Here is a 121,896-nt window from a genome sequence, read left to right on the forward strand (position 1 = left end):
ATGGAATTGACATGGTTTTCCACTATATGCCCAAGGGAAAGTTCATCTCATCCTTTAAAAAAAGAAGCTCTAATCATGTAGAGAGAGCTCATTTACTTGACATCAACCTGCTGACTTCTGCACAGTCATCTCAGGAAGGTCTGGAGGAGCGTGAAAAAGCAGAGGTTGCAGAAAGCCTTTCTTAAAATCTTAATTAATGCCCAGGAGCCAAGGATGACAATATTTCCATGAACCACCCTCTTTAACATGTTTGTTCTGGACAGGAAACTAGGGAATGGAAAATGCAAATTCCAGAGCTCATTATAGGGTTAACATTTTCAACAAAATTAATTTCATCTGTAATCAGGAACATGCGTTCAGTTGTCTGGTATAAATAGTTTGCAACTTAATAATAATAATAATAATAATAATAATAATAATAATAATAATAATAATAATAATAATAATAATAACAACAACAACAACAAGGAGGAGGAGGAGGAGGAGGAGGAACATTAGGTCAATGTGTTTGAAAATAAACTTAGATGTGTAAGAAGGCAATCTATTTAGTTTTAATTTGGAGGAATGCATCGAATAATAGATTTGTTTACCTACCCACCACAGAACATGAAGCTTAATTTGCCTTAGAAGTGCTGATGAATATATGGGTTTGGTTTTATGTTTTGAAGATAATTAGATACTGTTCTAGAGTTTGGGGAGCTTCCCTGTAAATATGCACCCTGTCCCGTCCACTTTTAATAATCATGTCACATTAACATTGGATTTCTTGCGTGCTTAAACCTTGAAGACTGTGTGTGGTGTGTCTGTGTTATTTTTTATGTCATATTAGTGAATATACCTTACAAGGGTATCCTGTATGCTTGGCCATGGCATCTATAATTCAGTGGTTCAGATTGGATCTCAGTTTGTTTTGGACTTATTTAGACCAGATCAAACCTGATTCACACCCGAATTGGAATCAAAATTTGGAAGTCCAAACCTTTGCATCTCCTGTTGTCTTGCATTCAGAAACAAAAATGAACCATCACAGTTTTGCTCTTTCACACAAATACAAGGAATTGGGAGACATGGTAGCCCCTGCAGAGAAATTTAACCCAGCCAAATTGCAGAAAGGTAGGTTCATTCAGCACAGTGGAACATGGTGAATTACACAGTGGTAAATTACAGTATATGTTCTTTTCTAGCTATTTATTTCTGTAGAAAATACTTAAAGGGCAACAAGCTATGAGAAAGCACAAATTTGCTTTTGTTTATTAACAAATCTTCTCTTAATTATGGCTTGTCACTTAGTTATTTTGGTTGAATAAATCATCCAACAGATGGTCATTTGTTATTTCCTTTTCAAGAAGCCGTGCATCATTTTGTAGTGAGCTGGGATCTTTTAGGAACTGAGTAACTAGAGTAAGTTGAGAGAAAAATTATGAAAACTGTGAGACCTGCTGCTCCCCAAGGTCAGAAATTTGTACTGGATCAATACCTGTTAAATGCATGTGTACCTGGCTGGATAGCTTAGTGAGTTAGGTATTTGGCTCTGGACCCAGAGGTTGGGAATTCAATTCCCTACTGTTGCTCCTGGGAGAAGAGCCAGCCTGTGTGGCCTTGGGCAGGCTGCACAGTCCCAGACCAACCCCAGAAGAAGGGAGTGGTAAACCACTTCTGAGCACTCTCTACCTGTAAAACCCTGAAAAGAGTTGCCATAAGTCAAAATTGACTTGCCAGCACATGATTATTAGTAATAAATGCTTGTGTAAGCAAGCAGCATCTAATGTTGGAGTGGTTTTGCCTATGCAGACACTGCCTCCCTCCCACCTGAACAAACTTAAGATGTGTATTGGTTTTGCAAGAATTCTGTATCGTCAGATACACATGAAGCTTTCCAGTTTTGTGAAATGATCGTATGTCAAATGCACACACACACACACACACACACACACACACACACACACACACACACACACACACACACACACACACACACACACACACACACACACACACACACACACACACACACACACACACACACACACACACACACACACACACACACACACACACACACACACACCCCTTCTCTTCCGGAATATATCTGAAAGAGAAAACAGCTGTCCAAATTTGCATTTTGGGACAGACTTGAAGCCAAATCAAACATCAGCCTTCCAGTAGTTACCCAAAGGATGCAGGGCTTCTAAGGTTGGTTAGTTTGAATTTCCTTCTAGAAGGGACACAACCCTCCACCCCCACACTTTTGGTTGTGCAAGAAGCATCCTTTGTCTCCCTTCAAGACAAAGCAGACTGAGCTGGTGGAGGGAGTTTCAGCTATGAGGCTCATATTTTTTTTCTTCCTCTCATGTGTTTTTATCTTTTTAGCTCATGAAGAAAGATCTTCAGCCCAAAGGGCAAATATAGTTTTATCATTCCAGCACTAGATTTCCAAGTGCTGGGGTTTCCCCATGTCATTTTGTTTCAAAGCAACTATTTCTGAATGCCTTTTCGTTTGATATTGTAATGACCATACAGAATTGGACATTGGGAGTTGACTGGGTCCTCTGTATCTTAGGCCTTATCTCTGTTGGCTGGACTCCTTGGGCAAAAATACACCAGCTTGCTTGCTGGGTAGAACCTATTTGCAGTAGAGATTGGGATGTTTTAGTGGGACTCAAGAAACCCAGGTCCTAGTTCCTACTTTCCAATGAAAACTCACTGGGTGACCTCGGCCAGTCATTCCAGCCCTTTCCTGGAATCTAGAATCATAAACTCTACCACAAGGGAGAAACTGTTTTTTTTCCTTTGTAACTGCTTAGCCAAGTGGCAAAAACATCTGAAAATACGAAAGGTTCTGCTAGCCCACTGGTTCTTAACCTTGGGTTACTCAGGAGTTTTGGACTGCAACTCCCAGAAGCCTTCACCGCCAACTGTGCTGGCTGGGGTTTCTGGGAGTTGCAGTTCAAAAACATCCGAATAACAAAGGTTAAGAACCACTGTGCTAGCCTATAGGCTCTTCACACAAGCAAGAACCCAAATTTCCCAGGTTTCTTGCTCACATCTTGAGCCTACAGGAAATCCACAATCTCTCCTTTTAAGACTTGTTGCTGCATATATGAGCAAAGTGAGGGGATGGATGAAGCCGTCCTTTGTTACTGTGTTTATGAGTCCAGATTTTCGGAGTGATTGAGTAGAGCCGTGGTTCCCAACCGTGAGTAATCCAAGTGTTCCTGGACTGCAACTCCCAGAAAGCCCAGCCAGCATAGCTGGTGGTGAAGGCTTCTGGGAACTGCAGTCCAGAAACACCTGGGTGACTCAAGATTGGGAACCACTGAGTATAGCTGCACTTACAGCCTGGTCTAACTCACAGGATTATTGTTGTAAGGATTAAATTGGAGAAGAAAGTTGGTCATGTAGGGCACCTTGATGTTATTGGGTGCAACATATGTGCTGTCAACTCTTTCTTTATTTGTATCAGAGTGTCGTACAATTTAAATTATGGATGCTTATTAGATATAGGTAATATGAAAATAAAATTTAAAAAGTGAAAGTAATTGTACAATTTTTTATCAGAAGTGAACTACTTCAATAGCATTATATTGGCATTTTGCTATATCTTCTTTTGTACACATGGTGGGGCATACATTTAATAAGAGTTATTAAACATGTGACTTCTCTGCACTATCTCTGATGAATGTAAACATACAAGTGCTGCATTGATTGACAGAGCTTTCAAGAGAAGTCAGATATTTAAGGAGTGGTTTTACTACTTCCCTCCCCAGCGAGTCCCCCAAGGTGGAGCCAGGACTCAAACCCAGATATTCTGAGTCCTAGTCCATCCGTCTATCCATGGCACTGCACTGGGTATCCCACTGAAAGACAAGATTAAAAAAATTTAAAATACAGACAATAAATTCAAAGGAGTCTCTAAAAAGAAGTCTGTTCCTCTTTAAGTATATAGATCTGAGTCCTACATACTCAGAGCATAAGAGTTATTAAACAAGTGAATGATGTTTACATTACTTCTAATGAATGTAGGCATATATCATATTTTTCTGTGTATAAGATGACCCCATGTATAACACTTTTCTAACCTAAAATTAAGAAATCTAAGTGGGGCTTAGCAAGTGTAGGGGAGAAGGGATCAAAGCTCTGCAGGATCGCTTTGATCCCTGCTTTCTCCCTTCATGCTAAGCCTCACGGGGCTTAGCAAAAGGAGGGGGAAAGGAATCAAAGCAATCCTGCCAGCACACGATCATTTTGATCCCTTTTCCCTTTATACAACCACGGGGTTGCACTGATCCTTTCCCCCCTCCTTTTGCTAAGCCCTATGAGACTTAAGCAGAGGGGAAAGCAGGGATCAAAGCGATCCTGCAGTGCTTTGATCCCTGCTTTCCTTTTGCTAAGGATTGGCAAGTGGAGGGGAAAGCAGGGATCAAAGCCCTGCAGGAACAATTTGGTCCCTGCTTTCCCCTCCACTTGTTTTGTACTCTCTTCAGCTTACTTCCGTGTATAAGACAACCCTCAATTTTTAGTCTAAAACTTTTAGACTAAAGTATAGTCTTATACACAGAAAAAATACAGTATATTCTTTGTCTACCTTGTGGGATTGTAAACAAAAGTACAGGGGTTTATCGCAGAGTCTTCATCAATTCATTGAACATGATAGGAAAGAACCAGTTTAGGTTTTTATGGAGAAAGCTGTGGGAAAGCTGTGGCAAGGCATTAACTAAATCATCCTTCATGAGATGCAGTGGAACTTTGAAGATTGAGATCTCGGGAGTTTTCACTATGAGTTGGGTTCACAAATAATGACAAAGGGAAAAAGTAGTTATGTGATACAGGTGTTTTTTCTCACCGGGCTCAGTCCAGCTCAGTAGTCAAGCACGTATGTTGCATGCATAGAATGCCAGGTTGAATCCCAGAATCTCCAACTAAGAGGATCATATGTGTTTAACAAGACCTTAGAGATACCCTGCCACTAAAGTAATACTGGGCTAGAGGGGCAAATAGCCTGGCCTCCTATGGGGCACATTCCAGTGTTCTCAAGTGAGACCATGGCTCAGAGGCAGAGTTGGTGTGTTGGATGTTGGCATCTCCAGATGAAGAATCAGATAGCAGTGAATGAGAAGGACCTCTCTGCCAGAGAAGCTGCAGAACCAGGGTAGACAATAAAAAGCTAGTTGAGAAAAGGCATCTGCTTGTGTTTTTTTAATGTAACTGTTTTTACTGGAGATTTTTCCAGTTATTCGAAAACACAGATGTTCTGGCCTATTCAAAGCTCATGAGCTGTTTCAGAAAATATCTCCAGGAGATGCCTTGTATATTGAGTTAGAGTGGCAAGGGTAACTGGAGAGCATCAAGTGGCAGTCAGAGAGTTACTTAACTGTGAAGATGTAAGGGAGAAAAGGCCTAATAAAATAGCCTCTCTCACCCCTGCACAGATGTACATCATCCTCAAACAAATTGGTTGAGTTGGATTGTGATAGTTGTAGTTCAACCCAATTGGACAACTCTACTTGGAGAAGGCTGCAACAGATCAATGAGCCACATTGAGCCACTGAATGAAGGTCTTCTTTGGTGGTCAGAGAGGCTAGAGTCCTCATCCAAGAGATACGATGCTTTGAAGAACAGGAGTAGACACCCTAGTGGCTATAGAACTTATTTAGGAAAAGAGGCAGAATGGTGACTCAATAAATCAGATCTAGTAGCTGAAATCCAGTAGTAACACTTAGACTAGGGCTGTTGAATCAGTGAAACTTACAAAGGAATTGATTTGTCAAATCCCCACTGATTCAGTGGGCCTACTCTAGTTGCAACTTGCCACTCAACTTTAGCCAGTGTTAAATTCAGGTAAAAGGATTTTAGTGAGAGACTTAACTGGCTAGTGTGGGCGGCATATAAATTAAATAAATAAATAAATAAACTTCTATCAGATAAATTATGAAGCTGTTGAGCTTCACTGGGAATAAACAAAACATGCATGGCTAATGGGTAGAGACACTTTATATTGTTACTTTGATGTTACAGTTGTTAGGACAACATATTGATCTCTTTCCATTTGGCTTTAAAATCTAAAGTTTCACTATATTTGATGCTCATCACATCTGAGTATGCCAAAACTATCAGTGTAATACAGATGATGTTGTGCCAATACTTTTAACATCACAGAATGTGTGGAACACACCTTGACTGCAGAGTATCCAAGGATCTCATGCTACGAAGTTGGATAGGATGTCAAGCTCTGTGACTTCCATTCCCCTATGCATGCATTTCAATGTGACATGGTGCTTAGAACGCTTTTTCCACTTAGAGGAGAGGCAGGAGTAGCAGCCGTCTGTTGACAACAAGTAAGAAGTCCATTTCAGATCTCTGTGACTTTATTAAAAACATTGCGCACAGAGGAAGAGAAATTGTAGATCTCAATAAATAAAGATATATATTCTCAAAGGTGAGCACACTACATCTCCGAGGCATTTCTTTCCAATCTTCAAAAAAATCATTTTCCACAGTTAATTTCTCACTTTAAAATGCACACATATAAACACAGATGCCAAGGCCGAGGCTGGCATAAAATTAAGAGATTTGAATGTTTATGTTTAATAAGAATATTTTTCTGCTTGGAAGTTCTCTCTCATTTCTTAATTTAGAGCACATTATCATCTTAAAAACAGAGATGATCAAAGGTTTTGTTTGCGTCAAGTATGCTGACAAGCTATCACTAATGTCCAAACAGCTACACCTCTCGCAAGCTGCCAGCGATCAACAAGATCAATAGAGTGGGGTTGTTAACACAGCCTTCTTACACATAGAAAAAGGAGTAGGCTTGTTTTTTTTGCTGCTCCAAAGGGTAGGACCTGAACCACCATATTCAGTTTACAAGCAGAGATAATTCCGAATGTTTTGTTCTTGTTGTTTAGTCATTAAGTCATGTCTGACTCTTCGTGACCCCATGGACCAGAGCATGCCAGGCCCTCCTGTCTTCCACTGACTCCCGGAGTTTCGTCAGATTCATGTTGGTAGCTTCGATGACACTGTCCAGCAATCTTGTCCTCTTTCGTCCCCTTCTCCTCCTGCCTTCACACTTTCCCAACATCAGGGCCTTTTCCAGGGCATCTACTCTTCTCATGAAATGGCCAAAGTATTGGAGGCTCAGCTTCAGGATCTGTCCTTCCAGTGAGCACTCAGGGTTGATTTCCTTCAGAATGGAGAGGTTTGTTCTCCTTGCAGTCCTGGGGACTCTCAAGAGTCTCCTCCAACACCACGATTCGAAAGCATCAATTCTTTGGCAGTCGGCCTTCTTTGTGGTCCAGCTCTCACTTCCATACATCACTACTGGAAAAACCATAGCATTGCCTATGCAGAACTTTGTTGGCAAGGTGATGTCTCTGCTTTTTAAGATGCTGTCAAGGTTTGTCATCACTTTTCTCCCAAGAAGCAGGCGTCTTTTAATTTTTTGGCTGCTGTCCCCATCTGCAGGGATCATGGTGCCCAAGAAAGTGAAATCTGTCACTTCCTCCATATCTTCCCCTTCTACTTGCCAGGAGGCGATGGGACCAGTGGCCATGATCTTAGTTTTTTTGATGTTGAGCTTCAGATCGTTTTTTGCACTTTCCTCTTTCACCCTCATTACAAGGTTCTTTAATTCCTCCTCACTTTCTGCCATCAGAGTGGTATCATCTGCAAATCTGAGGTTGTTGATATTTCTTCTGGCAGTCTTAATTCCAGTTTGGGATTCCCCCAGTCCAGCCTTTTGCATGATGTATACTGCATATAAGTTAAATAAGCCGGGGGACAATATGCAGCCTTGTCGTACTCCTTTCCCAATTTTGAACTAATCAGTTGTTCCATATCCAGTTCTAACTGTTCCTTCGTATCCCACATATAGGTTTCTCAGGAGATAGACAAGGTGCTGAGGCTCTCCCATTTCTTTAAGGACTTGCCATAGTTTGCTGTGGTCCACACAGTCAAAGGCTTTTCCTTAGTCAATGAAGCAGAAGTAGATGTTTTTCTGGAACTCTCTGGCTTTCTCAATAATCCAGCGCATGTTGGCAATTTGGTCTCTAGTTCCTCTGCCCCTTCAGAATCCAGCTTGGACTTCTGGGAGTTCTCAGTCCATATACTGCTGAAGCCTACCTTGTAGGACTTTGAGCATAACCTTGCTAGCGTGTGAAATGAGTGCAATTGTACGGTAGTTGGAGCATTCTTTGGCACTGCCCTTCTTTGGGATTGGGGTGTAGACTGATCTTTTCCAGTCCTCTGGCCACTGCTGAGTTTTCCGAACTTGCTGGCATATTGAGTGTAGCACCTTAACAGCTTCATCTTTTAAGATTTTAAATAGTTCAACTGAAATGCCATCACCTCCACTGGACTTGTTCACTCTCCAGGTTATCTGGCTCAAGGTCAGCAACCACATTATCTGGGTTCTCTGGGCCATCCAGATCTTTTTGGTATAATTCCTCTGTGTACGGCCTCGTTGGACAGCTACATTGCTTTCTTGCATTTCCTTTTCTTTGGGATGGTTTTTGTTGCTGCCTCCTGTACATTATGTCAAGGATCCATCCATAGCTCTTAAGGCATTCTGTCCACCAAATCGAGTTCCTTAAATCTGTTCTTCGCTTCCACTGTGTATTCATAACTGACTAGCCCAGTGGTTTTTCCTACTTTCTTTAGTATAAGCTTGAGTTTTGCTACAAGAAGCTGATGATCAGAGCCACAATCAGCTCCAGGTCTTGTTTTTGCTGACTGTATAGAGCTTCCCCATCTTTGGCTGCAGATAATATAATCAATCTGATTTCAGTATTTCCCATCTGCTGATGTCCATGTGTAGAGTCACCTCTTGTGTTGTTGGAAAAGACTGCTTGTGATGACCAGCTTGTTCTCTTGATAAAACTGTATTAGCCTTTGCCCTGCTTCGTTTTGAACTCCAAGTCCAAACTTCCCTGTTGTTCCTTTTATCTCTTGACTCCCTACTTTAGCATTCCAGTCCCCTATAATGACGAGAACATCTTTCTTTAGTGTCAGTTCTAGAAGGTGTTGTAAGTCTTCATAGAATTGGTCAATTTCAGCCTCTTCAGCAGGTTGCTGCATAAACTTGGATGACTGTGGTGTTGAAAGGTCTGCATTGGATTCTTATGGAAATCATTCTATCATTTTTGAGATTGTATCTCAGTACAGCTTTTCCCACTCTTTTGTTGACTATGAGGGCTACTCCATTTCTTCTACAGGATTCTTGCCCACAATAGTAGATATGATAATTGTCTGAACTGAATTCTCCAATTCCCGTCCATTTTAGTTCACTGACGCCCAGGATGCCAGTGTTTATTCTTGCCATATCCTGTTCGACCACATCCAGCTTACCAAGGTTCATAGATCTTATATACCAGGTTCCTATTGCTGTATTTTTCTTTGCAGCATCGGACTTTCTTTTCACTTCCAGGCACGTCCGCAGCTGAGCGTCCTTTCGGCTTTGACCCAACCACTTCATTAGCTTGGGAGCTACTCATACTTGTCCTCCGCTCTTCCTCAGTAGCATGTTGGATGGCTTCCGACCTGAGGGGCTCATCTTCCAGCGTCATATCTTTTAGCCTTTTGTTTCTGTCCATGGAGTTTTCTTGGCAAAGATACCGGAGTGGCTTGCCACTGCCTGCTCCAGGTGGATTGCGTTTAGTTGGAACTCTCCACTATGACCTGTCCATCTTGGGTGTCCCTTCACCATGACAAGGCAGCAATCCGTGAAGGGGATTGTTTAGGTTCCAACTAAGTGCTAGGAAGATCTCCTCAGCCATGGAATGCACTGGCCTTGGAAGGTAATGAAGTCTTCTTAGTTGAAGGTTTTTAAGTAATAAAGATTGGATGCCCATCTGTCAGGAATGTTTTAACTGAGGATTCCTTCATTGGCAGGAGCTGGCTTAGAAGACCATTAGAGTCCCTTTCAACTCTACAGTTCTACTATTCAAAGGAGATCCTTTCCCCAGCCCCCACAGAATTTTTGTGAGAACACAACGCAGGACTCAACATAGATTGGAATCAGAGTTTTGCTAAATGTCTGTAATAAAAGCTGAACTGAACTTCCTGTGTAAATGCAACTCCTTGTAAGTTGAAGATTTGAATCTTAGGAGGAATCGAGAGATCTGAAGGTGGACGGGGGATGGTGTCCTGGTTCCTGCTACTCAGGAAGTCTAAGGGCGTCAACGGTGGGAACTCTGGCTCTGCTTCAGCACTGATGTTTCCTTCTGTAAAATTGCTGTCATCATCATAGAAAGAACTGATTTCTTAAATGTAGTGCAAGAACATTGATGCAATAAGAGATGGACCACCACCACCCCTTTGTATTCAGCCTAGAAGCCCATTAAATCAGCCAAATGAAAAGTCATTTAAGTCTTCCTGCCAGATTAAAATGTCAAAAGAACACATGAATGATTTTAAAAATGCATCCAAGGATATATTGCTTCACAGTAGAAGTGTGCAGATTTGTGTTTTTGGACTACCACTCTCAGAATTCACCAGGCTGCCTGGGGAATGCTGGGGTTTACATTCCATAGATACACATCTACACACCTCAGCTTTACAGAAATAGCTGTACTAGTGCAAGAGAACTCATACATTTCATCATGGAGGATACTGCCAACTTCCCCTTCTATATGCTATAAGGAAGCAGAAGTTGTCACGTACCATCAAGTTGTTTCTGGAGTTATGTCAGCCCCATGGTTTAATAAACTCCCAAAGGTCTTATCATTAACATCCCTACTCCGGTTTTGCTAACTAAAGGTCAAGCATCCATAATTTAATATGTATATTCTGTCCTCTTTTTTTTTTTTTTTTTTTTTGCTTACATCTGTCAGGTGGGAGTGTATGGGTGTGTCAGTAACAGACATGTAGTGAGTCTTCAATGCAGGGTGTGTATACACCATGGGCACTGCCATAATAAAGAAACATAGGACACATATTAGCAAATTTTAAATATGTTAAATCAATAATGAAAGATGTTTAACATAAAGAAATCTGAACCTATCTATCTGCAGTTTGACAGGCTTAATTCCCCTCTAGAGGGTAACTGTGTGTGTACATTTCGTGCCCTTGTATGGAGAGAGAGGGGGGAGAGAAAAACAAACAAACAAACAAACAAACAAAAATGAATGAATGAATGAATGAATGAATGAATGAATGAATGAATGAATGAATGTTTCTATTTCCCAGCAGGTATCAATAGGAGATACAAATTTCTGATTTCGAAATGTTGATTTGGAGTCACATCTTTATCAGACCAGGTCAGGTCCAGAATCTGAATCACCAAACCAGCAGCAATGACTTCCATGTGCTATTACTCAAAACATAAGATGTTCTCAGTAAAGCAAGGTGGCAGATAGGTAAATCTATATAATCCTTACGCAGATACGAAATCTGGAGGGGAGAGCACATGTGTACCACATATAGATACATGTGTATATCAGATTTTACATGAAAATGATGAATGTTTGCTGCCATGTGCTTAACATAATCAGTTTTGGCTGTGATTACATGGTGCTGTATCTTAAAATGGATGTGTTGCTGTATTAGGGGTGTTGAACCTATGGCCATTCTAGGTGTTTTTGGACTCTCTCCTTTCCATCCCAGTGAACCTTATCAGTAGCCAGGTAGGGAGGGTAAGGGGTAGAGAATGGAGCCCAACATCAGGAGGGCCACAGGTTTTCTTTGTTCTTGTGCTACATGCCGTCAAGGTGCTGCCAACGCATGGCCAGTTTTTGAATGAGCCATCTCCAAAATGGCCTCTCCTCAATAGCCCTGCTCAGCTCTTGTAGATTCAACCCTATGGCCTCCTTTAGGGAGTCAGTCCATCTGATATTTGGGGCCTTCCTCTTTTCCCTGCTGCCTTCCACCTTTCCTAGCATTCATTTTCTTTTCCAAATACAGGTTTTCTATTTTTACAAAATTCTGGACTAATTTTTGCTCACAGGAAAAGTCAGTGTTTGAGAGAAAAGGTTCCTTTATCTTCATCGCTTACTGTCTGCCCCTGAATCTCTAATGCAAGGAACAAAATGATAGATATTTTAGCTACATTTCCAGATGGTGTATGCACATGCATACCTTTTCTTACAGTGGCTTGCCAAAAACTAGTTACTGTGTGTTCTTCTCAGAGCCTTAGTGGAGGTCTGCAGAGATAATGAAGAGCCCTAATAGCTCATAGCAGTACAATGTGCAGCCAAAATATGCATTTGCTTTGTGTCTAATGCATTGCCAGATGTCTTTCAGTTTGCTGTTCAGTGGTGCTAATAGGTTTTTTGTGCTGCTTCTTTTCAGGTTCTTTGTAGAGCTGGTAGAACACACATACACCCCTTTATATTTGCATTTTGTGTTGCTGAGAGGCAAAGATTCTGTTTAAAGCAGGCAAGAAGCACATTGATAGGGTGAAGGCTAGTGGTCTTGTAGGTAAATTGTGGCGCGGGATGACTGGGTTTATATTCCTTTTGCTGTGGACAACCCATAGAAAGAATATCAATGGACGTACCCCTAGAACTGGTCAGTATGTAACATCTGAAATATTAAGCTACACTGAAGCTCATTTCTTATGGGTGTTCCTGGGACTTGCATATCCCAATGCTTAAATTAGGCACACCTGGCCTTAATGAACGTGATGCCTTTCTTGTGGTCATATGATCAGCCTTAATGGGTGCTTTGACAACTTTGGGATAGTTCTCATGGTCAGAGGACTAAGTAAAATATTTTGGCTAGCAGTTAGTCTAGATCACTGGTTCTTAACCTTGGTTTACTCAGGAGTTTTGGACTGCAACTCCCAGAAGCCTTCACCACCAACTGTGCTGGCTGGGGTTTCTGGGAGTTGCAGTTCAAAAACATCCGAGTAACAAAGGTTAAGAACCACTGGTCTAGATCAGTGGTCAGGGAACAGGGATAAATTACCCCAAATGGGGTAAAAATGAAAATCCTGGGGGTAACGAGGATGCAACCTTAACCCCCTTCCCTCCTCCTCCTCCTCCTCTTCTTCCTCTTCTGCCCAGAGGGGGGTCCCCGGCTGCCTGATCGCCTCCTTCTCGCCCCCTTCTCCAGCCCGGCTACAACCAAGCCATGGCGAATGACAGCTAGTGACAGGCCCCAGCCGGCGGCACAGGGAAACCGAGGTGGCAGTGGTGGGGCTGGCCATGGCAGAGAGCGAGGTCAGGGCAAGCAGCCGGAGCGCCCCGGCCAGAAGGAGCCTCTCCTTCCAGTGCCCGGAGAGGTGGATTGTGGCGGAGGGAGGTGGGTGCGGCCACGGCGGCGGCCCAGGCCAGGCTCAGTCTCCCGGAGGAGCCCGTCGGGCGGCAGAAGCACTCGCCGAGCCATGCAGCTTCCTTCGGCGCTGCCTCCACGCCGCCCAGCGGGGCCTGGCAGAGCCTCTTGCCCGCTGTACGGCAGCTGTTGCAGCGCTTCGACAGCAAGGCCCACAGGAGGCCTGACATGGCTGCCCCGGTGAGCAGCTGCCGGAGCCAGTGCCGGAGCAAAAGACGGTGTCAGGCACCACCACCCCCCGGAGCCCAGGAGCCACCCGCCGGCAGAGAAAGAGAGCTGCCCACGTGAGGCCAAAGACTGAGCACGGCCCTGCCAGGCGGAGAAGGCAGCCACCGCCGCCTGGGTGCGGGCAGTGAGGCTTCGGAGGCGGCACTCAACTGGCTGTGCGTGACCGACATCCTTCCTTTCAAATCAAGAGGGTACTGTCAGCATATATACATGGGGGGGGGGGGTAAAAGGTAAAAAAAGTTCCCTGACCCCTGGTCTGGATAACTGAGTGATTATTCCATTCCATGACTGAAATGTAAAAGAAATCAGCTCACTCTTGACTGTTACATAATGAGCGCATTCCAATATCCTGTGTTAATATTACAGTGGTTTTTTTTTTTAAGTTAACATTGATACAAATTGTGGATTTCACCTATTCCCCCATCTCCAATGATTGAATATGGCTTATCAATAAGGGCGTATAGATTATGAGAGATGTCTAACATAGATGTTGCTCATTGCAGATAGACAGAACTTGGAAATATAATTAGTAAAAGTAGTTTGATCCCATTATTCAAGGTAGTTTATGATAATTAAATCAATGTTCCTTGTTACAATGTTGAAAATGTTGCATATTTCTAATTTTTTTTGTCCTTTTCATTATTTGTGGCGAGACCTTAGAAATGATAAGAGGATGGCACACGGCAGGAAGAATTTATACCAGAAGGCCTCGGAATTTCTATTAAAATGTGATTAGAATATTATAGTTATACTAATAAATTTACTTTACTCCCCCTTGCTATAGTATTTTTGTAAATGTATCACATTGCAAAATTTAATTATTACAAAAAAGTAACTTTTTACAAACAGTACCTTGTCACAGATGGTTGTATGAACAAATTCTTCCCATATGGGTGTATCGGAATACACTTCTGCTATAAGTTTACACGTGCATAATGAGCTTAGAATGGTTGAAGCTGCTTCCATTGTTCAATTCTTTCATCTTACTTCCAGCTCAGTATCTACTTCTTCATATACAGTTTATGCAAATGGGAAGGCATTGTCTTCCAAAATGTGTCCACCAGTGTTACCAAGATTTCTGGGTTCCTGGATTGAGTAGACTGGGGCTGGATTTCAGCTTGTGCTGAACTTTATATGGGTTTGAGCTTTGGCAGCAAAGTTAAATTTAGGTGTGAAATGGGGCAAGCTTTGAAAAGGGATAAGAGGAGTGCTCTTAGGGTTTAGTTGCTGTGGCTGGAATTTTTTACTCATAAAACATTGGTGGCAATACTAGAAAGGAGGTTTGGACTTTAGTGAATGCTGTGACTATCTCAATGGAAAGTATCTGAGTCTCCAGATTTCTGAGTACAGTAGATCATATTGAGGATATGTCATCTAAAACATACTCCCAGTTCATAATTTTATTCATTTGGATGGATGGTTATTGCAAGATCCATTATAAGAAAAGAATAATTGACCATCGAAGCTATGATTGTTTCTGCAGCTTTTTCAATAATAATAATAATAATAATTAGAATGTGCCAATGCACTGAACACTTGCACAGAACCCCATAAAATTAGGTGCTCCTGTTGCAGACCTACCCACCTTCTTTCCAATTCACAGGGGATCATTGAGAACCAAGATTTTGAAAAGCTAAGAGTTTCAATGCATTTATCAGTCAATGGTGGATTTCCCAGTCTAGCTGCTTACTTGTCAGTGCCTTAAATACAGTGGATAATCCCAACTATAGTTGACCTAGTAAATCAATGGGAGGTATGTAAGTCTTGACTTACTGTTCAGCAGTTAATTAAATGGCTCCGCTGTAGTTGGGACTCGCAATTGGATTTAGTCCTATGTTGTCAGAGATAGAGGAGAGAACCATATGCCTGCAGCCTGCTCTGAATCACTTTCACATATAATGCTTTGAGAAAAATAATTGTCTCAATATTATCTAAACTGGATTTCATTCTTCAGTATTTTGGGATATGGTGGAGGTGGCATAGGTGGGTATGGTATGTATCTGCCCTGTAGTTACCTGGCTCAGTAGGAAAACCTAGTAAAAAAAGGATCAACCGTTGGTTTGTTTGTTTGACTCATTTTATACTGCCAAGGGCCACTCTGGATGGTTTACAACAAAAGACACAATGACATAATTAAAATAGCAATTAAAGAAAACCAAAAAAGAAATAATAAAATACAAAAACAGTACAATAAAAGTTCATTAAAATACAGTTATTTAGAAATATTTAAAATGGCAGAATTAGTAAAATTAAATAAATTCAGCTGAGGCCACAGGTATATTTTGAGATACCTGCCTGAATAACAGGGTTTTCAATGACTTTTAAAAATTGCCAGTGAAAGGGCCAGACAGATTTCAGGAGGAAATTCATTCTGCAGCCCAAGAGCTACCTCTTGAGAAGGCCTGGTTTCTCATTATCTCCTTCTGGACCTCTCTCAGGGTTAGTGTCCTCAGCCGGCCTGTTTGGGATGTTCTTGTAGGATGGGAAGATCCAGTCAGATGTAGACCTTCTGTCAGGTACTGAGGTCCCAAATCGTTTAGGGCTTTATAGGTTAAAAGCTGGCACAGAAATGAACGGATAGCCATTTTAAGGTGGCCAGAATTGGGGTAATATGATTAAATTTATTCATTCCACTCAGTAACCTAGCCACCCTGTTCTGTTGAAGTTTCCATAACAGTCTCATGGGTAGCTCCAGGTAGAGAACATTGCAGTGGTCTAATCTTGAGACTACTAATGCATGGACCAGCATGGCAAAGGACCCTGAGTCAAGGTGAAGTTACAGCTAGGCAGTCTGCCTGAGATAGTAATAGGCAGACCAGATCATGGATACTGTTTGAGTGTCCATTGACAGCATTAGGTTCAGTAGGACATCCAGACTGTACACATCGCCCTTTGCGGAGACAGTAGCACCTCCAAAGGAAAGGGAGACACCCAATCTAGAGACAGCCTCCATCTTGTCTGGGTTCAGCCTCAGTCTGTTGAGTCCATCCACTCTGGTACTGCAGCCAGACAACACTCAAGGGATGCAACAATATCCACTGCAGAAGGTTGGAAGGAAAGACAAGAGTTGGCTGTCATCAGCATATTGATGACATGAAACTCCAAAACTCTGAATGACCTCCCCCTGGCTGCCTCATATAGATGTTAAATCTAGACTGGAATAGGTTGAAGGCATTGGTTTCATCCTGAAGCTGGTTGGCCACCATCCTCTCCAATAGCTTGCTCAGAAAAAGAAAAATATTAGTGACAGGTTGCTGCAATAACCTGCCACCAAGTTCAGTTTTTTCTGGATGGGTCTGATATAGTGTCTCCTTGGAGGTTTGGGGAACCCGTCCCTCAAGGAGAGATGCATTGAGGATAGAAAGGGCCCCTTCTGTTGTTATTGGCTTGATGGTTTTTAAAAGCCAGGTCAGGCCAGGATCTAGGGAGGTTGTAGTGGGCCTATGATACTCAAGCACTTTGTCAACCTCAGATGATGAAACAGGCTGAAATTGATGCAGTATAGCCAAACAAGCTGGTGCAGTGGATGTGTGAACCCAATCTTCTACAAAAATCTGGTGGTCCAGGTCCTGGCTAATGGTTCCTACTTTGTTTTTTGTTTTTTTTAATGCCACAAACTGGTCACAGATGATACTGCTGGGAGGCTCATCACCCTGACCAGCCCCAGATAAATTGTGAAAAATGTGGGATCATTCCACTTGATTTTGCATCTCACTTATCTGGACAGTGTAGAAAGATCTCTAAGCAGCTTTCACTGCTGCTGAATAAGCACTGGATGCGATTTTTGTGGCTCTTAATTTGGATACTGCAGGGGCCTACCTCCAAATGCCCTCTAGTCTTCTATGTTGCTTCATCACTCAGAGTTTTTTTGTGGGTACCATTGAGCAGGACAGGCTCTACAGTGGAGAGGGAGTTTGAGTACTATTGTGTTAGCTGCCTGGGTTGCCCCGGCACACTATCCAGTGACCTGATCTTTGACAAAAGTACCAACTTGTTCATTTAATTGGGAAATCTACATGGGCAATACCTATATTAGATTACTGCAGTCTGACAGACAGGAAGGTTTTTGACTTCTATAGCACTCTGCATAAGTTGTGCATCTCAGGGCTGAAGGGGGAGAAGAAACAGAAAATTCTCCCAAATCAGTGAGTCCCATCACTGTTGTTCATGAGGTCTGCCACCTTGTAAGATCAGCTTGAGGTGGCAGGGTTCAGGTTTCACTTCAGGTAATGCAGGTTTTATTGTCTTCCCAATCTTGGTAGATGAGGGGCTACCAGTCACTCAGGACTCCCCGGGATTGTCTGTTACTGGGTTTGCCGTGCTTCTGAATGCCTTTGTTCCCCAGCCAGAATGGAACCATGTGATTCAATATAAGGCAGCGAGTGGAAGGATCAAAGTTGTAAAAAACAGAACAGCATCTCTTATTCCTCTTAGGCAAATGATGTTAGCATTAAAGGCTGAAAATGCCAAAAACACTCCTGTCATTTGTGGCGATAGAAAGTACAATCACCACCATTAAGTAATGAACAACTTGCTACCCTTTTATTTAATCCAAAACGTGCTAGCTGGGGCAGCCATCTCACTCCACTAATAGTCCCATGTTTGGCATAAAATTTGTTGTGAGGAAATAGCTGCAAAATAAACCCAATCCTGCCTTGTATGTAGACAGACAGCAGAAAAAGGAAAGACAGTGTAAAGCAGATGAAAGGCAAGGAGGAAATCTACACAAGAACATCTGTCCACATTATTTTCTCTCTCCCTCTGTCCTCTTCCCCCCTCCACTTCTCTGCATCAATCAATCCCTTCTATGCTGGTTCAACAAGCAAGCTCTATACGGCATGGCTACTACTGTAGAAGGTTAGACGAGTGGACAGCCCAAATAATACAAAGCAGAGACATTAAAATCCCAGAATGAGTCAGAATTGCCCCAGTCAAGCTCCATGTATATTTCACAGCCTTGATATTAAAAATTATTTGGTTGACCATGCCCTTTGCTGATAATGTTAGTCACTTCATCGTATCCAACACGAGTCAGGGAAATGTTGCTATCATGTTTGTTTCCACATTACGGTTTGTTTCATCGACATCTTTTGAATTTCACTTTCCATCAGCTTGTGCACAAGCGTATAGAAAGGTTAGAAATGTTGGGAGTGGTCGTCTAAAATATCTGGAGGGCAATGGATTGGGGAAGGTGAATTGAGATGGTTCTTGGTATTGAAAGTGATAACGCTGCTGTCACTGGTCTGGGACTATCAGTATTCTAGTATGGAAAAAACAGTCACAGATGAAAATGGCTTAACATGAAAGGCACGTTTATTGATGACCTATTGTGTTGTAGTGAATAGAGGGATTGACTAGGAAGGACTCTGTCAAACAGAGCGAGTCTCCTCTCAGCCATGGGAACTCACCGGGGCAGTGGGATTGGCAAAACCAGTCCTTAATTATCTGATTTACCTTGAAAGCCCTATGAGGGACACTCTAAGATGTTTCCAACTTAATGACATGAAAACACACGCATGCCAGATATATAGGCTACATTCATTTTTCAATATATTTAAAGTTACATATTAAGCCATATATTTCATATATGTTTGTTGTAATACTCATCTCTGTACTATTCGACAGTATGAGTTGATACATAAGGTAGACAGGAACATGATTATGTGAATATCATTGAAAACAAATATAATATCAATAATTTGCTGGGAGTTTTATATTGTAGAATGTTTACTTCACCATTACCCTGTTCTGTAGATTCATGTCCTGATCTGCCTGCCGCACAATTCGTTGCTTTCTATGTGTCCACCAGTGGCAAATTGCGAGGTTAGCATTATCTCTTGTGTTGAAATTTCTGCTGTAACAGTGGAAGGAGATAGATTCTTACAAATGCTATTTTAATGAAATTTAGCTTAATGTTTCATGAGCAACAGTGAGCTATCTTTGTACTATCAATAATGGCTTGTGAAGCTCATGAGAGGGAAAGCCATCATTAGTCTTCCAATCAAGAGTTCTGAAACAAAGTGTGTTTCAGATAACATTAATGCCCAAGAGAGAATGTTAGGCTAAGGTTCAGTAAATCTGGGATCAATTCCCTACCTAGCCATAGAAAATCATGGAGCAGATGGCGATGGTAAGCCACACTTTAAACATCTCACATAGCTTGAAAACACTGTTAGGGTCACCCAAAGTTAGAGGTCACCAGTAACATTCCCTAGGAAATAGATAAGCTGACAGCCCCGCTGAGTAGACCACATGGGCAGTAGTATGTGCATTTTTGTGACTAAACCAAGCATAGGTTTTCAAGTCAGCTAAGGAAATACTTATATTATCTCTATTTTGCTACGTACTGCATGTACTTCAGCTACCATATTTTTCCATGTATAAGATGATATTTTTTTTCCTAAAATCATTATGCTAAAAATTGAGGGTCATCTTTTACACAGAAGTAAGCTGAGATAGTTGGGGAGAGAACAAAATGGTCCGTACCTTGCCGCTGCAGACAGGCTTCCTTCAGTCACAAGGCTTAGCTTCCTTCAATCATGAGCCTTATGGAACTGACATCAGCTAATGCTGAACAAGCCAGTCGGAACACACCTCCCTGGAGGTGGAGCCTGTAGGCATTTTTTCAATTAAACAGAGATTCAAAATGTATTAGCAGACGTTGGCAATATGATATTGAGTTCCTTTTCCTTTTCAGAATCTAGCTTGAACACCAGACACTGCTCATTCCATATAAGGTAAAAGTCTTCATTGCAACACCTTGAGAGCATCACTTTGCTTTCATTGGAAATTGGAGCAATGGTCCTATATTTACTGCATTCCTTTGCATCTCCATTCTTGCAAACTGGAATTATTATTATTAGTACAGTGGGGTCTCTACTTAAGAACTTAATCCGTATTGGAAGGTGGTTCTCAAGTGGAAAAGTTCTTATGTAGAATCTGCATTTCCCATAGGAATGCATTGAAAACCATTTAATCCGTATCTGCTCTTTTCCGTCCATAGAAACTAATGGGAAGCTGCTATTCCGCCTTCTGCCACTAGAGGGGGATATTTTTTCTTTTTTTCTTAGGTCAGGGAACAGTGTTAAAAGCACTTCTGATGAAGCTAATTTTGAAGCAATGGACTGAAAACCAATTAATCCGTTCTGGCTGTTTTTTTGTTATGTAGAGGTGCGTTCGTACATTGAAGCATTAGTTCCCATAGGAATGCAGCATATACATAAAACTACTACAGTGGGGTCTCTACTTAAGAACGTCCCTACTTAAGAACAATTCTACTTAAGAACAGCTCCGTTTGCTAAATTTTGCTTCTACTTGAGAACAGAAATCCTAGATAAGAACAGGAACTAGTTCCCATAGGAACTAATGCAAAGCTGGTTAATACATACTCTACCACTAGGGGGAGAATTTTTTTTAACCTAAGATGACCTAAGGTTAAAAAAAGAGCAGGAAAGGTTTTTTTTCCTGTTCTTATCTAGGATTTCTGTTCTCAAGTAGAAGCAAAATTTAGCAAACGGAGCTGTTCTTAAGTAGAATTGTTCTTAAGTAGGGACGTTCTTAAGTAGAGACCCCACTGTAGTAGTTTTATGTATATGCTGCATTTCTCCCAACAAGGGACCCAAAGCAGCTCACAACATTAAAATTCACACAGTTTAAAAACACAATAAGTTAAATATTAAAAGATCAATTAAATAATATATGATTTAAAATACAATTAAAATATTAAAACATGAGAACATAAAAAAGATTTAAATTATCTACTAAAATGGGGTTCAGGGATTCAGTTATAATTGTTAAAAGCCTGTCTGAAGAGATGGGTCTTTAACTTTTTTCGAAAGGATAACAGAGAAGGGGCCATCCTGATTTCCCAAGGGAGTGCGTTCCATAGTCTGGAAATGTATATTGAACATTACCAGTCTATGGGCCATTGTTTTGTTTTTCACATTTGTTGGCATATTCTTATTAGAAATGTGACAGATTCAGTTTCTGGGGCTTGAAATCGGCCACTTATCTACCCCTGATGATTTCTTCCCAGTGCTTCTAGAGCAGCTTTCACTTCACTTTCTAGAACTGCAGGTTCTTCATCATAAGAGTCTTCTTCAAATGAGTAGTTTTGGAAAAGGTAGCCATATTAGTCTCTGCTAGAGTATCAGGCAAAAAATAAAAAAATAAAGAAGACAAAAATGTTCTGTCACCTTTAAGACTAACTGCTGTATTTCAAAGGAGTCTGTCACCCTTTTATCTCATGTATACTGTTTCCACCTTCTCTTTATTTTCCCCCAGTCAGGTAGTGTGTTACCACTTTGGTCATTCAGCATTCCTAATCTAGACTTAAAATTCCCTTTGACTTCTTGGATCACCTTGAAGAGATCTCATTTTTCTCCTTTTGTTGTTCTCATCTGTTTCTTTGCCCTGATTATAGCAATACAATTTTAAGTGTTTCTTCCATCATTCATCTAAGTTTTTCTTCTTTTTATTAGAGGAATTGCATTTTTGCATTCTTTCCCAATAATATCTCTCTTTTCAATCTACAGTTCTTCTGGTTCATGATCAGTTGAGTTTAGTCATGCAAATCTGTGCCGTATGTGGATTTTAAATTAATCCAGAATGTTGTTTAGATTATATTTTGGCTCAAAGAACTACAGTTCTTTAAGTGTTCTTTTTCATTGTATTCGCGAAGGCTTTCACGGCCGGGATCTAATGATTGTTGTGGGTTTTTCAGGCTCTTTGGCCGTGTTCTGAAGGTTGTTCTTCCTAAAGTTTCACCAGTCTCTGTGGCCGGCATCTTCAGAGGAGAGCACAGAGTGCTGTCCTCTGAAGATGCCGGCCACAGAGACTGGCGAAATGTTAGGAAGAACAACCTTCAGAACACGGCCAAAGAGCCCGAAAAACCCACAACAACCGTTCTTTTTCAGCTTTATTCGAATGTTGGATATTAACAGTTCATGGTCAGTACCACAAACTGCTCTTGGTGTTGTTTTGGCAGAGAGAATATAGCTTCTACATTGCTTGCTTCCAGTTATGTAGTCTATTTGATTTTTGTATTGACCATCTTGTAATGTTCATGTGTATAGTCATCTGTTCAGTTGCTTCAGACATGCATTTGCAATAAACAGATTGTTGACTTCACAGAACTCTGAGTCATTCTCCTGCTTTATTTCTGTCCCCTAGATCAAATTTCCCAACATTTGGTTCTGTTTTGTTCCCTACTTCTGCATTCCAGTTATCTATGATGATAAGCATGTCTTATTTTGGTGTATGATCAGTTTCCCCTTGGATGCTTGCATAAAAGCTTTCAGTTTCTTCTTCCTCAGCATCAGTAGTTGGAGCTTAGTATGTCTAATTGATTTTATTCAGTCAAACCTTGTATTATAGCTCCTAACTGCCTGTGCTGTTAGGAGCTATAATACAAGTTAGGAGCTATAATACAAATGGAGTGGCTCTGTTTTAGAGCCACTCCATTTCTGTTGGATTTGTCATTGCCAGAGCAGAACACTTTTGTAGTAGTCTGACTGAAAGTATCCTGTTCCAGTCCGATTTTGTTCATTGACACCATGCACTACAGTGTTTATATGTTCCATTTCTTGCTTTATGGTTTCCAGTTTACCTTAACTCGTGCTTCTCACATTCAATGTTCCCATTGTATGTCTTGTGCAGCACTGGATTTTCCTTTCACTTCTGTGCATGTCGGCCACTAGACTCACTTTCAACTTTCTCTAGCTGCATCATTAGTGGCAGAGCTATTCATACTTGTCCTTTGTTCTTCCCCAGTAGCTGATTGAGTGTTTTTCAATCTGGGAGTCTCATCTTCCAGCACTATCTCTTTTTTCATTTTGGACTGTCTCAGCCTAGAGTTTCGTGGTAAGGAAGATTCAACAGGGGGTTACCATTGTCACCTTTTGCTTAGTATTAACACAAATTAGCTTGTGTGTCAATGCCATTACTTTCAGCTACAGTTGCTGCCTTACAAAGAGTTAGAAATGTACTATTGCCATCATGTCATGCTGGTGGGCTTCATATTGGAGTATCTGGTTGGCCACTGAGGTAATAAAATGCTGGACCTGGTAGGAGTCTGGTCTAGTGATCTAACATTGTCATAGTGACTTCAGGGATGCTTCAGGCATCATTTGCTGTCTTCTCGGTGGTGACATAAAAATTTATGTGTACTGAAGTTCTCTTAAATAAAAAAAGAAGGGGGTGCATTTGTTAAAGCCATCATGCTGATTAAGGAAAAGCAATAATGTCTGGTGATAAAAAGAGGTAGACACAGTAGATGGAGCTCTTGGATCAATTAGTAGTTCAGAAATACTGTATTTCATATGTCTCTGCTGATTTTGTACGTGCTCGGTCCATCTTGCAGAAACCACGTTGTGCTGCTTTAATTTATTTGTTGATAGCAAATGTTTTAAATGAAATTGTTGCTTATTAAAATATATTGTGACCTTCTCCTTGTGAGACTGGATATTCTCATTCTCTTCCTCCATCCCCTCCCCTCCTTCTAGCAGATTTATGTATTTATGTGTTCGAGTTGGATGAGGACAACATCATAAATCATTGCTCAAAGCATGGATACAAGTCTTCCTATGTCATTTAAAGATTTAAAATGACCATGGCTGGGATCCAAATATTGCTTCTGTTTGGTAATTGTCTAATGGTTCTAGGAGAACAGTTTGTTTCAGAAACTTACATGAGAGAATCAGTGCTTTATCCAGAGAGTGTTATGTGTATATAGGTTCTTTCTGATAAAAATTGCTCCTGTAGTTTCATTTTTTTTAGGTGTATTTGCATGCAGAACCATTCCATTTTCTCCCTTATCTGGATTTCTGGATTCTAATCTAACATGTTTTCCCTCAATATTTCCTTTAATATTGTTGCTGCTGCTGTAGGAAACAACTCCCCAAATCTTCCTGCATAATGTTACACCTGTGCAAACTGAAGATGTTTTGAAAAACCCATGGGCTTTTATCAGTTATTTTAAAAAAAAATTTATTCCAGCCTCCCAAGTCTGCAGGCTCCCCTGGGATCACTTTTGACCTGGAGATGCCTTTTGGAGCCTTTAATGCCTGAAAATCATCACTAGTTCCACTACTGGAATTTGGACCATTGGCCGTGATTTGGAGGCATTAGAGGCTGCACCCTGTCCCAAGGCTCCCAAAAGCTTTCTGGTGTCAAAAGGGATCCCAAGGAACTCTTAGAACCTAGGAGGACAGAATATGTAACTTTTAATATAAAAGCTGTGGGTGATGAGATCATCTGCTTGTTCAGGTGTAACTTTGCACCAAGAGCATTCTAGCCATTGTGACTGAATTCTACTTTGTATAAGGTGACAAAAGGTAGTGTTTTGAATAGGCATATTAACTGTTTTCAGACAGATGTGCAAAAGTGGGCTAAATCTGGGTTATAGTATTTGTATGATTCTGGAAAAACTATGCAGTGGAGCAGTGAGCTGCTCCTCTCCCTGGGGCAGAGCAACAGCACAGTGTTTGTATCAGAGTCTTTATTCCTAGGGTTAAAAAGATAGTCAGCAATTTGAATACAGGAAAGAGGACATCAGAAGTAATTCTGTATCTTTTTTTTTAGTGTTAAAAATAAAATAAAATAAAATTTAAAAAGAAGTAATTCAGTAAGCAGAGTGGCCAGTGCCAAAGGAGAAGGCAAAAGCTTCACTTTTGGTTCATTTCCAGTGATCACACACCATGGAAAGAAACCAAAGCAGAGCAATCCTACCTACACCAAAAAAGTAGAATCCCCTGATAGGGACTCAGAAAGGTACAGAAAGGACGGCTCTAGGGACAGGCTGGTCTCCTCCAACAGATATGTTTTCTGATCACTGTCTTTAGGAGTGAACCAACCTGTACCTTCAGTGGACTGGACACCTGTGTAGTCCCTCCTTGAGTTTCCTAGCACACCAACTTAGATTAAACAGGGATGACTTTGGTGATTTAGCCAAAACCATGAGTCTTTGGCTGATGACATGAAATTCAGGGCAGAGCGGTTCTGTCATACAGAGGCAAAAAGTGACAATTGATTTTCTTGAAAGCTGCCTTATAAATTTAGATCTAGGGATTTCAGTGTGAGAGAATGTTTATAAAACACAGGATAAGACAATCCAATAAAGTGAGATTATATACATCGTTGAGAAATCCACAGCCCAATAACTCCAAAGAGTCTTGCCGCAGTCAGTACACCTACAGAATTGGGAGCTGAAGAGCCAAGTTTTAACTTGGCACTGAACTGAAGCTGGAATATGTGACAATTGGTCTGGTAAGGGAAGAGTATGCAATAACCAGGGGACTAACAGAAGAGTTCTTCTCCAGTGTTTCTATAAAGTGCCATTAATAATCTCTCCTCCTTCGAGTGCTTCTTTTTGCCAAGGATTCATTGTAAAAGCTAAGCAGCAATATTGTTCCTCTTCATGGGGCTACATCTTAACTATCTGAATACAATCTTTTAAGGAAATAGATGCGTGCTTACTAAAATGCATTTCAGACATACTACTTCTGATTTCTAAACCACATCCTGTTCATTTCAGAACAGGCTATGGTTCATTTTTTGCCCTTCCATGTATAAATCCTTAACCCCTTCCATAATTTGTTGTTATTTTAGTATACTTTACAAATACATCCAAGCAACTAATGTATGAATCAAACTAGACGAAAAGGAATATGTGGTCCATATGATTAACCTGTTTCCCTCCTGTAGTTTCTTCAGAGGTAAGCAATCTCAGCAAACAGAGTTGAAGATTAAGTTTGTTTTTATCTTTCAGTGGTCAATGGTAAAGCAAAGCACAGTAAATGCAAAACATTGTAGTTTCAGGAAAAATCATGTGCTGTGACAGATGGGAACACTTTTGCAAAAATGTTAATAAATGTCTCTAGTTAGAGCCTCAGATTGCTTGCAAGTCACGTTGAACAGCTGGAGTGAGGATCCTGCACCCTCCAGAAGTTATAGGTGTGGTCGATGGAGTAAATATTCTGAGGAGCCAGCAACAGACCCCAGCTGGAAATGATCATTTAAACCCACCTCTTCTCTCTTGGTTTGAGTCCTGTTCCATACTCCCAAGGTATTGTGCAGACACCATGACTTCCACCTCAGATCAGCATTTCTTTTTCCTCCTCCTCCTATCCCAGCCTGCTTTTTCTAGGCACGGATTGCAGTACTATTAGAGGTACCCTATAATCCATTTTCAGGCATGTACTTAATGGTGACCATTTAAAGGAACAGAAGGAAACAAAACTAATATTTTGAAAGGGGTGTTGCACCTTTAAGAAAAGACAGCATGTGCTAGTCCTGCTTATCTGTTTCTTAGCAACAGATTTTCAGAGGCTGCAATACAACTTTAGCATTGGGGAAAGGGGTTAAAAGGGAGAGTGGGGAACAAAGACTGAAAGAATTGTAGAAGGTTAACCCAATAGAAGAATTTTATTGTATGGAAACAAAATTAAATTTAAGGCATTTCTTGAAAGAAGAAGAAAAAATGGGCTCAACGTAATGTTTATATACAACATTTTATGTGTGTATGTGTGTGTGTGTGTATACACACACACACACACACACATTATATATATATATCTTATTCATTTTATATATATATGTAAAATGAATAAGATATATATTTAAAATGTTGCCTATGCAGTGGGAAAAATACTCAGAAGGATTTATTAAATGATAATTGACTTAACAGAGTTTTTAAAACCAATCGAAGCTTTGATAAATCATAGAAGCTGCTGTCTTAAAGCAGATGTATTTGATATATTGCCCAGAGAAAGTATCTTTATTGAAAAATGAGTCACTTTAATATCTTCAATGGTACTTATTTTCTATTCAGTATTTGTGTGCTTATGATTCCAACAACAGCATGAGAACTGTTGGTGAGTGAGATGATTTTACATTGTGGATAATAGTTATAGGTGTAGCCAAAACCTTTGAAACGTGGCAGTGCATTTATCCCCAGTTTAGATCATGGACTGCCATTTTCTTAGGCCTGGCCTTCTATATTTGCATCTTGCGTTCTTAGTGTATGTCCAGAGAATCACACCGGAGCCACCTGCTGCAAGGTAAACACCATGAGGGAATATGTCAACATTTCTCCTTCACTGCAGAGCACGTGATCAAATCTGCTTTGTGTACACGAGAGCACGTCCTAGGAGATATGAAAGAGACAGCTGCTAGCTGGAACGAGCTGTGTGCAGCCTGTATCAGATCAGCTGGGGAAAACATCCCTTTGTGATCACTTGCTCTAATTGCTCCTGTGGAGCAAGACGAGTCCCTGGTACATTTCGCAGGCATTGTTGTCGGCATATTACACCAACAGTTTCAGCCACTAGCGGGAGTACATCCATTTTCTGTCTCTTTTATTTAGGTACACAAAACAAGCACCAATTACATCTCTTGTCCTTACCTGTGGCCTGATCCTTTGTGACCCCCAGAATATTTTTCTTAGTGGAGTGCCTTCAGGAACTTTCAGTTGTACCTCGACATAGTCAGAAACTTGTTTGTGAAACTGGTGAAATGTATAGGTTTGCTGGCAAATCAGTGAGGAATGAATGTCTGCTTCATGAGGTGGTCCTTCTGGGTGTGAAATATTGCTTTGGCACCACTGTAGTTCACTTAAAATTTCCAGTAGCCCCAAATGTGCTGGTTATTTCTTTGTCAAGAAGATGGGAACCCAATATCCTGGCTCTGCTCCAGCCTTGAAATAAATGTAAGGGACCATAAACATGCTGCTCTAATGATTATAAGTAATGTTTCACCCTGATGATATGAAACATTGCTTCTCTTCAGTTGGCTCTGTTCGTTTACACAAAAACCAGCAGAACTCTGGCTAATAGTGTGTTTGGGCAGGGTAGAACAGATGGAACCTGTCCTTGGCCAACCAAACTTTTATGTATACATGTCCCAAAATGTTAAAAGCCATGCTGAGAGCATAGACTCCTCCAAGATTCACTTTTCATGCTGTAAGGAAGAGTATTGACAAACCAGTCTGAGCATTTCAAGGAAGCTCAAGAATCATTGATCAGAAACTGGTTGACAGGAAGTTCCAGACAGGGCCAGTATTGCTGTAGAAAAGCCACACTCAGCTATGCCCAACCTCGTGCAATTATATTTCCATTTACACATTGGCGTTCACCTTTCCTTCCCCCCCCCACACTCCCATGTGTTTCCCCATTGGCATATTCATTTTAGTTGTCAGAATTCTAAACATAGCCCATGGTATATGGTAAATTACACTCTGTGTTTCTTTGGTGGTCATGATGCATTGTCAGACATGTTTTTCTTTGTTACCTGTATTATTAACTTTATTTCCAAAATAACATTCCTGAGAGGAATTTACAGGGAAGAAAAAGAGGGAAGGGATATTCTTCAGCAAGTAATGCTCATACTACAGAGACTGATTTTTTTTCTTTTTCTTTAGAGTGTCTCTTATCCTAAATTCAGCTAGTGCTCTGATGGAGAGCCCTGCTTTTATGTATTTCAGACATTTGTTCTTAAATTGTGGCCCCATCTCTTGTACCTCCACCCTCCCATCCATTTGTCATTGTATCTATAAATTGTTCTGAAAGAGATGAGGGGAAGAAGAAGTACAGTACACACTTTGTGAGGATTGTTTTGATAATTCTTTGTCAGATTGGTTTACTGTTGCTTGCCAGGAACAGGGTATTTTGTGAGAAACAACACTGTCAGATCACATAGTCAATAACTTTCAAGTTATGTGAATGACAGCAGGCTTAGAATAACCTGATGGATGGGTAATATCACACTCCGTGTGTCTGAATAAGTGGGCTTGTCCATGAAAGTTCATATTAAAATATAACAGTCTTCAAGGTGCTACCACATTTTTGCCCCTTTGAGTTTTGCCTTATACGCTTGAACAGACTAACATGGCTGCCTGTTCTAAAACTAATTACGTATATAAGGCATATAAGTGAATAGATACAGTAATGCATATTCACATTGCAAGGACATAGCTGCCCTGAATGGTTCCTGTCGTTATGTATTCAGGCATGAAGCAGCAATCTGAATATGGTTTTATATTTTCGTGTGTGTGTAAACTACTGTTCTAGTGTATATTTCCAGGTGCCCAAAATGTAAATGTGTTTTCCCTATTGTATATGAGCACATGTATGGAATTCACTGATTGCTTACAGTTTGCTAATACAGGTACACCTCAGCTTCTTGCAGAGACAAAACCAAAAGCCAAGAGAGAGAGAGAGATTATTGTGTAAGGTGAACTTCATGTGGCTTTTGTATTTGTTTCTACACCAGACTTCAGGAAGTAGGCAGATTTTATTCAGACAGTTCAGCTAGATATTTATTGCTAATATAAACGCTTCTTCTCCTTGTAATTTATTGACTGAAATTCAACAGTAAATTGTAAGTAGAGTAGTACCATTGAATCAGTGAGGATTTGATGTGTCAACTTCTTTGTAAGTTCCATTGATTCAGTGTGTTTCATCTAGTTACCACTTACTACCAAGTTTCAGCCTATGTGGTAAACAGTGAGGTTGGGAAAGGAACAGTTAATTTTGTTTCATATAGTGAGTCAGGTAGCCTTCATAAGCCTAAAGTTATGTGAAATGGTGCATCTGGATATCTCATAAGAATGGACAAAGGAAATGAAAAGGTCCTATGTAAGCCGACTTTACTCATGATGAGTCATTTAGGCAGCACAACGTCAGAATCTGCTAGAACTCTGGCCTTTTCCTTATTGTACAGTGGTGCCTCGCTTGACAACGTTAATCTGTTCCAGCGAAATCGCTGTAGAGCGAAATTGTCATCAAGCGGGGGGAAAACCTATTGAAACGCATTAAAAACCGGTTAATGCGTTCCAATGGGCTAAATACCTAATCGCCCAGCGAAGATCCTCCATAGGGCAGCCATTTTCCGATGGCTGTCTTGCAAAAATTAAGTCCTGAAAACAGCGGGGAGCCATTTTGCACAGCAGGTGGCCATTTTGAGAGCCGCCGATCGGCTGTTTTCAGATCATCGTAATGTGAAGAATCGGTTCCCGAAGGAGGGAACCGATCATCGTAAAGCGATTTTTGCCCATTGAAACATCATTTTGCGATCACAAAATGATCGCAAAAACCTCATCGTCAAGCAGATTCATTGTTTAACAAGGTAATCATTAAGCGAGGCACCACTTGTACTTCAAGGGACCCATTTTTGAAAATGTGTCCTCTACTGGCCATAGGGCAAATATGCCTTCTGTCCAGAGTAGAGTGCCCCTGGCCCCTTAGTAAGCAAGTTGTTTTGTTATTCTTGTTCATTTGGACTGACATTATTTACATTTTGATGCTACTTTGACAGGTAGACCACTGTAAATGTGGAGAAGGGAATCAGAGAGAAGTGTCCATGAAGTTTATTCCTGCACAGCAGTGGATGACTAGGCACTCATAGGACTGGATGACTTCTGCAGTGATCTGCTATCTGGGATGGTGAAGGTGGGTGACACTCAGCAAAGGTGGGCAGATGCTGACCTAATGTAAGTCTCAGAATCCTGGATTATGTAAGTCTCAGTGTGTTGTCTCTCTTTGCCCAAGAAATACCAGAAAAGAATACTTTATTTGTATAGGACATTGAATTCAGGACCATGGACAGCTCCTTGAAAAGTCAGAGTGTGTGCCTAGAGTTTGCAGAGATACTGTACTATCAAGAATGAGAAGGGTTTGTGACGGGTGGCATTTCTTCCCCCCACCCTTTACCTGTCTTGCCTTTATTTTGTTTTCTGTTTGATTGTTGGAACAATAGCTAGAAAATAAAATAATGTTCAGAATGTTCATAGACTGAGATAAGAAAAATCTACTTGAGGTAGATGATAGTGCACAGTTTTGGTTGTTTTTTTTTTCATTTTAAGTAGTGGCATAGATAGAAATTTTAAACCAAGATGTCTTTGCAGCACAATGCCACATGGGTTTACACAGAAGTAAGTTTCCCTGTAATCAGTGGGACTTATTCCAAGGTATACGTCTGTAAGATTGCAATTGACTAGATAGGCGGGGTATAAATGAAATAAATAAATAAATAAATAAATGTGAAGGTAGCATATATTAATTTAATAGCAATTTGCTAATAAAATATATTAACCTTCATAGGGGTAGGGTTGATGAGATACTGTTGACAATGATGTGAAAAGTATTTAACATGTAGCTAGGCAATGTGAGAACTGAGCTGATTAGGATTTTGTTATGGGAGTTGGGGTCATTCTAGCTACTGTCCCTCACAGTGGTTATGATTTGGTATTTGCCTCAGAAGAGCAACTTCCATTTCCCTCCCCAGAAGGGAAGTGAAGCACATATTTGGACTTGTTTCAGCTTGTCGGTGTCCATATCAAGACTAGTCATAATCATGACACAGTACTTCATCTCTCAAAAACTTTTCATAATTTGCCATTTTTTTATTTATTTATTCGATTTATATCCCGCCCATCTGGTATATTCTACCACTCCTGAACAGTTGTTATCTGTCAAGTACACTGTTCTTTTATTTTTATTTTTTACATCCACAACATGCTCTGTACACTCATGATCCTTGAGTCTGAGATTTAATGGCAGAGAGCATACATTCATTGATTGGTGGGTTGTTTGGTTAATTGATTGATTGATTGATATTTAGAGCATGCTTTACTTTTGATAATCTTCAAAAGCTGGAGAGACTGTGAGATTGGTTTGCATCAGATCACTGTGCAGTACATGGCAATTTCTATCCATAGGCTTCCAGTCTAAAAGACATGATATGAAAGGAGAAAGATAAGGGAAAGTGGTAAAGGGCAAATTCAGGCACTGGTTTTTCAATTGCAAAGTTTTTGTGCTGACCAGGTTTAATGGAAGTCCTTCAGAGAGAAGAGGAGCCAGATGGATCTGGTTTCTCAGCAGAGTGGATGGAATGGTTCTGCTTTCCATCTTTATCTCTACTGCAGCCTGATGAAATACCTGCTGCTAGATGGCACCTTGGGATTCTGATGGAGCTGGTCAGCAGAGTCTTCTTTATTTTTATTTGTAGAATGAGTTGATTTTTTTAAAAAAAGAGATTAAAAAAAAGCTAAAGACTTCAGTTTTTATTCTGCACACAAATATTGTGTAGGAGCACTGCGCCGGTTTCCAATAGTACATGTACATAGTACAAAGCTGCACGGCTCAGGTATCATAAATTGTAAGCCCTTCCTTGAGGACAGATCATGCAAGTACCTAAGCTGGCTAAATCTTATTCCAGTACAATAAAATGGCCACTTAACCATTTTGAAATTAGCTAATTAGAAGTTAAGCACACATGTCCCATTGACTCTCAGTGGTCTTTCGAAATCCAATTTCACTAGGAAAACCTTATTTATAGTCCAATAAAAAGCTCAGTTTGCTGGTTGAGCATTTCTTTTTGTTGTTGATGATGTTGTTTCCTTTTCTTTAGTGCTGTTGTTTCATCACTTCTCTCTCTCTCTCTTTCTCTCTCTCAAAGAAATCCTTCGGGTTTTTCCTCCCTTCCCACAGGTCATTCCTTCCCAAGAATTAAAAAGTAATTAAAATTTGCAGAATGAGAAGATGGCACAAGCGTTGCTTGCACCACCAGGACCTGATTGTTTCTTCCTGTTTACTCGAGAGTCACTTGAAGCAATTGAGAGGAGGATTGCTCATGAAAAGAAAAGGCCTAAAAGTGACCAGGAGCAAAAGGACGAGGATAATGATGAAAAGAAGCCAAAACCAAACGTTGACTTGGAAGCTGGCAAGCCTTTGCCCTTTATTTACGGTGACATACCTCCAGGAATGGTGTCTGAGCCCTTGGAAGACTTGGACCCTTACTATGCAAATATGAAAGTAAGCATTCATGAAGACTAAAGCTTGAGCCTGCCTCTTCTTGTTAGAGGTCTCTATGCCAGGCTTTGGGCCATCTCTGCCTCTCCTCCTGATTAAAGTAAGGACAAAGGGAAGGTGTAATATAGGCTGTCACCATGGCACTTGTTTATAATAGGAAATGGTAGAGCTAAATCAAATTGCTAATCTCAACTGAATCAGTGAGATTCAGTAGACCTGCTCTAGTTGGGACCAGCAGTTGGACACTGGTCACTGTTTACTCTTGCCTTTGAACTGGTCTCAAAATAATCCAAAGGTAAACTACTTTTCCATATGCATATCTTCATGAACATTGTAATCTTACTTTCATGTGTTTATGTGTTTCTCTATTTTTAGACATTTATAGTATTGAATAAAGGGAAGACCATCTTCAGATTTAGTGCCACACCTGCCTTGTATCTCTTAAGTCCTTTCAGTATAATTAGAAGAATTTCTATAAAGATTTTGGTTCATTCATATCCTTTTTAAAGAAATTTGTAGTTTAAAAGTTCCTTTATGAAACTATTGGTAGCCTTAAATTCATAGCATCTGGCTCTTCCTAATTGTGGAATATATATTTTTATTTACTATTCAGGTCTTAGTTTTGAAATTTAAATGGAAACAAATTGTTTTAATGACCTAAATGGATTTAATTTCGGGAGAGATAAACCTTTTGTGGTTGGGAATCCAGCAAAATCCTTCTATAGTTGGGAAGGCTCCTTCTGCCATTGGTGGTATTTTGATATGACAGACTATTTTTCCTGGCCAAATGGGGGATAAATCCATTTTCATTCATCTACCCCCCTTTTTTTCCTGCAATCTCCTGTGGCTCCCAAATATCTGACACAGTGAATTGGGGCCCTCTGGAAGAGTAGGAGAGGTTGCATTGGGGTATGCACCAACACAGGGGAACCAGTGAAAAGTCCCCCTGCTAAGTGAGTGGTTTCCTGCCTAAAACTCCATTTGCAGATGATCCCAGTAATGGGACAAAGCACGGGCTTCAGAATATGTAATTAGCAACACATAATAGCTGTAGGCCACAGTTCTACACCCATTTGCCTCAGGCTGAGCTCTGTTGGTTTGATGAAACTTGCTGTTGAGAATACATAAATAAGAGTGAATTGTTAGTTAATGTTACTGTGTAGACGTTGCTTATGCTCCTTAACTTAATCTCACATTATTCAGCATGTTTATTATGTGCACTATTCTAACAAACTGTGTATTCATGACCTTGAAAGACCCTCCCGACTGGTCTAAGGCCGTAGAGTAAGTACATTGTGGTGAGTGACTGCGTGGATGTTCTTGTTTTCCCCTGAAATCACATAGGGCCATAGAAAGCTCCATTATACTGAGCTGAGCCACTGGTCTATCTAGCGTTGAGGAGTTGTGGCCCTCCAGAGATTCAGGCAGGATTATCTCCCATCCCTTTGTGGAGATCCGTTATGTTTCTTGTGATCTCCCATTGAAATACTGACCAGGCCAGACACTTCTTAGCTTCCAAATTCAGACAAGATCAGGGCCGTACAATGGCATGATTTAAACATGCTAAATACTGTATAGCAGTGGTCCCCAACCTTGGGCCTCCAGATGTTCTTGGACTTCAGCTCCCAGAAATCTTGGCCAGCAGAGGTGGTGGTGAAGGCTTCTGGGAGTTGTAGTCCAAAAACATCTGGAGGCCCAAGGTTGGGGACCACTGCTGTATAGGACCTGCAACTGTCTCATGCTATTATTTTTTTTATTATTTATTTCTGAAGTTATTGTAGACAGTTATGTGGATTTTCTGGAGAAGTTTAAACTAGATAGTTCTGAATTTTTTTTTTTAGGGAAAATATCTTATAACTTAAATAGAGTGTGATCTGTTGAGGCTTGTTTACCTTACATTTAGTGAACAAAGCAGAAATAACATCTCTTTAATCTGTGTCCTAGAAGGCATAAGTATTAAAAGTGAAATATTTAATTGGTGGTGGAATTACATAAGTCATAGTTGGATTGCAATTGTAAGGGAGTTCCACAGGTCATAGGGGAGAACCCCTCCCCTTGAACCTCATGGCACAGTGGTTAAAGTGTAACAACTGCGACCAAAACTCTGCTCATGACCCAGGTTCAATCCTAGGTAGCCGGCTCGAGGTTCGCTCAGTCTTCCATCTTTCCAAGGTCTGTAAATTGAGTACCTAGCTGGCGTGGGTGGGTGGGTGGGAAGTATTGTGTAGCCTGCATTATTAAATTGTAAAGTGCTTAGAAAGTGCTTTAAGAGCTAAGCGATGGTATATAAGCAACACACTTTGCCCTTTTGGGGGGAAAAGAGAAGCCTGGAGGGGGCAGTGTGAGCTCAGAGATGTGACCTGTGATTTGGCAGTTAACCAGAGAAAAATCCATGGTTCTTTTCCAGAGTAGACTTCTGAGGCTGAAATAAAGAACAGGAGAATCAAGCTAGTACAGTCTGGGGAAGCTCCCCCCCCCAATCAATCTGAAGATACGTGTGAGACTGGAAGAACCATAGATCATTTTTTAACATGAGGGAATTTGTAGAAAAAAAATTACCCATGGACTTGTGGACAGAGTATGAGGAGTAGCAAATACCAGTCATTTTACACCCTGCTAATCCGCCACATTCATTTTTAATAGGAATATGTTCATTTTAATGATGGCATCAAAATAATAAAAAGAGAACAAGTGGTATTGGAAATAGAGCCTCAAATTCTTATAACAGCCCTTTGCTGGTTTTCTTCTTAGTATTGTGAAAAAAGAAAAAGAATAGAATGAGTGAATTTCTTTGAAAAACTTATTAATAAATATTTATAGTCAATGATAAGTCCTATTTAATGAAAAATTAGCTTGGATTTTTTCTCTCCTTCAGATATACTTTCACAGGAATTTACACATTTGAGTCCCTCATAAAAATTTTTGCAAGAGGTTTCTGTATAGATAACTTTACTTTCCTTCGAGATCCATGGAATTGGCTTGATTTCCTCGTAATTTCATTCGCGTAAGTATTCAGCCATTTGTAAAATGGGGTAAACTATGAATTTTGGATAGTGGCTATTTTTAGATGTTAACCTTCATGATTTGCAGCTTCAACAAATATTAGTAACTGCAGTGTTCACCATTATTGCAAAAATGCGGCTATTAATAATAGATTTTTTTAAAGTAACTCAGGATCTACCAGAATTGGGATTCCCTACTCTCCTCTAATTTCTCTCCATGCATGTTAAAAAAAACCCTGCTCTGTAGAGGTAGGAAACCTTCTGGAGCTGTCTTTTGTTTTTCTTTAATTACAGAGAGCTGCGGCAGGAACAAATCCAATTCTGCTAGATTTGGAAATGAAGTTACGCTGCTGGATCTTTACCATTGACTCAAATTTAGATTGTATTATTTTGGGTTTTTTAATGGGCATTGTATTCCTTCACCAAATGATAGTTTAATAGACATTCCTTAATGCAGACATATGATATGCCATGGGATAATTTTTTTATGCCCTGAGAAAGCTTTTGTTTTTGAGGGCGGAAAAGTATTCTATAAGCTATTTTGATTATAGAGGTTAGTTGTAAAATGTGATATGTAAACTATCTGCAGGCCTCTGGTGCCTCTGGGATGTAGCCATCATCATACTCAGCACCTAGCTTTGTTAAATTTGGATAATACAAAAACTAAGGAGGCAGTATTTGTTAACTTATGGATAGTGTGCTAACAGGAAGCCTCACTAGAAATAGTGGGACTTACTTCTGAGTCTTTATGCAGAAGATCCAACTGAATGCAAACACAAGTAACTTGTTTAATTGCCAAAAAGACTGAGATCAAATACATGAAAAGCTGTGCCTCGATTCTGAATAACTGTGGTTTGAATCTACAGATATGTAACAGAATTTGTAAACCTGGGCAATGTTTCAGCTCTTCGAACTTTCAGAGTATTGAGAGCTTTGAAAACTATTTCTGTAATCCCAGGTAAGAAGTAAGTGGTGTAAGATGTTAGGTCCCGTGTACCTCCCAACTGTTCCTTTTTATCCTGTCATTGTGTTTGTGTGTGAACTCCCCTATTACAGATATGTGACAGAGTTTGTGGACCTGGGCAATGTCTCAGCGTTGAGAACATTCAGAGTTCTCCGGGCATTGAAAACAATATCAGTCATTCCAGGTGAGAGAGGGATCGAAAAGGCTGAATTTTAAATTCAGCAAAAGTTGCTGTCACATGCCTTTGGATAACTATTGTCACTGATCGAGCAAAAAAAAATTCAATGCAAACCATCCACATTTTATTGGTGTTTGTGTTTGCTTTTGTTGATATAATTGCTTCTTTCTCCTTGCCTCAAAACTAAAGAGAGAGAGAAAGAGCCTTTGAATTTAGCCTATTCCTACATGAGACAGTATACTGATTTTGCATGTTGCCTATTAAGCTGTTAAATCCTGTTTTCATCACTATGAAAAAGATTTAAGGCATCATTTCAAGAGAAACATTACTGGTTATTGAAATAACCCAGTAATTTGGGCAGCTGAATATTTTGTAAGCAATAAACCCATCAGGAACGGCATGCATTGCTTTTGCAGGACATACTACTATCTTTTGGCTTGAAAGGATTTGCTTTGCTGAAGTCATGGTTAACATACTATATATTTCATTTCCATTTGCATCGGAGTGGATTTGATTTAAATCAAATCGATTTAAATCAAAAAATGGATGATTTAAATAAAATCATTTTTTAAAAATCATTGATTTTTATCCACGATTTGCAGTTTCTATTTTGAAGAGTATTTCATCCAAACGTTATGATTTTATGGACTGAAGCACCTTGTCTTCTATCCCCAATGCATTCCTTGCAGCTTTTAAATATAGTACTTGCTTGCATGAAATCTTTAATTTCTGTCTACTATACTTCAGTGTCTCAAACAGGAGTTCTGTCTTGTTGTTGCATATTTTTCTCTTTGCAGGCCTAAAGACCATAGTGGGAGCCCTCATTCAGTCTGTGAAGAAGCTCTCAGATGTCATGATCTTGACTGTTTTTTGCCTGAGTGTCTTTGCACTCATAGGGCTGCAGCTTTTCATGGGGAACCTGAAGCACAAATGTTTGTTCTGGCCCCTGGATAATAATTCTTATCTAGATTCACGCTTTCAGGAATACTACAATGGAACAGAATTCAACTGGACCAAATACATTGAAAATGAAGGTGAATAGCAACCTCCATAGCTTGAACAGGAATGGGCCCTGTGTCCTGGAAGCTATCCTGCCCTTAAAATCTGTGTCGAGCATGGCCATCTGCCTTCATATATACACTTATATAAATGGAGCCCTACCCAGTCTATTTGGGTTGGGAGCCTGTACTCCTTGAAAGCATACACACAGCTGCAAAGGCAAGGAGATTGGGTAGCATAAGATGTCATGGAAGGGCTAGCAGCATACTCTGCTCCTCTTTTAATATGTGGGTGAAATGTGAAGGAGCTTTAGATGAAAGAGTGTATTGGGCAAATAGTGAGGCATTGTGCTCGGAATCCTCCTTCAGTTGATATGCAAAATGGCTGAAAGGTACTGCCACTTCTGCAGTTCTTGGGGGCATGCACATACACTGGCTTGATGAATACGTGCATGCATGCACCCTCCTGAATTGTGGCAGTGGCACTTTGTGTACCAGGGAGGAACAGATAGAAAGTTATGCTTGTGCTTGAATTGTGAATAGAATTTCAGCCACTCTTTCCTCCCTCACCTCTTTTTCTTTCTCTTGTTTTCCTTGTACCTTATCTTCCCACTTCTTAAGATTTTTCAGACATTTCACAGGTGTCCAAGATAAGAGGAGTAGAAGCATAATTAACCCACGGAAAGCTTTTTTTAGTGCATAATTTTTTCTACCACCCTGTGGGGACAATATATTTATTTTTAAAATACAAGTTTTGGTGCTTGCAGCTACTACTATTCATGAATAACTGTCATGAAGCATTTTTGGTAGAAACATGATTTGCCATTTATCAAGGTGTGTTTGGAGGAAGACACACCCAAAAGGGAGCTTTCTCCTTGGCTGCTGCCAGGTCCTAGAATTTTGGGGCAGAGAGGCTAGGCTTCTCTTTCCCTGTTGTCCTTCAATTTGTCCAAGCAAAGATATTCCCTTGGATATTTGACATTTAAATGTATTTATTGTTTATTCATTTATTTGATTTATATACTGCCCATCTGGCCCAAAGGGGGCCATTGGATGGTTGCTGAAGGAAGCTTTAAGTGATAGGCTGCTGTTATTCCTTTTTATTTGTTTATTTAGAAAACCTAGAGTTTTTGTTGTTGTGTGTATGGTTTGTTTGTTGTTGTTGTTTTGGCCTGGGGGGAGAATGAGACACTTTGCTTAACAAGAGAACTACAACCCCTTCCAATCACGTACCGTTTCATGACTACCCAGATGAGTGGAAAATAGTGCCTGGACTTTCCAAGAAATGCTGTGTATAATAAGGCATGAAGGGTTGGATTGAAATCCTAAAAATTCTCTCCTTTTTCCCTCCCTACTAAACAGATCATTTTTATACTTTGGAAAATGCAGATGATGCTTTGCTTTGTGGCAATGGCACAGATGCTGGGTAAGCAGCTTTCAAAATGTAATATACAAGGGGAATTCATTACCTTGAATAAGGCAACCGTACACTGGCTAATTAATAACTTGAGAATTTAGAACAGAATTCCATTCAAAGGGGAGGGCTTTCCTCTTTGCTGCTACAGCCTTGTGATGTTCGGGAAGAGTCTTCCAACAGCTGTTGCTTAGGGTTGGAAAGCACAGAGGAGGATAAGTTACATCTGGAAGAAGGAGTTACAAGGACCAGGTCTTTCTCCCTTACTGGGGTAACACTGTCTTTCCAGTCTTGTAGGGGAATTGGATTCTAGTTATCATGATGCTTTGTTTTTAAAAGGCCTGACTTAGCATGCATATTCATTTGCCACAATTTACTCATAAAATGTTTGATTGTTCCTGAAAATTAGGGTAAGATAATGTAAGTTGTTTTATACAGTTAATGATTTGTAACATTAAGAATGGAGTTCAGAGTGAATCCAGACTTTATTCTTTTCTTTCAAAAGGAAAGGGGTGGAGTACCAAAAGTTGGAAGCGGGTACCAAAGGGGGAAAGCCTAAAATACGTAGATGCTTAGGAAATGGAAAACCATCATTTTGGTTGTGAAGCGAATTGCTGTCAAAATTATCCTGTTTCTGGTCTGTTTTCAGGTTTTTTTAAATTCATTCAGACATATGTTCCATTTCCACATTAGTCTGTAATGTTTTTTTTTTAAGATCTGGAAGAGTCCCCCAACAATTTTATCTTCCACAATGCACTTCTACATGATTGTTACCAAGACATGTATTTTAAAATTCTGACCAAAGAGCTGTGTCACAATATTTGGAGATTTCCTTAGGATAACCATATTATAATTTACATATAAACGTTAGGTATCTGGCTGTGGATCTAGAGGTTGGAAGTACAATTCACCACAGAAGAAAAGCCAGCCTGTGTAGCCTTGGGCAAGCTGCACATCCAGAGTGCCCCAGAGGAAGGGCGAATGTGTGGGGAAATTGTATGCTTAGATCCCGACACGAATGGTGAATCACTTCTGAGTATTCTGTGTCTGGAAAACCCTGAAAAGGGTTGGCACAATCTGATATCATCATCATCATCATCATCATCATCATCATCATCATCATCATCATCATCATTATTATTATTATTATTATTATTATTATTATTATTATTATTATTATTATTATTATTATTATTATTATTATTAACAAAACCTCTGTTAAATTTCCTTCTTTTTTCAGAAGAGAATTAGACGAGGCACATATCAGAAAGCATTTCTGTTTTCTAAGCATCAGTCTGAGATTTACAACCCTGATGATGGTGATGATTATGGTCTTTTTTTTAAAGACACTTAAAATGTGCTAGCCATAATGGTTTTGTATTCTTATGTTGAAGTATATAAGCATAATGTTAACTTGAGGCTTTCCCCCCACCCTTGTTCTGTAGGCAATGTCCAGAAGGATATACATGTATAAAGGCTGGTAGAAACCCCAACTACGGCTATACAAGTTTTGATACGTTCAGCTGGGCCTTCTTGTCACTCTTTCGCCTCATGACTCAGGACTACTGGGAAAATCTCTATCAATTGGTGAGAGAGACTCAAAATAAAAAAACATGCTCTATAGAACTATGGAAGAGGCCTAACTTTATTCATATAAGGACAGAAAATGCATTTCCATGCCTGTATGTAGATGCCTTAGTGATAAAAGTAAATCTGTTCACAATATTTGACATTTTTTGGGTGAAGATTTGTTGGAATTCAGTTTTTTTTCAAAACCCTAGGAAAATGTGTTGTTGTTGTTGTTACAGCCCCAGAGCCCACCAAGAGTAATTAGTTGCTGTTACAGAATTTTCAAGAATTCAGGCATTCCCATTTTTCCGAAGTAGTTAAAATTGCTAATTTCAGGTACTTTTTAACCTTCATCCCCCAGGATCATAAGAATCAAACAAACAAACAAAACACCCTTTTGTTGAATGAGTTGTGGGCTATTTTTGGATCCAATGAAAATTTTAATGTATTGAAAGTTAACAGTAAGGTTAGAATTCCAGTCAGAACTATTGTTAGGATTTAATGAAATGATCTTGCTACTTTCTGATCCAATTCCAATCTCCCTAGTTAATGGGAGTACAATCTAATGACAACCAGGGTGTGCCACTTCTGCTTCTTGACACTATGGTTTTGGGGTGGGGGAGCCCCAATATACTATCTTGGCTGAAACAGAAAAGGGCCCCAGTAGGGAAATGTGGTAGATTCCTTGGAAGGATATTTTGTCCTAGCTCTTTTTTGTCTATGGAACAACAACAAAAATAAAACTCATTTCTACAAATGTATTAAATCTTTTTACAGCCTAAGAGGTTATCAAAAAACTAATGGGATGCACACTTTTGTTTCCTTTTGCTGTTCATAATTAAACTGAATGCTTTCTTCATAATACCTGTGAAAGCTGGAATGTGTAGTCATTTTATATTAGGGGAGAGTCCAAAATTCCAAGCTATTTCTTTTGAATTCCAGAAATGAGTGGAAGTTGCAGCCCTTCCAAAAAAAAAATGTCCAGTCCTCGACAGCTCAACGAGCTGGTTACCTGGCTGTGGGGGGCAGAAGTTGGGAATTCAGTTCCTTTCTGTGCCTCCTGGGAAAACAGCCAGCCTCCGTAGCTTTGGGCAAGCTGCAAAGTCCCTGGGTGCTTCCAGAAAAAGGGAATGGGAAACCACTTCTGAGGACTATATACCCAGGAAGCCTTGGAAAAAGCTACTATGTCATAATCAGCATGGCAGCACAACGTTTTTAAGTATCTTCAAGCTCTCCAGTTAAGTATCTTCCAGCTCTCCTAATTTTATTAGTATAATTTACAGGAGGGAGAGGTAATTTGGTACTGATCTTGCTAGATCACTGTATGTCAGAAATCTAATCAGGATCACCCAGTGCTCTAACAGCAGGTTCTAGGGAACGTCTGGTGTGGCGGACTAGTATGTTTGAGGAAAAAGCCCTGTTCCTTGTCTCATTTCATACATGTAGGGTCTTCCAGATCATTGAGCAGGTGAACAAAATCTCCATCTTTAAAACTATGTTCAGATAGACACCAGTAGGTTGGTGGTGGCGCTGCCTGCTCTTTCTCTGACATTTGTGTTTTCCATGCATTGAAATAAGTTCCTAGAAGTGATTAAAGGCCAAATAAGAGTAGAAGTACTCTGTGAGAGACCCGGTCCACACACAAAGCTTGTTGCATAAACAAATATGTTTATTTCTTGTAGTGTACCGTTCAGTTTTCCACATGCATCGCAAGATGCCTGCTATACATTCCAACTTTCACATGTGTTACGAAGAAAGCATTCAATTTAATTATGAAAGCATTCAGTTTAATTAGTAAAAGGAAGCAAAAGTGTGGATCCCACCAGCTTGGTGACAACCTCTGGGGCTGAATTTACCTTACATCAGACCTGGGCAAAGTGCGGCCCGAGGGCCACATGCAGCCCGCGAGGCACTCCTGTCCGGCCCGCAGACAGTTTTGAACATCAAAACCATTTATAAATTTTTGTCTTAAGTTGATCAGTTGCTTAGCTTTAACATACCGCAAAAAACCCCTCTTTAGTATTTGTGAAGATTAACAAGTTTAAAATAAAAACAATCACAACATCACTGTTTCATTTTATTTTTAATTAAAGTTGGTTCGGCCCCTGAACACAGTTCAGATTTTTCATGTGCCCCCCCTATAGAAATTAATTGCCCACCCCTGCCTTACATACTTTTAATAAAGAGTCTTTTTATACCTTTGAAACATCATTGATCAAAAATCCGTTTCTCTCATCCAGAATGGGAGAAAATGTTCAGCCCAGAGGCCAGACTGCCACTTGGCTTATCTTCTGGGAACTATGCACCTCTGCTTGACATGGCCCAGTTCCAAAGTAGTCATGTTAGTAGACTAACTTATTCTTTCATACCCCATGCACATGTGCGTGCACATGCACAAACACACACAATTCACACAAATATGCAGTTCGCATGCACGTGCATGTACATGCATCATAAGCAGAGTAGGCACTCAAGACACTTTACATGTCCTTTGCCCCTAGTAGCTGAAGCATTAACGGCTGTTGACAAGCTTTGCATTTTTTTTTTTTACTTACTAATACTACGGAGCCTTTCAGAGTTATTCTAATGGAATTTCTGGAACCAATCCCCTTCCCTACCCCAGTAAAGCACAAAAAATACATCAGATTTAACTGAAAATAATAATTTGTACGCTGCTGCTAACTCAATAAATGTTAAGAGCATAAATAATGTGCTTAGTGCTAGCCTTCATTGTATCATTTGAGCAAAGTTGCATCCTTGTTTATACCTTTATTTTTGTATCTTTCGTGTCAGAATTACTGTTTTTTTATATAGTGCAGGTTATTGATACTCATCAAAGCATGGTTAAAAAGAACATGGGTGCTTTAATTTTCCAGATTTATAAAGATAACAAAGCAGCATCAGTGAAACCCTGAGGAATTAAGCCACATGGCACGATCTTAAAATGTGCTTGCAGAGAACATTAGCAATAACTTTTTTTTAAAAAGTTCAGTCGTTTTATTAATCTAACAACCTGATTTGAATTTGGTTTCTCAGACACTGCGTGCTGCTGGCAAAGCATACATGATTTTCTTTGTTCTGGTGATTTTCCTGGGCTCCTTCTACCTGATCAACTTGATCTTGGCCGTTGTCGCCATGGCCTACGAAGAACAGAATCAAGCCACCATAAAAGAAACAGAGCGGAAGGAGACTGAATATCAGCAGATGCTTGAACAACTAAAAAGGCAACAAGAGGAAGCTCAGGTACTAGCCTTCCTACACAGTGCGTTCCACAAATTTTAGACCAGAGTGGATGGATATACTTCCCAGTCTAAAAGAGTTCCATTGTGCATTTGATGAGAACTCTCATACAAGAAAAAGATTCAAATCCAGACCCTATTAATAGTGTTATAGACTTAAGGAGTATTTCTGGCATAAAGAATGGAACATCCCTTACACTAGTAGCGCTGTCTTAGAACTTAGTAGGGTTAGTGGATTGTAACATTTTGTGGATAGTAATGTTGAATCAAAATACTAGTTTTAAAACATGTAATTCCATGACACACTTGACAATACTATATAGAAATTTAAAATAAATCAGATCCTGCTTCTAGCAAATATATCATCCTAATCCTTTGGTAAATAGGCTTTAGCAGAAGAAATCATTTGTTTGTACTTGTTCATATCCAAACATAGCATAATTGTTCATATACAAACATGAATGCATGTGTATGTAGAGATAGAAGCGGAGGTACAGGTATGGCCAAGATAACATCATGAGGAACACTGCATTATGGCAGTTCACAGTGTTCTTCTAGGTGGAACGTTAACAGTGCTTGATCTCTTGATACAACAGGCATTAGCAGCAGCAGCAGCTTACAGAGACTTTAAGGATGATGGTACCCTTGGAAGACTTTCTGAAACATCTTCAGAATTGTCACGGCTGAGCTCAAAGAGTGCTAAAGAAAGAAGAAATCGAAGAAAGAAAAAACGGCAGAGAGACCTGTCTGTGGGAGACAATAAAGTGAGTGGGGGGGGGAATGCCAAAATCGGAATCAGATGGTAGCATTAAAAAGAAGGGGGGGGGTCCATTTTCCATGGAAGGAAACAGACTCACTTATGACAGAAGGACCGTTTCTCCATACCAGGTACATTGTGGTGCTGTTAGAAATGTTCCACTTCCAGAGAGGGTCTGGATGATGGGGCCACCATCACAGAGATTTTCATATATATATGTATATATATTGTCAGAGATATATATATATGGGTGGGAGGTGACACTGGTGAAATCAATTCTAAAATATCTTACGTCTTAGGGTTTGCCATAAGTCAAATGTGACTTGATAGCACATAACACACATAGAAGAAGTAAGGGAAGAAGCAAAGCCAGAGGCTCAGATCTAGATCCCTCTACATATCACTGCATGCACAAGGATGTTTTAAGGTTGCTTCAGCACAGTAGTTACTGAGCCTCATTCCTCATCATCCTTTTTATTATGTGAAGGACAAACAACTGAAATAAAGGACATGTTTGCTATTTGAAGGGCTTGGAAGAGGCAGGAGTTGTGACTTAAAGCAGAAGGTGTTTATCCCTTCTCACACCTGCTTCTTCTTTTCTGCATATCTCTTCCTTCATGACTTTCCTAAAGGTTATTGTGGATTTTAAAAACAATCTATCTTGTCCTTATGTTCTGCTTCTTGATACATGGCAAGGCAAATTCCCCTTAACGGAATTGTATTAAAACAGTAAAAGGAAAATATTTTAACCTTAATCCACCCAGCCAGGTCATTTTTATCTTCCTCCCATCCCAAACAAAGTTGTAGAAGTCATGCAGAACCAGACCTGTGTTTGAGGACATGGATATCTGATGAGTTACAAACTGGGTTCCTGAGATTCAGCCACTGGTCCTATTCAGGTTCTGTTTTTGTTTTGTTTTGTTTTTACAGACAGATGACAACTTAGACAAAATCTCTTGCTTTTTGCCAGTGTGGTAATTTTGTAAGCTAGTGTAACATAAACTAGAATATACGCACACAAAAGTCCCATGCTGTTTTGTGGAGAATCATGAAGTAGAAGTGAAATACTCTGGGTATCAAGGGTTGGCCCATTTTGAGGGCAAGTGAATGAATGGGTCATTGAAATCCCCAGTGGGTTTAGGAAATACATGATGTGTGAAGTTAAGCCAGACTCTTAACGCTGACTCTGGCCATAACCCTAACTCTAATTTCTAACAACACTGCTAACCCTGAATATGCTGGAATTCTTGTGGAGAGAAAATTTTAAGTACACCAGAACTCAATACTTGGGGACAACTTCTTCTTATGACTTCTGAGTACTGAAGGAGTGTCAGATATGTGAACGTTTTTTTTTCATTGCAGAAAAGCTGTGCTCCGAAATGTAAACCATAGCAAACAAACGGAGCTTGCTGACATTGCTGTCAGAGCAAACAATATCAACTCAACAGAACAGCTTAGGTTTTGTTTTGCTCAGCTCTTGAAGTGCTCCCATCAAGTTTTGTCAGAGATACCTTGATGAATTGTCAAATCCAGTACATTCTCAGTGGGTGGCAGGAGTGGGCAACCTCCCAAAGTTAAAGAGCTGCACACTTCTACCCCTCAAACTTGGAAGACCACTCCCATGACCCCCCCCATGCCAGTGCCCCCACAAGACAAATATGTTTTCAAACTTAAAAAAAAAAACCTTGCTCCCTCTAGTGGCCATACACTACAGGGATAATTCATCATATACTGTACTGTGTATATATCACATATATAGTCGTGCCCCACTTAACCATTACCTCGTATAATGACAAATCTGCTTCATGACGATGTTTTTGCAATCACAATTGCGATCGCAAAACAATGTTTTAAATGGGTTTTTTCCGCTTTGCGAAGATCGGTTCCCTGCTTCGGGAACCGATTCTTTGCATTACGATGATCAAAACAGCTGATTGTTGGGTTTTCAAAATGGCCGCCGGGTGCTCAAAATGGCTCCCTGCTGTGTTTTTGGATGCATTCCTCACTCTACAGGCACAAAAAATGGCCGCCCCTATGGAGGATCTTCACTGGACGGTGAGTTTTTCAGCCCACTGGAACGCATTGAACGGTTTTCAGTGTGTTTCAGTGGGCTTTTTTATTTCGCTTTACGCCATTTTCGCTGTACAGCGATTTCGCTGGAACGAATTAACATTGTTAAGCAAGGCACCACTGTATATAGGACCAGGGAAGATGGAAAGAAGATTGCCCCCATCCCTCTTGGAAGAAGACGGCAGATTTATTAGCCATTTTTGAAAATTAAATTTGAGGGTGGATGCATGTGCCAGGGGTGGTGCTCCATGTTGCTTACCCTGCTGCTTGGGAAGGTATTCTAGTGATCTGGGATCTGTTCTGAAAAAACAACTGACAGCTAGGACTCCAGTATTGTTTTGTGGATGTTTAACAATTCTGTTCTGTTCACACCTCTGTATAGTCCATGCTGTTTCCCACAAGGCGCAGTAGCAGAGTCAGCTTTTCCAGCTTCAGAGGTCAAACTACCGAAGGGGGCTCAGACGCCGATAGCGAATTCAGCACCGAAGACAATTTTGTTCTACCCAGACGGCGCAGCAGTAACATAAGTCAGACCATGTTCCCAGTGTTTCCAGCAAATGGGAAGATGCACAGCAGCGTGGATTGCAATGGGGTGGTTTCCTTGATAGGAGGACCCTCCATACTTCTCTCACCTACTGGACAGCTTCTCCCAGAGGTGATAATAGATAAAGCAACTACTGATGACAGTGTAAGGATTTTTGAGTAGCATAGGCATGGTGGGTCAACAGAATGGAATCCAAATTGTGAATGCTTCTGCATCGTGGAAAAGCTAGCTTATTGTAACTATCCAGGCTTCTCAGAAATGTGCTATACAGAAATTAATGGTCTTGCCGTTGCTGTATGTACTTGCAAACACACACTGAACAGGTGAAGTTAAAAAAAAAACAAAAGCAAAACGGAAGCAGGGGAAGAGAAAGGATAATTTTTTCATGGCCAAATTTACATTTTCCTTATTCTAAGTAAGTACTTCTTAAATTAGAGTAGTCCACTTTCACCGTACACTCTATTTTCTTTGCACACCCTGTCCCTCATTTCTGCACCTGTTTTCCCAGTGACTTCCATCACATCCTCATTTCCCCATTAGACCATCTCCCATTGCCTTTCTTCAACAGAGAGCAAAGGGCACTCACTTCACGTTGCCTTGGAAGGAACCCATCAGGGCAAGTAGCCTTCCTCTCTCAGTCCTGTCCTTCCCTGAGGCAGTTCCCTTGCAAGCCACAGAACAACCTTTGGGGAAAGAAGGAAGGCAGGGAGAGAATTGGCCGTCAGTTACCTCCACAACTTCTGTTGCGTATGTACGATAGGTGTGTATGTATTTTCATTTCTCTATCTAAAAGGGACAGAGCTGCTAGGGAGGCATACAGGCATAATTTTGAAAGTTACTTTTTAAAATGCTTATTTAAAAGGTCCCCTCATGACTCATCTTTAGAGTAATTCGTTTTACTGTTTATGTTTCAGTTCTTTATGAAAAACACATTTTTAATGGTAAGAGAATGACAGTTTGAAAAGGAGTGCAGAAATTCCCCTTAAAATCCCACATTTGTAGCCCCTCAAAATGAAGGACAAAAAATATGGGTTTTTTTACAGACCCCCAAAGTTCATGTTGCAAGCCATATTTCCCTTTAAATAAGTAAAGAAAGAAATCTTGTTATGCCCTCACACAGGTGGCCCTTTTATTTGATGCTGCCAGGCTCTGGTTAAAGATCCTGCTGTCACCAGGCTAGAGTCACCTTCCACATTGGGATTCCCATTCTAGTTATTTGTGAAAGACAAATCCTGTACTCAACAACAAGTTGTATGACTAATGAATGAGACACAGATTGACAACTCCTAAATCCTCACTTAACCTATATGTTGTGTTTGCAGGTACATACATTGTGTCCCAGTAAGTCTCCCTTGATTTTTTTGACTGGCATGCTGAAGATCAATTAAGTCAGACTTTTACAGTTAGTTAAATGTTACCACAAAAGAATGTGACAAGCTATAAGCTGGGGAAATTGGGCATTAATTATATTGAAAAAGGCACTTATATTGAAAAAGAGACTCCTAGTCTTTTTCAATATAAGGAACTACTCGTGAATGGCTTGAAGGCCTGAATGAAGGTCAATTCCCACATTTAGTGCAGATAAGTGAAATAATTATTTCACTAAATATTTCACCTCAGCATGATTTCTGTTCCCCCAACCCAATCTGGATAGCTAAGCATGAAATAAGAAACGCTAGAATGCTGGTTTTGGTTTTTCATGGTTTGATTATCCATAGCTTCCCCCATTTTCCTGATTTAAAAAAAGAAGCACTTTAGATAAATAAGGATAAATAAGGAGAGTGGCTACTAAAGCATTTTGCCTAGTGTTGCATTTCAGCACATGGTGGGGAGCATACTCATCAATGTGTGTTAACATTTCATTCGTAAACCTGAAGAAGGACCAGCACCCTTAATCCTAACAGAGCATGTTACCATAGTCTTTTGAGACTGAAGGATGCCTAAGATCTAGGGAAGCAGAAGGATATCAGGCAATTAACAGAGCCTGGGATCAATGTATTGGTTTAATACCCTTCACCTAACACACATTTCCAGTAAGATTTCCCCAGTGAAGTTGGATTGCTTCCATAATTAGGGTAGGGATGGCTCTGTTGGAGGAAATAGTGCAACGTTAATACGGTTTGGCTCATTAACATTAATATGCTTATTATCCAGGGGCAGGAAGGAAGTGGGCAATATTATTCTTTCCAAACAATATCTTTGTCCTTGTGGCGTAGTCATTAAAGCTGGAGTATTATGTTTAAGGTTTTGGTTGGGAGATCTAGATTAAAGCCCCACTGAGCCATGGAAGACAATGAGTGACCTTTAGGCATTCACTGTCTCTCAGGCTGACTTGTCTCACAGAACTGTGGTAATGAATATAAATTTGGAGGAAGGGGAGGCATAATATAAATGTCTGTAACATTTATATAAGTGAGTATGTAAATAAGGGTTTTTCTCCAATAAGCAAGTCCATCTTGTTAAGGCTTTCAGTGTAGTCTTTTGCAATGGAATTTTCATATTTCTAGGACTTCAACAAATTAAAGTTCTCACAGAAGCTTTTAGTTCAACACAGGTGGAGAATGAAGACTGTGACAGCCATTATTTATCAGTGAAGAAGAGGAAATTGATGGATGATGCCAAATTCTGTGGTTTACAAGAGATTAGGGGACTAGTAGTCTCTGTGTACATTAGGTTTTGTATAGAGAGCCTTAAAAAATTACCAGTCCCTTAATCCCTTGCAGCTCCCACAGAACTTAGTCTCACCATTAATTTGCTCTTTCTTCGTCATAGGCTGATAAAGACTGCTGGAACCTTCAGTCTGTGTTTCAATTAAACACAACTTGTGCTTAACTGAAAAACTGCGATGACTTCAATTTCTTGGTCAAATCCCCCAGAATTTTGGCCGGATGAATTCCTGGTGAATTCTGGAGACTTAAGCCCAAAAAATATGAAATACACGTCTAGTATCTTGAACCACTAACATTAGTAATAATTTGACCATAACTTGATGTGTTAAAATTTTCCCATCCAGCATTAACCTGAGCAGATTAAACAAGAAATGTTAGTAATGGCTAAGCTCTAAATGTTCCAAGCTCTGGTGATTAATATATGCAAATACCAAGCTATCACATGAAGTTTGTGGGGTCATGAGATATGGGCATTCTCCTGGATGTCCAGATATCTAAAGTGCCCTTAAGTTTAATTGGTGGTGGGTAGCATGTAGAAAATACTTTCTACTATCCGTAGGATCTCTTCCAGCTCTGCAATTCTAGGATTATTGTTATGTTACACTTTTTTAAAGGTATATGAAATATCTGAAGTCCTAAATATTTCTGGCGAACAAAAGTCTGGCATAATATATGCAAAAACACTGAGCTGCATGTGGCATGATTATCTTGGTGCTTAATTGTTTCTTTCAAAATCTTTCTAGTGCAGGCTCCCATAACGGTATTTTTTTTAATACCCCACTGCAGAGTACTGCATCTGAAATGGATAGCAAAAGAAGGCGGTCAAGTTCTTTTCAGATATCAATGGATTTACTGGAAGATCCCACCATAAGACAAAGGGCAATGAGTATCGCAAGCATAATAACAAACACAATGGAAGGTATGCTTGTGTGTGTGAATGTATAAAACTATCGTGAAGTAACAATTGTCTTTTAAAAAAAAACACTCTGAGAAGACCTAAAGAATCATATGAAACTGAGGAAAGCACTAATGATAAATACTAGGGAGAAGCAGAACAAACTGTTTATCATACAGTCAACATAAGAGTTTATTGATTGTTGCCAGTGGGAGCAAGCAGTACCATGCATGACTAAATGGATCAGCAGAGATCCAACACTACGGACAGAGGGCAGGTGTTTAAGCCTTTCTTCTCTAGCCACAGTCCTATGAAAGAGGAATCTGATGCAACTTCAGGCATAGAATACTTAGATTTAATCCCCTCCTGTCATTCTGCGAGATAGGACCACTGAATCAACCAATCAAAAAAACTGTGGTTTATTATATGAGATATTGCTTCTGTGTCAATGATTCAAAATGCCAGGAAATAGTGAACATTACTTTGCAATATCATGCCCATGTTGCCAGCAGTGAAAAGTATACCTGGCATTACATTACAAAAGGCAGCCTGAATATTGACATCACCCACATCAGCAGTCAAGATAATCTAAGAGGATCCCCTCTTGTGCTCACTACCATTCATAGAGAGATACCAAGCAAGGGGAAATCCTAGAATCTGCTTTTTTCATCAGTTAATTACTTCTCATCAAAACACAAACATGTTTTTCAAAATATTTTCTATGTATTTATTGCTTGGGGCAAAAATCAATCTGAATACCTAGAAGAAATGTGGATTTCAGTATCATTTTGGCCAGACATAAGCCCCATTCTCTTCAGTGAGACTCACTAGTCTTCTGAAGTACTGGCAAGACAGTTGCTGCAGAATACTGCAAGAAGCAGCCAGAGTTTATGGAAGACTTTCTACATAAAATAAGCATTTTTAATGTCCTGGGTCTTCTGACAGCATGGAACAACTTTAATTGAGAAAAAAGAAGCTGTAGCGGGAAATATTTCTTTTCAGGCAGCAGTAGTAGGCATTTGAGAAACCAACTATAGAATTGGTTAGGTGCCATGAAAAAATTATAGCAAAACCAATTCACAGGATATAGGTGTCCCATGCAAAAGTTATGAAGTTTTGTTTTCACTGTCTCCTCCCATCAGCAATGATTAACAGAATGCTGTGTTGACTGCAAATATCATGCAAATATCAGAGGTGTACTCCTGTGTACTTTGAATGTTCAGTGTGAAAGAAGAAGGACAAGCAATAATACTTTGTACTCTCAGTCTGATTCCAAATTATGGTTTTCTGACTATAAATTACTCATAAACTTCTTCCAGTTCTGCCTTCTGGGAGAGTTCTGGGACCTTGCAGCTTATTTAAGGGTACACAGGCAACAAGACTTGTAATCTTATCAGTAACACATGCCTTGGGTGATCTTGGCATATCCCTTTCCTGGAAGGCACAATGAGCTATACTCATTTAGAAGGATAGATATTCCTTTGTATACTTTGCACAATCCTCAATAAATACAGAAGCTTGGAAAATTATATTTTTAGGCTACAAGTTATAGTGTTCACACTGGCTGAAGAAAGAGAGTTGTAGTCCAAAAAAGGAACCTTTTCATGCTCTAACTGAATGCCACGACAAATTGTATATTCCTGTTTCACATATTTTACTGGAGGAATAGCTGATCAAGTAAGACTACAGTAATATATAATGCATTAAAATTTGCAAATGTAAGATTACATTTTCATTGTCTTTGTTTTTCCTATCTGATATAACCACTGAATAATTATGTCATCTTTCTGTTTTCAATATGCTTCCTTCAGAACTTGAGGAATCCAGGCAGAAATGCCCACCATGCTGGTATAAGTTTGCCCACTCCTACTTGATTTGGGACTGTTGCGACAGTTGGTTACAAATAAAGAAATTTGTTTATTTTGTTGTGATGGATCCATTTGTCGATCTCGGCATCACCATCTGCATTGTTATAAACACCCTATTTATGTCCATGGAACATTATCCAATCGAGAATTCTTTCAGTGAGGTTCTTAAAACTGGAAACCTTGTAAGTGAAGTTTTACATTAGATAATTTTCTGATTGGGGAACTCAAACCTCCTTGGGCAACATTCTGAAAAAGTTTTCTAATCAGAATGCCTGCTCAGTGAATGTTCTTTTATAAGAGATAGAGTTGTGTTAGTCTGTGCAAGCATATCAGGCAAAACCCAAAGGAGAAAAATGAAATAAAAAAATACAAAAACCTCTAGCACCTTAAACACTAACTGTTATGTTTTAAGGTGAGCTTTCATGGACAAGCCCTGATATGTCCGAAGATGTGGTGTTGTCCAGAAAAAGCTCACTTTAAAATATAACGGTCTTTGCTGCCACTAGTTTTTTGCCTTTTTAATTTTTATTATTTTCTTTGGGTTTTTTCTAGATATGATCATTGAATGTTTCTAAACATTTTATGAACCACAAACACTGATTTTTAGAGTCTCCATAGCCAAGCTCCCAGGGAGAGTACTAGCCTAGTACTATGTTATCTTATCACAGCTTTCCAAGACAATAGATATTAATATTTTCCTAGCTCTGCAACCTGAAATCATTTACCTGGAATCTGATTTATGCAAAGCATAATCATGCTTCCTTTGCCTAAATCCTTCTAACAAGTAACACTTCTACCAGCCAACCACCAGTATTGCCAGCAGTTCAGCTTTGGGGTTGTGTGGGGTGGATGAATGTTGCATTAGTGGTTTATAGCACTGGTTCTTAACCTTGGGTTACTCAGGAGTTTTGGACTGCAACTCCCAGAAGCCTTCACCACCAGCTGTGCTGGCTGGGGTTTCTGGGATTTGCAATTCAAAAACATCCGAGTAACAAAGGTTAAGAACCACTGGTTTATACTATAGCATCTTTGTAAATTCCCAGTACAGCCCAGTTCACTGCAAACTTGCAAACAGGAAAGTACACAGGACAGAACACAACTCCCAGAATCCCATATGCAACATGACCGGTGCTTCCTGGGGGATTCTGATAGTTCAAAAAAGTAGCTTTTCCAAGCTCTAAGTTGCGCATCAGTGGAATTTCAGCAGTATATTGTAGTCAAGCATTTTTATGTTTACTTTCATGCACACAGGCAATGAAACAAATCACAGTGGTTTAAAAGGAAAATAATCTGGGAAATTGAGGGAATATAGTAACTGACCCTTAGCATTCTGTACTTAGGTCTTCACTGGAATCTTCACAGCAGAAATGGTCCTCAAACTAATAGCCCTGGATCCTTATTATTATTTTCAAGAAGGGTGGAATATATTTGATAGCATCATTGTCAGCCTGAGTTTGATGGAGCTGGGCCTTTCAAATGTGGATGGACTGTCAGTCCTAAGGTCCTTCAGATTGGTAAGCTTAATGCTAAATCCCAGTGCTGACTGGGTCACTGACATGCAGGGACAGGATGATCATTTGCTATATAGTTACAGTTCTTCTTGGGCCAGAAATTGGCTTGAATTGATTCAAGATTTCCTGAAATTCAACAGAATTTCTATGTTTTATAAATCCCCAATCAAGTGCAGACTAATCCACATTCATAGCAAAACATATATTATTTCTCTGATGGTACCATAACTCACTGGGCTTTGATAAAGTCTCAGCCAGGGCATCCAAGTTTTCCTCTTTGTTTGCAGAGAAAAAAGGTCTGTTTCTACTCATGTACATTACGTGAACAGCTTTGCCAAGTTCTGCTTTAAGAAAGAGAACTACTGTATTTTTCAATGTATAAGATGCCCCCCTCCCCACTTTTCTAACCCAAAATTAAGAAAATTTAGCTTTGAGTATTCAGCTTCTGTGCTCAAAACGCTTGGACATTACGAGTCCCTGTTGAATCTGAGCAGTGCCTTCAGGCTCCACCTTCAAGGTGTGTTCCAGTTGGTTTGTACAGCATCAGCTGACATCAGTTACATAATGCTCTTGATTGGAGAAAGCTAGCTAAGCCTTGTGACTGGAGGCAGCCTGTTTGCAGAAGCAAATGTGCCATTTTGTTCTCTCCTCAGCTTCTTTGTATGAGACGACCCTCAATTTTTAGTCTAAATATTTTAGACAAAAGTATTGTCTTATACATGGAAAAATGTGATATATGTGCTTACATGTGAAAGCCAGGAACCAAAAAATTAATCCCACAATTCTTTTTTGTTGCTTTTAGCATTTCTTGCCAACCTTAGCTCATTCTCAGCTTTTTTCTTCCTAATGCCATCCATAGAATTCTTTGCTACTTATCTACTTTTCCTTTCTGGCCTGGCCTTCCTTCCACTTCCTATAAGAGTCATGTTTTGTTTTCAGATTTGCTCTGAGCTTTTTGTGAAGCCACATTGGTCTCTTTTGCTGTTTCCCACCCTCCTCCCCCCCCCTTGATAGTGTTTGTAATTATGCCTTTAGAATTTCCTTTTTTAGAAACTCCTACCCATCTTGGACTCTTTTTTTTGTTCTGAGTTTATTAAAATTGGCTTTCCTAAAATCCACCATACATGTGCAAATACAGTCAACTCTTCCTGGCTTTGAAATCAAGAACTCAGATAGAACGTGGTCAATCTCCCCCTGAGTTCCCTTTACTGCTACTCCCTCCACTAAGTCATCCTATTGGTTAGAATCAAGTCAAGGATAGCTTCTAGTTTCTACCTCCAGTTTTGTAGGAGAAAATTATAAGCAAGAAAAACCAGGGATTTCTTGAAATGACCATGTTTGGTAGAATTTGTCTCCCAACAGTTATTGGGGTAGTTTAAGTCTCCTATTACTACATTGTGCTTCCTTGAAATTCTTCCAGTTTGTTTTTCATAGATTTCATCTGCCTCTTCTTGATTGGATAGTTGGTAGTAGAGCTAAACTGTTAATTTAATACAGATGCCCTCGATGGGACAGTCAAGCTCTCCTTTATTTCTCTGCAGGAAAATGTATTTTTTGACATATTCTTCTTTTTCAACAATTTATATCCTCCAACTGCTGTATTCCACTCATAGGATTCATCTCACCAAGTTTAAATCATCCCTGTTCGGTTATTCTTCCTGAATTAAAATTTCCAGCTCTTCTTGTTTGTTTTCCCAGCATTGGTGTATAAATATTGCAGATTGTGTGATTTGTGGCCTGGTTTCCTTCCTGTGTTTTTGTAAAGACTATTATTGGGCCCCATTAGAGCTGCTTGCTCCTTTCCTCTTATTGTGCATAATTAGTCTTCATCTGTCGTTTGTAATAGGTAAGCTGATGCCATTCATATTTCTTAAACTACATGTTCTGTAATACCTGGGTGGTCTTCCTAAGCAAGAGCTTATTGGAAATATACGGCAGAACATATGAAGTGTTCCTGTTTGTTCATCTTTGCTGTAGGCCATAGTTCAGTAAGAGAGAAATGTGTAGGATTGCAGTTATAGGCCTAAACCCAGTGTTAGTCACAGCTAGAGGAGTACTTACGTAAGAGGTAACAAGTTTCCATTGATTCAGTAAGTCTACTCTAGTTGGAACTGTGTTGAGTCTGCATCTGTTTGTTAGCTTCTCATATATATAAATTATTTGTTTTCAGCTTCGAGTCTTCAAGCTAGCAAAATCCTGGCCGACACTAAACATGCTGATCAAGATTATTGGCAACTCCGTGGGTGCCCTGGGGAACCTGACTTTGGTGCTGGCCATTATTGTCTTCATTTTTGCCGTGGTTGGAATGCAGCTGTTCGGCAAAAGCTACAAGGAGTGCGTCTGCAAGATCTCCAGCGACTGTGTGCTTCCACGCTGGCACATGAATGACTTCTTCCACTCTTTCTTGATCGTGTTCCGAGTACTTTGTGGTGAATGGATAGAGACCATGTGGGATTGCATGGAGGTTTCAGGCCCACCCATGTGCCTTATTGTTTTCATGATGGTCATGGTGATTGGAAACCTTGTGGTATGTCTTTTTAGCCATTGTTTTACACAACAGTGGCTTGTAAGTGATTTATTGTTTAGTATTCCACAGCTATTGTGCAAAATGGTTGCAGCTCATTATGTATATATCTAGAGCAGAAAGATGTCCCATCTTTTCCTTATACAATGGCACCCGAGACAACTAACAGCAAGTATAATGTCTTCACATTTCTTTCAGAGAACTTTAAGGGTTATTTATTTATTTATTGTATTTGTGATGGTGAATTTATTGTTTGTTATTTATTTATTTATTGTTTGTTTATTATATTTAAAATATAATAATATAATATTTTTTATTTCTCCTTTCTCCTTAAAATGGACCCAAGGCAGCTTACATAATTAAAAAGGCAATATTCAAAAGCTAAAACAGTACATATACAGTGCTGCCCCGCATAGTGACGATAATCCGTTCCGCTATACGGATTCGTTGCTATGCGGAACAAAAACCCCATAGGAATGCATAAAAACATGTTTAATGCGTTCCTATGGGCAAAAAAACCTCACTGTTATGTGAAAATCCTCCATACGGCCGCCATTTTCGCTGCCCAGTAAGCGAGGAAAAGGCACGAAAACACTGCAGGTGGCCATTTTTTTTACCCAACGGCCATTTTGGAACCGCCGATCAGCTGTTAGAAAAAACATTGCTATGCGAATATCGGTAAGTGAAACAGCTTACCGATCGTCGCAAAGCGATGTTTTACCATTTAAAACATCGCAATGTGATCGCTTTTGCGATCGCAAAAAAGCCATTGCTATGCGGATTCATCGTTAAACGGGGCACCCATTATGCAGGGCACCACTGTAGTACATATACAAATATTTAAAAGTTTGAGGCCTTTCCTGATTATCTTAACACCCGGGCAGATTCATAAAGGGAGATGCAAACCTGGAGATAGCTTGGACCCAAGATGTTTAGGACTTTATAGGTTAAAACCAGGACTTTGAATTGTGCCCAGTAACTGATCAGCAGCCAGTGGAGCTGCTGTAATGGGGGGTTTATATGTTCCCTGTAACCAGCCCCAGTCGGCAATCTGGTTGCTGCATTTTGTGCCTGTTAAAATTTCCTGACACTTTCCATTGGCAGCCCCATATAGAGCCCATTACAGTAACCTAGCTGGGATGTCACCAGGGCATGTGGCCAAATCAGACCTCTCAAGAAATGGGTGCAGGTGGCACACTAGTTTTAACTGTGCAAAGGCTGTCCTGTCCACTGCCGAAACCTGGGCATTCAGGCTCAGGGACAAATCCACGAACACCCCCAATCTGCATACCTGTGTTTTCAGAGAGATAGTACCCTGTTTCCCTGAAAATAAGACTAACCTGAAAATAAGCCCTAGTATGGTTTTTTAGGATACTCGTAATATAAGCCCTACCCCCAAAATAAGCCCCAGTTGAGTGAAATCCCGGCCTCCACCACTGTGCAGCCACCAGAATAAGATGACATGACAGTATTTGAATAAATGTAGGTTGTTGTACATGGAAAAAAATAAAACATCCCCTGAAAATAAGCCCTAGTGCGTTTTTTGGAGCAAAAATTAATATAAGACCCTGTCTTATTTTCGGGGAAACATGGTAACAACAATCAGCACAGGCTGCAGTCCTATTCCTTGATTGGTTTTTGACTGTCCAGGAGCGCTTCTGTGTTGTCTTGATCAAGATTCAGTTTATTCATCTTCATCCAGTACATTACTGACACCAGACACTGATTTAGAACCAAGACAGCTCCCTTAGATTTAGATTGAAAGTATATGGTGGGGTGTCATCAACGTGCTGGTGACACTGAACTCCTAAACTCCAGACAACCCAGTAGTTTCATGTAGATGTTAAATAGCATAGGGGACAAAACAGAACCCTGAAGGACAAAAGTCCCCCAGCACCACCCTCAAGGAAGGATCAGAGCCACTGTAGAACAGTGCCTCCCAGCCCCATCCCAGAGAGATAACCTAGAAGGATGATATTGAAAGCCACTGAGAGGTCCAGCATAACTAACAGTGACACACTCCCCCCATCTAGTTCCTGGTATAGGTCATCTACCAAGGTGACCAAAGCAGCCTCTGTCACATAAACCTGAAGGCAGATTGAAATGGATCTAAATAATCCATGTTATACAGGAACCCCTGGAGCTGAGAAGTCACAATCTGCAACAGTACCTTGCCCAAGAATTGGATATTAGAGACTGGCCAATAATTATCCAGTACCATGGGGTCCAAGGAGGGTTTTTCAATAATGGTCTTATTACTCCCTCCCTTAAACATGCTGGGATCCTTCCTTTCTGCAGGGAGGCATTCACTAACCCTTGGATACACTTGGCCAGTCCCTCTCTGGCAACTTTTATAAGCCAGTAGGGGGAAGGGTCCAGCAGGCGTGTGATGGCCTTCACTGGTTGAAGAATCCTGTCCACATCATCAGGCTGCAAAAACTGGAACTTATTCATTAACACTAGACAAGCAGGAGCCGTAGCTACATCTACAGGACCTGTATTAACCATAGCATCCAAGTCAGAGTGGATCCAAGTGATTTTGCCCGCAAAGTGCTATGTAAATCTTTTGCAGTAAGCTAACAAGTGGTCAACACTACCTTCCTGTGGACCATAATATAACAGGGCTTCAGCCACTCAGGCTCTGCTGGGCGATTTTGTGCAGACACAATGGTGGCAGCAAAGAATGACTTCTTTGCTGCTGCCACACAATAGGCCTTCCAATGGGCTCTAGCTTATGTTCAGTTGGATTCACTCCCAAGTTTTCCACCATCATCACTCTAGTCTCCATCCCATTCGTTTCATCACCACCAACTACCCAGTAAACCAGGGGGCTAGTTTGGCTCTACTTCGTGAGAGAAGATGCTTAGGCCCAGATAACTTCCAGAGGTGTTGGACTGCAACACCCACTGTCCTCGTTTAGCATGCCCATGTCTGTACCAGTTGGGGGTGATGGAACCTGTAGTTCAGAATATGTAAAGGGCACCAGATGGCTGCTGTAGGCTGCTTCCAAGGATTCCTGCGCCTATACTCACAAAAATCCCTAGATCTATTATGATCATGATTTTCCGGATTTCTCCCAACAAGGGACCCAAAGCAGCTCACAGTGTTAAAATTCACACAATTAAAAACACAAGTTAAATATTAAAAGGCAAATTAAACAATATATGATTTTAAATTAAATTAAAAGATAAAAACATGAAAAAGATTTAAATTATCTGCTAGAATGGGGTTCAGGGATTCACTATACGATCTCTTTAATGATCACACAATGTTTCACATTTCTAGATTTCATAGTCTTAGAACTGTGGTGGAGGCAGCCACATAAGGACATATCTTTGACTGTTGTTAAATGTGCCACATTGAAATATGAATTGAAAGTACATAGGAACAATTAAATTGTTATCCAGAGAGATTGACTGCATTATTTTCCCTCCTGCAGGTATTAAACCTCTTTCTGGCCTTATTATTGAGCTCTTTTAGTTCAGATAGCCTTGCTGCTCCGGAACAAGAAACAGACGCCAACAATCTGCAAATTGCTGTAGCAAGGATTCTGAGAGGAATAGATCATGTAAAAAGAAAAATACTTGAATTTTTTCAAATCATCCTTTTGCAAAAATGTAAGGCCTCCCCGGAAGTTGATTTTGCTGATGAACAAAATAACAAGAAAGGCGGGTGTGTTCCCAACCACACTATAGCTGAGATCAACAAAGCTCTTGATTATTCCAAAGACAGAACAACCACTACCCTATGCACTGATCCGATGTCCTTCATCAACAACCCGAATCTCACTGTGACGGTCCCAATAGCTATGGGAGAGTCCGATTTTGAACATTTAAATACGGAGGAACTTAGCAGTATATCAGAGATTGAAGAAAGTAAAGAGGTAAGAAATTAAATTATTTCACAGAGAAATACTGTAGAGATTTTCAAAACTATAAGGTATGTGCAGTTACTCATGGGTGGATGCATTTAGTTGTGTTGTTTCTTTTAGGCTTTGTGACACTTTTAAACCTAATCTCTCTCTCGTTTGGGTATTCTTGCTATGTCTGTATTGAAATTAGCAACATGCTTTTTTATCATATAGAAACAGGATTGTAAGCTATGTTTCATTCATAAAATGGCTCTGGCTCTACTTGCACATTGTTGGCAGCAGAGTACAAAATGGCTTGAATTTTTTCAAATCATCCTTTTTCAAATCATCCTAATTATCCACTCATGGAAAAGGCTTCAGGAGTTAACCTCGAGGCAAAATCCGGAGCTGGAGTCCCGAAGGCAGCATGTGTCGTTCTGCCAACTCCTGCGACGTTGCTGGAACCAGTTGTATTGGCTCTTGCCTTTCCATTGGACCATTTCAGCAATGTGGAGAGGGGGGATTTGCTGCTTGGGTAACAGCCTATCCTCCATATTACCTTACCCGGGCTTCATGCTCTGGAGAGGACACTCCTCGATTCAGAGCATGTTACCATAGTCTCTTGAGACTGAAGGATGCCTATGACTATGATGACAAAATGGCTGAAAATTAATGCACATTTGATAAGAGTTGCAAATCTGCATTCCCATAAAGGATTGGAAATTTAGGAAGATGTGATGCATGAAACAGGGCAGAACTCAGGCTAAAACTCAGGGAGTCAAATCAGCATCTCATCTGCCATAAAGTTGTTCAGAAGCCGTGACATGTTTGGCATCATGGAAGTCAGGAAAGATAAGAATTCAAATGTCCTGAATTGTTGTTATGTAACAACAGTAAATAGCTCTGCTTGCAGCCACTCAACTAATTCTAGGCTAGAAAACAAGATATGGTTTAATCCATGGTAGAGTATGTGCAGATACTATCCAATCTGATTTGTTGCATACAAAGGTGGGCTGACTAGCCATGAGATGATGAGGGATTATCCTGAACTGATTTGCTCTTGGGTTTCTGAAAGTATTTGTATGTTTCCAAATCAGGAGGAAAAAAGAACTAAATATATGGAAAATAACGAGCTATGACCTGAGATGGCAGATACCATTCAGGGCCATCAGCAATGGGACTGTGGTGGACCTTCAGTGTGTAGGCAGAGCTGCTCTCAGACTCTTTCCTTTTTTTTCACTCCTGCAGTGAGCTGTGCTCAAGGGAATGTGTATTGGGAGTGTGGAAGATGTCCTCTTAGTGTCCCCAGTCTGTAGCCTAGCTTTTCAAGGTTTGTTTATCCACAGCTCAGCCCAGTCAGAGTGTTGCACATAGCCACACTGGAACATATACCATTATTCCCAGGAAGGGGGAGGGGGAACCATCTGCGAATTAATGCCAGCCATAGGCATTCGAAAGCAAAAGGAAGTAGAAAATGGCATGTTTTGGGGGGGGGGATGAGGATCATCTCTAGTAAGTTCTACTTTGACCTACCCAGTCAAAGCCCATACAAGAGAGCATTCCAGTTTCTGGGGGAAATTGATGTTTTGCTAGACAGCGGCTTGTCAAAGAAACAGAAACAACGCAAAAAGGTACAGAGTTATTGCCATCATTTCCCTGTTTTTGAAAAACAGGTAAGGTATGATCTGAATGTGTAGAATATATATATTTTAACTTATATAACACTGCCTACTTCCTATTTTTAAATAATGAGCAGAGTAATCCTAGGAGGTATGTCAGCCTTCCTATTTATTGTGTTCGCCCTTTTTTTCCCCCACAAACTTCTTGACTGAGAGTGAAAGAATAGAAGATTTGCAACGTTGTTTGTGGTGTTACCAGAGCTGGAAGCATAGATGTCAGTGTGCTTACAACTTCATTACCTACCATCCTTACTTCTCACAGGATTAAGATCAAGCTGGATCATCCCAAGAGTACAGCTCTGGTGCTTTTTTAACCAGACAGACCATTTGCCAGCCCTTATGAACAGGTTAACACTATACATTGTATGTGTTTGATCACTGCTGAATAATGATAGAGCGACATGCATGTTACTAAGCACAATTTATGCCACCTTCATCCATTGCAGGACGTGTGAAAATGTGCACAAAGCGATCTGTAATCTGAGTCATGTGGCTCACATCACGGCATAACTGGGCCAGTCCACAGCATTCACTGTGTTTGGATTATTGCATAGCATTTAAATATATAATCTGCATGTTTTGGTACAGTTTCCCTTCAATTGTACGTTAAAAGAACACTCATATTTAATAAAAGCTTACTGCAGTTTTAAGGACGGGCACTAAGCTATATGCAGTATTTCCCTTCTGCTTGAAGGAGAGGATTGGACACAACCTATTAGGATATTTTGATGAATATGTTCTTGTGGCTTGTCATAAACATGTTCCTTCGTTTACAGTGCAATCTATGCATGTTTATTTGGAAGTGAGCCCCGGTACATTTAATGAGGATTAAATGGCCAGTAAATGTGAAAAAACTTTACAGCCTTAGTTAACTTCTGATGACTCAGAATTTTGTCTCAAAATTCATCAGTGTAAAATATGACCTCAACAAACTGCTTTCAACTTCATATTTTAGTCTGACTCCATAAACTGAATGAGAATTTTTATCCCCAGGCTGCTCATGACTATGTTTTATATAAAACATGGTATCTGCACTTTTACACCTAGGACCAACAATGCCACTAGGATAGTAAGCAGTGATTTATTATTATTTTAGTTATACAGCCAAGGAGGAATTTTCTGCCTGTGGTATTAAAATAGCTTGACTAGCCCTTAGGTGCTATTTCTGCTGGTTGAGAGTGGCAAGATTTAGTGCTTTGCCTAAGGCTAGTAGTTACTGTGTCTCATTATCTTGTGAGGAAGACACATAAACACCAATCTAGCTCACTCTATACCACTGGGGAAGCTTACCTTAGAAGCACTTGCAGTGATCACTTCCAGAAGAACAACAGCCCCATCAACATGCATATTTTCAACCATTTTGCATGTTTAAAACAACAGCGTTCCAAGCTTGTGCAAACAGAACACGGAGCCCCTCTTAGCTTTGGTGAGGGATGAAGAACAGATTCACTCATTTCTCTTCTGCCCTGTCCTGTCCTCTTTCCCTTTGCTCCTCCAACATACGGTAAGTTCTTCTTACTATTTGTTTCCTTGCTGACCTTCACTCTGAAGTAGTGTTAGATTAGCAACAATCCCCAGGAGTCTGGTCTGGAAAGTTGGGTTGCTGCTTCTGGACCTCCCCCAAACATTAGAGCTTGCTAATTGAGCTCCAAACCTCAATTGAACCATTAAGAAGTTTAAGGGGGTATGGTTTCCCAGTTTGATATCTGTGTCATTACTCTGGCTGAAAAATCTCCTATAGTACCTGCTAGGTTCCTTTCTTGTTTTCATGTCTTTCCCCATTAGATTTGAATGAGGTGTGTGTGTGTGTGTGTGTGTGTGTAATGGGCTTGTACGGGTCGGACTCTGGTGTCATGCCTCACTTTTCTTGGGTTTGGCACAGTTGCTTGTCTCTCAACCATTTGTCTCTGAAACTGTGGTTTCAAAAGTATTGTTTGGAGTTTTGCTGCTCAGACCCCACATCTACCTTGGACATGTTACTGTTCTTTCCATGAGCTTTAGAAGCTAGAAGAAGCTCTCTAACACAGTGGTCCCCAACCTTGGGCCTCCAGATGTTTTTAGACTACAACTCCCAGAAGCCTTCACCACCACTTCTGCTGGCTAGGATTTCTGGGAGTTGAAGTCCAAGAACATCTGGAGGCCCAAGGTTGGGGACCACTGCTCTAACACATCCTACCATCCATCTTTTCTTACGTCTCTCAGACGTCCCACTTTTTACACTCAATAGCTGTAAACCAATTAACTTCGAAGAGGCGTAAGTAACACAACTCTCCACCCAGAATTCTCATGATGTCCAGGTGTGTTATCTTGCTCCCAATTAGGATAATATGTGTTAATCTTCACACTGGGCCTCCTTCATCCTTGCCTCGTTATCGCAGTTCTCCCTGTACCAGGCAAACTGGAAAACAGTTTCACGGCCTATCACATTCCAGTGAGAATCATTTCACTTTGAACCTAACAGTTTCCATTTTGTCTGACTACAAATCCCACTCTTCTTCAGATCATCACAAGCTTGACTTCTGATTAGTGTGTATTTTGTGACAGGCTGCACTCACTATGATAGCTATTTTGCAAATGAACAACTCCTCTCCATGATGACCATTTTGTGAAAGTGCCCATAACATTCTCTTCCAATTACAGATCTACCTATTGGCTCAAAATGGTTGAGAGCCACATATTTCCTTAGCATTAGAAAATGCTGAGATTATATTTAAGGCAGATGCTTGTTCACATAGTTTTTTTAACTATACAGTTCTTTAGAATCATGTACTACCAGTCATTTTTGTTTCTGATCATGGGGCGTTCTTGGCAAAGATACTCATGCACTCATTTCGCACGCTAGCAAGGTTATGCTCAAAATCCTCCAAGGCAGGCTTCAGCAGTATGTGGACCGAGAACTCCCAGAAGTACAAGCTGGATTCCAAAGAGGCAGAGGAACTCGAGACCAAATTGCTAACTTGCGCTGGATCATGGAGAAAGCCAGAGAGTTCCAGAAAAATATCTACTTCTGCTTCATTGACTATGCAAAAGCCTTTGACTGTGTGGACCACAGCAAACTATGGCAAGTTCTTAAAGAAATGGGAGTGCCTGACCACTTTATCTGTCTCCTGAGAAACCTATATGTGGGACAGGAAGCAACAGTTAGAACTGGTCATGGAACAACTGAGTGGTTCAAAATTGGGAAAGGAGTACGGCAAGGCTGTATATTGTCCCCCAGCTTATTTAACTTATATGCAGAATACATCATGCGGAAGGCTGGACTGGAAGAAACCCAAGCCGGAATTAAGATTGCCGGAAGAAATATCAACAACCTCCAATATGCAGATGATACCACTCTGATGGCAGAAAGTGAGGAGGAATTAAAGAACCTTGTAATGAGAGTGAAAGAGGAGAGTGCAAAAAACGGTCTGAAACTCAACATCAAAAAAACTAAGATCATGGCCACTGGTCCCATCACCTCCTGGGAAATAGAAGGGGAAGATATGGAGGCAGTGTCAAATTTTATCTTCCTGGGCTCCATGATCACTGCAGATGGAGACAGCAGCCCTGAAATTAAAAGGCGCCTTCTTCTTGGGAGGAAAGCGATGACAAATCTGGACAGCATCTTGAAAAGCAGAGACATCACCTTGCCAACAAAAGTCCGAATAGTCAAAGCTATGGTTTTTCCTGTCGTGATGTATGGAAGTGAGAGCTGGACCATAAAGAAAGCAGACCGCCGAAGAATTGATGCCTTTAAATTGTGGTGCTGGAGGAGGCTCTTGAGAATCCCCTGGACTGCAAGGAGAACAAACCTATCAGTTCTAAAGGAAATCAACCCTGAGTGCTCACTGGAAGGACAGATCCTGAAGCTGAGGCTCCAGTACTTTGGCCATCTAATGAGAAGAAAAGACTCCCTGGAAAAGACCCTGATGTTGGGAAAGTGTGATGGCAAGAGGAGAAGGGGACGACCGAGGATGAGATGGCTGGACAGTGTCTGCGAAGCAACCAACATGAACCTGACACAACTCCGGGAGGCAGTAGAAGACAGGAGGGCCTGGCGTGCTCTGGTCCATGGGGTCACGAAGAGTCGGACACGACTAAACGACTAAACACACACTACCAGTCATGGTCCCTGCTGGTTTGGGTGACAACATACCTTCATGAAGGATAAAGGTTATTACTGGCTGTTTGTGTTGGCTTTATCTCCAGAATCAGAGGAAGTGTACCTCTGAATAAAAAAGATTTTTAAAATGGCAGCTTGTTGACCAGTAGCATTTTGCCCCTGAAGTGTACACCATTGCACTTAACACTGATGTGACTGGCCAATAAGATTCTAGTCATGCTATAATACTGAAGAAAGTATAATCTACAGGTGTTTGATAAGGTAATGAAAAATTCAATTTTTCCTTTGCAATTGTGGTCAGAATTAAATTGTTGCTATGTGATTGCTACAGCATTTTGTAATAAAATCCACTATTCATACTGGAATGACATAAGTAAATATTTAGTATGTCCATTATGAAAAATGAATATCATCTCATCCAGAATAATTAGGAAAGTATTTTTTTAATTGCCTTACGCAAAATACTTTCACAATTCTTGTAACGCCAATTTTTAGAACTATCTCTGGATAGATTGCTAACAATACCATTTTACAGATGGGGAGCTGAATAAAAGTGTCTTGTCCAATGATTTTCATCACTTGTTCACCTGGAGAGAATACCAAGCCATTTCTCCTCACATCTGTGCATCTGACTTTCAAGATTAAATATCTTATTGTTAATTCATCTTTCAGAGAAAAAGCTGAAGTGCTGATGATGGCAAGGCAGATGGCCCAACCATCACCCTAAAGCAAGCATTGATTTGACTAATAAGGAAAGGCATTATAGATATCCTTGCATCTTTCAGAACATCAAGATGGGCCAGAGGAGGGAGGTTTCTGTCCTGCCATCACTTGTTTTGACCATCAGGAGACTTTCAGTGGCCAGGAAAAGTGATAGCAAGTGATCAGTATCAACTGGGAGCATCAGTTTCTGCAAGAGAGCCATCATTTTCTTACAAGGGTTCACAGGGACCATGGATCTGATATAGTGCAAGGATCTGAAGAGGAGTTTGTAAATACATTCGGTTCAGCAGACTTCCCATTCAGGAGATTCAGCTTTCTTGGGATTCTCAATCACAGGAAAATTTTTTCTTCATCTGAATTGATTCTCCAGGTTCCTCTGCAGACTTTCACAGTAACCATGCAAAGATCTGAATGATTTCCAAATGGCAAAATGACATGAGGATGGAGCTGACATGCACACTCCCTTGGGCACACTTTCTCCCTGCTTTATAGCCTTCAGCCTTGCTGAGTTTTTTTTTCCCCTGGGCTTTCTTTTTGTCTCCTCACCACATGGCCTGGGGGCGGAGCCTAGGGGTGGGACTTTCTGCTTTAAAAGAGCGTGTCCTCAAATTCTATCTCTGGCCTTAATATGGTAAAGAGGAAAGCCAATTAGATTTGCATAAGCCTGGGAGGCAGGAAAGTTTTAAGGGTCAGATGATACTTTTGCACTATTCAAGAGCAGGCCGGGTAGATGGGGCTCGTCAGCCATGGAAGGCAGCCCATTTAGGAGAAGGAAAACTCCAATTTCAAACCTCCACTGCCTTGTGGCTATATCCACTCATGGAAAAGGCTTCAGGAGTTAACCTCGAGGCAAAATCCGGAGCTGGAGTCCCAAAGGCAGCATGTGTCGTTCTGCCAACTCCTGCGACGTTGCTGGAACCAGTTGTATTGGCTCTTGCCTTTCCATTGGACCATTTCAGCAATGTGGAGAGGGGGGATCTGCTGCTTGGGTAACAGCCTATCCTCCATATTACCTTACCCGGGCTTCATGCTCTGGAGAGGACGCTCCTCGATTCAGAGTATGTTACCATAGTCTCTTGAGACTGAAGGATGCCTATGATAGCCCTCTCTGTGCTTTCAGGCATAACATCTGAACAGGGCATAGTAGATGGCCTTTGAGCTATAAAGAAAAGGTTAAATAAGTAATTACAGTGATTTAACCAAGAGATAGGCTATTATAGGTTTCTATAAGACTGCCTCACTTCCATGAACAAATATTGTAAGCATTGCAAGTTCTGGGGTTTTGGTAACAGGCTGACCAGTGATTAACCTAATGGCCTTACGTGCCCTCCAATATTGTGGAGATATTGTTAATGTAGGACATCCAGAGTGGGGTTAAATACTACTTTTGAAGCACCTTCAGTACTATTTCTCATGGAATTGCTGACATCCCTTTAAATGGAAACTTTCTGAACATGTTCTTCCATTTCTGCCATAATGTTCTAGTCTCTTTCCCAGATTTCTTGCAGACCCTCTAACAAACTCGCATCTTGTTCAGTTTGAATGGAATAAAGTGTTGAAACCAACCCTTTAGTATTCTCATCTAAAGAGCAAAGAAAATTGTCATATCTATTAAGGTTTCTTGTGATTTCTTCCCTAACCTTCAGTTGTTTAATACAGTAGTTTTCAAACTGGGGCCCCCAGATGTTCTTGGACTGCAATTCCCAGAAACGTTCACCATTTGCTGTGCTGTGGGAGTTGCAGTCCAAGAACATCTGCAGACCCCAGTTTGAGAACCAGTCTAATAAATGAGTTTATCTGATGTGCAATAAGCCAGGAAATATCCTATTCTCCATACGGTTCATTCTACCACTATCTAGGAAGAGGGAGTTGATTATTACATTATTCTCTTAATCTGTGAAGACCTGTCTTTACAGAGACCCTGGATTCTTCATCACCTGTGAGAATCCTGGGTAGCAGTATATAGGGATTAGTGATGAGAACTCAGGTAAAAGCTTCACCTTTCTTACTTTCCATATTTGCATCACAAGCTGTAGTATACTGTAAGAGTTACATACCTGACACTTCAGATCTTTTTTCACATACTGTATAGGATTTTGTTTTCACAGCTGGGATAACCAGGAATTCTTCCTCTCTCTGAATCCATGAAATCTAACCTTGCCTAATACCTAATTCTGTAATATGCAGAAATTGATATGTCTCGTAGTATGTGTGAAGTAGTGTAATTTCCCAGCCACCTTCGCTAACTTTATGATAGCATATATATTTTGCTGTCCTTGAGTTTTTCTTCTAAAAAATAAGTGTATCCATTCCTTTCTGTCACTTCCTAAAAGTTACATCTGGAATTCTCAAAGGGAGGATGTAAAAGATAAGTAAATCAGGGCAAGATACAGTGGTGCCTCACTTGACGACAATAATCCGTTCCAGCAAAATCGCTGTTAAGCAAAATCGTCATCAACAAAAGTACAAAAGCCCATTGAAATGCATTGAAAACCGCTCAGTACGTTCCAATGGGTGAAATACCTCAGCGTCCAGCAAAGATCCTCCATAGGGCAGCCATTTTCTGATGCCTGTAATGTGATGAATCCAGCCTTAACACAGCGGGGAGCCATTTTGAATTGCGGGCAGCCATTTTGAAACCCAACGATCAGCTGTTTTCTGATCGTCATTAAGCGAAAAATCGGTTCCCGAAGCAGGGAACCAATCATCATCAAGCAAGAAAAGCCCTTTGAAACATCGTTTTGTGATCGCAATAGCGATCGCAAAAACATCGTCATGAAGCAATTTCGAGCAGGGTAATTATTAAGTGGGGCACCACTGTAATCATTTTTTATGGCTGTAATGTGGCTCAAAATTAAAAGCATGTATTTATCCCACATTTTTATTTCCAGATCTTTTCCAAATCAACTGGAAATTACATTTAAATAATTTACTAGAGTTATTGGTTGTACTTATGCCTGGATATTTGAATCCTTTATTATTGAAAGAGACTTGCAGTATTTGGGAAATTAGGAGCTGTGTTTTGCGACTAGTGTGGAAACAGATTGGATCTGACTTTTTAGAATTAATCTTGACATTTCTGCAAATTCTTTCAGTTCCCATAATAAATATGGAATGGCTTCTTCAGGATTACTCCACACCAAAATCATAACAACAGCATGCAGGCTAATAATGTGAGCCTCTTATTTGCACCCCTTGGATGCTCATATTGGCTCTCATGTGTGAGGCAAGAAACGTTATTACCAAAGTGAATAAAAGAGGTGAGAGTGGGCATCTTTGTATGTGGATCAAGAATTCTCTGGAGTCTAACTTGTTCATTTGGAGTGTCAGTCTGACTGAAGTATATTTTGAGTGTAAGATGGATACAAATTTAGGGCCAAAATTATAACATCCAAAAGATTTTAGCAAAAATTAACAATTGATGCCATCAAATGCTTTATAAAGGTCTAGAGCCACTAATATTAAGGGGGGGGTAGTACTTTCTTACTGCAATTTATTATTCCAGATAATCTTATTGGACCCGAGATGTATCTTTGTAGAAGGAAACTAAATTGATCGGAGTGTATTGTATGTTGTAACTAATTGCTAAGATGAGAGACTAAGACCAATGTAAATAATTTATCGTCTGTATCTAAAAGCAGGTCGTTTGTAAGCTAACAGGTTTCAAATGCCCATTAGAGATAAAACCACCCCAAATATTATGGATTGTTCAGAACAATGCAGTGTTGTTAGGAAAACCTCTTTTCTTTCCAGCTACTTCAAGGATTGCAACTAAATACAGAACTGGGAAGTGTTAGGTAAGGATGTTGGCAAGTAACCTAATCATCTTTGCTAATCAGAAATATTCTGATGTTCTTGCCCGCTGTGCCCTGGCTCCACTTCACCATCCTATATAATAACTGACCAAGATGGGTGAGAAGTTTCAGGGCTGTATCTTAAGCCTGAGAGTTTGGGCTATGCCCTGTTCCTGGGTATTTACTGTAGCTGTATGATTTCTTAGGATGTCTGGTAGTCATGGCACATTCACAATTCCTTACAGATTACATAGACTATCTAAATACTGTATTTATTATACTTGTGGTAAGCTTTTTCTTTTTAAAAATATATCAAACAATTCATTAAAAAGTGCTTATGTTTCTTTGAAATGAATAAAATTAATGCCTCCCAAAAGTAAGAAAATTAAATTCATCACTGCTTTAGTGAAATAGAATCACAGTGATCTGAATCATCCTGTTTTGTTTTAAATGTCCTTTCATCATTTATTCCAGTGGTTCTTAACCTTTTTGAAAGAAACGTGCCCTTGAGCCATGGAGGATGTTATCATTGCCCCCCTCCCCACGGCAATATCTTATTTATTTATTTATTTATTTATTTATTTATTTATTTATTTATTTATTTATTTATTTATTTATTTAAAGGCACTTAAATCCAATGACCCCTGAAAATAAAATTCAGTTGCAAGAAAATGAAATGCCAGAAAAAAAATAGGAATATTTAATGATTTAGTTACAAGTGAATTTTAAGATGCAAAAAGAAATATTAAAAGGGCATAAAAACAAACTGCAATGCAGGAGCTAAAAATTTCATGACGAAAACTCTGAAATTAAATTAAGATACGAGGAAAATACTTATCCGTGCACACTATAAAAAGGGTTAAAAAGACACAAAGAAAAATTTTACAGAAGGAAAGCAACAAAAATCAGAGCGAAAAATTACACACACACACACACACACACACACACACACAAAGTTTACATGAAGAGCACACAAAAAATTGAAACCATAAAACTGAGAAACCAAAATATAATATCAAACTGGAGTGCATGTTTAAAAAGTACAATACAAACAGACACACAAAGTGTTTTACAGAGCACAACAAGAATTCAAAAATGAAGCAAACATCGTCACACTACAGTATATAAGAACAAAGGCGACAGGGGCGACTGCAATAACTACCGTGGTATCTCTCTTCTCAGCGTTGTAGGGAAGCTGCTGGCCCATGTTGTGCTGAAGAGACTTCAGGTGCTTGCAGACAGAGTGTATCCAGAATCACAGTGTGGTTTTCGAGCTAATAGATCCACTACTGACATGGTATTCTCCCTCTGACAGCTGCAGGAGAAATGTAGGGAATAACAACAGCCGCTCTTTGTGGCCTTCATAGATCTCACAAAGGCCTTTGATTTGGTTAGCAGGGAGGGCCTTTTTAAAATACTTCCCAAGATTGAATGTCCACCTTGACTCCTTAACATCATCAGGTCCTTTCATGGGGGAATGAAGGGCACTGTAGTTTTTGATGGCTCAACATCAGATCCCTTTGACATTGGATTCCAAAATATCTCCTGTATGGAGAATTGGTGCAGTGAAATCGCCCCAGAGGGAGACGCCAGGTGCAATACAAGGAAATCTGCAAGCGGGATCTGAAGGCCTTAGGAATGGACTTCAACAGATGGGAAACCTTGACATCTGAGTGTTCAACCTGGAGGCAGGCATTGCATCACGGCCTCTCCCAATTTGAAGGGACCCATGTCCATCAGGCCGAGGCAAAGAGGCAGTCCCGAAAGCAGCAAAATCAGGGAGCTGGACAGGGGACAGACTGTATTTGTCTTCAGTGTGGAAGGGATGGTCACTCTCAAATTGGCCTTCTCAGCCACACTAAACGCTGTTCCAAGTCCTCCATACAGAGCACGTTAACCATAGTCTCTCGAGACTGAAGGATGCCTAATCAATCAATCACCCATGGGCAAAACACAAAACAATACATGAAAATGAAAAATGGGTGCTGAGGTTTTATCCAGTGGAAGTCACTCCACTGATAGAAGGCACTGTCCCCTTTCAGAAGAGGGAAGGAGACAATTTTCAGTGATGCTCCTTCCTCTTGCAGACCACTTCAGATCTGCTGTTCAGTGTGAGTTGAGTAACTGAGCTTGATGTGGTGGCAATGGAGAATGAGGACAGCACAGGAGAAAGAAAATTGGGGTAGGGAAGCAGCCTAATTTCTCCTTCCATCAGCAAGCTGATCCTTACTGGACACAAGCCTGTGTATTCCAAAGCTTGAAAAATGCAGCTTGATAAAAGCTTCACTTTATCTTCCACAAACTATCTCTGATACTAAATGGTGACAATTACAGTAGTCAGAAAGTAATGAGTAACTAACACTCTTTGCAACATTTACTCACACAAATCACTTTGGGGGAGGAGGGTTACATCAACATCCATAACAAATTACCTTAAAAACAACTGTCCAAGTACCCACCAGAACAATAAACAACTGAACTGCTGAATAGCTCAGTGAGAGATGACGCGCCACCCCAAACCGACCCGTTTCTTTCCACACTTCCGTTGCAATGGGTGGGAAGGTGGACTAAGGGCAGGGGATTGTGGGAGTTGTAGTCTAAACCTTTTGGAGCACCCCTGCCTCCCCCTTCTTGAAGCAAACTTATACTCAAGCCACTGACATGCTGCCCTTTTCGCCTTCACTGAATGGATCCTCAAGGTTCAGGGAGAAAGAGGAGCAGCTGACTTTCCGCAGTGTGTTTGCTTGTCTCTCTATGACAGTCCCATGGATTTTGCCCTCAGTGCTCTCAGTTCAATTTGACAGCTTTCTCTCCCAGAGGATTTACACATAGAGGCACATCACACCAGTGTACATGGAAGACAGGGGAAGATCTCAAGTTCGACGTCCCTCAAAGCCATTTAAAGTTGGCCAGGTGAACTTTCTTCCCCCCGGACAGCCAGCCAGTCACAACAGGACAAGAAAAGCTAGAAACGCTGCCAAATCCCACCCACCCAGGATGATCTGAGCCAGACCTGTCCCTAGAAATCCTGCCATGCCACCCTAAACTGACCCGTTTCTCTCCGCACTTCCCTTGCAACAGGCGGGAAGGTGGGTGGGAAGGCAGGACGGACAAATGGGGCTTGTCTCTCCCTCCCCACCCGGGTGCAAGGCAGCGCTTCACCGGGCAAGGATGGGGACCCGAGAGACCCTTTCCTTCCATCCAATCCACACTCGGTGCTCCCCTAAGGGAGAAAGGTGAGACGTGGCAGGCAGAAAGAGCTGGATTGTCTGACGGTGGTGGCACCGGATCCACTGCCAGCACCGGGGCTGCAGCTGCCTTCACCGGTTTGGTTTCCTCCAGGGGCCCCCTACCGTCCCCCTTCTGTTCTGCCGCTCCCACACCGCCCCTTTTCGCTCTACCGCCCCCCTGAAAAATGAAATCGCCCCCCTGGGGGGCATTATTGCCCACCTTAAGAACCACTGATTTATTCCTCCCATTCATCTATTGTATTGATGCTGTCATTTCTGATGTTATATACTATACTGTAATAATATTGCTGCTGGTTGGAGAATGCCATTAACAAAGACTGCTTTGGTTTATTTTGGTACTCACACCTACTATCCATGCAGCTCATGCCTTTTTTTTCTGACCTAAGTTCTCTTGAGTGTTGATCTTGTGCATCAAGACAGGATTGAAGACAACATCAATGCAGTCAAAATCCCAGAGTTTTCTTTAGAATTAAGACCTCTATGAAAAAGGACAAGGATTGATTGATATGTGTTCCAGAGTAACAAATGGTTTTGTGTAGAAATCCACACATCTGTGTACTGGCAGAAAGGAATGGAAAATAAAAATGATGAGAATGAATTTTATGTGGTACTGCTTTCATCATGGACGTTTCAGAAACTACAGTATCTTTGTGTTTTGTTTACTTTAGTGAAAGTAAATAGGAGAGTTTATGCTATGTCATATTCTGGTATGTAAGATTAACACAATTGTGTAACGTGATTCCCCCCCTTAATTAAACCAAATTTTATATAAGAATTTTTGTATGCTGGGAAGTTAGGACCAGATAATGATGCATGAACCCAACGAGTTGTATTCCAAGGTGGTTTTGCACTGACAGAAGAGCCTTTTCTGGGTGCATTTTGACCTTGCCCCTTCCACTTGCTGCAGCTATCCATCCTGTACCTCATCCACCACAACGGAGGTCCTTGCCTTGTACAAGTAAGTAGGCTTGCCTGTGGTGCAAAGCCATTGTTGGATGCAACCCAGTGTTTGTGTAGGGGAATAAAATGTATTCATACAGTAGCTGTTGTCCACAATCCTTGGAGAATAATTGGAGTTTTCCTGTTGATTTCAGTGAAGTTCTTGTATCCAGCCTCTCATGTAATCTTGAAGTCTCTATTATGAAGATTTAACTGTACTGCAACATCTCCAGTTATCTGTCAGTATGATCAGACTTGTTTACTGTGACAAAAATTGTTTCTTAATAATAATAATAATAATGGAAGCACAGAAGAAGAAAGAGGCTTCTGTGCCTTTACTAATGACTTTAAAATACCTTGTTCAAATTGACCCCAAGCATTTTTGTGAACTCTCACTTGATGTTCTCTTGTTTCTCTGTCTCTCTCTCTCTCGTACACACAGACACAACACACCTCTACCTGCATGCTCAGTCTACATTAGTTTTTGTTCAGAACAAGTATCTATATTGCTTTTTTAAAATGCATTCTGCTGTTTTATTTGCAGAAGTTAAGTATTTCCAGCTCCACTGAAGCTAGCACAATTAATCTGGCTTTCCTGGGACAAGAGGAAGCTGAAGGTCCAGCAGATGACCCAACACAACCAAAGCCTTGTTTTACTGAAGGTATGGGGGGAGGGCAAAATAATTGTGAAGACTGCATGCTGAAGGAGGAAAATGTATTTTTTCTAGGAAAAACTCTAGGGACTGGTGGATTGATTGTCCATTCATCCATCCATCCATCCATTTTTGTGACTTAACTTTTTAAAAACATCTCCTGCTCTTCTCTATGTGCCTGAAGCCCTATCCATTCATTCCATACTTGGGTGGGCTAAACATGAGAAGAAGGAGGTGAGCTAGCTTGGTGCTTTCCATCTTCATCTGCTCACACAGAGGAACACATCCAAAGATGGGAGACAACCCAATCTATGAAGGCTCTCATACAAGGTGGAACATGGGGAAATCAGGATTCTTCCTCAATGGAGGACCTTCACAGATTAAAGAGTCTTCCCTCTTCATACCTAATGTTTTTGATGAACAAAGCAATGACAGAAAGCTTTGGCTTATTCTTCCTTTATGTGCTTTGGACTTATCTGCATGCTGAAAAGGTCAACATGGAGGGCAAGAGTGTGCTTGCATGTATTCCCTCAATGCAGGACATAGTTTTGATATAGTGGACTGGGCTAATTGTTTTGGTGCCACTAGTATAGGCATGGCAGGCTGGATAGCTCTGTAAGTTAGGTATCTGGCTGTGGAGCCAGAGACTGGAAGTTCAGTTCCCCACCATACATCCTAGAAGAGCTAGCCTGTGTGGCCTTGGGCAAGCTGCACTGTTCTAGGATGACCCCAAAGGAGGGGAACTGTGAGCCTCTTCTGATTATTCTCTACCTAAAAAATCTTGAAAAGAGTCACCATACATCAGAATTGACTTGACAGTGAGATACCGAGTGTGGCGTAGTGGATAGAGCAATGGACTAGTACACAAGAGGCCTGGGTTTGAATTCTCACTCAGCCATCTAAACTCACTGGGGGTGTGGAACTGGTAAAGTCACTCCTTAAATATCTCACTTATCTCAAAAGTCCTATTAGGATCAGTATAAGTTGGTTCTGACTTGATGGTTCATGACAACAACAATACAGGTATCCATCTGAAATTTATTAGCAATTTTAAATTGGTTGTTGTGGGTTTTTCGGACTCTTTGGCCGTGTTCTGAAGGTTGTTCTTCCTAACATTTCACCAGTCTCTGTGGCCGGCATCTTCAAAGGACAGCATCTTCAGAGGACGGCCTCTGAAGATGCCGGCCACAGAGACTGGCGAAATGTTAGGAAGAACAACCTTCAGAACATGGCCAAAGAGCCTGAAAAACCCACAACTATTAGATCCCAGCCATGAAAGCCTTCGCGAATACACTACTCCCCATTTGCTTGAATTTTTTTTAGTGGTAGAAGTAACAAAGACCAAAAATAAAACCCTCTCTGTGACTTAATTAATAAATAGTAGAAGCATAAAATACTGTAGAAACACATGTACTGTAGTCAATTATGTTTGACTTTGTGTCTACTTCATTATTGTACTTGATTATTTGACACAGTTTTATACCACCACTGATTCCTTTTCTTTAGGATTATATATTGACTCAGTAATGATTTGTTCTCTGTGAGTCCCAAGTACTGTAAGGAATGTTAAATCTTAAAATTTTAAGAAAATTCCCTAACATCACACTAGGTTACAATTCCCAGAGGTTTTTATTTAAAGCTGATATAATAAATGAATTAAAATTTATAGTCCCAAACAAAACAAAAAAAAATACAGCCATCTTGGCAAGAAACTTCATGGCCATTAAAGGTACTTACCAAATTGGCCACTTAAATATTTCAGCAGTTTGTGGGCATTTTTGACATCTTACTGTGGTACTATCATAAGTATATTAAATGTGCCTAAAATTCAGAAGCTTTTCAATTTTGGACTAAGTGTTGAAATGAGCAGCAGCTATCTGGTCTATATATTTATAGTACTATTTTCATCAGTTCTTCAAATCAGTTATTTGAGTTGATGGAATATATGTGTTTTACAATCACGTTGCTGGCCTGCCAGTGGAAACTGGAGTTGGGACAGATAAATGTTGCTCACTTTATCTCAGAGGGTTTCTTACTCTCGAGTGTATGCCTAGCAAATGGTATCCTGCATTCAGACTGTGGAAGGAGATGCTTTTCATTAACCCACTTTTTTTCTGTAATTAAGCAGAGTGGAAAGAGGCTGTGGGGTTTTGATGAGATGACAGAGGACACGGTTACAAAGGCTGTCTAAAAAGTGATCGTTAATTGCCTTTACTGCGTGTGTCTTTAAAAGTTGAAGGAAAACCTGTGAAGGGGGAGGAGAAGGAAGAATTGTATCTATGTGAAAGAAAGAATCTGACCTACACAAACCAATATGCATAAGCCTCGGGCTGGCCCACTTTCTTTTCCCTATCAAGGGCCAGCTGGAGGACTCCTTCTCAGACCCAGAGCCTCCAGCTAGGCACCAGGAGGAATACCAGAGTCTCCCACACACACACACACACCCTCCAGGGAGGGGAGCTCTGCAGCAGAAGCAGAACTGCTCAAGAGCTCTCAGGATAATGGCACTAAAAGAAGCAGGACCAAATCGTCCTGTTTAGAAGCAAGGGCAAGGCTGCAGCAGAAGACTCCCTCAGGAGTAAAAGCTCCTTCGTCTGCTACAGCCGATCAAGGTATGGGAGGGATCCAGCAGCAACATTGGTTGCAGCAGTCGAGACTCTGAAGATAGCAGATCAAGTTCCCCTGATCTGGGCATTCTTGCTTATGTGTGGCTGTCCCAGTGTCTGCCATTAACAACATCCTCTCCAGCTGTCCCATGCTTTATTTATGACCTGGGAGGATCTGCCCTGTTAAGACCTTAGTGTTGTTCCTCCAGCTCCACTACCAGCTGCTTCATATCTGCATTTTTTTGATGATTCTCTTTGTGCTTGACATTTCTGGATACTCTTATTTTAGTTGTACCTTATTTGCCTTGTCAGTCCCATGTGGCTGTCAGCCTGACTTCACACCTTCTGAGGTCTTGCCTGCCACTTGCACTCTGGAAGGAGGATATTCCCCTCCATTTTCACTGCTGTGATGAGACTAGAAGATTTTTCTTCAGCTCATAAATAAACCATCATCTCCCGTTATATGACAGCACAATTCTGGAAACTGCAATCTATTCTGACACTCAGTGGTGCAAAGGTTGTATCTGAAACACAGTTTGATCCTGACCCATTGTTTCCACTAACTAGAATTAAAACATGCAGCCATTCCTCATATTTGCATGTTAATATAGACCTGTGGTTTGCTTAAAAACAGAAAGCAGAAACATTTTGACTCTGAAAGAGAAGGAGAACAAGGAGCCTGGAAACCTGAAGCTCTTGGCAGTCCCTTTACATATCGGGGAAAAATGGCTTCCTTTTATCTCCATACAGGTTAAGGGCTTGGAGTCATAATGATGTGGTGTAGAGAAATATCATTTTCCAGATAATACTGAAATAGTTAATGAAATATGTTTTTAGCAACAGAATGTTTTTTTTTGCATCTTAAAAACTACTTTATGAATGTGGTGAAGAAAGCTATAAAAACCATCCCTACCTGTCAATTTGTTAACCTTTGAGGTCTTCAAATATTTTAGTCTCACATATGGTAATTTTCCTCTGATTTTGTCTGTTTTTGTGGTAAGAACTTAAATTCATTTCTCCAATTAAATATTCTACAACAGTGTTTTTTTTTAATACAGTCTGTATGGTGGTGGTGATGAATCAGTGGGTTTGGCATTCTATTATTATTCTATATAAACATTAAGAAATAACATAACCTCCCAAGACATTACTCCAAGAAACATATATGTGAAGAGAGACAGAATACATCTGGAAATGATTGTTATGTTCTGATTTCTAGGCTGTGTGCGGAAATTCAAATGCTGTCAGGTCAGCATAGAATCCGGGAAGGGGAAATGCTGGTGGAACCTTCGCAAAACCTGTTACAAGATAGTGGAGCACAGCTGGTTTGAAACGTTCATTGTCTTCATGATTCTTCTCAGTAGTGGTGCTCTGGTGAGTATTTATTGTGCCACCTGAACACACACACACAGAGAGAGAGAGATTCACAAAGAGATGATTGGTGCAGTAACAACAACTAATCCATTGCTCCTTGAATATTCTGTTGTTCGTAGCCTGGAATATATGAATCAGTTAGAAAAGGAGGTATGGATACTTGTGAGAGAAGGGTTTCCATATGGCACTTCTCCATGTTTGAGAAACTAAATCTGCATGTTATGGAAGTATGTAAATAGTAATGCATATCGGCATGTGTATTGCTGCACTGTTTTCTCTCACTATGTGAATCATTGAAGCCATGAAAATAAAGTGCATTGACCTGTCCAGTGGCTGAACATGGGACAAATTCAAATTTCTGCTCAGTCACAAAGCTTAGTGGGTGGCTTTGGGCTACCCATTTACTCTCAGCCAAGCTTATTTCACTGAGCTGTTTGGGGGATAAAAGGAGAAGGGGACCATGGGAAGCAACTTATGTCACTAAAGTGGTATTTATTAAATACACATCCATGTATGCATGCATGCATGAATGCACGCACGCGCACACACATACAGATACGTGCATACATAATACATATAAACTATTTTGATGCTTCTGATGTTACTGCTGTTGTTTGCTGGGTTTTTTGCCATCTGTTTGAACTTATTGGAAGCAAATGCCAGATCCATGAAAATACTATAGGGACCACCTTTAAAGAATGTTTTCTTTGTGGTAATTCAGAAATGGAGGAATATTGAGAGCAAATAGAAGTAGTCATCAAGAAAAAAAAAGAGAAGAGTAATCTTCCTCTGAAAATACAGATTAAATATTTTCTTACAACTAAAAAATAACCTTATTGTACTGAGTATCTGATTTTTTTATTGAGACCCTTCATTGTTTTTGCTCGAATAAACTTAAATAGACTAACACAGGCACCCTTTCAACACTTCAAAAGGTGTGTGTGTGTAGAAATCAAGGCAAATCCAGTGGCCTGCCCATTCAACTTAATACTACCTTTCTGTCCATTACAGCTTTCTAGAAGATTGGATTTTTTTTTTCATTCTAAATGCTGCTAGCTGCCATTATGTTCCCCTGCTATGGGCTGTGTTGCAGCAGAGAAAGGATTCCTACTAAATTTTGTATACATGCACAGATAGACACACTCCACGGATCTTGATACATATTGGTCTTGCCTCACTCTTCATAGTGGTGGGGCAAGAGTGGTCTTGATCTGTCACTAGTCTGTATCTTCCTGTCTCATAACTTGTCAAACCTATTTGGTGCAAGTTAATGTTATGCCTAGGACAGCTGGACAGATACCGTGTAGATGTTGAACTTGAAGCAAAGAAGTAGTAGAATGGACAAGCTACTCAGCATTGTCCTAAGATGCACATAAATGCAAAACATTGCCTTTAAATGAGATAAATTTTATATTCCCTCCCCCTTCAACAATGTGACCTTAGTTGTAGTAGACTTTTCCTTCATAGGCCTTTGAAGATATAAATATTGACAAGCACAAGACTATCAAGATTATACTTGAATATACTGATAAAATCTTCACATACATCTTCATTCTGGAAATGCTTCTGAAATGGGTGGCCTATGGCTTTCAAGTGTATTTCACCAATGCCTGGTGCTGGCTGGATTTCCTTATTGTGGATGTAAGTACCTACTGGTATGACTTAGAAGCTTTTACGCGTAGATGCTTTGCTAGACAATACCTCATTGACACGTGGCGTCATTTTAAAAATGGGACAATTGGGTTCCCCGTGCTGGCCTATTCAGGCATTATAGTCTGGATCCAGGTGGGGCCTGAAGTCTGATCGTGATGTAGAGGGGAGGCAGCTAAGCCCTGTTCTCACATCTCCAACCTACCTGCAAGACAGGTAGACTTTTGTGTGTTTATTGCCAAGGGCTGGAGAAGTGCTTGTGTGAGCATATTCGGGTGGATGTGCATGGAGCATTTCCCTGATAGAGGACCCTGTGTTACCAGAGCTACTGATCACAAAGATGCTATAAGTGTGTTCAACAGAATGTACTTACAAGTCCCACTGCAGACTTTTGCTGTGAATGTGAAAAGATTTCCCTGTTTTCTAGGTGGAACGGGACCATAAAGTTTGGCATACATGTGCACCCACAGCCTTATCAGCTATATTATAGTCAAAATTACATGATTTATCGAGGTCCCTTACCATCAGGATTCCAGAACTGTGTCTGCACATGCTCAGTTCACTTTGTCCAGTGCTTCTCACCAAAGCCAATTTCTGTGCATGTGTGTCTTTATATACAGAGGTATTTCATGGTGATGGTGGGGTGTTACCATCAATTTACTCTAAAATTTCAGGGTGATGCCTCCACCCTGCTCAGACCATCTACAGATTGCCTGTGCGTGTTATGTTCTGGCGTTTTCACCAAGAATCACTTCTGTAATGGCACAAGATCAGATCCTTCTGAAATGAATAGGCATGGTATAAGAAACAGGCCATTATTTGTGAGAACCTGATGCTCCACCGTTGTTGACACTAAGAGGGCTCAGGTCTTACAGTGTCTGGATGAGAATTCTAGAGAAATCCCATGTTCATCACCTTGAATCCTGTCATGGAAGAAAGGCAGGTGGTGTATGTAGGTAGGGAAATGAACATTAAAAACAATTGAATTGTCATGAATGATACAAGGTCTCTTTGGTACTGTATTTTCAATCTAGTTGATAGTGAAATTCTGTCTGGCTTTTGTTACTTTTTTAAAAAAGATATGTTATTGTTTTCAATTTCTTAACTCTGTTTTTTGTTGGTTTGGAGTAGGTTTCTTTAGTGAGTCTCATAGCTAACGCACTGAACTATTCTGAACTTGGGCCTATAAAATCTCTTCGAACACTAAGAGCCTTGAGACCTCTAAGAGCCTTATCAAGATTTGAAGGAATGAAAGTAAGTAATACGAAACTGGGCTTATTCTTTCACCCTAATGATCATACTTTTTTTGAAATGGTACTTGCTGTGCATTATCTTCTAGGACCAGCAGGTGGCATATACCATCTTTGTAGGTACAGTACTGGAAAAAAAAACAAAGCTTGGGCAACATTTGGTCACCATGTTAGGAACTAAATATTTGGGAGTTTTGCTGTTGTTTTAAAGAAGGAGTTATTTGAATAGAGATTTCTCCAATTTATTGGAAGAAGTAATATAAGCATTAAGTTACAGCAGTCAATATATTTTTCTTCTGGTCATTATACAGCATACTGCCATAAAGAAGAAAACAATACAGACTGCTATAACTCATGATTAAATTGCTTCCTCTATATAATTTTCTATTCTATACTATCAGTGTTCACATAAGGCTTGTGTAACTTATGCTATCTATTTGTGACTAATTCACACAGTACTGGGGTACAACTCGATTTCACAATTTGGTTTGTGATACACCTGCATTCATCATTTAGCTATAATTAACCACAGCAAGTTACATAAACTGTATATGAATGCCAAAAGAAATCTAACCTATCAATTGAATTGGTGGACAGATATAGTTAAGGATTGATATGTAAAATCATTGTGTGCGTAAATAAAAAAAACTATTCATTTCATGTCCCTGCATTGTAGCAATGCTTTTCTATGGAAGTATGATTGTACTTGATACAAGGGGGAGGCACTCCCATATTCTTGCATTTCTCTAGAGCAAATTCTGAATGATATGATAGCGTTATTGTCTCTGTAGGCAAATCCGTTCTCCTAAGAGATACAGATTGCTCGGGATAGAGAGGATCCAGAGTTAATGTGCTCCTAAATAAGGTAAAATGAGTCCCTGTTTCACCTAAGGCCGCCCCACTACCCTCTTTCGCCAAGTCTATCCCTTTTCAAAATCATTGAGAACCAAAATATAATCATGAGTCCCAGGGACATTAAGATCTCCCAGTACTCAAGAAAATATTGGACTCAAGGTAGCACAGTTCCGTGGCCTGTTAGAAATCAAATTAAGTAATTCAATTGAATAATGGTAGCAGTTTATGTCTGTTCAAGAGATCAAACTCCAGATCTTTGGTATATTTGTTTTATTAGAAAAATAAAGATTTGAAAGAATTCAGTTTATGCAAAAGCAAAGCAATCAGAAACATTTCCATAACTAACCAGTTAGAAATGTGACTAACTCCAGCTAGAAAAAGAAAATAACAAAATTACTAAGTGAAAATTAGGAAAGACATAGCTTCCCCTCCAGCTATTTTAAAAACTACATTCTAAAGAATTTCGGAACTCCATAGTCCATCTAAGAATTCATAGTCCATAAAAACCATACCAGTCCTTTTCGAAATCCGAAAGGCAAAAGTCCATGATGTAAAAGTTCTCAGTAGGAATCCATGATGCTAAAAAGTCTCTTTCTCTGTCAGCCATTCTCCATTTCTCTCTCCGCCCCTCTTTCCCATGAAACCCAAGTGCTTGTTTACGTACTGGTGTTGGAATGTTTAGTCTCTTTGCTAGGCCTCCATCTCCTGCTAACCAGATAAGGATGCTAGCGTCTGTGAAGAAAACTGCATCTGGAAATTTCCAGTACAAGTACACAGCCTCAAGATGGATTCTTTCGAGTTAATTCCATGACTACAAATCCCATCTGGAAATTACTTTTGGGCTTCTATAACCCATATTATCACAGTCTCAAGCAGAGACGCAGATGTCCTTTTGCTGCTGATGGCATCCTGGCAAGATGCTACTGGTATTGCTTTCCAATAACACAGAGGCACTGCCTTTTCGGATTCATCAGCACTGCAAGGATATTTTCCTAGGTTCACACAAAACCTGTTGAAGTGCCACTTTCCACCTTGACTCTCCTTTACCACTCTTAGACCAGCAAAGATCGCATCACTGTGAGAAGCTGAAGAAGATGTTAGTAGTGATATATATAGTATAGATCAGTGGTTCTTAACATGGGCGATAATGCCCCCCAGGGGGCGATTTCATTTTTCAGGGGGGCGGTAGAATGAAAAGGGGCGGCGTGGGGGCGCTGAAGCAGAAGGGGGTGGTAGGGGGGCGCTGGAGCAAGCCAAACCTGTGAAGATGGCTGCGGCCTTTTTACAGTGTGCATGAATGTATATTTTCCTCCAATTTTAATTTAGTTTCAGACTTTTGGTCTTGAAATTTTTAATTCCTGCATTTGTTTTTATGCCCTTTTTATGTTTCTTTTTGCGTCTTAAAATTCACTTGCAACTATATCATTAAATGTTACTTTTTGGGGGGCATTTCATTTTCTTGGAATTTAATTTTGTTTTCAGGGGTCATTGGATTTAAGCGTCTTAAATAAATAAATAAATAAATAAATAAATAAATAAATAAATAAATAAATAAATAAATAAATAAATAAATAAGATATCATCACCGCGGGGAGGGGGCGATGATAACTTTCTCAATGGCTCAAGGGGGCGTTTCTTTCAAAAAGGTTAAGAACCACTGGTATAATAATAATAATAATAATAATAATAATAATAATAATAATATAATTTATTGTCATTGTAAGTATATACACAGTATATCATACAACGAAATTCACAGACACCCAGAGACCAGACACATGCACACACATAACATTCCCCAAACACTCCCCACCCACTAGAAATCCCCACTAAAAATACAAACATCTACACCTCAGTCCAAGTAACACAGTCCAACTAATTATTCACTACTGGTGGTCTTTAAGCTCATTATTAATTGCAATTATAGCTCTAGGATAAAAACTATTTAGAAAACGTGTGGTCCGAGTCTTAATTGTTCTATATCTTCTGCCAGACGGTAACAGTTCAAAAAAGTTATAAGCAGGATGGGAAGAGTCTCTCAGGATGCTGTGTGACTTCCTCAGACAGCGGGATGTGAAGATGTCATCCAGGGTTGGTAGCTGGAGCCCGATGATATTCTGGGCAATTTTAATGGTTCTCTGTAGAGCTTTTTTGTCCGCTACAGAGCTACTCCCAAACCATGCCAGAATGCCATAAGTTAGGACACTCTCAATGGTGCTACGGTAGTAGGACAGAAGCAAATGCTGTGATAAATTTAACTTCCCGAGCATTCTCAGGAAATACAGCCTCTTCTGTGCCTTCTTTATTAGCATGTTGGCATTTATAGTCCATGAGAGGTCCTCTGAGATGTAAGTGCCCAGAAATTTAAAACTACCAACTCTCTCCACTTCCTCACCGTTTATGTACAGTGGTAAATGTACATTTCTCTTCCTCCTATAGATGTTAAAACAAGAAGGCTATATAAACCATGTAAATGGAATGTCAATTGACCTTGATATATGTGAAATGTATGAAAAAATTTCTTTATCTGTAGTTTTTCTTTTGCACTTTTATATATTTCAAATTTTTTAAAAAAGATGTTAGTAGTGATAATCCACCTCTCACCCACCCCTGCTAAACATTATTCTCTGAAAATAACGCCAGCTTTAATGTGACTTTATATGCACCATTTAATTAACTTTCTGACAGGCAGGAAAACATCTGTCAATTTTATTTTCATCCATTTCTCAAAATGCTACCAGAATTCCCATCCCATATAAATCCCGTGTAAGACTGCAACATCTTTTTTCACTTCCCCCTGGAAATTAATGCATATTTAGCACAATTACAAGTGTGTATCAGCCAGAAATTTTGTGCATATCGAATGTTAAAATAATTAAAAGTTGTGTAGAAAAAGTAGACTTGAAAATAAATGTGTTTTTTTAATTGTAGCTTGACAAATAGTTCACAATAGCCTAGCTGAGCAAGGTCATTGTACCAGAAAATCCTGAGAGCTGAACATATTTTTGTACCGGTATTTAAATATGGAGGTGAAATTTGCAGTTCCCATAGTTACTGTGTTATAAACCACCCAGAGTGGTCTTAGCAAGATAGGTGGTATAGAAGTTGAATGTATGAATTAATATGAATGAATGAGAGGCGGATGGACAGACCGGACAGACAGACAGACAGACAGACAGACCAGAGAGAGAGAGAGTATAGTGGTGTTCCAGGACCCTGGTGTGACAGAGCCTTGTTCCTCCAAGCTTTGCAAATTTTTAATCAAAACAACAATGTTATCATCATAATGATAGCTTATAAGATACTAAGTTGCAGACTCTTGAAGTTACAAAGACTCTAGAATCAATTGACTGCAGGATTCCATTGAAAAAAAGTCCGGCTCCTGGAGAAAGGATTGTTGACAGATTGCGGGGGGGGGGGGGGGGAGGCGTGAACATCTGAATTATATATATAGGGAGATAAGACACACACAGAGGAATTAATCACATCATCACAACTCCAAACCACATTGGACACTAGACATCAAAGAACAATAGTCATGTGGCAGCACAACAGCATGCTTCATTTCTAAAAGCCAACAACAACTATCATCATGGATTTTCCTCCCTCAATATAAATAGACACAAGGCTGGCTTGGATGGGTGAGAACATTATTTAACAATTTTTCATGTTTGTACAGTAAAATATACTGAAAGGCCAAAAATTACTTGAAGTTATAGTGCTGTTTTACTTTTCACAGATCTGTTCTAGAGAAGTATTCCCTCCTTTTATAGGCTATTAAACTCTTGTATTTTTAGAGTGTAATTGAAACATTCTCATTATTCTTTTTTGCTCTTGAAAGATATTTCTACTGTATTGAATTCTGACTTAAGTATTTACCTGCAACTAAAGTTTGATTTTCATATATTTTTAAGCATTAAAAAACTATGCAACTATGATGATGACCGTGTTTTGACTAAAGTTCTGCAAAGTTTGGAAGAACAAGGCTCTGTCACAGTTTTCCATCACCATAATATTTTTGTTTTTTACAACTTTGAAGGTTTTTTTGTGCTTATGGAACGTGGAAGCAGTATAGATAAATAAAACTTATAGAATTAAACAAGCTAATGTCTAATGCTGTTTATACAGTAGTTGTTTGTTTTTAATGTTTTTAATATTTATAATAATTCTAGCCCATAACTACCTTCACACTTTCCTGTTACAGATTTTCTTCTAATGCCAGCCTTTGTACAGTCTCTGTTCCCTATTTTGTATTTTTTTTTCTCCTCTAGGTGGTTGTGAATGCCCTGGTAGGAGCAATCCCTTCTATCATGAACGTGCTTCTTGTTTGTCTCATATTCTGGCTCATATTCAGCATCATGGGTGTCAATCTGTTTGCTGGCACATTCTACCATTGTGTCAATCGAACGACTGGAGAGAGGATTCATCATGAAATAACTCCAAACAGAAGCACTTGTGAGAGCATGCAACATGTTGCCAGATGGAAAAATGTCAAAGTAAACTATGATAATGTTGGGGCTGGATATCTTTCTCTACTTCAAGTTGTAAGTAACTGCTAAGTTGATGTCATTTGCAGCACGATGGATGTTAATTTCATAGGGCACAGTCACCTAACACTCTTCTACATAAAGGCAGCTGAAGTTGACCTTATTCAAGTTCATGTGGTCAAACAAAATATCCCTTTAGATTGTATGTTTCTGTATCAGTACGGCTTAGACTTGCACTAATGTCCTAGCTACACTCTTACATAAAGTGGTCATATCGACCAGATAGGCGGGATATAAATTGAATGAATGATTGAATGAATGAATGAATGAATAAATAAATAAATAAATATATGCTTCAATAATTTGCTTTTGCTAATACAGTACTGCATTCCCATAGAATGGCAAACCTCTTCCTTCCGGTCTTTACTCCTATTTCTTCTTTCTGCTATCTGTCTCAAAGGTCCATGTTTCGGGCACAAATATATGCAGCAATAGCTCAACAACTCTTTTATTTTCTGAAAAGCGGCTTCTAGTGTGGTTATCAAAAGCAACAATACGAAAGGTGGGGCATGTCAGGAATTGTAAATAAGTGTAATTTGAAAGTTTGTAGGATGAAATTTGCTGAGGAAGTAGTCAGGAAAATGATTAAACAGTTTCCTGGAGGGTGCAGGAAAGGGACTAAGTATACCTCCTGGAGCCTTTTCTTTGTTCCTTAGTTTAGCTACTAAAAGTGGCTATTCTTGATGTGAACAGCTGTTGGGCTGTCATTATATATACTACCATGCCATGTAGTATTTAATTTAGGGCAAAATGACCTGTTTGTATCCCTTTTTTAAAAGTGATTTGTGATGTGCTAATTGTTAGAAAGGATGACTTTGAAGTTCAGAAAGTCAAGAAAAGAAGAATTACTTCAAATCTAACAAAGATTTTAGAATTAACCATATTTCTATGTCATAGTTTGGTCTTCTCCCATACTTTGGGAAAACTAGACTCACGTGTTGATAAAAGGTTTATCACTTCTCTGTAAAATAATCCCCCACATCGCTCAGAAAAGCCAGTTGAAATCTACAGAAAAAAAATTAGGGGAGAGGAAACCAAACCATGTGTGTGTATGGGGGGGGGAGAAAGAGAAGCTTAATTTTGGTACTCAAATTTGGTACACAAATACATCTTCCTTATCTCCAAGGAGGCAGTTTAAAACTCACTTCTTGACTCATTTCATCCAAGCTAGTGTTCACAGGACTTGATGTAGGTGGGTAGTATTCTCACTCCAGCCACTGCTGCCCACCTGACGTTCACCGGGAATCTTTTGCTTGGGGTAAAGAAAAGAGATCCTGCTGTCCAGAGGCCTGCCCTCTCCCCCATCTTATCTCAGAGTCAGACTGTTTCCTGATGATTCTGCAGCAGTTTGAACTGGGGAGGGGCATCATATCTAAATGTGTTTTTTTTTTTTCATTTGAGGGGACTGTTGATGCTGGCACAGAGAAAATCAGCATTTTTTAGTACACTTACAAATTTTCTCCTAGCATTTCGTTTTCTTTCTACACAGTTAGTTTATGGAGAAGCATTCCCTTATTCATTCGGCCTAGCTGCGCTCTCAAGGGACATGGTTCATGATCAGTATTTATTTATTTGTTTAAACTATTTTGACCTCGCCTTTCTCCTTGAAAAGGACCCAAGGTGGCTTACAGCAGTGAAAGAGAGTATTTAAAGTTGAAAAAAAAGAATATACAAAAATGGTTAACATCATTAAAAGACAATATTTAAAACTATGAATGATTATTAAGGAGGCATCTTACATCATGAATAGGCAATATTAAGGCAAAGATCAATGAGTGTACAGTTTTCTTTTTTTAAAAAAAAAATGCCACTCTGAGAAATGGAAAACAGAAAAATGGAAAAACCAAGCAGTACTAAAATACAATCAAATATGCTAGGAAGAAAAAGAAATGGAAACAATAATGTGAAATTGCAGACCTCGTTTTGCAGATTCTGCCCCCTTTGTAGAGCATGTAGTGTTCAACATGGAGGTGAGGGAACTGCATGCCCCCCCCCCGAGATGTTGATGCATTGCTGCTCCACCTCACTTGACTATCAGGCGGTTAAGGGCTGACTTTAAGTTCAAAGACATTTGAAGGGCCACAGGTTTTAGCATGAAGGTTTGGCGTCAGTGTTGTGCAAGGGAGGGGGAACATGTCAGTTTGTCTTTGGCCGCCTTTTCTCTCTCAGCCCATGTCATGCAAGAGCTACTGCGCTCCTGGGGAGAAAATTGTGTGCCAATGGGCAACAGTTAATAGAAACATCTTCCTTTGAAATTAGAGATTTGCACATTTCCACTTTGATTTACAGTACTGATTGTCTCTGCCTAGCAACGAAAAGTATTTTGACATTAGTAGTAGTAGGTTTTAATATGTTATCTCTTTCTAGGCCACTTTTAAAGGATGGATGGATATAATGTACGCTGCTGTTGATTCAACAGGTGTAAGTACCTGGTAGTCTTTTCGTTTTTAAAGATGGCAAAACTTAAGTTATGACAATTGTACTTCTTATATTGGAAGGCCAATGTGGTATTGTAGATAGGGTGATGGACTAGGACCTCAGGGAGGCTGGGTTGAAATACCCGCTGAGCCATGAAAATTCTCCCTGGGTATGGAACCAGTAAAGCCTCTCCTTAAATAGCTCACTTACCTTGGAAGCTCTATTAGGTTCGCTATAAGTTGGTTCTGACTTGACAGCACCTAATAACTTATGTAATAACAATGAAACTAAATGTGTCTTTCCTGTGTGTATTAATGTTATTACTTTCAGTTCAACCAATAAGTGAGGACTCTAAACACTCACATTAGGGCATATAGTTTAAGATTTGATCATTCCTTTCATGTTTCAACTTCTGGATATGAGCGGAGAGATATCCTGGAAGTTGGAAGTCTTCCTTCTGAGGACTAAGAAGCAAAAGGTTGACTTCTAACCATGGTCAAGGACTAAGCACGCTTAGCGTGTTCCCTCCTTGGCCAGCAACAGCTGGCTGTAGCATTGCCTCCTTAGATTAGGCTCACTGAATCAGTGAAGATTTGGTGAGTCAACTTTTCAGTATGTTTCATTGATTCAAATTCACCTATTGTAGTTACTACTTACTTTGGTGTAGTAAGTTGCCACTAAAATAGGCTCATTTGAATCAGTGGAATTTCTAGAGGAGGTGTCTCACCAAATCCTTACTGATTCAATGAAGCTTGCATAGTGCAACTTACTATGCTAAACCACAGGATTTCAGCCACTGTATTTGAATCATACCACAAGGATCTACCATTCCGGAAGCATCCTGAGTTGGCTTTCATAATATGTGAATAACTACATGCCTGCATATGGTTATCTTGGAGCAATTACAAAGAATGGCTCAAAGTTAGGAATTTTTCTGAACATCCATGAGGGAACCTTATTTAAATATGCCATAAGAGTTCTTACCTCTTGATGACCAGTGGGGTGACATGTTCTGCACAGGTAACTTATATTGCGGCTCCATTTTTTATTTGGCTTAGTGTGTTATGTGGGTACCCACAAGAATGTAAGCAGGGAAAATATGAAACCACTCCAGAAACATTTTGAGTTTTGATATCTTGCCCTGTCTCCTGTTTTATAGGTGGGAAAGCAGCCTGAGTATGAGGCCAACCAGTACATGTATATTTACTTTGTCATCTTCATCATATTTGGTTCATTCTTCACCTTGAATCTTTTCATTGGTGTCATCATCGATAATTTCAACCAACAAAAAAAGAAGATAAGTGTTCAGATAATACATCTCTACCTCAGTAGCAAGCTGTGTGTCAGAAAAATGGCTAAAATGACATTGTTACATATATTTCAAGAATGGGCATCATGACTTCCTAATGCTGCAGTATTTGGAGATGTCTGTTCCCAGTGATTGGCGTCAGTATTTCCTTTATATCAGTACTGAACTATGTAGACCAGAATCCTATTACTTACATATGGCAGTGTAAGTCAAACAGTGTAAACGGCATCAGCAAATTGCCACTAGTTAAGGTTTGTATTCCTCATTGTGCATTCCTCTTCGTGCACCATCTGTGTAACTTGGCACACAACAAGAAATTGTACCTCTCAACTTCAGTTTATACCATTTGTCTTACACCAGTGTGCATGAGTAATAGGTTTCTGTCCACACAGTTTTAGTAACTGTTCATTTTACCAAGTCCTGATTAAAGATTGGTGTGATATGTAGACCCATATGCATTCTTATACATACACAACAAGGCTCTTCTTTTTCTAATGTAACCCATGGCTCTTTGCACATGGATAGAGTCACATGCTTCAATGTGTAAAATTAACTTTTTTCATATACAAAAGACTCTTCATTGCACTTCTACAGAGGTGTCTCCATTGTTTTTGATGAGCTCCCTTTCATTTCGTTTCTCATTGTTTTATATTGAGACAACAATAATCTTAGTTGTACATGTGAGCTCAAAGTGCTTTTGGTTATTCTCCAGTTCAATGAATGATTTGTTGTTTCATAGATCTCAGTGTTGTTAGTCTCTGAGTATAAACTTCTTCCCATTACCACTTTCTTCTGAGGCATAAGGGCTTGCTGGACTGCTGACGAGATATGGGTAGAGAGTGAACTTTTCCCTGACTAAATGGCAGCCAGTGAAAAAGATTGCTCTTTTCTTCACTCCTAAAATCCAACTCATTGCTGGGTTTAGACTTCAGATCATTGAACATACTGGTTCAGGTAGCACCTTGGCAGTATCCTCATCTGTTGGCTTCTGCATTCTGTTTGTCGTGTAGTGGCTGCCATCCACAGTACATTTAATGCAAGTATACATCACACAGAAGTAAATTTGGCTTATATATACATGTACCCTTGCTCCCTCAGATTTCTTCCACTATTTATTTTATTTATTTATTTATTGAATTTATATGCCGCCCACTCTACCCAGAGGTCTCTGACACTATGTGTCAGTCAGAGGGTATAAACATTCAGGTGGCTGACTTGATACTTGCTGCCCATTTGCTGAGATTCAGTGTAAAATAACTGTGATAAAAACGGGCTTTAGAGTCACAGCTTTGAGATCTTAGAGTGTCTCTCCTGAGCTTTCTGGAGGCCTTAAACATGTACAGTTTAGCCAGCTATAGCCAGATTGTGGGCCTGCAGAACTAGATTGTCTGGTGAATTATCCTGTCTCCCCCTCTTGCCACTCTTGCTTGTTACCCACATTTTTATTATAGGCCTTATGACAGGACCAGTGTCTTGGTGCTAAACCATCTTCCTCAGGATGTATAAGCTAATCCCAAGCTTGGTGTGTTCATGAGATACTTGCTGGAGGTTTAATGGATGTATTTATTTCCTTCTTTCATGACCTGTAGCCTCCAGATAGTCCCAACGGAGTTATAGATTACAGTGGAGTTAGAGGTCCATTGTAATCCGTGGGGTCGGAGTTTCCAGTGACCTGCTTGTCAGAACAAAATCTGACCTTTCTAGTCAGCTGTTATCAGCTCACACTTGGTCATCATATATGTGATGTTCGACAATTTTGCCCCAGTGTACTTCAGTTTAGTTTTCAACTGCTGCTTCTTTATGGTTTCCATGGATCACACAATTGGATTTCTGTGCCTACAGTGAAGCCCATCCAGAATGTTCCAGAAATGTTTACCTGAAACCAAACAACTATCCCCACTCCCCTTGTGCTATATGCATGCTTCAAGCCATTTGCAGCTTCTTCTCAGTCTCTCGCCATTCTCCACACAAAGTAACAGCTCGAAGCGAGTGTTCTAGCAAATAGCTTTGTGCTGTGTATTTACTTACCTCATCCCTTTCTCTTCATATAATTCTTTCTTTTGTCACTGTTTTTTTTTTCTCGAAAAGCCTAGGAAAAAAGTAGTTAGTTTCACCTTTTTCTGTTACTTTCCATAAACTCTGTAAACTACTCATCCCTCAGTTATCCTACCCTGTACCTTCCCTCCAAAAGTATCTGGCCTCTCTTGCACTTTTCAACAAGTGCCCTGGCTGTGGGGCAACCCCCCCCCCGATAGACCTCCACACCAAGCGCTTGTACTGCTTGAAGGAGACTGATTGATTTTGAAATAGTTCCATTTGCAAAGCCTTCACTAAAGCTGCTTTTTTTTAAAAAACTGACAGAAGTGACTCAAACTGTAACTTTAGCAAACCAACAAGAACAACAACTCTCTAACCCATGAATTCAATGAACCAAGCTGCTCCTACAACATCTTTAAAATTGCACATTAACCAAACTGGGAGTGAACTACTTACCCCCACAAAGAGCTAGTCCTCAAGAGTTTGTCCAAAATGGCCAGCAGCCTAGTCTGAGCTCTGCCATCTAGGGTATTAAAAAATCCCATTTGAAACCAAGGTCTCCATCAAAATCAAAGAAAATGCATAGACATTTGGTGCCCTCAGATTCTAAAACTGCCAAACAGCCAAAGAAAATGGAGAAGTCTCGTTCTTCAAAACAAACTCTCCTTATAACTCAAAAATCGGTATACTTACCACTACCAAACGTAGGGCATTCACAGGGGATTCAGTCCTTACTGCCTCCAGAGCCGCCATGGTTCCACAAAATGCAGATGAAGTATTATGTCTCGCTTAATATCAGAGAGACAGCTACACCACTACAGAGTGCTTTATTGTCTCCACCAGCTGCTGACATTTTGCCTCATAAGCAAAACCAACAATATTTTGCCATTGTCAGAAGGGCAAATCTCATTCTAACTCCAACTCTTCTGTACAATCTAGATCGAGGTCAAGATCTCCCATTCAGTTTTGACCACCTAGGCCTGCTTTTCACTTGTCTCATATTCATAGTGTGAGATCTTCTGTGGACTTGAGGTGTGGGAGGGACTGTCCTTTCCCAGATTTTTGGAATTATACTGTATAGATTGGCAGTCTACAAGACTGGGTAGATTTGATTACAAACAAGTTGAGATGTGCCTCTCAAGATCAAACTTGATTTACAGGAACAAAGAAGAGATAGTCACCTCACGCTTGATCTCAGTCTTCTTTGTGTGATCAACATGACATTGTAGATTTCGTTCCATTAATAGAATAAGGTGCTCTAGATCTAAATCCACTCTACTTCCAGTCCATCGTTCTCATGCTTGGTCTTCACCTGTGTCTACTAGAAGAGGACATATAATTCAAATGGTTCAAAAGGACACCCAAAATACCCAAATATGGTCAAATATATCTACATCGCTTCTACCTTACCGTACACCTCCTCAGCAAAACTCTACAGAAGCAGATCTACCTCAAGATAATGTTTCTGCCGCAGATCCGTTTACAGTACCTACACTATTTTAGTCTTCAAAGAAATGTGCACCAAAAAGCCATAGAGATTTAAAAACTGCTATTTCTTCAGGTCATAAAGAACCTCAGCCTAGTGATCTTGATTGAGATGATGAGTCATTGCCTTTTTCATTGGTCTCCTTACATGGATCGAAGGTCGACTCCGCTTTCTTCATCAAAGGATATTCACCAATACTTCGATATTATTCTAAACATGATGTTTTTTTTGGTTGCAAATTCATACACCTTGCAAAGCAGCAGACCCAGTTTTTGCTAAGATTCAAAACAGTTCCAACAGTCCAGTAAAGTTTTTTTGCTTTTGCAAACTTTAACTGACCTACTGATGCAGTCGTGGCTTAAACCTTCTACGGCTCCTCCAACATGCCATAAAATAGAAAATCTCCACAGAATAAAAGAAGAAGCAAACAGTCTTCGAAAGCATCCTATGCATGACTCATTTACAGTCAAAGCGTCTCAGGCCAAACCAAGAGGCTGTTTGCATACAATACCTAACAATAAAGAAGTTCAGAAGCTAGATCTGTTAGGCCATAGGTCTTATTCTTCAGCAGCTCTCAGGATTTGTACAGCAAACTACCAGGCAGCCATGTCAGCATGTAACCAATTCAACCTTTACTTAAATACCCGATGATAACAAAGCCTTGGCTCTTTCTATCCAGCAAGACGCTATCTTTTTCTCAACTATTTGACTAGCATGTGGCCAATTGATTTGTCAAATCTATGGTAACTTCTGTGGCTCTTGGGACATCGTGCTTGGTTAAGAGTAATGGTGATATCTGACAACTCCAAGGATCGAGGATCTCCCCTTTAATGGGGAATGCCTGTTTAATTTTTTAAAACAAGGTTGAGTTAATGGAGGACTTAGTGAAAAAGAGAAGAGCTGTGAAACATATGGGCACCATCTCAAAATTACCCAGTAGTACCAGAAACAATTTAGACCATCATAGAAACCATACCAATTAAAAATAGACCACCTTTACAGCAGTCTAGATCATAAAATCAGTCTATATCACATTGCTTTCCGGCAAGGTAGAAATCTGATCAGAAAACAATGTTTTTTTTAACTGGTCTTTGACTGAGTGAAGTCTTTGACTGAGTGAAGTCAAACATACTCTTTATGTTCAACATACAATTTCCAGTCCCAGCAACGGGACCCTTGCTCCTTTTTTAGCACTTGTTGCATGGTCACCAATGATTCACAGGTTGTTTCTGTTGTAACACATATTTATATAGTAGAGTTTGCTACTGTTCCATCTAAAGGCAAGATACATTAAACAAAACAATTTCGTTTTGTTGGAAGAGATATTAATTTGCTACAAAAGAATGCAATAGATCCTGTTTCTTTGACAGAATTTCAGGATGGTTTCTATTCAAGGTACAGTACTTTGCAATCCCCAAGAAAGGAAGAAGCTTACATCCTATATTGGATCTATGTGCAGTCAACAAATATATAACAGCAAACAAGTTTTGGAAAGTGATGTTGGCTACTATTCTCCCACTGCTCATGATGGCAAAATGGTTCACCATAGCAGACTTAAAGGATGCATATTTTCACATAACCATCAAGTAAAACCATCAGCATTATCTTCATTTTATTCATGGCAACAGGATTTTCCAGTTCAAAGTGCTTCCTTTTGGACTATCTGTGGTATCAAGAGTTTTTAAGAAATGCATGTCTCCAATGGCAGCTTGCCTTCAAATCAGAGGGATTAACAACTTCCCATATTTAGAAGACTGGCTTCTTGTTTCAGACTCAAGAAGTACACTGGAGGAAAACATTGCATTTACTTTAAACTTCTTCCCCTGTCTCTGTCTAGATATAAATCTAGAGAAGTTGTCTTTAACTCCTCTCAAAGAAATAAAATACAGTGCATTTTTAAATTACATTGTCACAAGAGCATGCCTACTACAAGAGAGAATTCCCAAAATTTCTCACAGCAATAAATACCATTTGCCGACAAATCATACCATCACATTTCATTCAGAAACTATTATGGTTAATGGCATCAACAACGTCAATTTTCCAACATTTCAAAGTTGAGGATAAGACCACTTAAGGCGTGGTTTCTTTGACACTTTTACTTCCTTCAGAGCTAATACTACAACTGCAGTGGTGGATGTTCCCATACAGCCTCTCTATGGGATTTCCTTTCAAGTAGCTACAACCATCAGTTCTTCTAGCCACTGATGCCAGCAATTTAGGATGGGGAACATACATCAAGACATGTCCGTTCATGCAAAGTCGGACATGTCTTGATGTATGTTCCCCATCCTAAATTACTCCTAGAAGAATCAACTATTTAAAGCTTCCAGCCTTCTTCAAAGCACTGAAGACCTTCAAACAAGCTGCAAAGGGGAGAGTTGTCTAGATTGCAATGGACAATACCTTCACTTTATTTTATATAAACAAACAAGGGGAGCAGATTATGTAACCTTACATGTCTTCTATGGGAGTGGTGCCTATTCTGGCATGTTTAACCTATTGGAATCCACATGGCAGGGGGAGAAAATCCTGAGATGGATCTTCTGATCAGAAAGATTAGTTAATCTTAATCAAAGCAGAAGAACAAGTTGCTTGCATATAAGTGTGGTTCTTCAAGTGGTTATCTGTGAATTCACACAACTTACCCTTCTCTCTTCTGTCTGCCACACCTTAAGATATGGCCACTGGATGGAGAGAGACTGAGGAAAAGCCGTGAGCATCTTGGAGCATTAGGGAACAAGGGGGGAGGGAAAATGTTTAGTTCCAGTTGTGCAATCTTGGAACATGCTGGATGCGCTTCACCGCCGGCACAGAAACCCAATTACTGTATGTGAATTCATGGATAAACACTCAAAGAACCACAGTTAAAAGTAAGCAAATAGATCTTACATCTAACCATTTGTGCCATTTTAATGCCCATTTGCCCAGACTGCAGAGATCCTTTGGGAGATCCTTGTTATCACTTTTCATTTTAACTACCTTGTTATTATCAGTGGACCTGGCCACTTCACTACTTGTTCCTATCTCCAGATTATTTAGGAACAACTCAGAAAACATCAATTACAAAAAAAAAAGATTCTTTGGGAGGCACTCTTTGCATTGGTCCTTTACATTGCTTTGTGGCACAGTGGTTAAACTGCAGTTGTTGTTGTTTAGTTATTTCCAACTCTTCATGACCCCACGGACCAGAGCACGCCAGGCCCTCCTGTCTTCCACTGCCTCCCAGAGTTGGGTCAAATTCATGTTAGTAGCTTCACTGTCCAACCATCTTGTCCTTTGTCACCCCCTTCTCCTCTTGCCTTCACACTTTCCCAACATCAGGGTCTTTTCCAAGGAGTCTTCTCTTCTCATGAGATGGCCAAAGTATTGGAGCCTCAGCTTCAGGATCTGTCCTTCCAGTGGCAGTACTGCAGTCAAAATTCTGTTTACAACCTTAGTTTGATCCCAACAGATTCAGGTAGCCAACTCAAGGTTGACTCAGACTTCCATCTTTCCAAGGTTGGTAAATGGAGTACCCAGATCACTGGGGGAGAGGGAAATGTGTCACCTGCAGAGTTAAATTGTAAAATGTCCAGAGAGTGCTTTAAGAGCTATGGAGTAGTATATAAACAGCACATTTTGCTTTTTACAAGAGGTAAATTCATTCTTAACTCTCTGATTTCTTAATTTTAAGCAGATAACCACGTTTAATCAGTTATTGGCTAAATTTGCTCTGGTGGGCCTTTTGAAAGTCCATGTAAACAACGTCTGTTGTATCACCTCTGTGGATTACATTGCAGTGTACCTGTGGGTCTAAAGTTATGGTTGTAACCATATCTCTTGTAATCCTTTACTTAGGAGGTCAAGACATTTTTATGACAGAAGAACAGAAGAAATATTATAATGCTATGAAAAAACTGGGCTCCAAGAAACCACAGAAACCAATACCAAGGCCAGCAGTAAGAATATATTTTTTTTATTTAAATGTGTAAATCACCTTATGTAACCTGAAACAAATTAATTAAACCAACAAACAAGAGCACCATTTCATCAAAATCTGAAAATGGAGATGGGCATAAATCTCGATTTGGATGTTTGTACTGGTTCGTCTTACTAATGATAAGAGTGCCGCATGTTCCCTTCCCCTGCCTCCCTGGCCAATGGCCCACTCACCAGCAGGTGCACATTCCTCTCCTTCTCCTCTTCCTCTTTGGCTGTTCGACCAGTCCCCAGCAGGAGTATGGGTTTGTCTGTCCCGCTTCCTTGACTGAATGGGCGATCAACCAAGGAGGCAGAGCAGGGAAGCCTGTTCTCCTGCTGGAGATTGAAGAAGAGACAGCTGAAGAGGAGGAGGAGAGGAGTGTGCCCCAGCGGGTGAGTGAGGGATCCAGCCAGAGAGGTCCATACAAACTGACACGAACCTCCTAATCGAGGTTCTATCTGAAAAGCAACTTACTAAGCAGTAGCTTTTGAATACTCTGGAAATAATGTCATACTCTTTGTCTGTCTTGTTTTCCCAGAATAAAGTACAAGGCTTTATTTTTGATATTGTAACCAAGCAAGCCTTTGACATCAGCATTATGATTCTTATCTGTCTTAATATGGTCACCATGATGGTTGAAACAGATGAACAGAGTCAGTCGATGGAAGATGTCTTACACTGGATTAATGTGGTTTTCATCATCCTTTTCACTGGGGAGTTCCTCCTGAAATTGATTGCACTCCGTTATTATTATTTCACCATCGGTTGGAATATATTTGATTTTGTTGTTGTCATACTCTCCATTATGGGTAAGGAATATCTGGATTTTAAGGCTGTATATAGAAAATGAATGTAATGGATGTAGCACAGAGAACATCCAAGAAATGGTCAGGTAGCTTAAGGTCAACGTAAACCCCTGTGCTCTGGAGGCTTTGTACAAAATAGGGTAAGCATGGATGGTGATAACTAGGGATAAAAATCCTTTCCCTCACAGGCCACAATGAGGAACACTTCTTGCATCGTTGAGAATAACATTTGCCCCAAGCAGCCTCCTTTTGCAAATGAGCAAAATTGTGCAAAAACTAGACTACCTGCCAATTTGAGAATCTGAAGCATTAGATAGGTTGCTGGCATCTTTCTTAACAAACACTTAGTCCTTCTCTGTATGTTGGTTTTGCATCAGTTTGCTTCACTTCTCAAAGGGAAAGAACACTGAACAACGCAAACTCAAGAAGAAAAACTATCTCTTTCTCAGCTGGAAGCTAAGAATCTTATTGGGCTTTAATAGTCCATGTCACCTTCTCCTGTGCTGTCAAGACAGCCTAAAATCTGTGAGGAGGGATTTAGTAAGTGTTCTTTCTGCCCCTAATAACAGTTATCAATAAATCAAGAGAGTCATTCCTGCAAAACATAGCGATGGACACCAGCTTAAATGACATTTTAAAAGTAGACACGTTCTTTTACTCATTGATTTCATGGAAGTTTATTAAATCAATGTTAATATTTTCCGGAATGGTTCACACATCAATAAAGTAACAAACAGTGGTCTTACAATAACATTTTGCCATAATATTAAAACAGACCAGGAGAAAAATAAATTTAAAGAATAGCAGCTGATTTTACTGAAATAAAAAAAGCCATGCTTTAAAAGGCCAAGAAAAACCAAAGTGGTGTTGACTAGAGCTGAAATATCAAATCAGATTAAAAAAAGCTAGAGCTTAGCAACATTACTTTTATGTTCTAAAGAATCCACAAGTCCAAAAAGAAACTTCTTTAAAATTGCACCAGGTGCAATATAAAAGTAACGAAGTTATGCCACAAAAGGAGTTACATTGGTCCTTAGTCAAAAATGTCATGCAATATAGTTATAACTTTTGTCACTCAAAAAGAAACAAATTGCAGGGAACTAGTTATTTGTAACTAGTTGCTTCCAAGATCTTATCCCAGTTACCCAATTCAAGTTTATTGTATTAGCTAAAAGCCGTCACAACTGTTTAAAATACAAATACGATAAAGTAAAATCATGATAAAATCACAGACATATAAAAGAATAAGAAAACCTTCATATCTGGGAATCTCCCACACAATTGATCGCAATGGCTTTCAGAAAATTAGCTCAAATATTTCTGGCCACTTTTGTGAATAGCACTGTTCTATATGTAACATAAGGGTCACAGTCCGAGAGTAACCTGACCACCTTTATTTGAGGGCTTTCCTCCTGTAGAGCAGCCAAACTGTTACCCAGGAGCTTTTCTCCGGAGTTTTGATATAGCTGACAGTAGGGTAAATAGTGGAGAATATCATACCTGCTCCGCAGACACATAGCTTTAGATGTTTAGGGACATTCATATACCTGCCATCTAAGACAGTGGTTGGCATGGTTTGGAAGCGGAGTTCTGTGAATGCGGTTCTCAGAGAGGCAAAAGTAAGTGTATGTAGGTATTGCGCCATTGAGTAGTTTGTTTTCATCAGATGGTACCATTGAGAGAAATTTGAAGAGTGAATTAAGGCCAGGTCCTGGTCGTTATCCAATTTATAGAACCAATCTCTCAACATTCTTTTAACCCCAGAAAATACAAAAATATCTGTGGAGAGGAATTTAGATTTTAGTAGGGTTTGAACTAAAATTGTCCAGCCACCACTCTTCCATTGCTCTACCATACAGCGTTTGGGTAAGCAATGATTCCAAGCTCTTATGAATCTGCACAGGTGGAATTGTTAATCAGCTAATTAGAATTTATTAGCCCTCATCATGGGAGTGCAGATTTACACACACTAGGCCATCAGTTGCTACTGGCCATAGTAGCTGAGTAGAGTCTTACGATGAGAAGCAGTAGTAGTAGATCCTGCCCCTTCTGCCTTTTGTTAAATTGTGAAATGGAGGAAAGGGTACAAGGTCAGCTGTCTCAAAGGTAGTAGGCTTGTTGGTGAGGAGGAGGAGAGTGTGTTGGTGATAAAGATAAATCATGCTGTTTTATCTACTATTTGCCCAGCAGCAAATGCTTGTAGTATGACTTAATCAATAACTAACAAGGTGCTACAATTTGTTTGCATTTTAATCTGGCTTCCAGACTGATATGTCTTGCTTTTTAAAAAAGCAATATATAGTAATATATCTGTAAAGGTAAACATAAGTTACATTCCTATTATGTTCGCATATCTTATACTATAAAAGAGGCTCATCTTTAGATAGCATCAGATTTCTGTAAAGAGAACTGGAGAAGGAGAAACATAATCCTGAAATGGCTTGCAGACAAAGCCTGCAGAATTAAAGGACAGCGGCAGAGTTTTCAAAATTAATGGCTTTCATCCAGGTTAGTTCTTCCTCAGATGGAAGGGCACCTTATATTCATGAAAAGGGCTTGATCCAGCAAAAACCTCTGCTCCTAATAGAAGTGGGGATGATTTCTGCCAAATTACCTTGCATTCCTCCTAAAAAGTCCCACACTGGTCTAAAACAGTGGATCTTAACCTTGGGTTACTCAGGTGTTTTTGGACTGCAACTCCCAGAAGCCTTCACCACCAGCTATTTATCTACTCGGATTTTTAGATGCTTTCCAACTGCTAGGTTGGCAGGAGCTGGGACAAGCAATGGGAGCTCACTCCGTCACGTGGATTCGAACTGTTGATCTTACGACCTTGTAGCCCAGGCTTTGCGGTTTAACCCACAGCGCCACCACATCCCTTTCACACTGGTCTAGGGGATATGGAAAGCAGATCCAGGGGGAAAGCACTTTTATCAGCAGAGTAAAGGAAGAATTGATGAAAATAATCCCCTTCTTTTTCCAGTCGGAGCATGGTATGAATGGATTGCCCATGTAGTGGGCAGATTTTGTGATGAGGAACTGTGGAAGTGTGATGATGAGTTGATACGACATAATTATAAAATGTTTTACCTTACAATGATTTTCCCACAGGTATTTTCCTATCAAAGATCATTGAGAAATACTTCGTGTCACCCACCTTGTTCCGAGTGATCCGACTTGCCAGAATAGGCCGGATCCTGCGCCTTATCAGAGGAGCTAAGGGGATCCGCACCCTGCTTTTTGCCTTGATGATGTCCCTTCCTGCCTTGTTCAACATTGGGCTTCTCCTTTTCCTTGTCATGTTCATCTATGCTATATTTGGAATGTCCCAGTTTGCCTACGTTAAGAGGGAAGTTGGCATTGATGATATATTCAACTTTGAAACTTTTGGCAACAGCATGCTCTGCCTCTTTCAGATTACTACCTCTGCAGGTTGGGCTGAGTTACTCTCACCCATTCTCAACAGTGGGCCCCCAGACTGCGACCCTGAGAAAGAACACCCAGGGACTTCGGTCAAGGGAGACTGCGGCAACCCTTCTGTTGGGATCTTCTTCTTTGTCAGCTACATCATCATTTCTTTCTTAGTTGTTGTAAATATGTATATTGCTGTCATTTTGGAGAACTTCAGTGTTGCTACAGAAGAAAGTGCTGAACCTTTAGGTGAGGATGATTTTGAAATGTTCTATGAGGTCTGGGAGAAGTTTGATCCAGATGCAACCCAATTTATAGAGTACTGCAACCTCTTTGATTTTGCTGCTTCCCTGGATCCACCTCTTCTGATACCCAAACCAAACAAGGTTCAGCTTATTGCAATGGATCTTCCCATGGTAAGTGGGGACAGAATTCACTGCCTTGACATCTTGTTTGCTTTCACCCAACGGGTCCTGGGTGAAAGTGATGAATTGGACAACCTTCGTGTCCAAATGGAAGATCGGTTTATGGCTGCCAATCCTTCAAAAGCCTCCTATGAACCAATTACAACGACACTGAAACGGAAACTAGAAGAGGAATCTGCTAAAGTCATTCAACGAGCCTTCAGACGATACCGCTTAAGAAGACCGGTACATGACAAGAAAAATGAAGACTTTCTTGTCAAAAATAACATGATTCCTGATAAATTCAGTTTAAATTTGGATCTCAGAAGGTCAAAGAGGAGATCCTCCTCAACAACGTCACCTCCTTCGTATGATAGTGTGACAAAGACAGACAAATATGAACAAGAAAGGTCTGAAAAAGAAGAGAAAGATAAAGATTTCAAGGATAGTAAAAAGTAAAATGAAATAAATGATTCTGTCCGTATAAATTGTTTACAGCATAAAGAGGGAAAATGGATATCAACAGGAATCATACTGGAAGTTTATGCCAAACTGACCATTTCTAGACTAACCTAATAAAAATATATACATGCACCTAAGGCCAGCATCTAACATAAGGCTATTGTCATATTGCTGTTGATTGGATAGTAACATAAGAGACTCATGAGGACAATCCTTATCAGGTCGCATTGATAAAGAGGGATACACAAAAAAGCTACAGACTGTCAGAATGCATCTGTTTTGTGTGTATGCATCTGTTTGTGTGTTAAAATACACCATTGCTGCAGTAATTATATCCACTGTGTGCATCTCAAATTGCCATGTGTCCTGTTTGACAAAGTGTGGTCATATTTGTTTTTATAGATCAATTTATGATTGTGTTGAGCAAAAATGCTTAGTTTTCTTTCTCAGATACTCGTTTACCACTGTTTCCCCCCCCCCCTTTGTGATGTATCATAAGAATGTGATATTCAGGGTCTTATTCTTTTCATGTCAGAGTTTGGGAATAATTCAGTTTTTCAACGCTGATTTGTTACCCCTAATTTGCTAAAGTTTTCAAAAGCAACTTTAAAATTATTTTACTTGTTATATGATGGAGTACCAAAGTCTCATGGAAATTTAATTTTACCCCCTTTGGGGCAGAATGGGGGGGGGCAGGCGGTTTATGGCTGTTTTTAGTTCTTTTAAGTGATTTTTCTAAAAATGTAGAGCTGTCACATCTTTAACAAAATAATGAGTAACAAAACAAAAATATTTAACATCCTAGGTTCATAGTGATTTCTCATTAAAATGTAAGTATTAAAACTAACATCTCCAGGCTCTGAAACATAAAGCAGAAAATCCTGGCTTTGCTGTGAAGAGACTGAGTTCCAACAAGGCCTATTAAATAGTGCGAACAGACAAAGAAGTGAAGAAGGTGAAAGAATATAGCAGTGTACATCCCAGATACAATGTTGATGGGATATTAGAAGATTGATTTGGGTGGCCCAGTTTTGTTAGCTTAGCCCTTAAATCATACTATCCATGTAGATGTCTAGGAAGAAAAACGAATTGTCAAGAGTAACCATGACAATCCAGTGAGCTCCAAAATGTGCTGCCCTCTACAATCCTGCTTAGCCTTTGTAAACTGAAGGCTGTAGTTCTTTTAAGGGAATCAAACTATCACATATTGGGTCTTCCTCTTTTCCTAGCACTCTTGTCTTTTCCAGAGAACCTTGCATTGTCATGATGTGCCCAAAGTAGGGCAGCCTTGTTTTTGTCATTTTTTTGCCTCCAGGATACTTCAGGGTTGATGTGATCCTGGACCCACTTTTTCAGTTCTGTGGCAGTCCAAAGCTCTCTTCCAATACCACACTTCAAACAATGACAATCCATTTAAAAAATCTCCACATTCCTTTTTAAGGAACAAATACTACCGCGGCCAGAATTTATTAAACAGATCCAAATTTGTGGCCCACTTCAATGAACTATGGACCAGAATTAGGAAAAATTTATTTTTAATCACCTTCCAGAATCCCACTGTCCAAATGCTTGAGGTATTTGGAGGACTGTAGGGTTTTTTTTAAAGCAACTTTTTTGACGATATGGAACAGAATTAACTGCTCAAGTCTGAAAGAAAAGCCCCCGGTCCTGGGCAAGATCCAGAGAACAGAATAGCTTAAGGGAAGCCCTCTAAATAGCTGACAGGCACTGAGCCCTAGAAAACAGGCCACTAAAAATAGGTGTGCAGATAAAGTAGAAGCCTGGCTGGTAAGTAGCAGCTCAGAGCAACACCAGGTCAAGAGGAGGCACACACATTGGTGAAAAAGAAAGAGCAGGGAAGGCAAATCACCTGATATGCCAGAAAGAGCCATCGGCCGTCAGGGTGGGACACTGGAGGAGGGAAGGGAAGTGTTTCTCCATAAACACTGGGAGGCAGCAGTCCATGAAGGGGGCAGCGCAAGCAGTGTATCACAGACTACCTACCAGCCCTCAAAACAAGCCCCTGACTTTGATGGGGGCTCCTAGAGGGCAACTTTTCACTTGGGATTATCTGTCCTGTGATATCTGCTGCTGCTTAACACAGGTAATGGTAGGAAAGCCTCCTCTATTGCCCTTTAGTGTCAGCCAAAAGATCTAGCTGACAAACAACTTCACTGGCTTCTTTGAATATAGCCTTCTCTCCCTCCCCCATTTTAAAATAACCTATCCCATCTCACTGATAAAACCACTGAAATTATAAGAAAACCTGTCCAGACTTCTTAAAAATATGAAGCAGGAAGCTTCCATAGAAATCTAGGGGTCTCCCTTGTATCCTTTTCCTTTTTAACAGCTGCACGGATTTCTGTAGGATCTCCCTTTTCTCTTTTTGCGACTATTGGAAGTGGCAAGACTTAACCAATAGGTTTATTAGTGGCCCATTAATTGTTATCATGGTCTGGCAAAATTTCTCTTTCTTCTTAACTCCCCAGGTGCTCCACTGTTTTAGACTTTGTAGGAAGGCATCTTACATGGAGACAGACCATTCTTTTATCTTGCCCAGAATTGTTAACACTGACTGTCAGAGGCTCAGGGAGAGTCTTTCTCGGGCCTACCTGGAGATGCTAGAGATGGGCCCAGGGACCTTCTGGGTGCAAATCAGGTGCTTTAAAACTCAGCTATGGTTAGGTCTTCTTGTTTCTTCTTGGGTGTGCACTGTTATAGTTTTAGTTTACATAGACATTGCCCCAGAAACACAAAAACAATACAGACAAAAATACATGACTTAGATTTTTAAAGGTGTATTTTTACCTAATATTCTTATTTGAATTATTTATTTGGCAAATACAATGAAGGGTTCTGTATCACTTTCAAGACTAAGCAATGTGCCTGTTTTTAAGGTGCCACAAAACTCTGTTGCGTGTTTGCTTTAACAGACTGAGATGGCTACCCTCTGGAAACTATCAGGTTAGTTCACTCTTACATTCTATGCATAAAAGCATGTTCTGTTTTATAGCACATGCATGGGAAAAAATAAGATGCAGTGGAAGGCAGCCAATTTATATAACGGCATTCAGGTGTCAGGCGTGAGATAGTGTAGCGTGCTATGGCATGGAACACAATGAAAAGGTTTTGTGTGTACAGAACTTGCAGCAGATATATCCAGTAAGCTTTAGAGCAGAGGCATGGATTCTAGCATCACACACAACCCCTAGGTTTTTTTCATGAAGTGTTGTATCTTCTTAACCAGTGCATTCCACAGCTCAGCTGCTGCAGTGAACCAATCAACAGTTTTAGGCTTGCCTTACTTTGGTATGCTTAGGACTAACACTGCCTTAATAAACTACAGTGGTGTCTTGCTTGATGACGTCAATCCATTCCAGCGAAATCACTGTAGAGCGAAATCATCGTCAAGTGAAATAAAAAAGCCAATTGAAATGCATCGAAAATCGTTCAGTGCGTTCCAATGGGCAAAATACTTGCTCGTCCAGTGAAGATCCTCCATAGGGCAGCCATTTTCGGGTGCCTGTAAAGCGAAGAATCCATCCCTAACACAGCGGGGAGCCATTTTGCACAGCAGGTGGCCATTTTGAAACCCGACGATCAGCTGTTTTCTGATAGTCGTAAAGGGAAAAATTGATTCCCAAAGCAAGGAACCAATCATCAAAGCGTTTTTTTCCCCATTGAAACATCATTTTGCGATCGGAAAAGCGATCACAAAAACCTAATCGTCAAGCGGATTCGTCGTTTAATGAGGTAATCGTTAAGCGAGGCACCACTGTATACCTTAATAAACTATACCAAGGATCCAAACCAAGTAGTTAAATACCTCCAGGGTGTGGAAAGATTCACAAATGGCACAACCAAATGCAAAATTTGGCTGCAGCTGTTCTGCATTGGAGGGAATGAAATTTGTTTCTTTTGTAGCAATTTCACTTGCTCCTGAAACAATATTGATCCATAGTCTTCCCTGTGAGGGGGGATGGAACTGTGTCATCAATAATGGACAGTTTTAACAAACATTTGGTTTTTTTAAAAAAAATTAGAACTTATATATGCAAAGAAATAAGTAGCCCGCCTTAAGCAAGTCTTCTGAGTAGGAAGCATTCTGTTGAGTAGGCAGACTTCCAGCAGCTGGTAATGATCTATTTTGGAACATTAGCAACTAGATAATGAAACAAGGGCTGTGTATATTCTGGGCATCTATGGACCTGCAGCGAAAACAGTGACCTCACCTGTCTCTCTCTTTCCCTTCCCTCTTCCTGTTTGTCTGTTCAGCAAAACATTCTGGCTCTACTGGATGGTGGAGACCACTGCTTGGGACAGGTTGTGTACTTGAGGGCTTTGCATAAGCACCTCCCCTCGAGGAATCGGTTACATTAACTGAGTTAGAAATATTTTCATTGACTACAAAGTTCCCTGACCTTAATCAATTGGATGTATATATATATATTGGATATATATATACTGTATAGGAGAATGTTACTACAAGATCTGCAGGTGGCAAATGCCATCTTAGATAGGGCCTTCCTCCTTCTCCCACATAAAGGAGAGATGACCTGTGTAATATTATTTCTGAAAACAAGTGTGTGTGTGTGTTTTTGGTTCAGAACAGTTGATTTTGTCCTATGCAAATCTGAATGGATGGTTAATAATACTTTCACCTGCAGCCTGCATAGTGGCCGGCTGCACTCATATATAACAGGTTTTGTTTTTAAATGAAGTGATGGCCCTATTAAGTCTACCCAATACTGAAAGACAATGGGCCTTACTACCTCCTTCCTCTTTTTCTCTCTCCATGGCTGCTGCAACCTGTGTCCTACAAAATAAAAAATCCTACATTCTTTAAAAATGCAACCTTTGAAAATGGTATTCATTTAGACCAAATTGTTTCCCTTCTACAATATCCTCTGAAGAGAGAATGGGGGTTTCTTTGATGTGGCATCTCAATTTTCTGAAGCACAATACTTATAGCCTAACGTAGTCTCTGATTTGCTCTCTACACTTTCTTATGGTCTAACAGGAAGTTGTGGATCCATGGCAGAAAGACACTATTCTGTCTTGCGTTGCCAGCAACTTGCTGTTGCTTATGTTTCATTTGTAACAGTTAATCATATACTGCAAAAGCATTACTAGGAAGGTATGATAGAGCCCTCCATGTTGGTTTTAAATGAATTTATGAAACTTTTAATTTAAAACAAATGACATTTCATGTTCGAATCGCCATGTTTTGTCAGTTTCAAGTTATGGAGTTATAAATTATAATTCCAGTATTTGCTTTATTTATTTATTTATTTATTTATTTAAGTGTACCTTTTATATCAGTTCATTACAATATTTAACACACAGGGTCAGCTTGTGCTTAGGAACATATTTACTCTTCTGTTCTTACGAACAAATTTTAATACAAAACTGGGGACCACGTGTCATTTTTCTTGAAATCAATCATCTTTGTAGAGGGCAGAATGGGCGGTTTGCTTGATTCAGCTTGCAGCAGACATTTTGGCCTTACTGCTCTATCTGTTGCAGTACTTTCTTTACGAGTAGACGTTGTCTAGAGGGGCAGGGTAAAAATCAAATAAATATATAAATAAATAAAATTTACAAACACTGAATCTTGTTCTGTACTGCATTAGAACTGTCCTAAATACAACCGGAATCCCACAGTCTGTACTGTAATTGTGTTTCCTCTTTCAAAATGAACAAAGTGGCAAAAATCCAAAGTAATGATATTGGAGCATTTTGAGTTTTGTCAGTTTCTTACAGAGCAGAAAAATGAACATATTCTTTTACTTTGGCTATTGACTAGTAATATATATACATATATTGATGAACTGCATGTAGAAGAGTATTTTAGCATAACTATGAACTACATTAACACCAAGCCAAAAGAATAAAACTATTGATTTTTATCATATGTACTGATTCACTTTGTGTTTGTTACCTTAAAATGTACTGCACATTCTAAGACAGGTAGGCCAACAGAGAAATGTGTAAGAAGATCCAGTTGGTTACCGGGAACGCCCAACTGGCTTTTTAAAAAAGCGCTATAAGCGTAACAGCAATTTGAGAAATTAATCATCTCCAAGGCCCAGTCTTTAACAGTCCTGTTCATGTCTTACAAACTGAAGACTATGAGTTCCTTTACTGAACTCAATCCATCTCATGTGTAGTCATCCTCTTTTTCTACTACCATGAACTGTTCCCGTGACAGCTGATGACTTCAATTTTGGGGACTCAGAATCTACTCCACATCTTATGGGGTAAATGCATTAATGAATTATACAGGAACTGCTCCAGGCTTGGGATCATCCATTTGTATTATTTTCCATTGATGACACAATGAACAAGTGGATGTAAATCAGCCCATAGTTTTTCCCACAAATCTGATTCTCCCCCCCCCCCCGCTCCAGTACTGGAGATTCTGCCTTTTTGGGGGGGCAGCAAATCCATTCACACTGGGTGAGCCTTTAGGATCGTTTCAAGGCATTCTGCTCAGCAGTGATTGAGTGAGGAATAAGCTTCCCTCAAGCTCTCTGCTAACACTGAATTTGCCAATTACAATCTTGATCATGTGAAAACCATATATGTTTTAGCCCTGATGTGTGAATACTATCTGAAATTACTATCATTGTATTTTCTCCCAAAGATGTAAAGTTTCTCACTAGCTTTATCTGAGATGCCCTTTTCAGCACTTGAAACATGGGGGGGGGGGAATCTTCTGCATGTTGATTTAACTGTTCTATTAATGGTTTGTGCCTTATTGTTGTTGTTGTTTAGTAGTTTAGTCGTGTCCGACTCTTTGTGACCCCATGAACCAGAGCAGGCCAGGCCCTCCTGTCTTCTTGTGCCTTATAGTACCTTGCAAACTACAATTTGACCCCATTGACCATTGGCATTTGATGAATTAAATTTAAAGTGTGATGCTTATATACCACCCCATAGCGCTTAAACCTCTCTGTGAGTGATTTACAAGTTAATTATGCACATTGCCCCCCCCCCCGTGAGCTGGGTACTCAGTCTATCAACCTCCGAAGGATGGAAGGCTGAGTCAACCTTGAGCCAGCTTTGGTTTAGTGAGTGGGCAGATCTTTCCACTTCCCAATTGCTTGAAATATATTTCTTCCAGTAGAACTCTGCTGGAACCTCTTTTCATGCGATTGTTTGCAGTTTTGGCAATGAAGTGACTAGAAGTTGTTACAGGACTTAGCTGGACTGCAAGCAGCTTGTAATGTATAGATATTTTAGTTTATCACTCAATTATTAATAGGTCTGTTTGCTTTCCTCTTCCCTTCATGTTCTGTTCTGTTGTGTTTCTTTCTCTTTTGAAAAGCTTGGTGCTTTGAAAAGCGCTGTTGTACTATGATACTGGGGTGGGGTGGGGAGAGAGGTGAGGAAATTGCAGCTTGTTAATGTAACTGATGTAGCCATGCCATCTGCAAAACATGACAGTTATAACAGAAGCTGCCTTAACAAGCTGCAAACAAGGGCACGTTGCCAATTTCCAGAACTGGAGTTCAGACTTTTCTGTCATCCTAATGCAAAGAGGTGAATTGGTTGGTATATTGGCTAGTGATGTCACAATCAGCGTTCTTGGCATTAGCACCTGGCATCCTTGAGAAGCTGCCAGGGCCACAGAGCCCCGTGTGCAGCTGATCGCTGATGGCTTGCTTGATGTAAATCTCTCGCTCGCTCGCTTGTTTGCTCGTTCTCTCACTCGCTCGCTCCTTCCCTCCCTCCCTCTCTGCTGACTCATATGTGGTTGGACAAGGCTGATACACTCAAGGATATCCAACTTTCTGGATGCGAACTCACAATGGACCCATGCGGATGTTTCCCACTGTGTAATCATATCCTTAAGTCTGTACTTTACAAGAGTTATGCAATTTACTGAACCTGTTCTAGCAGTAGGGTTCAACATGTTCAACAGCTCCTGTAAAGTGAAGATTAAAACCCAGCATGGAATCATACAGAACCAGCCACCACTCATTATTGTCTTTTGCAGGGAGTCTTGCCTTTTCATGATATGTCCTTGAAAAGGATGATAATCTCACCTTAATCATTTTAGCTTCTAGGAAGTTCACACTTGATTTGATGTAGAACCCATACCTTTGCCTTTCTTTCAGTCCACAGTATTCATAACGCGCTCTTCCAACACCACATTTCAGATTTGTCCTTTTTTTCCCATTTAGCTTTTGCACTCTTTCCTTAGTAGTCCAAGAACACCAGACAACTATGAACTTGGTTTGAACTTCACACATAGTAGTCCGGAATATCGAATATCATTGTACGTATGATCTTAGCTTCAAACTTCACATGTTCTCCTTACATTTGGAGATATTTTCCTTAATAGTAACCCTTTCAAGGCTCCATCTTCTGATTTCTTAGCTACAGTCTCCATGTGGATTGATGATTGAGCTGAGGTATAGAAGATCTTCAACTATTTCTGTTTCTTCACTGAAAGTATTAAAGTTATATAATTCTTTTGTTAACATGATTTTCATCATTTTAAAATTTAGCTGTAATCTCAACTTTGTGCTTTGTTGTTTAACCCTTATCAGTAGTCATTTTAAGTCCTTGCTCCTTTCTGCCAGTAAAACGGTGTCAGCTACATGTCTTAAATTACTGATGTTTTTCTCATCAGTTTTCACTCCACATTCATCTGAATCTAATCCATCTTTCCATATATGTTCTATGTATAAACTGAGCAGACAAAAAGAAAATGGATCCTCTTTGAACACCTTTGCCAATGGGAAATCATTCTGTTTCTCTATATTCCATCCTGGTAGTAGCAGCCTGTGTCACAAGTGTATATTATGCATAATAGCAGTCAAAGAGTGTGAAATAACCCATTTATTTTAGAACAGTCCATAGTATTTTGTGATCTACTCAGCCAAAGGCCTTCCTGTAATCTATAAACCAGAAACTGTTTTTCTTCAAAAATAATTTTTGGGCAGATTCCAGTAGCCAGTGTACATTTGTAATATGATCCCTAGTGCCCTGGCTTCAACGTCAGGCAATTTTCACTCTGTACTTGGTAAAATTTGAATTTAAAGGTTTATTCAAAATCTTAATTATCACTTTCCTGGCATGGAAAATTAATAGAATTGCAATAAGTTTTCTATATATTAATTGGTTAGATTTTTCATTATAGCCCATTACTGCTTGTGCTACAGCATGCCTCAATGCCATTCCATTTTTTTTAAAAGTTGATTATTTCCAAAGCTAAACACTTTGTAATTCTCTAATGAAAATGTCATTTCCCGCGCTATCTGAATTCACTTTCACCGGGTATTGTGATATTTACAGTATATTCCACTTATTTTATAACTTGCCTTTATTCATATTGAAATATGAATCCCTCATCACAATAATCTGTATTGTGGAGCTTCAGATTTTTCTTTCACATCTGTGCATATCAGTAGCTGAAGACCCCTTCTGTTTTAGCCCAGTTACTTCAGTAAGAACAGTGCTATTCCTACTATTCTTACTCTTTTCCAGTAGCTGAGTGAGTGACTTCTGATCTGGGGACCTCATGTTACAGCACTATACCTTGTTTGTATCACATCATTATAGGATTTTCAAGATAGAAAGCATTCAAAAGTGGTTAACTCTTGCATCCACCTGAGCAATCTAACAACAGCTAGCTTCAATATCATTGTTACTGGGCAAAACACTGATCACTCCAAATTTGCCAGGCATTACACCTGGCAACAAGAGATTGTGCTGTTCAATTGTGCAACCTCTACCACATGCCCAGCCCAACCAATTGGGCAATGTGCTGGCAGAAACACTTCATGGATAGCACTTCCCTCTTGGCACTATCACAAATACCATTTTGGCTTTAAAGATTTTCCATAAGTCAATCATAAATTGTGGGTCTTCTCTTGTTAGGCTCAAACATGACACTAGAGATGGATAAAGTAGCTAAAAGTACTGTCAACAAAGGATAGTTGTCATGCTGCATCTTCCTTGTCCATATAGAAATTGTTGGCTGAGTTTTTCCCATTGTGGCCATTAGGATTATCTCAGCCCATTAAGGCACTTTTCCCAAAAGGATTAGAGAACCTAACCAGTGTTTAAAGAAAAAGAAAAAAAAACAAAGCCAAAAATCTAATTAGTGGTGTGCCTTATTCCCTTGATGATTGCTGGGTATCTTCCTGCAGAAACCTTAGGCTTGTCATGTTGAATGAGACTGTTCAGGAGTAAGCTCTTTGCCAGTCTCAGGGTGCAATTAGCCTACCTGGATCAGTTTAGATTGTGCTAAACAGAGTCGCTTTGAGGCTTGGTATGACGGCTGGGGCAATTCTTGCATCCACAGCAGCAAGGAAGCTTTCCATTTCTCAATATCTTTAAGCAGCTTAAAGAAAAGGGAAACTTAAGTCATCTACTTTGTTTCAATCATTAAAGATCATACATACTGAAGCCAAACCAATCCTACCTGTACCAAAAAAAAGTCTAGCCTCTTAGCTAATCTGGATCCAAAGGGCTGGGGGGGAAATGGCTAGTTCTAAGGTTTCTGCTAATTTTTTCTCCCAATCCCAATACAACATGAAGATTCCATGCATAAGCTTTGTTTTAATTAGCATGAGAGAAGTGCATGATTTTTTTTTCTATTCATCAATCCAAGAACAGACTACAGTGTGCTAGAATGGCAGCCATTTGGGAACACTTCTAAAAGCTGACCACAAAAGACCCAGGCGTGTAGGCTGTTGCACACCTTAAAGATGACTAAATTGCTCTCACCGTAGAGTGTATCTAGAAAGAAGTATCTGCCTTTAGAGTACCTCTGGAGAAACCTTACTGTAGCAAAGACTGCAGTACCAGAATAAATAAGGGCTGGCAAAGCTCTGCATTATTAACAACACTTTCAAGAGAGGAACAGTGGGGGTAAATTGCCATTCTTTTTTCTTCTTCTTCCCCCCCCCCCCCCCTTAGTATAGGTAGATATTCTATTCAATGGCGAACATACGTTCCATGTAAGACAAAGAAAGGCTTTGTGGCATGACATGCAGATCTAGTCAAGTGCCTGCCTAAGAAAATAGATCACACTGCGGTGCAACCCCAGCAAAGTAAACTGCGGCACATTTTCATCTCTAGGGAAGGGGGTTGGGAGGAATTGCATGCAGGCTCACACATGCTCCCTGCTGCAAGAGCCGCACCTGATGGAAACTGGGGGAAAACTCATCAACAATTCATCAGAGCCCACAAAGGCTGCTGCATTCTGCATTTCTTTCTCATGCAATCAATTGATGCTGCAAGCTGGAGGCAGGGGAGCCGAGAAACATGCACTTTCACAATAACAATTCTTTTATTTTTTCATTAAAATGCATTGTTAAGTTAAAAATATCTAATCAATCTTTCCCGCTGCTGAAATGATTGATATTCTGAGAGTGAATTAAAGCAGCCATAATGATTTTCCAGTCTGAAACCTGCATAACTATTTTCTGTACATCACCCTCTCTAACTCTCTCTCTCTCTCTCTTTCTGTTTTTTTTCCTTAAACACACCCAATTATCTTCTCTCATTATATTTGCTGGGCCTAAAACATATTATGATAATAAGCGGTTTATAAACGCAAAGAGGATCTTGCAATGAAAAGGTTTCTGTGTTCATCTAGACTTGTGTATTCAGTCTTTCATCCAGTCTTTCATTTTTATTCCATGTGTCTGACGAAGTGGACTTGTCCACAAAAGCTTGCATTAAAACATCATAGTTAGTCCTGAAGGTGCCACGTGTTTTTGTCTTGTTTTGTTTCTTTGGATTTTGACTGATGCGCTTGCAGAGACTAACATAGCTACCTCTCCTAAAACGGTACCTAGATACTGTTTACTATAGTCCCTTCCCTCGCTTTACCTTACTTCACCTTACTTTATCTTAGTCTACACTAAGGCTACATTTCTTAAGCATAATTAGCTGGGAGAGAAAGCAACACACTGTACCTCTGAATACACCGTTATTTATTTTAGCGTCATATTTCCGTGCCCTCACCTCTCCTCATGAGGAGGCTCAAGGTAACCCACAAACAGTACAATTCAATAAAATGCATAGGAGAGCACAGATTTAAAAAAACAAAACAAACAAGTGCATGCGGAGATTGCCGTGTAGTACTGGGGCAAGCATCATAAAAGGCTGTAGCAGCTCATGCCCCCTAAGCTGGTCCAGAATGGACCAGAAGGGTGACCAAAGAGACAAAACGTGGACGCAATACAGTGTGGGTTGTGCCATTTATCGCTTTTTAAAGTAATAAGGGTGTGACAAGATTCCATTTGCAAAATAATGTACTCAATAAAATTATATTAGTATTCATAATATCCATTTTCATGCAATTAGCAATTTAACCTATTATATTTTATTTTTAATTTGCGAGGCAAAAATGCTATTGGAGATTTTTTTTAAATGTTAATTTTTAAGTTTTTTTTTAACTTGCACTGTTTAAGATTTTTTTAAAAAAGAGGGTGTCCCCCATGCAAAAAAAAATATGAAAAAGCAAGGAGTAATAAAAGTGAGTTAATTATTTTTTCAGAAATGTAACAGCAAGTCACTTTTTTGGATGTGACAACAAGTTATATAACAAGCTTTTAAAAAGTAACTCTTCTTTGGGAGGCTGTAGGTAGGCCCGCACCCCTAGCAAGCTGCCTGGCCCCAGCCCACAGGCTGCAGGCAGCTGAGAGGAGGGCAACTTGCCACAGGATTGACTAGAGGGAGTCCCTGCAGCTGCAGGAGAGACATCTGAAGGATGCAGGGTCAAGGGGAATAAAAGAGCAGAACTGGGAAGGCAAGGGGTTGCCACCTATCTTGGAAGGAGGGGATGTATGGGAGGATGCCAGAAGCTGTCTACCTTTGCCAGGTGTATTGGCTTGCAACAAAAGCCAGGCACCAAAGACTCTGGCCACATGCTTGGACAATCTCTAACCAAAAAAAAAAAAAAAAAAAAAAAAAAAAAAAAAAACCATGAAAGCTAAGACACAGGTACCAAAATCTAAAGTAGACCCAGTGACTCAATATTGATTTACCAAGTTCCTCTTGATTCAATAGACCCAGTGGACATGAGTTGCCACTGCTACTTAGGCCAAAGATCAGAGAATGTTTCAAGTGAATAAAAGATTTCCAGTAAGATTCATGTTATTTCTCACAGAGTTTTTACACAGCTTTTGTTCCAGGACACACTGATAGCCTATAATTGAAATGACTGAGGCTACAAATTTGATGCCCACATAACCTGGGAATAACCCGGTGGTTTAGGTCTCGGGCTGCAGAGCCAGAGCCTGGGAGTTAAATTCCCCACTGTGCCTCCTTGAGAGGAGGGTCTCTTCCAGCTCTGGAGCTGTAATGTAATTATTCTGATCCACAGATAGTTTCTTCTCATATGCCATCCTTTGAATTATCTCAGGACTCATCTAGATTGGCATTTGTCCTGGTTTAAGCTACCCATGCTGGACATACTATATCATTATTTACTCCAATATCCAGACTACTGTTTTCTTATACCAATAACAGCCAATCATCATCTGTGATGTTTCTATTCATTCTATTTAGACACTTGTGCAGAGTTTTCTTTTGGTTTCATTTTTGTGTTCTAGTGGTATGTAGTGTACTATTGTGTACATGTATATATCGTTAGTTTATGCCTCCAGTATCAGTGTATGTATGTATGTAAGAGAGAGAAATCATTTTTAGATTATAGTCGGCAAAGAACGAAGTGGCTTAACCCTGAACTCTTTACTCCTGCTGATCTAAGCACTGTTTCTGTTCTTGTAGAACATCATACATCAGATCCCTTCTCCCCCAGATCTGCCATGACAATGTCAGGATTATTGTTTTTATTGGGGCTGTACAAGCAGTGGAATAGAATGGAAGTGATGGGGTTTGGGTTGTTTTTTTGTTTTGTTTTGTTTTGTTTTGTTTTTGGTGCAGACTAGTGATTTTGCTCTCCCCAAGCAGTAGGCTTAAGTGCTGGCTTTGCAGTCTGCCAAGAATGCCTTGTTTGAGCACTAGACCTATTGTAACAGTATAAATAACTAAAATTAAAGGACTTGCTACAAAGAGAGGGATACCAAAAACAATAACAGCAAAAGTGCTGATTGTTCTGAAATCCATAGCTTGGGCTTAGGCTTGCACCAGTGCAAGAAACACAAAGACAAATCATGGGAGACAGAGTGAAAAAAAAGTAGAATAAAGTGGAGAAATTGGTAGAGGAGGAGGACAAGAAAGAGAAGCCAGGCATTATGAGAAAATGTTGATTTTGTTCTGTGGAGAGGGCACCTGAGCATTCTGAAAATAAAATATGTTGCATATATAGGCTATGATCCTGACAGTGTTTGCATAAGGTTTGCATAATTTGTTGTGGCTAATTGTGGACAATTACAATTGTAATTGTAAACAAGGGCACATCTTGTTTGCACAGTTGGGCACATGACCAGGCATGAGGTCATGATGTATCCCAGTACCTCATCAAATAGCTGCGATATACACGTAAGCCACAGCAAGTTACACAAATCATATGTGAACCCTAACAGGATTCTGGCTGGAGATGCACAGAGCAAACAGTATGTTACAAACTGTGAAGAAAGGCATAAGAATTATGCAATAAAGCACTTCAAATCACTCAGTCTAGACAAACTCTCAGTTTTCCAGATGTCTTTCACACTCTTTGGATAAGCAGCAATTATAAGTAGCATTGTAAGGAAAACCAGGACACTTCCCTGTATGTTCTGATTTGCACTGATAATCTTGTTAAAGGCAACACTACCCGTGATCCTAGCTTCCTTACTGGAAAGCACGTCAGGGGGTTTGTTTTTTAAAATACATAGTAATAGAAAGAGAAAGGAAGAGGTCCATCAGGGCCAAACAGCAGATAAGAGATAAGACGTGATCCTTTTTTCCTGAACCAGGGTTTAACAAGAACAGCCTATGGATCAGGATGGGAAGAGGATAACTTATCCAAAATGGGGAGCAACCCCTGCCTCAGTCATGAGTTGTTCATGATTGTAATGATTCCCCCCATGTGCTACTATTAGCTTGAGGAAAAGGTCTTTCTTCCTTTCTTCCTTTAGGGGAATCATTGGACCTAGCAACAGCAGGAATGTTTTTCATGGTGATTTCCACTGGGGATCCAAGAGTTAACCCCCCCACACACACACACACTATTATTAAACAAACAAACAAAACCTGACAGACATTCTAATAATAAACTTGGCATAAAATCTGGTTTGGTCTCAAGAGACCTCTTTGCATTTTTCAGTATCAATGGCTTAAATCCAGCAAGCAGGGGGATCTATACACCTAGGAAACTGCTTAGAGACACTTCTGTGTAATCAGGCCACTCTAGACCATCTCGCCCAGCAGTGGTAACTCTAATCAGCAGTGGCTCTCCAGGGATTTAGAGAGGATTTCTTTCCTCACCCTACCTAGAGATCCCTGAAATTACTTAGTGGTCTCCATCCAAATGCCAACCAGATTTTAGCTTCCAAAATCAATCAATTCAGAGTTCAATGATAATACAGTAAAATAAGTGGTTTTATCCCTGAGATGTTACCTAATTAAGCCATAAAGTACCTTCTTATCGTTTTGACGAGTAAGACATTGACTTCCTTCTGGCCAAGGGAGTCAAAGAAATTCTCCATTACCACTTGGATCATTGCCATTTTATAAATACCAAGGAAATTAGATTGCTGTTTATAAGGGGGAATAAAGGTGTTACCTATCTTCTCAGAAATGCCCACACAGTTAAAACAACAGATCTGAGAGATATGAAAAAAATGCATTTCTGGTTTCCTTTTATAAATTTTTTTTAACAAAATTCTGTTGACCTTATTTTCAAGTAACAAAAAAGAACTGGTTTGTGATTTTTATAATAGAAAAGGATCATTGTGGAGTTAGCTGCAGCAAAATCTGTATGATGTTGCAGCCAAGAGCAAATGATCATAACTATCACAAAACAGTCCCAAATGTCATGTATCACATGTGGCTCTAGAGCAATGGTTCCCAACCTTGGGTCCCCAAATGTTCTTGGATTACAACTCCCAGAAGCCTTCACCTTGACTTACGAAGGTCCCTACTTACAGAAATTTCAAGGTACAAAAAGCTCCGGCCGCGAGTCGAACTAAAATTTTAGTTCGACTTGCGGCCAGAGCTTCGACCTATGAAACGCAGGGGAAAGGGGCAGGAAATTCAAAGCAGCCCCTGCTGCCCTCTTGTCTCCTGTCCTCGGTGCCCTCTGCCTCCTGTGGCAGCTTGCAAGCTGAACGCTGCTCCACGCCTGCTGCCGGCTTTCGGCTTTCGGGGCTTAGAAAGCTGCACCCACTGCCCTCTTGTCTCCGGTCCCTGGTGCCCTCCGCCTCCCATCCCTGCTTTGGAAGCCCGGGATTTTTTTTTCCTTTGGCTGCAATGCATTAAATGATTTTCAATGCATTCCTATGGGAAATGGACCCTCAACCTATGGAATTTTTGACCTGCGGCCACCATTCCAATACAGATTAATTCCGTAAGTTGAGGGTCCACTGTAGCTGTGCTGGCTAGGATTTCTGGGAGTTGTACTCCAAGAATATCTGGGGACCCAGGTTGGGAACCACTGTGCTAAAGTCATGGGAGCAACAATGAATTTGGGCCTTCTTGAAGAAGAAGCTGTCAAGTCAATTCTGACTTATGGCAACCCTTCCCAAGGTTTTGTAGGTAGAGAATCCTCAGAAGGGGTTTACCATTCTCTTCTTCTGGGGGGTGCCCTGCAGCTCTGTAACTTGCCCAAGGCTGCACAGCTTGGGTCTATTTACAGGAGGCACAGTGGGAGAATCAAACTCCCAACCTCTCCCTTCACAGCCAGAAA

At 40.1% G+C, this 121,896-nt stretch overlaps 1 protein-coding gene across 3 annotated transcripts; it reads left to right on the plus strand.

The window, feature by feature from the left end:
* Positions 1 to 30,804: 30,804 nt before the first annotated feature.
* LOC144583013 (sodium channel protein type 2 subunit alpha-like) lies at positions 30,805 to 107,609 on the plus strand. Of its 3 annotated transcripts, none has more exons than XM_072982069.2 (27): positions 30,805 to 30,941; positions 32,950 to 33,305; positions 33,678 to 33,795; positions 34,496 to 34,586; positions 36,178 to 36,306; positions 37,171 to 37,262; positions 38,244 to 38,480; positions 39,807 to 39,870; positions 41,304 to 41,445; positions 44,464 to 44,670; positions 45,263 to 45,430; positions 47,876 to 48,181; positions 51,493 to 51,625; positions 53,413 to 53,651; positions 54,810 to 54,983; positions 57,151 to 57,507; positions 60,944 to 61,387; positions 76,387 to 76,504; positions 80,321 to 80,475; positions 81,943 to 82,116; positions 83,257 to 83,379; positions 88,502 to 88,774; positions 91,145 to 91,198; positions 92,355 to 92,496; positions 99,868 to 99,968; positions 100,530 to 100,800; positions 103,909 to 107,609. In XM_072982069.2, exons 2-27 carry the CDS (start codon positions 33,033 to 33,035, stop codon positions 105,069 to 105,071), a joined length of 5,748 nt encoding a protein of 1,915 aa, XP_072838170.2. In that variant the 5' UTR covers positions 30,805 to 30,941; positions 32,950 to 33,032; the 3' UTR covers positions 105,072 to 107,609. The 3 variants fall into 3 exon arrangements, with proteins under 3 accessions (XP_072838170.2, XP_072838176.2, XP_078250747.1); XM_072982075.2 differs by having other exon boundaries at positions 47,876 to 48,148; XM_078394621.1 differs by lacking the exon at positions 37,171 to 37,262 and adding an exon at positions 37,361 to 37,452.
* The last annotated feature ends 14,287 nt before the right edge of the window (positions 107,610 to 121,896 follow it).

This window comes from Pogona vitticeps, chromosome 1 (genome assembly GCF_051106095.1).
Source record: "Pogona vitticeps strain Pit_001003342236 chromosome 1, PviZW2.1, whole genome shotgun sequence".
Classification (NCBI taxonomy): Eukaryota; Metazoa; Chordata; class Lepidosauria; order Squamata; family Agamidae; genus Pogona; species Pogona vitticeps.

Coding starts and splice junctions, on each gene's coding strand:
- LOC144583013 (XM_072982069.2), top strand. CDS start 33,033: ATGGCACAAGCGTTGCTTGCACCACCAGGACCTGATTGTTTCTTCCTG. Junction 54,984..57,150: donor TCCTAAGGTCCTTCAGATTG/GTAAGCTTAATG, acceptor ATTTGTTTTCAG/CTTCGAGTCTTCAAGCTAGC. Junction 92,497..99,867: donor CCAACAAAAAAAGAAGATAA/GTGTTCAGATAA, acceptor TCCTTTACTTAG/GAGGTCAAGACATTTTTATG.